The sequence below is a fragment of the Mustela nivalis genome (assembly GCF_964662115.1).
Source record: "Mustela nivalis genome assembly, chromosome: 18".
Taxonomy (NCBI): Eukaryota; Metazoa; Chordata; class Mammalia; order Carnivora; family Mustelidae; genus Mustela; species Mustela nivalis.
Window position 1 is genome coordinate 21,416,908 of NC_139037.1, and position 144,179 is coordinate 21,561,086.

The window sequence follows — 144,179 nt, forward strand, 5'->3', positions numbered from 1 at the left end:
ATTTACTTATTTGACAGAGAGAGAGATCACAAGTAGGCAGAGAGGTAGGCAGAGAGAGAGGAGGAAGCAGGCTCCCCTCTAAGCAGAGAGCCTGATGTGGGGTTCATTCCTAGGACCCTGAGACCATGACGCAGGCTGAAGGCAGAGTCTAAACCCACTGAGGCACCCAGCCACCCCAGGTACCATATTTTTTAATTGCATCAGTTTGTATAACCTATATCTTATTTCCTGAACAATGATGTAGAGAGTGGGTACCAAAAAGAATACATAAGCATATTCTCTGATGTACTCACCAGGAAATTTAAAAATCAGAATTTTTTCTATCTGTGTTACTTGCTTTATTGTGGATCTTCAGAAGATTCAAATGACTGTATTTTTCCTAAGTAGTAAATTAAGTGTTGAGGAAGATTATTATCTCTGGCTGAAGAACTCTTGCTACACCCTCATAAAAGTTCGGGGATGCTAGCTTGCTTATGAAAATCATTCAGACCAGAGGTGTGTGTAAAAATATGTAATGTGAACATGCTCTCTCGTCTGTAGCTCATTTAGATGTACTTAGAGCAAGCTGAGAAGTGTCACATTCCAAAAAACCATTAGGAAGCTACAGAATTTTGGTTTTGAATCCAAGTCTGGGTATAAAACCTAAGCCTTTACCACCCAATCTTCATTCACACTTGCTGAATTCCCCATGCCCACTGTTTGATATGCCCATTCCTCTAGCTGGATTACAGCCTTCAGACTGACTTGAGCACACAGTGATTGACTTAAGGAGTGTGGCTCAGAGCACGCCATTCAAGAGTTAGATCTCAACTCAGTGCAGAAAGAACTTCATAATAACAAGTGCTTTTCAGCCATGAATGAAAAGTTACTGCAGAGGGTACTGTAAAAAATGTTCTTTGAGCAGTTCAAGTAAGATGCAAAGAAATCTCTTAGGAATGGTGAAATGTTTGGAGAAACGTTTCTCTCATCTTGCAGACCATATTTCACAACTGGGTAGTTTTCCTCTGGTTAGAGCAAGTTTCTCACAGGAGGTTGATGACCTCTTTTAAAGAAAATCACAAAAACCAGATATAACAATACAGAAAAGGGTACACACACAAAGCACCACAATTTTTTTTTCTATGCATGCACACCAGAAGTTATAATTGACATTTCAATCACTATATAATTGCATGCATTTTAAATAAGTCCAATAAAACATAATCTCATATTTTTATTTACTCTTTATCACTTGTTTATTCTTTATCATATCCATATCTTGGGAGTTCTTTGCAACTAGATGAAATTTCAACTTGCTAAACAGATTTGTTTTTGTACTTATTTACTAAGTATTAGGTTGTATATCTCATTTAGGTTATCTAGTATTAATTTAATGGTCTTAAAACATTTTCAAAATTAAATGCCAAAAATTTTTGCAAACATTGAGAAACTCAGCCATCTGCCACAGTTGTAGAAAATACATTCTTGCACATCCAGTCATTATAAACTGGTGTCCTGTCATTCAATATAGATACCCAGAGGCCATTTCATATTTAATAAACTGATATAATGATTTCTTAATCCTGTGAAGAAAAGAATCCTAATTTTGTACTGTCTATATCTCTAAGAACACAAAATCCTCAAATTTTCTATGTGGATTTGCCTGCAGTGATACCATGTTTTGGCTATAAAGATGTACATATACACCTCATCAGAATACAGATCTGAATAAGTGTTACTTTTATTTTCCTGCATACGAACAGGTTGGACTCTTCAGCAGGTTCTTTTCTTCCTCTTGTCAAGCTTTCTCTAAGCATCTGTCATTATTTCAACATCTGGGGGGGGCAGATAAGCCACTCCAATTGGAACATTGCAGTCAGCAACTTTCTCCAGGAAACTAAATTTGTCACTTCTGCAAAGCATCCGTCTTCTGCCAGCTTTTGGCTTCTTATCCTCAGGCCAAACTCGAAAATCAGGCCTCCCAGTTTGTAAGGCTGCTGTGCTATGGACTGATTCAGTTGTGGAAAAAAGGATGACAAAGGGTGAAAGATCATGATTAACTCAAATTAATTTCTAGAACAGCAGGAAACCCATCTAAATATGATATAAAGATTTAATCTTAACCCGATGTCTTTCCAGCCATTATACATGATTTCCTTTTTACAGAAATATTGAGTACTATGCTACATTTTTCCCTGACAACTGCTTGTACAGTATTGTCCCTCTTTGATCTGAGGGAAAGGTCAGATTTTCAGATTAACTAGAAAGCTAATAATTGCTAATTTGAAGTGTGATACGAAATAAATTAAAAAAACCACTCTTTATTTTAATCATATAATTAAATTAACAACAGCGCTGCACAAACGTAACCAGTTTTTTTTTTTTTTGAGGCAAATCTGATCAGATTCTCTCTCTGATTAGAACTGTTCACTGATTTTATTTCCCCAGATATCATTTTTTGAGCTTGTCCAGGTGAGTTTTTTTCTGACTCCTACCTGATTCTCCAGTCTGGTCTCCTCTTCTTGTTCTGCCCTCTGATGACTTCAGGGTCTCTCTGCCATGCACTCTTGCCAATGTACATGTTATTCCTGTTTCTGGGATGCCTCAGCAGCCCAATGGATGCTTTTCAAAATCAATGTGTATTCAGATTAGCAAGGAATCTTGTTTAAAATGTAGGTTTGAATTCAATAATTCTAAAGTGGGCATACAGTGTTGAGGTAGGTAGTACACCTTGAATAGTGTGGTCTCAGAACATTGGTTCTCAATCAGGGGATGATGGTTCTCCCCAGGGCCATTTTTTAAATATCTGGAGGCATTTTATTTGCCATGGTTGGGGGGACACTATTTGCATCTGGTAGTTAAAGGCCAAGGATGTTAGTAAACATTCTGTAATGCCCAGGACAGCCCTCCATGACAGAAGCTTTTTTAGGCCAAAATATCAGTAATGTGAAGTGAAAAAAAAAAAAACCTTTAAAACCTTGATTTTGAGGCCACATATGCTTCAGGAACCAGCTCTGCCATCCTTTCTTCTCTGAACAAGTTCTTAATCTCATTCATACAGCTCTGGTTACTTCTGGCTTGTTCCACCCATCCAGCCTCAACACTGGTTCCCTCACCCACACAAATGATACCTCTAGCATATCAGCTGTGTTATCAATTATTTCTTTGATGTGCTTAATTTCCTTTTAATTTGTGAGCATCTTGAGTGCAATTATATCTATGTCACAGTACACAGCATCTATTTTGTTATTATTGATTTAGAGTACTTTTCTTTGTGATTAATAGAAGATGGTGGAAGAAAATGAGATATTTAAAATTTTTAAAATCCAATTTAGCAAGCATAAATAAAAGGTAAGACAAGGTTTCATATTGTTTAACCTACCAATATGACAGAAGAATCTACTGTTCCTACAGGAGCTGAGGAAAAAGGATTTCTGACTGCTCATAAGAATGTGACTGGTTCATGTGACTCAGAGATAAATTGCTCATAGTCTTTAAAACATACACACTTTTGACTCCTCTCTAACAGGTCACTTTTTATTGATTAACATAAAGTCTAATCAGTCCATTGACCAAGAGGAGGAATTTTTATCTATGTGTTTATAGTAAAATTCAGGGGCCCAATGAATTAATGAAGGAAAAACAAAACACCTAACTTAGCATTTTATGTTTAATGTAGGAAACAAATTATAGTTATTAGTAACTTTGTCATTTGTGGCTATCACAGATATTTTTATAGTTCTTTAAATATCTTGAAATGTTTTTTTTTAATTTAATTTTTGATGTGTGTGTTCCAAGATTCATTGTTTATGCACATCACCCAGTGCTCCATGCAATACGTGCCCTCCTTAATACCCACCCCCAGTCTCACCCAGCCTCCCATCCCCCACCCTCCAAAACCCTCAGTTTGTTTCTCAGAGTCCACAGTCTCTCATGATTCATCCCCGCTCTGATTTCCCCCAACTCACTTCTCCCCATCTCCCAATGTCCTCCATGTTATTCTTTATGCTCCATAAATAAGTGAAGCCATATGATAATTGACACTCTCTGTTTGACTTCTCTCAGCATAATCTCCTCCAGTCCCATCCATGTTGCTACAAAAGTTGGGTATTCATCCTTTCTGATGGAGGCATAATACTCCATAGTGTTTATGGACCACATCTTCCTTATCCATTCATCCGCTGAAGGACATCTTGGTTCTTTCCACAGTTTGGCAACCCTGGCCATTGCTGCTATGATCGTTGGGGGTACAAATGGCCTTTCTTTTCACTACATCTGTATCTTTGGGGTAAAAATCATAGGGTAGCTCTATTTTTAATTTCTTAAGGAATCTCCACACTGTTTTCCTAAGTGGTTACACCAAATTGCATTCCCACCAACTGTGTAAGAGGGTTCCTCTTTCTCCACATCCTCTCCAATACTTGTTGCTTACTGTCTTACTGATTTTGGCCAGTCTGACTGGTGTAAAGTGGTTTCTCAATGTGGTTTTGATTTGAATCTCCCTGCTGGCTAATGACAATGAACATTTTTTCATGTGTCTGTTAGCCATTTGTATGTCTTTTTTGGAGAAGTGTCTATTCATATCTTCTGCCTGTTTTTGGACACGATTGTCCGTTTTGTGTGTGTGAGTTTGAAGAGTTTATAGATCTTGGATATCAGCCATTGTCTATAATGTCATTTGCAAATATCTTCTCCCTTTCCGTGGGTTGCCTCTTTGTCTTGTTGACTGTTTCCTTTGCTGTGCGGAAACTTTTGATCTTGATGAAGTGCCAAAAGTTCATTTTAGCTTTTGTTTCCCTTGCCTTTAGGGACATGTCTTGAAAGAAGTTGCTGTGGCTGATGTCGAAGAAGTTACTGACTATGTTCTACTCTAGGATTTTGATAGATTCCTGCCTCACATTGAGGTCTTTTATCCATTTTGAGTTTCTCTTTGTGTATGGTGTAAGAGAATGGTTGAGTTTCATTCTTCTATACATAGTTGTCCAATATTTTCGGCACCTTTTATTAAAGAGACTGTCTTTTTTCCACTGTGTATTTTTTCCTGCTTTGTTGAAGATTATTTGACCATAGGGTTGAGGGTCCATATCTGGGCTCTCTACTCTGTTCCATTGGTCTGTGTGTCTGTTTTTGTGCCAGTACCATGCTGTCTTGGTGATCACAGCTTTGTAGTAAAGCTTGAAATCCGGCAATGTGGTACCCCCAGTTTTGTTTTTCTTTTTCAACATTTCCTTAGCAATTTGGAGTCTCTTCTGGTTCCATACAAATTTTTGGAATGGGGAAAAGCTGGCAGCCTTCCCTTTGAGATGAGGAACCTGACAAGCATGTCCGCTCTAGACACTGTTGTTCAACATAGTACCAGAAGTCCTAGTAACAGCAATCAGACAACAAAAATAAATAAAAGGTATTCAAATTGGCAAAGAAAAAGTCAAACTCTCTCTCTTCGCAGATGACATGATACTTTATATGGAAAACCCAAAAGACTCCACCCCCAAAATACTAGAACTCATATAACAATTCAGTAATGTGGCAGAATACAAAATCAATGTACCGAAATCAGTTGCTTTCTTATACACTAACAATGAAAATATAGAAGGGAAATTAGAGAATTGATTCCATTTACTATAGCACCAAGAACCATAAGATACCTGGGAATACACCTAACCAAAGAGATAAAGGATCTGTACTTGAGGAACTACGGAACACTCTGAAAGAAATTGAAGAAGACACAAAAGATGGAAGAGCAATCCATGCTCATGGATCGGAAGAATAAACATTGTTAAAATGTCTGTACTGCTTAGAGCCATCTATACTTTCAATGCCATCCCGATCAAATTTCCACTGGTATTTTTAAAGACCTAGAACAAACAATCCTAAATTTGTATCTTGAAATATTGTTAATGCACACTATTTGAAAATGACACTAAGAGATGGTATTTAATGTGTTAATGAGGAAGCACTTATATTTGTGTCATGATTAAAACACTGAAAATTTTATTTCAGTATGATTAGCTTTCCTTGTAATCCTGTTCCTCTATTCTTTTTTTTTTTTTTTTTCTTTTTAAAGACCCCACTTATTTATTGGAGAGAGAGAGAGAGAGAGAGGGAGAGGCAGACTTTCCACTGAGCAGGGAGCCTAACACAAGTCTCAACCCTTGAGATCATGACCTGAGCGAAATGCAGATGCCCAACCAACTGAATCACCCAGGTGCCCCATGTTTCTTTGTTTAAAAATATTTTAATAGTTGGTCCATCAGCTACACAGAACAGCAAAAGAACAAAAGAAGACTCAGCCTAGTCCTTGACACTCTACTTCAACTCTATCAATCTTACTAATTCGTATATAGAGAGATAATATTTCATGACTATACTTTTACTGTAGACCTATATTAAAATTCTTTACCATGGGATATTCAGAAAACAGTGCAAGTTCCACTCTGAAAAAGACAAATTATATATATATATATATATATATATATATATATATATATATATATATATGTTATCTATTGCTGCATAAGAAATTACCCAACTTTATTGTCTTAAAACAACACATATTTAATATGTTACATATAGTTCTGTAAATCTGAAGTCTGATACAAATGTCACCAAGCTAAAATCAAGGCATTAGCAGGCTATGGTCTATTCTGAAGACTCTGGGGGAGAATCTTTTTCCTGAACATTGAGTTGTTGGGCATAATTCAGCTCCTTGGGGCTGTTGGAACCAGATCCCTGCTTTTCTTGCTTCTTATAAAAGAAGGCATGTTCATCAAATTCCTTCATCTTCAAAGCCAACAACAATGAGTCTAGTCTTTCTCATATCTCTGTAATATAATTTTTCAATTTTAAGGACTGGTATGATTAGCATAAATCTTCCCACTCAAGATCTGTAACCTTAGTCTGTTCTGAAAAGTCTCTTTTGCCATAGAAGGCAAGTAAACCATATCTATATACTGGGGATTAGGATATGGCCATCCTTGGGAGACCATTAATCTATCTATCATATATCCTCTGACAGGAATAGCCTATCTCAAATCAGCTTACTGTGTCTTATGCATCTGATAATAGGCTCATGAGGACACAATAGTCTGGATGTAAAAGTCCAGGTACCTAGAAATATATCACAATAACTAGAGACACTATTTATCTTGGAAGTTCATTAATACCTCATGATTATTAAGTGAGGATGTCTGAATCATATGCAAACCAATGAACCTTAGTTTTATTATTAATACATATATAGCTATAGATGTAATAACTTCTGATATATTCTTGTTAAAGGATAGTGGATGAAAATCGTTGCTAATGTGCTTCTTTTAAACCCTCTAAGTTCTATTCAAACATTCTGTATTCTCCATGTCTGGTATTGTTAATACTCTAATGCAGTGCTACTTGTTTTTTCCAAAAATCTCAGAATGTGGAATATTTGCTTTACTTAGTAGAGCTGCATAGGCTGCCAGCAACCCGCCCCCGCCCCCCGCCGCTGCAAAAGAGTAACTTTTTGGGTAGGAAAGTAAAGAGAAAATACTTCAAATAGATAGGATTATGTTTTGTATGATGAATTCCTGAGTCACAGATTGACTTGCATATCTATCTTAGAAATATTTTACTTGGAAAAAAAAATAGGCCATAGGTGGTTGTTGGTTTCTCTTTTCCTTCATACTTGAAGTAGTACTAGGACTTTTCATACTGTTTATATCTATTCACTCATTCACTTATAAAATTGTAGTGAATTTGCGGCACCTGGGTGGCTCAGTGGGTTAAAACCTCTGCCTTCAGCTCAGGTCATGATCCCAGGGTCCTGGGATTGAGCCCCACATCGGGCTTTCTGCTCAGCGGGGAGCCTGCTTCCTCCTCTCTCACTGCCTGTCTCTCAGCCTACTTGTGATCTCTGTCTGTCAAATAAATAAATAAAATCTTTAAAAAAAAAAGATTGTAGTGAATTTTATTTTTTAAGTATTTCTATAGAATCAGAATACTTGTGCATAAAAATTAACTTTACCAATTATGAGTTATGTGTAATTAACTGGGGATACTATATATTGGTAAGGTCTGGCAATTGGATAGTATATTTGAAAACACATATAAATTATGAGGCAGAAGTCAGTGCTCATCTGCTGTTGATACTCCTGTTTTGTAAACTCCAGAATGCAATATTTGATTTATTCCATGATTTATGTCTCTCATTGGATTAGTTCTGTAATTTACAAATTACAGAGATTAACTTTTCTAATTTCTTTTTATCCAGCTTATTGATATATAACTGTTAAGCATATAATACTGTTAAGTTCAATTTGCTATACTTACACATATAGCAAAATAATTACCACCATAGCATGAGCTAACACCTCCATCATGTCTCATAATAACCATTTCATTTTTGTGGTGAGAACATTTAAAGTATTCTTTTAGAAATTTTCAAGTAATAATATAGTTTCATTAGCTATAATCACTATGCTGTATATTAGACACCCAGAACTTATTTACCTTATAACTAGAAGTTTGCATCCTTTGACAGTTCCCCATTTTGACAGTTCCCCATTTTCCACTGGGGGTTGGAGAGGGGAATATATATGCATGTATATATGTGTATATATATATTTTCTTTTTTTTTGAGGATGATGGAAAGTTTATTATTTACTTCTTGCACCATTAGATGTAGGGAATAAATCTGGAGAGAGGATCTGGTTTGGAGGTATAGGACTTCTTTTACTTTCCTGCGTATAATGACGAGTGCACTACGATGGGCCTTATGCTATAGTCTTGCTAATGAATATATCATGATTGATTTGCAAATATTAAATCATCCCTGAAATAAATCCAGCTCGTACCTGGTGAATGATTTTTTAAATGTATTGTTGGATTCAGATTACTAATATTTTATTGAGGATTTGTACATCTGTGTTCATCAGGAATATTAGCCTTTATTTCTCTGTAATTGCAATATCTTTGTCTGGTTTTGATATCAGGGTAATGCTAGCCTCATGGAATGAATTTGGAAGTTTTCCTTCCTTTTTCTATTTTTTATAATAGTTTAAGAAGAGTGAGTTTTAACTATTTTTTTAATGCTTGGTAGAATTCACTTGTGGAGCCATCTGGTCCTGGACTTCTATTTGTTGACAGTTTTTTGATTAGTGATTCAATTTCACTGCTAGTAATTGGTCTTTTCAAATTTTTTGTTTTATTCTAATTCAATTTTGGAAGGTATATTTCTAGGAATTTATCCATTTCTTTCAAGTTCAGTATATTGACGTGTGTGTGTGTGACAGAGAGAGAATACACACACACACACACACACACACACACGTATATATATTTTTTCATAATATTCCCTTATAATCTTTGTATTTCTGTAGAGTTAATTGTTTCTCTTCCTTCATTTCAGATTTTAGAGTTTTCTCTCTTTCTTTTTGAGGAGTCTGACTAAAGATCTATCAGTTTTGTTGATCTTTACAAAGAATCAGTTCCTGTTTTTAATTGTTCTATTCCTTTTTTAGTATCTATTTCATTTATTTCTGCTCTTTTATTATCTCCTTCCATCTGCTGGCTTTGGGCTTTGTCCTTCTCTTTCTAGCTCTTTAGGTATAAAGTTAGGCTGTTTGTTTGGTATTTTTCTTGCTTCTTGGGGTAGGTCTATATTTCTATAAACTTTGCTTTTAAAGAGGTACCTGGGTGGCTCAGTCAGTTAAGCATCTGACTTGTGATTTTGGTTCATGTCACAATCTTGGATTGTGAGACTAAGCCCTGCCTTGAACTCTGCACTGGGCATGGAGCCTGCTTAAAATTCTCTCTCTCCCTCTTCTACCCTGCTCCCCCCAGCCCTGGAAAAAAGAACAAACAAACTTTCTCTTAGAAGAGCTTTAATGCATCGCAAAGATCTCGGACCAGTGTCTTTACATTTTCACTTGTCTTCATGTATTTTAGACATACTTTTTAAAAAATCAGGCTATTCTGAAGATACAAAAGAAAGACAAAAATATGGCTTACTTGAATAGAATGTTGTAAAAGATCTTTTGTGTTTTTTTTTTTTAAAGATTTTATTTATTTGTCAGATAGAGAGGAGCGAGAGTGAGCACAGGCAGACAGAGAGGCAGGCAGAGGCAGAGGGAGAAGCAGGCTCCCTGCCAAGCAAGGAGCCCGATGTGGGGATCTTTTGTGTTTTAAACAATTTTGTAATCAAAAAGTTAAATATTTTATCTGAATGCTCTCCTACCATAAGCATTTGGAACTGTTATAATCCTGTAGTCCTGGGACAAACTATCATTATCATTCTAAAAGCAGGATTCATAAAGAAATGGAGTTTAGTAAACATACAAATTATGTACCCTAATTGAAATAATAGGTTCCAGATAAAAACAGATACATAACAACTAGAAAAATCTAATCAATTTTGATGGATCATGAAATAAAGTATAAGCATAGTCAGTGTCTTAAGAGAAGATGTGTGAGCATTGATGATAGGTGGTATATACATTAATAATAACCAGCATAGCTACGAATAATATATTAATGCTTACTACATATCAATCACAGAAATAAAAATGATTTTTCTATCAATTTTTCCCCCTATACTATGACATAAACAATGCTATAATTTCTATTGTATAGATACAAAGACAATGAAAACAAAGTAGTAAGTACATTGCCCAAAGGCTTCACTGATTTTGAAATAAGGAAACAGAATGGACAGAATTATCACTGTTAACCATTGTCTTTTAGGAAATATAAACAGAACAAAACCATAGAGTGTTCATCTACATCATGCAGTGGCAAGAAACTGGATCTGGGGAATACAACCGCACTCACTAGACTCATATACAGAGTGGTCCAGTAGGCCTTACGTATTTTAAATAAATTATCCATTTATGTTTTCCACCTCCTTTTGCTAATAAGTGCTTGAATAATGATATTAGTGAGCATGCATCAGTTCATGTTTTTTGAGAAAGTACCACTCCTCTGAAGCTGACATAGCCTGCATAGAGATAATATTTTGAGAAATAATTCTTGAGCTTTAACCCACAGATAGGTATAATTGTGTAGCTCTCCATATCTTTTGCATATTGTGCATGTTACCTTTAAAAAATAGCTTCATAAGAAATAATAATAGCATTGTGTTTAAGTATAACATTATCACATGAAATTTTCAGAAGTAAAATTCTAGAGAGGTGCCTGGGTGGCTCAGTCAGTTAAGCTTCTGTCTTTAGTTCAGGTCATGTTTAGATCTAGTTTAGATCCCGGGGTCCTGGGATCGAGCTCTACATTGGGCTCACTGCTTAGCAGGGAACATGCTTCTTCCTATTCCCCACCACCACCCTGTTTGTGCTCCCACTTGCTATCTCTCTCTCTTGCAAATAAATAAAATATTTTTTAAAAAGTAAAATTCTAGAAATTACTTGATGAAAATATTTTTATTTTCTAATTTTGGATTATATAGGAAGAATCCTATAAAAGTGATCAAAGAAAATTTAGTTAGGCAATGACTTATCCTTTTCAAAAAATTATCTGTATAAACAGATACATGGGGTAAAGATTGCCCACGAAAATTAGGGACACATATCTACTGAACATACATGTTATTAGCAAAACCCTAATTTTCGCAGGTTAGAATACTGCTTTATCTAAGATGAGAAAGTAGATTACTCAGAAAGTTGTGTCTTCAGTGCATTTGAGTCTGTGTACATTATTGGCCACGACTTAAGAGGGGAAAAAAAAAAAATCTGTCAAGGCAGAGAAATTCAATTTGTAGGAGAGTTCCTTCCTGAGGAACCACAGGTAAAAGTAGAAAATGAAATAAAATACTAGTTACAAAAAGGGAATGCCAAAAGCAGTTCATGACTTCCTGCAGAAAACAACCCTTTAGCCACTGCTCAAACCATTTTCTTTCTCTTTACTGCTTTTTAAACCAGCAAAGAGGATCGGTAAAGGATCTTTGGAACTGAGAGCAAGTTTCACTAATGAGTCTCCTGATGCTGTCCCAGTGATGGGCACGGCAGAATTCCATCAATAAAACATTAAGATAAAGCACCCACAGCCCTTAAGGTTACAGCCAAGTCTCATTCCAGGGACTTGCATTTTGTGTCAATTAAGGAATAGACTTCAAGAGACAAAATTCACTTTGCTCAGGCTTGTAGGACACCTCCGGCAAACATTAGCACAACAGTTGCCATCATATTTTTTTGTACCTCTCAGGTCCATGTGCAATGACCATCTCTCTCATTTCTCATTGGTATACTGTTTTTCTCATTTACTCACCAAGACTTGAATTTAAGTCCCAGTTGGACTTGTTGGACACTGAAATGGAGTAAGGCGTGAACCTTTTTCAAACCGGTATTTTCTGTATAAGGAAACCTCTCAATGCCTTTCCTTTTTTTATTTTTTTTGCTTCCATCAAGAGAGTTTCAAGACAACTCTGTGAGGTGAGATAAGGATTTTCTTATTTATTAAACTAATTCTTCTATAAATGAATGTAAATTCTGGATGCCTTCAGGGGCATCTCTTTCTCCTCTGTTTGTTCTTGAATTCCAGGAAAAGCAACAGTGAAAGAAGTGGTATTAATACTGACTCATTCTGCTCTCTCTGTTTCCTTATTTGTTATAGCAGCAAATTATTCCATAATGTAAATATTAGTGTGGAATTTACAGTGAACATTGGCATATTTTTATGTTTCTTATTACACCTAAATTAACTAAAGGGCTTTTGTTTGAAGGATCTCTCTTCTTGATTAAAATGTAGTTAGAATCATAAAATCCCATGGCTTTACATTTGGAAATCTCATTCACTTAATTTACATAAACTGCCATTTTGATATTTTTAAAGAATAAACAAATTTACATTTTCTCATATAACTTGCCTCATCAGAAAAAAAAAAGCTTTGAATATTCAGGGACATGTAATTTGTCTTTGCTGTCATATTACTTTAGGGTATGATTTACCTGCCTTTTCTAAGTTACCTAAGTACACCTGATTAAATAAACATCAAAGTGACAGACCAACCAATCAAATATTTGCTCACAAAGAGAACAAACAGGTGTGCAGAAGTGAGAAAGCACCCCCACTCCCAGTTGCCCTGGGTTGTACCAGATTCAAATATTGTCCGTGATCAGATTCAACCTCAGCCCTTTTCCCCAGAGTCCTGACACTGCCAGGAGCAACGTCTCACTAGCAATAGGTCCTTTACCTCTGTCACTTCCCAAGGCCCTGTCACCATCAGCAAGAACTAACCATGTGTGTTCCAGTTCCCTCCTGCCTGGTTGCTCTAGTTACAATTTGAAACTTGAGAAATTTAAGACAAAATAAAAACAGTGTCTCTGTTATCATTTCTCGTTTTGCATATGACTAGAGCACATTTACATAAGCACTGAAGATGTTAAGTGATTGACCTGATATCAGTTATCCTTTGGAGATAGAACCAAGCTCAGGAAACACATTTCTGAATTTTCAATTTAGAATGTGTTCTCATATACTATTACTACATTTTGAAAATTTTTAGAAGAAAATGAACAGACTTAATTTATTGTTAGTAACTTAGAGACACAAACAGGGTGTAAATGGACAATAATGAAGGAAGCTGATCCATTTGAGAACAAAATAGTTCTCCAGAAATCAGAAAATAATTACTTCAGCCTCTGCATGATAGAACATGGGGAGTTATTCCATTCAACATTGTCTTCAGTTAGGAAAACAACAATAAAATACATTCAGAAAACATGTTTTCAAAGAATGTTTTTATTGATTAACTTGCTTTGGGCCTTGCATATAATATAACCACCCCGTGCTTAAGGAATCATAGGTATCCAAGTACCTTTTAGGTGCTTTGATGGGAATGAAGCTCTGAGCAAAGCATAAATAATTTTGTGTTTGCAGGATCTTTAGTCTAATGGGGGGGATAAATTAAAGATATGTTTAATGAGTAAATATGTAATTATAAACTATAACTGTGGTATTTTGGAGGGAAATGATTACAAGTTGAAATGGCATATTAAGGGGGTTGCTGGATCAGGACCCCCAAAAATGGAAAAAAAATCAATTTTGAGGAATTAGAATTTAATTAAAACCTAAATGTTAAATGGAAATTGACAGGATACTAAAAAAAAAAAAAAAAAAAGTGGAGGTGATAGTAGTCTAACTAGAGAGAAGAGTCCGTATAAAAGACAGTGGTTAGGAAGATAGTGTAACTGAAGAATATTATTAGGGAGGCCAGGACAGCTTGAGAGTTTTGAGAAAAGGGAATGGTACTAGAATATATTTGAGAACTTTTATAAAACCACTCTATGTAAGACCTAACTTCAGAAAGTGGTCCTTGGGTGGGGAAAGGGGAACCCTCCTACACTGTTGGTGGGAATGCAAGGTGGTGCAACCACTCTGGAAAACAGCATGGAAGTTCCTCAAAAAGTTGAAAATAGAGCTACCCTATAACTCAGCAATTGCACTACTGGGTATTTACCCTAACGGTACAAACATAGTGATCCGAAGGGTATGTGCACCCGAATGTTTATAGCAGCAATGTCCACAATATCCAGACTATGGAGAGAACCTAGATGTCCATCAACAGATGAATGGATAAAGAAGATGTGGTATATATATACAATGGAATACCATGTGGCCATCAAAAGAAATGAAATCCTGCCATTTGCGACGATGTGGTTGCAACTAGAGGGTATTATGCTTAGTGAAATAAGTCAATCAGAGAAAGACAACTATCATATGATCTCGAGAAGCAAAATGGGGGTAGGAAAAAAATAAACGAAACAAGATGGGATTGGGAGGGAGACAAACCATGAGAGACTCTTAATCTCACAAACAAACTGAAGGTTGAGGGGGGAGGGAGGTAGGGAGGGGGTGGTTGGGTTATGGGCATTGGGGAGGGTGTGTGCTATGGTGAGTGCTGTGAAGTGTGTAAACCTGGAGATTCACAGACCTGTATTCTTGGGGCTAATAATACATTATATGTTAATAAAATTTTTTAAAAAAATTAAAAATAAAAGAAAGTGGTCCTTGAATTTTGATTCCATAGCTCTGATTTGTTAATTTATAAAATCATTTCCCATTTTGATGCATCATGATGTAGGAAAAAATTGGGACTCAGAGGAGCTTCACATTGCCATGCACTCCACACATAAATTTGATGTTTTTCATGAAAACTTCCATTTTGATTGTGTAATCAAAACCATTGGCAGATACTGCCAGCTAAGTAGAGCTAAGCAAATTAAACCACATTACATCAAAACATGATGCTCTCAGCCAGCGTGCAATCCCCCATCATCAAACAGTTTGCAGTGAGCATGTATTTTGCAAGTTTCACTATCTCAATTTGTATTTGCCCTCAAACCATCCTCAGGCTCTGTCTATACTGTCAAATGAGGAGTTGAGCCATCACCACAGTATGGATGTTGATGGAGACAGTTCAGGTCAAATGAGTCCCCTTTTCCCAGATTCTGCTCTATAATAACCTCCTGTCTCCTCTTCAATTTGCTTGCATAAACAGAGCCTTAGGGCAACTGTGAGACTAGTAGATACCAAACGTGCCTCAAATAATATTACAGATTTAAAGGTCTTGTCTACAAAGCATATTTGACCCACAACTTTGCAGTACTGAAAGAAACGGTTGAGAGATTCTACTCTAACTTATTTTTATTGTGTTTAAGGAAATTCAGGCTCAAAGATATTCATCCTACTGCACAGGTGCAACAGAGATACTTCTTGGTGAAAAAGAAAGTAAAACACATATTTGGACTTCCTGTTCAGACTTTCCCTTGGGCATCCGTACATTGTGACTGGGATCCACTCATCCCAGCAACCATTTAGCAAGCACTCAATATTTATCAGTCCATGTAGGACTTGTGGCAGACAAATAACCGTAGCTAACTACAGCTTACTCTGTACTATGGACTGTGCATAGAGATTTACAGGATATTCTTTTAATTGCCACACTATGGCTAGGAGAGAGTCATGATTATCACCTCTGTTCTACCTAAGAGAAGACTGAAAATTTAAAGTTTAAGTAATTTCTCCCCAAAACACCCAGCTGTTAGGTGGTTAATAGCATTTCACCCCCAATCTGAAGGCTTATACATTATGCTATTGTGCTTCATATGTAATGATCTGTATATGGTTTTATGAAGAAAATATTAACTTTGATGTATTCAATTCAATAAATATGTATGAATTTCTACTATCTCTCTGGAAGTGTGTTTCTTCCTATGATGCTCTGGGGAACACAATACATTTATGTCTTACGTTATAGAGCTAACTGACCAGTAGGTAAAAAGGATATTAAGTGAAAGATGGCACACATTTCTTTAAGTCCTAAGGGTACTTTCTTTGAATAATACTTTAAGCACTGCTAAGTACTAAGAATTAATGGGAGGCATTGTAGAACAATACAACAACCGCCTGTTTAGAGGTGTCAGTGAAGTTGTTTTTAAGATGAGGCTTAAAAGAAGACAAAGGGGCACCTGGGTGGTTCCATCAGTTAAGCTTCCAACTCTTCATTTTGCCTGAAGTCCATCTCAGTCCTGGGATGAAGCCCTAGGTCAGGCTCCATGCCTGGTGGGGTTGTGGGGGTTGGGGGGCGTCTGCTTGTTTATTCCCTCTCTCTGTTTACATCTGTTCCTTCCCATGCTCATGCTCTTTCTGCTTCTAAAATAAATAAATATTTTTAAAATAGATAATTTACAATATGCAAACAAAATAAATGAGATAGAGGGAACAGTATGGGAACAGATGTGATGGCTTGGAGAAGAGCTTGAAAGATATGAGGCACAGAGATGGCCACTGAAATTATAATGTAACAGTGGGACCTGTCCTGCAAAATGGAGCTTAAGAGAAAGGGAAAGGTGGATCAGAGCCTTCTGGTCATTTCAGGTTGGTGAGATTTGTGTCCTTTTGCTAAAATGTGTTATGTGGCTATTTGGAGTTTTAGTAGGAGGGTATCGTGACAAGATTTGTCTTCTAAGAACAACAACTCAATTTCTCTGTGCCAAAGGATTTAGGAAGGGACCAGAATGGAACTTTCCAAGTTCTCACATTACATTTACTTACTAACATATTGACAACCTGGAATACAAATAGAGAAGGCCAATAGTAATATTGGTCAAGGCTCCAGAAATCACTGCCATTCAAATAGTGTAGAAAGAACTGGGCATGTTTACTTTTAAGAAAGAGAATAAGGAGAGTGGGTTTTTATAGGAGAGAAGAGAAAAAAACAGATGAATTTCTAGAGGAGGCATATTTCAGCCCAAAAGAGTCATTGTTCTACTTAAAGATAGTCAGTGGAAAAATTGGCGGCTCTAGGACGTTGTCAGTTTTCTGGCCCTGAGAATGTTCAAGGAGACATTCCATGTTTCTACTTCTCAGGATAATGTAGAACTGGCTCCATAACTGGAGCAGAATTTGGAAAGCTGACCTCCTCCAAAATTGTTTCAAGTGTTACAATTCTTAATTTGCTCTATACATCTGAATGTCAAACAGAACTTGTTGCTGTTTTCTTCATGTGTGTCATGGTGAAGGGATTGTTAAATCTTATGTGTAGAGGAAAGGTTATTTTGCCTTAGGAAACTGTGATGGACTTGTTAACACAAAAGTGAAGACCACCTTGATTCAGGTGTGACCTTCTAGAACCGGAATTTAGAATAGACTAGGAAGATAGAGCTTCCATTTAAGATTAATATCTTACTCTCTTTCTGTGTATGTTGTACCAGTGATGATGCAAATAGTATAATTAATAATCTGTTTTGTTAACTTCAAAAAACATTAGAAATTTAAATCCATAGTAAAAATTTTTCTCCCTCTAGTTTTGTTTAGTCCTCATCATCTCTGCCTTACTCTGTTTCATTCTTGCCCTATTCTACCTCCTTCCCCTCCCTTCCTCCCTCCCTCCCTTCCATTGGATTTCATATTGCTGGAAGAGCCCTCATTCTTGTGCATGCATCTCTGTGTGTCACACTCATCAATAAGACACAGAAAATATTAAGTGCTTGCTATATAAGGTCCGTGTAGTTTGATCTTGATATAAATTGCCCTTTATAATTTTGATCTGATATACCTGATCATTCTCACATACATCCTTTTTTCTTATTATAATGCATTTAAGCTACCATGGACTACTTCTCATTTATCTTTCAAATAAAAAATAAAGTAATAGCTGTACATAGAAATCATTCAAGTAGAAATAATTATTATAGTAGTATTTTGATATTAAAGTAGTTTTAGTTGTAGTAAAAGCCATGACTGCCATTTGAAGATCTTATATAAACCAAACCTTTTAATATGTAATTTAAGTATTTGATTTTCATGTATTTTTTTTCATTTATTTATGCAACATATGTTGATTAGAAGCCACTCTAGGGCATTGATCCAGGAAATTGAGATAACACAGTGAACAAAACAGGTAATATTTCTTTTTCATGGGCCTTCCATTGGATCATAATACTACATTTTGGAGAGACAGATATTGGTAAATATTAATTCCATTCCTTTTCCAACTTCTTCCCTATCCTGAGGTCTACACAAATATAATCTCCCTTAGAAGGAGTATAAATGTACCAAACTCCATGTGTGCCCCCGAAGGAGAATTGTTTGTTTAAATAAGGGGCATACATTAACATGCCTGTAAAGAGCACTTCCAGCTCCCAGAATAGAAGTGCGGGTTTTTAAACCTTGTTTTGATTCAGTACCCTACATTGTCAAGTAGGTATGCCAACTGGACTGTATCTTTGAAGCCTCACCTCCACCATCTGTATTCATTTTAATGTCATGCCATTGATGTGTCTCTTCAAGTAGAGATCATTTCATTCTTAATATAGTCAGGTACACAGAGTGCTTTTCACCCTGGGAAATGCAAGAAGCGCAGAATGGGGAAGTTTCTGGGTTGAGGAACAAAGTCAGGGGAAACCCCTGGTGAGATTGTCAAAGGCAGCCAGTGAGGAGGTGTGAGAAGGTGCCACATGTTATCCAAAAGGAGGAAGAGTGATTGGCAAGGTCAGGCTATTTGCAGAGATAGCATTTGAGCCCAGTTCGATTGAAACTTAAAAGCTTAGATAAGTCAAAGGGCTGAGAAAAGGGGAAAAGAAAAAAAAAAAGAGTCAAGCTTTTCCTTATGGGAAACTTGGTAAGAAAAAGAATCATCTGTATTGGAGAAATTCTATAAAGGGAAAGAAAATTGTAAAAGGAATCTAGTGTGTAGTGTTTAGAAAATATTTTGAAAATGCACCTTATTTTATTAGGTTGACAAAAGGATTAATTGTGAGTATGTGCACAGAAAGACATATTTTCAAAATATCCAAAGGGCATATAACAAGCTAATATTAGTAGCAGAGTTTAAAACAAATCTCATCATGCAGTACCTTCCCAACAGGATCCATGAATCAGAATAACCCGATCAATTTGTAACAACAACAACAACAACAACAAAGAGGTAACTTCCCTGGCCATTTCTTTTGTGAAGGAAGGGCTCAGAGGTGGGCTTTTTATTTTTTATTTTTTTACTTTTTTTTTAAGATTTTATTTATTTATTTGACAGACAGAGATCACAAGTAGGCAGAGAGGCAGGCAGAGAGAGAGGGGGAAGCAGGCTCCCCGCTGAGCAGAGAGCCCGATGTGGGACTCAATCCCAGGACCCTGAGATCATGACCCGAGCCGAAGGCAGCGGCTTAACCCACTGAGCCACCCAGGTGCCCCGAGGGGGGCTTTTTTAAACAAGCTTTCTGAAGCAGGAGGTATGCTTTCTTTAGTTTAGTTGAGTTTCAGAATCTCTGGTTCTTCCTGGTCTGGCCTGTGCCTGCAGTCCCCCCTCAGCCGCATATCCTGCCTCTGGGTGCCCTCCTGTTGTGGACTCCACACTAAAGCCACAGAGACATGCAGGCTGACATGAGCACTCTCCATCTTCCACCCTCCACAGAGTTACAGTTTTCTTCTCTGCCTACCGAAGTCTCCACACCTCTCTCTTTTTTTTTTTTTTTTCAGAATCCAACTTAAATTCACTTTCTCCGGGAAGTCTCTGATAAGTATACCTGGTGCTGTGTTGGGCAGACTTTCCATAAGCTTCCATAGCTCCTGTTGCAATATAGTCAGTATAAAGTCTCAGTACCACCGTGCTACGTTGTACTGATCCATTGAGGTGCATTTCTTTTATCTATTCGGTAAATTCTTTTGAAGGGTCTGCTTGCTTCCAGGCAAGCTAACTAATAACTACATGCAGCGCCTAGTGAAGGAGATGACAAATGAACAATTACAATAAACTGTAACAGTCGCTATGCAGAAATGCCATAGGAGCAAGCCACAGGATCCCAAACTTACTGGCCTGTTCTGCTACACAGAGAGGACTTAGAGACTTCTCTTCTTCAGAGGACACCACTGGATTGCTTTCCTTCATGCGTCTACTTACAGCCTTACCTGAACATTCCTCGACAATAACAATAAAATCTGCTACCATTCCTAGATCAGTTTCTTCTCCAATTAAAGAAATTTTGACACCCATTTACTTTATACTTACTGCTGTCTGCATGCTGTGATAAGAACAGAAAACAATACAAAACAATAACCACATTACTTTCAGCCTGGGGTTAATTATATGTATTAAACATGCCATGATAACATTTGATGGAATACATTGATCATTTTATTTATTTATTTATTTTTAAAACGATTTCATTTATTTATTTGACAGACAGAGATCACAAGTAGGCAGAGCGGCAGGCAGAGAGAGAGGAGGAAGCAGGCTCCCCGCTGAGCAGAGAACCTGACGCGGGACTCGATCCCAAGACCCTGGGATCACGACCTGAGCCAAAGGCAGAGAGGCTTTATCCCACTGAGCCACCCAGGCGCCCCATACATTGGCCATTTTAATGTATGTCAGCTCTTAATGTGGTACATATCATCATTATACCATAGGTGCTACTGTCGTCTCCATGTCACCAAGGAAGAGACTGAAGTTCCAGCAAACAGTCCCACTTGTTTATGGTCACACAGTAAGTAACCCTGGATTTCACACCTGTGTAGTCTGGCTCCCTTGATATCCATTAAGCTATTTTCCTTGCAGTTTTATTTCATCTTGACATTCCGTTGTGTCTTAGATTGAAGTTTATTCTAATACTGTCATGTCTGGAGAGGTACCACAGCAGAAGTTTTAGGATCAAAACACTTGGTTTGAATCTGGTGTCATTACTTATTAGCTAGGCAGCCTTGAGTACTTGACTCAAGCTTTCTGTGCTTTAGGTGAGTCACTGGCCCAACGGGAATAATACTGGTACATAATTTAGTTGTTGTTTTAAATGAGTCAGTACATATTAAACAATGAGCAGAGATGAACAAATAGAAAACACCTATCTCTGGTTATCATCACTGCTATCGCTATCAGTTACTACTATAATTATTACTATTATGGATAGAGCATTATTACCACCATGGCTGGTTTGTGAGCCCCTAGAAAGGCAAATAGAATCAGTGTTCCCGTTGATAAAATGGGAATTTAAGTCCTTTTTGCTTTCCATATAAGATTTCTATGAGGATCAAAATAAAAGATTAATATAATATTATTTCAAGTTCTCTGATCTATGCTGACAAAGTATTTGTAACTGTATCATTGCATTTTCAGCTTTTACTGATGTGCAATTCTTTTCTTAGTTTGTGAGATTCTGGGTGCATACAATAAAATAAAGGAACAAGAGTAATCCCAAAAGTCCCTCAAGAATCAGAATCTGCAGTTTGGTGGAGCTGCTCCTATTTCACACCTGTTCTCTACCTGCTAATGGAAAATACACACTGGACCCTAAACATACACTGGACCCAATAAGCAAGGGGACAGAACTTTCATTGATTAATGAAAGATCTCCTTTATGCTAGAGACTTTGACTTGTGTTCATTTTTTAAAAAAATTTTTTTTAAAGATTTATTTTAGAGAGAGAGAGAGAGAGGGCATGAGTAGGGGAAGGGACAGAGGGAGAGGCATGAGACAATCCTGAGCAGACTCCGTGCTGAGAGGTAGAGCCTCCTGTAGGACTCCATCCCAGGACCTTGAGATCAAAACCTGAGCCAGAATCAAGAATTGGCCACTTACCAACTGAGCTACCCAGGTGCCCCCACTTTTTAAATTTTTTTAAACCCGTGTTCCTTGTAACACTAGAAAGTATGATGCATTACCCCCATTTTTACTGGACAAACTTCCAGCTCAGTGAGATGAAACAAGTTGTATCCAGACACCTTAATAGATGTCAAAGATATTTTAATTCTGGTGCTGGCTTCCAATAGTTTAGACACTTTCCAGTAGGATATGCCATATCCCACATGTGCCCAAAGAACTATTAATAAGCACATTCATTCATCCGTCAGAGGAAAAAAAATAACATTTTAAAAAATGACCTGGCCAGTGACTAATAAAGGGTCCAGAAAGGCAGGTATGGGGAGGGTGATTGGAGATAGATACAAATATGTTGCACAGATAAGTAAATAACTTCTTGGGACTAGGTCACAAAATCCAAGTTGGATGTTAATTTGATATTCTGACCCTACACAATTTTTTAAAGCCCTATTGCTTTGTATCTTAATTTCATTATAGTATTTTCTTTGTTTCCTTTTGGTCATTATAAAGGTAACAACTGTTCAATATAGAAAATTGGGGGCAGGGGAGGCTCAGTCATTAAGTGTCTGCCTTGGGCTCAGGTCATGATCCCAGGGTCCTGCTTCTCCTTCTCCCACTCCCCCTACTTGTGTTCCTGTTCTTGCTGTCTTTCTCTCTCTGTGCCAAATAAATAAATAAAATCTCAAAAAAAAAAAAAAAAAAGAAAATTGGGGACAGATTCTAGAAGGAAAGTATTATCACTCATTGTCAAAAGATCCATAAGTAACCATGTGAGAATTCTCAACATTTTTTTTATGATTTTTCTTTCTTTTTTTATTTTTGTATACTTATGCATTCTGTTATTTTTTAAATTAATATACTGTCACATCTCTTGTCTTCTTTTTGCCAACTTAGCATTTGGCTATTTTATAATAGATTTTTCATGACTTTTTAGTTTTCTATACTGAGGATTAATAAATTTTTAATTTACCTTATCTTTTTGCTATTTTGAATTTATAAAGTAAAATGTGTTTTAACTCTACCCTAAACATCTCTGTTACTTATAAGGTTTTTTGTATCCATATTATTACAGTAGAATGAATATGCAAAGATATATATGAACATATTTAATGTCTTAATACATATTGCCAAATTGCTTTTTTATAAATGCAATAGGTATTGGTCAGGAAGCTCGGAGAGAAAGGGTACTTCAGACAGAAGGGTAGCCTGGGAAAGGCTAGGAAAAGGGGATAAAGACTGAGAAATTTGACAGTTGAAGTTAGGGCTGAGGTAGGGAGATGGGAGAAACAACCAATAATGTCAATTAGCATAAATTTCAGATTCACAGCCAACAGGAGCCTAAAGAATATAAAATATACCATGTTGTGAAATTGAAGTCATAGTTCCTTTTTAAAATGTGCATGAAGGGATTATCAACACTGCCTTCTTTTCAAATCCAACAGAGAGGAGGTATTTACAAGCCCAAGTTTTGCATCACATGCTTAATTGTTGTCCAGTGACGGGGTTTCCTGTTCTTCAGTAGAAAGATTGACTCTGTGTATTACTGAGATGTATTTGAAACAGGACTGTTTTAACAGATGAGATGTTGGCTCTATTTCTTTAATACGTTTTGAAATGACAATAGCAATACTCTGAATGATTTTGGCTACCCAGATCAATTGGATATTCTAACAAGTGAATCTGGATGCAAGAAGAAAAATATATTTTGTAGTCCAAATTATGCCAATAAAATAAAATTATATAAATTATAATTTAATTTTCAAAATAAATAATTTCAAAATAATTAAACAACACATTACTAATTCTACAATTTTTAAATAATATTTCTTTGGAACTAAGGTATCTTCCATCCATCGTGATTTCAATATTTACCTGAGTCATATTTTCCCCTTTGAATTTGTATCTCTAGAACTTGATTTTTAAACAATAATAATCACAGATCAAATTATTTATTAATAAGTTTTACCCTATAGAAAATCATCTCAATTGTTTCACGATTATTAATGTTTAGGTAAATAGAGTTATACAGGCGTGTTCATAAGCACATTCAACAAGTAATTACTGAGATTAAAGTAAGGGAATATAAGGTTAATCGTATTCTCTGCCTTTGATGAACTTTGATGAATAACTAAGGATGAATTCTAAGGATAATTGCAAGTAAGAATCATAAATTTTGTGGTTTTTAAGACTTTTAGGGTTAAGCCCCACATCTCATTTCTGTGCTGTGCTGCTGTGATGATAGAAGGTTCAGGTTTCTGAGAAATCCAGAACAGGGGCCATCTAAACTCATGAAGAGTCGAGAACACTGTTCCATTGAGCAGATAATGGCTGAACTAAATTATCCTGGGGATTATCACAAGTCAAAGTTTAGTAGGACAAAATGTGTGGTGTAAAGTCACATAAATGAGTTGCTAGAATTGGGGACATCAGGAGTAGCAGAGTGACTCATCTGGTTAAATAGCCAACTCTTGATTTCAGCTTAGGTTGTGATCTCAGGGTTGTGAAATGGAGCTCCATGCCAGGCTCTCTGCTCAGCGTGGAGTCCGCTTGTCCCTTTCCCTTCGCTTCTACCATCCCACCTCCCCCGTCACATAAATAAATAAAATCATTTAAAAAAATAATAATTGGGGTCTTCAGCATGCCTGGCATTCATGTTGGAGTTAAGATCCATGATCTAGGCATGAAGTGAGATCGCAAATGAGTGCTACCATTTCGGACTCTGTTTCTTGAATCAGTGCAGCACCTTGGGAGATTTTATGCAAGTGACGCCATCAAATCAACAGTGTAGAAAGATCGCCCTGTTGGAGATCTGGTAGTTAAATATGGGGATTTGGAAGATTGAGAATGTCATTGTTACTAAGCTACTTTATTGTTCCACTGAGATATAATGGGGACCTTTTCCGTGGCAATGCAAGGAGGAACAGAGAAGAGAAGGTCCATGAAAGATATTTATTATCACAGATTTCTTACAAGTTTCTTTTGAAAAGCTTAGTTCTTTAAATCCCAAGGATTTACAGTTGGACATATTTCAAAACAGGGACTGCTGAAATGAAAAAGAGTGAAAGCTAAATTGCCTTCAACTTGTTTTGTTTTTTTTTTCTTTTTCCCAGCTCTAATTTGCCTATGTTTGGTGTGGAATTAGGTATTGAAATCCACTCAAGTTTCTAATTTTCAGCTCTCCTGCACCCACACAGCCTCACACCTGTGAGTTTGCTAATATAATAGGTCCCCAATTTAATCCAACAAGAGGCTTACTGTGCAAATGTTCTTCTATAGCATGTTTTCATGTAAAGAAAACCTAGATCAAAATGTGGATCCTCATAAACTTAAGGGTCTATATTTTAACAAAATGGTTCTTCAGATCTTCTAATTAAGTATGTAGCCACGACCCAGTTGTGACAATTAGAGCTATAATGTAAAGAGAAGGGATCATAAGTAAAACCTTGGCACTCACTGCCGGACTATAGTATAGGTGGGGCTCTTAGGTATTCTCTAGTCTAAACAATAGATAAAGACCATTAAGGAAATAAGAAAAATATAAGGAAAGATACCCTCTGGTTTGTGGTGCTGGCATTAGCTTCCCGGCAAATAAAAATTAGAGCATTTTCCTTTGAAAGCCTGGCCCATTTCTCACTTCCATTATAAAAACCAGATAAACATATATAGGTGCAATACAATATCCTGAGCCACACCATGTGTTTTTCTTATTAGAATGTCTGGGGCTTGGAGCTTAGGATTTTGTATTGTAATAAAAAGTCTACCAGGTAATTCTCATGGACACCAAAGTTTGATAATGACTGCTCTTAAGACTGTAGGACCCCTATGATTTCACACAAGACGTTCTGGAGGTTTTACACAGAACAAGTATTTTTCAAATATAATGATTGCTTTAAAATATTTCTACTTTCAGTACTCAGAAACCATTTAAAAGGAGAAAACAGAAGATTTATCCTTGTGGTTAGATGTAGATATGCAAGCCAGGGTATGTATAGAGGGCCAGTCAGTAATGTATCCTTGTCAGTGTCCCCTAGTGCCTAGCACAAAGCCTGAGGCATGGCAGGTATCCAGTTAGATATATGGAATGAATTAACTAATTTGAAAGTCGGAGGCTTTCTTCTCAGTAGGGAAGTTGTGGAGGTAAGTTTTAGCTTCTGAAGTGAAGCCTTGAGTGTTCCCAGTAATGAACTCTGCAGTCATCTTTTGATAGGAATGGGAAGCAATTCCTTTGCAGGCCTTCTGTAAGGGGCTATATATACATATTGAAAAATGAAGCAATGGTTTGCCATTGCTCAAATTAAATAGATGGGCTCCATTCTGTTTGCTTCATGTGCAGGGTTGCTCTGTGCCTCTAGATGGTGCTGCTGGCTCACAACTAAGCGGCCGCAAACTCCAAAGCTAAGGCAGAGTGAAGCATTCCGACCCCTGAGGAACCATCCCTACAGTTTGTGTCTCTGCCTTTTGCCGCTTTGTAGGAAGCTGTATTTTAAAATGCTTCCACTTGCCCAATTCTGATCACCTTTTCTTCCTTCTCTCCTCATTACCTTTGTTTTTAAATGGAATCTCTTTTAAGATACTCTTAATAGAATTTCTGTTTATGCTCTTTTTATTTGTGGCATGTAGAATGGAAGAGTAGAGATAACGAATCCATGTTAAGAAAACAACAACCACAACATCAACAACACAAAACTATGGCTACCTTGTGATATTCCACACTGAAGTCCATACTATGGAAATACATATTTACATACTCTGTACACAACCTTGTCCAAGAGGTATGATCTCTCGGAGTCCAGTTGTAATTATTTTTAAAAAGAAACAGATTAACACTTGACATTAGTGAAATAAAAGCGCTCAGGATTGAAAAATATGTCACATATGCATGGCTACTCTGCCCTCTTATTCCCAGGACACGAGTGAAAAAAGCCTCTGTGTTTTTTCAGCCCTAATTAGTTAAATCTGGAACCAGAATCCACCCCCATCACATAAATAAATAGATGGATAAGTGTCTGCATATACTGTACATGATTAACTAACCTTAATCTGTTATTTTGTGGTAATTCTTTGGGACATCCAGAAGCTAGATGTCCTCCTCATATTTCCATGAGATAAGTAGTAGAACTAAAAATGAAGCCAGGTAGACTGACTCTAGGTTAAGAGTTTATACACCATGCTGATTGTGTTCTATCTCTAAAATTCCAAGCCAGTGTCCTAAACTATTAGAGCACGTCCTGGCAAACAGGAACAATTTATTCATTGATCAGTAAGGATTTATTTGGGAGTTACTGTGATAAAAACTATGCTGAATAAACTGTGCTAAACAGATAAATGACTTCTACTTCCAGAAGGCATCATAATGACACAAGAGAATGACCATACAACGTATTGCTGGGCAGTAGTCAAGTCTCACATATGGCTATGTGTAAAGTGTGACATGAAAGAAACGTGTCACTAGGGACAGTGGGGTGGGAGTAAGGGACATGTGGTATGATAGGAATAAACAATGTGGCCTTGGTAGGGGACAAAGGCAAGGCTTAGAATCAGTTCCGTGAAATTGACAGACTTAGTATAGATCATTTTTGTTTCCCAAGAATGAGTAGGAAGTTATTAGGAGCACCAGAGGCAAATGAGTGTATGTATGCTTTAAAAATATGAGGGGCACCTGAGCGGCTCATTTGGTTAAGTGTCCAACTCTTGATTTTGGCTCAAGCCCACAATCTCAGGGTTGTGAGTTTGAGCCCTATGTCTGGCTGTGCATTGAGCACGGAGTCTGCTTAAGATTCTCTCTCCCTGTACCCCTCCCCCACAGCTCATGCTCACACAGGCTCTCTCTCTCTCTCTCTAAATGTATACACACACACACACACACACACACACACACACACACTGATTGCAGCACAAGTGCATTTGGTATTCCCATGTGGTATCTCATTTGATTCCAAAAAAATCACACTGTGTTACTTCCCATTTTACAGATCCCAACTTTGAGACTCAGAGATAAAAGTAAGTTTACTCAAGGTCTCACAGCCAATTGCAGAGATAGTTTCAAAGCTCATGCCTTCAGCCTCCACATTAGATAGTCTTTCTGATTGCCTTTAATTAGAACTAAAACTAAAGAGGAAGGTAGCAATGCCTATACCAGTCCAAAATTAATTCTGAGTTTTAATTTCATAAACAGGATTTGAGATGTGTCTCTGAATCATAGGAAAGGCAACCCTTTTGCTTCAGGAGGGAAAAGAAGCCACAGAGCCCAGAGGAACATTGAGCTTTTTGGCATACCAAGGCTAACCATAGGCACAGTTTCTGTTAAGTTTGTTGGCTAAAGAAAATGAGGGGTTACCTGGTCACTGATATAAGCCAATACCATTAGGAATTAGAACTCAGGTTCCAGAAAAAAAAACAATGAGAAGGTCAGGAACCTCAGCGTCTTAGGACCCAGATGTGAAACATTGAAGATTCTACCAATAAGACCAAAAAATGGCCTTATAATTCTGGGAAACTTCCTTTACCTTTTAGATGCACAGTTACTTCAATCTGCAAGTGTTGGTAGATAGAATATCAGATCACAATCTTCATTTTTAGCTCATTCTGTACTTCTGTATTCAAAAGCCATGTCATTTCAGCACCATGTCAGAGAGGAAGGTGGAAATTAAAAAGGAAGAGGATGTGATCTACCTAAGGATTATATGCAGAAGCAATGTGGGTTACCCTTATGGTCTAAGGAAACCAGGCTGATGTCTCTATAAACACACTTCAAGTTTCTCATCCCCTCCAGCACTTAGAACTGTGCCTGCAACAAGAGAGTACTCATCTGGTAACTGTTGAATATAGGATATAGGAAATTTGCATTCATTCATCCATTTAATAAATACATAGTGAGCTTCTACAATAGGGAAAACACTACTGTAGTCACTGAGTATTAGTCTTAAAGAGTATTGCTCATGAGGGTTCAGTATACATGAATCTTGTCATAGCAAGAAAAAGTCAAGTCAGGAAGTGTGAAGCAAAAATAAAGAATGGCCTTGGGTATGGGGGAAGTGGAAGACTTGATTTTCTGAATCTAGAAAGATTCTGAAGTTCAGCAAGAGACTAAGACTAAAGTCTTTTGTAAAAGACTGAGCACATACCAGTTAAGGCAAGTGAAAGAGTGGGTTCAGAGGAGGCCTCATTAATGGCGGATTGTGGGAGGACATACTGTTTTTTCGGGTGGTTTATCTGGGGTAACTTGGAACAGTCCCTTAACTGAGCAATACTATGGCCAGAGTTCTAAATTCCAAAGAGTCTCATAATCAAGTGTTTTGATACAAATTTTGTATATGAGTTACCTTGTTTCTCTCCCTCCCCTTTCCATTCTCTGCATTAAGGAATAAAATAGTGTATTGATACAGCAGTTAAGGCTTTCAGCCCCCTTTCAAACGAAAGCATCTAAATGGTCAAGAAACAGCCCAGCGTTTAAGCATTCTCAGACCACAGGAACACCACTGCAATCAGTCCTTTGAGATCTAGCCACTCCGTCTGTGTCATGCCCTGTGGGTTTTGGTCACATCACTGATTATTCATTCACAAACCCGCTCATCCCCTCACTGCAATACACCGGGCACAATTGCTCATTTTTCTCTGCTGATTAGAATTCTGTGATTTATAAATGGATGACGTAAAAGAAAAATAGACCAAGACCATTACTTGCAGGTGAATTTTTCTAGTCTTGACTGCTGAGTCCTCAGTCTTCTCTGGAGTATCTCTGTCCACTTATGGTTGGGATTTTTAAAGTAACTTTCTACACTGATAACTGTACCAAGTTCCATGTATGTCCAGTTTCAAAAGGCAGAAGGTATACAACAGTTTTCATGACAGGATCTAATTTACTGAGATAAATAAATAAATAATAATAAATAGATAGATCTAATTTATTTATTTCATGTAAGGATCTAATTTACTCTAAACTCTAAACTGTCCTTTATGTGAAAAATTATCAAGTGTGATTCAAAGACTCTCAATTGACAGACTAAAAGGTCTAAATAGAAAGTGTGGATATTAATATATCAAGTTTGTCACCACTAAAGTACTCAAGCTGGCTCATATCCTTTAATTGTAGGCAAAAACGCAAATGTTGTTAAATTCTATCATATACCTCCATCCTAGTTATCCGAGTTCAAACTGTCTCTAAATGCTGCCTTTTAGAAGTACCTCTTATTGACAGGCAAAGAATACAAGAAATGAGAAGTTGCATACCATGAAAGAGGAAGAAGTGTGCTTTCTTCATTTCCATCCTGAGTTTGACCCGAATAATTCTCACATGGTTTTAGGGGTGGGAACCTTTTTATGGGCCCCTCGTGTCTCATGTAGCACAGAACACAGGCCCCTGCACCAAGCAGGTGCTCATACATAATAATTACAACAATTATAGCACTCATATGACCCTGAAGGATTAGGGAGGTGGGGATTAATTAAAAACTAAAAAGAAGTGGGAATCTGAGGGAGCAAAAGTGGAGTTGATGGGTACAGGTTCGTAATGCCTACTTACTTGAGTTGGTGTGAGCCTCGTAGCCCAACATCTGGCAAACATAGCTGAGATTTAGCAGATGAAATCTCGGCATATGTGAACAAGTCTTTTTTTTTTTTTTTCTTTTCAGTGATGGAAAAGATAAGCTATTTTTATTTTTATTGTTTTACAAATAAAAAGTTTAGGCACAGAAACCATTACGTTTTATAAATCTATTTTACAACATTCATTAAAATTATTTTTTTGTCTATTTAAAACTAAAACACGGACCATTTCTATTGTAATTAGCTGGTATCCATAAAGATAACTATGTGAATACAACTATATGTTTACCTTTGCATGTAGCTGAAAATGCCAATCTATTTTGAAAAATATATTTATAAATAAGTTTTGCCCTTCCTTCTTCTGTATTTTCTAGAAAAATTACATTGGAGAGTTAGATATATATCTTCCCATAGGTCCTCATTCTTCATCATCACAAGCATTCTCGACTAGCAGAGACCCCGAGTTAGAATAAAAGTGTTAGATTTTGGGTCCATTGAACTTTTTTAGAAGCCTGACCACAACTACTACCTGTTGTCTTGGAAGAAAAAACTAAATATTTGGGAAAAGATTATAAAAGAGTATCTGAAGGAGCAAAGAGCTAAAGGAACTGAACAGATTCCCAAAAGTCAGTGTTACTAATGGTAACTATAAATTCTATGAAGTTAAATTAAAAAGCAACAGAAGGTCAAATTCTCATAACATAGACTGTTGTGAACTTTCTTTGGTATTTAAAAACAGTCTATTTTTCAAATTTGTATTTAGGAGAAAAGGATAAACTGGCAAGAAGAGTAGTTGTGGGGAAACAAATCCTCGTCTTAAATATTAAAGACGAGTGAAAAAAATGCCAACACTAACCCATCTTTCAGCTCACTTTCCTATATGCTAATCACTGATGTTCTTAATGATTGCAGGCCCGGCAAAAGCCCTAAGGATCACAGAAAGATTAAATTGTGCTCATTAGATTGTAGCTAACAAGGCAGGAGAGTGTCCTGATATATGTAACAATGATTTCCAATAACTTGCTCTGTGACCTTGGAAAATACACTTAACTGCTCTGAACCTCAGTTTTAATATTTGTCAAATTAAGTGATTGAAGGGTAATCTGAAGTCCCTCAAATAACTGAAAGTGAATGATTTTTAAGATGTTAAAAAAAAAAAAGAAAGAAAGAAAAAGCAACTTCAGTTCAAAATATCCTTCCAGCCAGAAAATTAAATTACTGACAGCTATCGGTGGCTCCCAATACAGATGATTCTGAAGTATAACTAGACTTGGGGATCATTGTTAATACTCAAAATATCATTAGGAAAACACTGACTAGGAGTCAGACCAGGCAGAAAAAGGTCAGACTCTCAAAAATTTCTTCAGCTAGTGCCCTGTGTTAGCCAGAACACTCCAACTGCAGGGTTCTGGGTTGAGAGAAAGTTTTAAGTTTGAGGATATAAAAAATATGATAAAATTAAGTATTTAATTAGGGCAATGTAGAGCTATAAGGAGGACTAATGAGAGAGGGAGAACTGCACAGACTGTTATGAATAAGTAACCTTGTTTGTTAATGTATTCTGTATGATAAGTGGTTCTTAAAGAGGTGGCTACTGGTTTTTTTTTGTTTGTCCTTAATTTCAAGGAAAGATAAAGTATGTTTTTGAAGATTAATATAGAATATGGACTAAAATTTAATGAACCACCTTTAATATTTTGGATGCTATATGGCTGAACATGCCTTAGGTATCTATAGTTTAGTGTCAAACATAAAATACTTCAGATCATGAACATGTATAAGAACATTAACATATACACACAATGTAACACATACACAAGATCATACATTCAATCTTATCAGGTGATTTTCTCTTCTTAGTTAATACATCTTTGAGACCTGTATTCACCCTGGTATAAAAATTTTTATAGTGTGAGGTATGCAGATCTATCTCTTCACTTGTAATGTTTATATAAAATTCCATAGTATGAATGTACTCAAATTAACTGTTTCTCTAAAAATTAGATACTTTGAAGTCTTTGCTATTTTTATAATCCACATTCTTATTAATAGTCATAGTCTATAAATAGTTTCTAATACTCTTTAGAACTGGATAGTGTGTGTTTTTTAAATATTTTTTTATTAACATATAATGTATTATTAGTCCAGGGGTACAGGTCTGTGAATCATCAGGCTTACACACTTCACAGCACTTAGATAGTGTGTGACTTTTGAACAAATAAAACCATCTTCTCTCTGGTCATATTACACATTGTAGAAGAAGAGCACATTCTTAACCTTCGACTTTATGAAGGTCACCTAAGTCTGAGTCTTGTCTTTTCATTGTTGGATGTGCAAGAGAGGATGAATTCTTCCCAGGGTCCATTCTCTCTTCTGCAAAATGGTTTAATGAGCTTTGTGATCCTGGAGAAAAAATATGTGACTCTATTCTTTGAAAAGAGCAAAAATTTATTGGGGTGCCTGATAACCAACTTAGTCAGTTAAGCATCTTCTCTTGATTTCAGCTCATGTCATGGTCTTGGGGTCGTAGGATTGTGCCCTATATTGAGCTCTGCACTCAGCTAGGAGTCTGCTTGAGATTCTCTCCCTCTCCCTCTGCACCTCCCTAGCTTGCACAAATGTGTGTGTGTGCATGCTCTCTCTCTCTCTTTCTCTCAAATAAATTAAGGAACATTATTTTAAAAATAGCAGAAATATAAAGGAATATTTCAAATACTGAAAAAAATCATACACATATTTTTTTCCTTTTTTTTTTAAGTAAAATCAGTCAAATTCTTCTCATTGGAGTCTTTTCAGTGATGATTGTGGCAACTATCAAGGCAGCACTCTTGTTGAATTCAGATAGTCACAGATAACATATTACTCTTCATCCTGTCTGGTGGGCAAAGCAAAAGACAGGTTTCTATATTGCTCTACAGTCAGGACATCTCAGCTCAGAGGAGTGCTAGGAACCATCAATAGCACTGAATGGCTATAACTGGTATGCTCTGCCGGCCACAGAATTCCAGAGGGTATTCCTTCAGAACCATTCTAAAGAAGTGTTTACTTCTCCCTCTTCAAATTATTTAGAGAATTTCCAGAGGAGACTTGGTAGAAGTATTTCCAAGATGCAGAAGGAAACTGTCTCTAAACTTTGTTGAACTGCCCAAATAAATTTGCATCAGAAATATAAATGCAGTCACATGATTTTTAAAAAAGAAGGAATGAAAGAACTGATATCACCCAATTATACCCCAGAAAACAACAAAAGAAAATAAAAATAGTAAGTGAACAAAGTCCATGCTTCTGGAAACTGCTTTCATTAGATTGACCAAGTTTATGATTTTCGATCAGTAAGTTATTTCTTTTTCTTACTATTTTTATTTTGAGGAGAGGTAGTTGCCCTAGACAGAGAAATACAGCTTGATCATATTTTGGAGATCTAAATTACTTCTTCTTGAAGTAGTTAGAATGTTATTCATAGGAATAAATTTTATATTCAGACCTTTCAGGATAAATCTCACTGCTAACTAGAATCTTTTTAACTAATCCAGCTTTCACCTATATACATGGTATAGAAATTCTATTATTTCCTGCTTCTCATAGCAGCTTTGAAATTGTACAACCTACTTTAGCATCCTTTAGTCCTTAACAAGTAAGACTGGGAATTGAGGAATAATCAGTAATGGTTATCTGCCTTTTCCTATTTAAGAACAATAATGGTGCTCACTCATCCCGAACAAGGCCGTTAATTAATCATTGTAGCTATGCAGGTTGAAGTCCCAATGTTATCATCACTGAAGCATAGCAGCCATATAAACTCCTGCTTAAGTGCTTTTGTTCTGTGAAATAAATCTTTGCATTACAACCATTCCTAATCATTTATTAAAAGTATAACACTTTGCTATTATCATACTTGATTGTGATGTTTTTAAGCCATTTATTTATTTTGTCTACTTGCTAGCACAAATTTAATTTACTAGAATTGTTAAGCCTATAGTGGATTTGGTAGGAGGGGACAGGAAAGCTCTCCAAAAGAATGCACTTTTAAAGAAAATAAAAGTAAAAATATACAGACGTAAACAGGATAGAAAATTAATATGGATGCCCAAACAGATTGTTCATGCAGTGGGACATTAGGCATAAAACATGAGGGCTGGGATTATTAGGTTCAGCTATAGAATACAACCAAAAGAAATAACTGGTAATATGTATTGAGTTAACCATATTATCTCAAACAAATAGAACTTTTCTATTGACTTGAAAAGTATGTTTGTCTCTAATTTGCAAGTTGAGGTAATAGCCTAATTTACTTAAATGTTACTTGGTATCTGTGAATAATTCAAATGAAATTACTACTTTATAGTCTCCTGGGACCCACATCCCCCAGGAAAAACAACTTTTTAAGAGACTTTATCTAACCAGACACAAATGGTTTCTTTTTTATTCATACAAAAAAAAAAAAAAAAAAAAAAAAAAAAGAAGAAGAAAGAAAGAAAGAAAAGACAAGACTTAATAGGACAAGTTATTTATCAGGAAAGACCCCCAAAATGCTGAATACTGAGGAGTATACTGAATACTTGTGTGCCACTCCCATTCCCCAAAGCAGCAGTGGGACAGTACACAATCTCCTGGAGCTCTTCTTTAAGCACAGGTTGATTAAACGCTTGAATGGGGTCTAATAAAGGTTATGGGGAAACATAATGTCACTAATTGTTAAACAAATAGACCAGAACCTATATAGCCAAATGAATGCTGGCTTTTTTACCAAAGGAGGCTGCCAACTCACTCCAATATAGCGCCACTCCCTAATGTCATTCTGGTGGCTCAGCCAATCAAATCACCACTTTATCACTCAAGAGATTAGAACCTCCCCCCCCCCCCCAGAGGTAGTTTAGAATGGATTCACTACCACATTGCACAATTGGACTACGGTTTTTATCAAATGCAGGTTCAGTCACCAACTCTGTCATTTACTGCCTGAAAGACTGCAGGCAGTTACAATGAGAGACTGAGTGAATGAACATATGAATAAATTAATACATGGTAATTTCACGCCCTAAGCAGAAAGTCTCTCCTTGCCAAAGCTGACCCTACATTCTCATGTAGTACTGAAGAAAGAATTAGCTTATATATGAAAATACCTTAGTCACCAAGAAACCTTATTTTTCCCCTCCCTCATTTAAACATGCATTGGGTTCCTACTATGTACCATGCATTGTACTAGGCAGATGAAATACTAAGATAGACATTTTATGGCCTCCCAGACCTTATGGTCTAACTGAGGAGACAAACAAGTACCCACATAATACAAGTACTGTCTGATTGGAGCTAAGGGAGGGAGGCAGAGGATGCAGAAGATGGAAAGGAAAGAGGGAAGAGAAGGCGTTTAGGGAGGACTTCCTAGAGACGAATTTGTGGATCTGAAAAAAAAAAAAAAAGAAGAAGTAATCCTGCCAACTGCAAGGGACTGAAAGTTTGTCTTCCTGCACACTTCAAATGTAGAAATCCTGTTTCCCAATGTGATGGGATTAGAAGGCAGGGCCTTTGGGAGATAATTAAGTTCTGAGTGTGGAGCCCTCATGAATGGGATTAGTGTCCTTACAAAAGAAACAGCAGAAAGCTCTCTCGCCTTCTTTTCGCATTGAGAATAAAATGAGAAGTCAACAGTCTATAAACCAAAAAAAAAAAAAAAAGAAAAACAGTCTCTCAAGAAGCAAATCCTGCTGGCACCCTGATCTTGGATTTCCAGTCTCGAGATCTGCAAGGGGTACATTTCTGTTGTTTATAATCCACATAGTCTTTTGTATTTTGTTATAGTAGCCTGGCCTAAGGCATCACCCCTCTCTTTGTTTGGTGAGGACATGAAGATCCAAACAGAAAATTCATTCAGGATTGAATGACTTCTTATAGATTTTAACTGTGGGTTACTAATACAGATTTTTAGATCTAGGATCCAGTGCTCTGTCACAACTCTATATGAAGAAAGTCTGTACATTCTAGAAGCTTTACCTAGGAAAGATCCAGTCTGGGGCTACTATCTCAAAATAATTGTGACAACCCTCTCATTTCACTCTGAAAAGGGAAACAGCTTAGAAAATAAATGACCAGGTTTGGTCTCTTAGTGTATGATATAATGCACGGTCTCTGAGACACATGGCCAGGATTCATTTACGGAAGTAAAGCATTACAAACTATTGCCAAACTATTGCCAACGGCAATAGTTATGAGATTGAAAACTGTCTCTCATATTCATTGGTTGTGGACCAATTATCAGACCTCTGAGCATCATTGATATTTGTAATGGATTGGGGTGAGGTGGGTTGGTATTTACCTCACAGGTGTGTTTTGAGGATCGCATAAGTTAAGTGTTTGTAAAAATCTTTAGTATAGTCCCATCTAGATACATGTTAGCTATTATATATCATTAGCTAGGTGTCCTACACCCAGATTCACTGAGAGCAGCAGAGCATGATTTCAAGACATGTCCTGGAACCAGACTGTGTAACTTAGAAATCTAGTTCTTCCGGGACTGCATTTAAAGGCTGTGAAAACTTGGGCTAATTACTAAGCCTCTTTTGTTTCTATTTCCTCTTAAGTCAAATGGAGATATTAATAATAGGGTCTACCACAGAGAGTTATGAATAGTATCGAATGTTACAGAGAGAATATGTGGAATGTTGAGGAATACTATCAACATCATCACCATCATTATCATCATCTTTCTTTGCACACTAATCCTTGAGGTTATTAAAAGGCCTCTGGCACTGAAGAGTCTACATATTTGTACCAGGCAATGGCAATGATACTTTTTTTTTTTTGGTCAAGTTCCATCCTTGGAATGAACATCCAATGAGTTGCATCTCACTTTTAAATTGTAATTTTGCCTTTCATTATTCTAGAACTTTAGTAAATATTTCTAGGTCTTGGCTTCCTTGTAAAAAATTGATTTTTTAAAAATATCTACCCATTCATATTTCACTCCAGTGCTCTTAGGAATTATTAACAATTAAGATGACTGTCGAATAATAAAGTACCAAGAAGCACCCACTTGATTTGTTAATGGTATTTGACTTCCAGCAAATGCTCAGAAGTACTGAGAGAAGCAGAAGCTATCTGTTTTGTACTCTTTTGGTTTTCAATTCATTAATCAAAGCCCCACCTCATGATTCCAGTACTACCCATCATAATATCACAAAACAAAAATTCTACTGCCATGGAGGTTTAACCAAGTAACTCATGAGTGGGAACACAATAACATTAAAAATAAAATAAACATTATTTTAAATTAAAAATAAAATAAACATTAAAAAAAAAATTCCAAAGACACACTGTTCTGAACCTGAAAAAGAATAAACACCAACACAGCTCGCCTGTTTGAAAACATATTTAATCGTATCACTTTGAATACAGAAAAATTTTGAAATTTCACCCTATTTTCTAATACGGACCTTTCCAAACTTAATTCTAAGTAATTCTAGTATCATCTTTTCTAGCGAATTTGTGCACAAGGATTAGAATACACCAACATGGTTATTTTTCCCTTTTTAATTGTATTTTCAACCCAGTATTTCAGCCCGGTGCAAATGCCTCTATCTCTCCCCCTGTAAGGCTCTTCTCCCTCATCATTTCCTTATCAAACTTACCTCATTTCACCTGGTGATATGGACAGTTTTCCCGTGAAACTTCCTCTGGCAGCCTTCTTTCCAGCCTCCACACCCAGTCAGAATTATTTCACAGTCCTTGCTGACTCGTTGGACTTAACAGTTATTCATCCCAATTTTTATCACAGCTGCAGGCAGGTTGGGTTTCCCTCTTTAGTCATAAATTCTTTAGGAGTAGAAACTACCTCTTGTTTCACACTTCTGGGTACCTCTTGATTAACTGTCACCCCACTTTTTGGCAAGGCATTATAAAATTTAAATATTAAGAAATATTTGTTAAATAAATGTATGGGTAGGACATAACAGTAAAGTTTGATTGTAGACACCAGCTCCTCATTACATACCCAGAAAAGGTACTGATGCATGTGCTTGGACAATATTATTATGGTTTAATTACAAGCTTGATTTTGCAAACACAATAGCATTTATCCTAAAAATTGAAGTTGTTTTCAGTTCTCTCCATCTTTTTCTTTTACACACACACACACACACACACATACATACACACAGAAACTGGCCAATAAGATCCCTATGATACTGCCTTTGAAAGAAAGATACCCCTCCCACCCCCACCCCTTAAATAGCTTTTGAAAGAGAGGCACAAAGTGAGTTAGGTATGCCGAACAGGTGAATATCAAAGGCAGACATCCCCCTGCTGCCATTAACTACGTGAAAGCTTTTGGGAGTTATTCCTTTGCTCATTTTAGTGGTTTGTATAATGAGATCAGAAGACAGAAACTCTGGCAAGTCTTGGATCTATTTGTAGCTGCTAGACACAGAGACACACTCTGCAGAGGAATGATGATTCTATTTGAAACACCAAACATCCAGATGCCTGAAGTGGCCAGTAATCACCCCTGTCTTGTCTGGGTATCATGCCTTTTGCAGTGGGCTTCACTTTTCTTTTCACTTTTTTTTTTTTTTTTTCCCTTTTTCTTTTCAGACTCACGATCATGAGAAAACATTTTCTTCATCCTTATTTGGCTCATTGTGAAATAAAGTCTTGGGAGCAGAAAAAGAGAAACATACTTGCGCATACTAAAATGAATGTAGGAAACCAAAGTAATTATACACACATGCAACCACATACGATGTAAATAGTACCCAATAGGATGAGAATCTGGCCAACTCATTGTGTACATCTTAAATATTCTGGAGTGTCCCTTGAATGCTGAATTTGCATTATTATGCCTGCAATTGCCTGCTTTCCTTGCTTTTACTTTGGCATTCCAAACAAAGAATACCTGACTTAGAACCTGATACCAGTATTAACTTCATTCCTGATGTTTTTTATATAGTTTTGTGTTAGCCCCGACTGCATCTTCTTCTCTTCAGTATAGGTAACTAATATTAGACCTGATGTCAGTATCACATATCCCACTTTTGAGTGAGACTAAAATCATGACTGATGAAAGGACATAACTAAACTGTTGATACTTCAGTTGGAGGGAGTGCACAGCAAGAAAAAAATAGTTGCCAAAGGCAGCCTGGGCTCTGATGGGGAGAGGGCCTTTACATTCTTATTCCAAGTGCCAGTGAGGAGCCTGAATTTATAGAAGTACTAAGCAGGATTTTGGAAGTACTGGTCTGTATGAATACTTTTTGTAAATGTAGTATCTTTAAACCTACCTTGAAATAAAAGAAAAAACATCATTTGTGTTAAATTTGCAAGACTGACTGAATTCACTTGCATCACTTATTGCTTATTATTAAAAAATCTTATATAATCTTACATATCTACATGATTATATGATTACATAACTACAAAATCTTACATATCTACATTAAGAATGTAATAGAGGTACCTGGGTGGCTCAGTGGGTTAAAGCCTCTGACTTTGGCTCAGGTCATGATCCCAGGGTCCTGGGATGGAGCCCCATATCGGGCTCTCTGCTCAGCAGGGAGCTGCTTCCCCCCTCTCTCTGCCTGCCCTCTGTCTACTTGTGATCTCTATCAGATAAATAAATAAAATTTAAAAAAATTTAAAAAATTAAGAATGTAATAGTTACATGAGTCCCCACCTCTGGGTCATATCAGAGTCTTATAACTTTGCCATCTCTAGTGGCTTCCAAAAACCTCAGCTCAGGAGAATAAACTTAGAGAGATATGCATTTACAAAGGTTTCCTTGGGATTAGTCAGCAGCTGTATATCATTCATCCTCTTAATGCCTGAAACACTATCACTTTTTGGCTGTCTCTAGCATTTCTCCATGATGAATAAAGTCTAGATTTATGTCTCCTTTGTTGTCATAATTATCATTGAGATCCCAGTTTACACTTAAAATTGTCCCCATTTTGACAATGTATTTTATGGTCAGTCTAATTATCTCCACATACTAGATTCACTAAAACTACGCTTTTCTGAGTGTAGATCACAGGTTGCACACAACAGAACCTAAGAAGGTCGTTAAAAAAAAAAAAATTCTAAGTATCAGTCTCAGATGTTGATTTGATTAGGTCCACTTGGTGCTCATACATTTGTACTCATTCAATTGATATTTATTGAATATATCACCAGATGCTATTTTCAGTAGTAAAAGTCAGCAGTAAACAGGAAAAATCCTTATCTATCTACACTGGCTCTGATAACTAAAAGTGGATTTTTAGGGAAAAAAGTGAAGGGGAGAGAGAGAGATGGGGGCAGGGTGGAGACAGAGGAAGAAAGCAAGCAAGTAAGCAAGCGACCACAGTATATATAACAGATGAACATTCCATTAGTGTTTGTCAAGCCAAGTTCTCTCCTATTTCAAATAAAGTAGATTTGGAATATAATAATAATAACAACAATACTATTATGAAATGATCTCATGTTCCACCTACTGTCCTAAGGTTTTTATATCCATTACTGCCATCTACCTTTGCAAACAACAACAACAACAACAACAACAATGAGGATATTATCACTGTCCTCATTTTACACATGAGGAAGCTGAGCTCAGACATTCTAAGGAATTTACTCAAAGTCACAGAAATATTCTGAGTGAAATAGCATATTACCCACATAGTCTGCTTTCAGAGCCTATGCTCTTAACCAGTATTCACAGTTCTCCTTTTCTTCTGCTCTCACCGTTCAGTGAGTTTTGTTAGAATAAGAACCCAGGGCTGTTGACTTCCAGGACTAATTCCTTTCTGGTGTATTATGTTTCCTCAAGTGCAGCACCACCGAAGCTACTGTCACATTTTATGTCACGGAACTTCTCACTTCTTCAAGACAAAAAATAAATTTTAACACCTCTGGCAGCAACAGTTAACTAATTTATTTAAGTTCATCTCTTAATTTACTGATATCACAAGGTAACTACTGTTTGACTATTAAGGTGGATTCAAAATGTAAATATAACTATATAGAGAGAGTGAGAAAAAGAGACTGAGAGACAGAGAAGACATATAGCCAGCAAATGCTGGTGAAGGTTTTAAATGCTGTATGTCTCCCTCAGGACAACAGAACTCTGTCCAAAATCCATACAGAAGTAGCAGCTGAATAACTCCTGTTAGGGCAGAGGTGATTTTTAGTTTAAGGTTTAATGTCTTTAGATTTGTTACCTCCATGTTGGCAGTGTTCCTGCATTAAGAGACAATTAATCTCACCAAGGATATATGCAGGATTTAAATGAGGTGATTGGGAAGTAACTGAGTTAGATGTATGGGGCATGAAAGGCCAGCCACTTTCAGAGAGCACTTGCTGTGTATGTATACATCAGACACTACGTTTTGTTTTGTCTTAGTTTTAAGCAGTTAATTCCTCACACAAATATTTTATTAGCAATTACTGCTAGTTGTCACTATGAAAAAACAGAAGGTCACTTTCCAGAGACACGAAGATAATAAATGATGTTTTCAGAATTTGAACTCAGGTTTCAGTAATTCTATAGGACACACTCAATTACCTATTGTTTACACTTTATTATCATACCGGAGACTGATGCATCCATTTATCTGCTTATTTTTTAAGAACTGTCATGTTGAAAGTAGGAAGCAGCACAAGAACAACAAACAGGATGAGAAAATAGATTATCTCTGAAAATATAGGTCTGATATCTAATGTAGGATGTGGTATCATCTTAGAATTCTGACAAAATGGCTTAACATTAGTACTTATCTACTTTAGGATTTCCTATTGTTATCTTTGTACTGTCGAAATGACACAAAAGGAGAGTTACTATATCTTGTTTTCCCCCCATGTTTAAGGAAAGTCTTTTTTTTTCTTGAATTTGAATCAAAGTTTTATTTACCTTACATCTATATAACTATGTGCATAATATTTAATTCTGATCTTAGTTTTCTCATTCTTAAAAATGGGAATAATAATCATTAAATTTCAGAGTGCTATGAAAATGAAATTAAATGTAACATTTAGCAGCATCAAGCACATAGTAAATGTTCAATAAAATTAGCTAGAATTTTCCAAAGCAATATCTACCTATATTCACAAACACAAGTATATGTAGAGCAATAATTCAATATTGCTAGTGAGTACATTTAAATTATGCATTAAGAATTAGAAAAAAAAATAGTTGTCTGTTGGCTTCCAGGATGAGTTTACATTATAGGCTTGAAATTAGTTTTAGGTATACTTATTCTTTGTTTGTGTTAGTATTAACGATATGTGGAAGTCATTCAGTGGCATTATTCAATGGTAGGTCCTAAGGAGTGTAACTAAATATTAAAGGATATCTTCTCTACTCAGCAGACATATGGGAGGCATGAATGCACACAGCCCATAAAGTGAGAGAATTTTAATGAGCAGCCCTGGGGCACCCAATGGGATTGCAAACCAACCATCTGTTCAAGAGAAAGAATAAGAGATGAAAGAAAAAAGGAGTTGTCTTCCAGTTCAACAATATTTTCTGCAACTATCTGAATTGATGAATTAAGGATATAAAACACACCATAAATCTGTATGTGTCTTTATTCACAAAAGCAAGTGTTCTAAGGTACCACTTCAGTGTAAGTGAACATCTACCAAAATTAACCAAAAATATGAGTTTTATATCAGATTTGTCTTACCCTATGTCAGATTCTGGCCTACATTTTTACCACCTCCATCAGGTAGATGTTAAGCTTTGATAATAAAATCAGAGAATTAATTAGGCTGCTTAACTTGAGTATAACTCTGTGTATCCATTCACTTGCTAATTGGGTGATTTAATCTAGCTTCAAATCCACTACTTGGGACAAACAGATAAATAAATCCTAGTTCTATAGAAACTGTCAATCTAGGCGTATCTGGGTGGCTCAATCAGTTGGGTATGTACTCTTGTTTCAGCTCAGGTCATAATCTCAGGGTCATGAGATTGAGCCCTGCTCTGGGCTCCTTTTCAGTTGGGAGTTGGCTTGAGATTATCTCTCTTCCTCTCCCTTTGCCCCTCCCCTAGCACACTCTTTCTTTCTCTAAAATAAATAAATAAGTCTTTAAAAATAAAAGAAATGGGCAGTCTATGCTATTTAACATAACTGAAATAATAGATAATTTACATCAGGTTGTACATGTCCTATACAAATTTTATTTCATCCTGATGCCTCTGATATGGAAGAAATATTTTATTGTTTTATAAAAGAAAAAAAGGAGAGCACATTTTAATCAAATGGCCATGTTTTTAATGTCTTCAATTCTGCATTGACATTAGATTACATGACAAGAGGATGGATCTTAAATTCATACAAACTTGGGTTTATTGTCTACCATTCTCCTCTCTTTACATCAGAGTTTCTCAGCATCAACATTAATGAAATTTGGGGCCAGATAATTCTTTGTGTGGAGGGTGGCTTTGTCATTATAGTATGTTTAGCAGCTTCCATGACCTTAACCCACAAGATGCCATTAGCTCCACCATCCACCTCCAGTTGTGACAACCAAAAATGTCTCCACATATTGCCAGTTGTTTCCTAGGGGACAATAATGCTTCTAGTTGAGAACCATGGTGTGTTCATTGCAGTATGTTTAGCAGCTTCCATGACCTTAACCCACAAGATGCCCTTAGCCCCACCATCCACCTCCAGTTGTGACAACCAAAAATGTCTCCACATATTGCCAGTTGTTTCCTAGGGGACAATAATACTTATAGTTGAGAACCATGGTGTGTATTACTGAGACACTATAATTATCACCCATAATCAAGAGACTGTTGATAAAAGAAATTATATTTCCATTAGATGTATTTATTAAGACTGTACATATTTATTAATTATCAGTTATTAGTATATTTCAAATAGGATCAAGGCAAAGACTGTCTTACTTTCATTTGTTTCCCAAGACAATCTAGCTTCTACAAATGAAGAATACACAAGTAACTCTCAATGAGGGGCTAAAAAGGAATCAGGAAACATGTTCAAATTGCATCCCTCTTCTGATTAAATTTTTGACTACTGTTTTAGTTAACTCAGGCTGCTATAACAAAGTACCACAGACATTGTATCATGGTTATGAATGCTGAAAATCCATGACTGAGGTGCTGAAAGATTTGGTTTCTCCTAACGCCTCTCTCCTTTGCTTGCAGATGACTGCCTTTCCTCTATATATTCATATTCCTTGTGTCTCCTCTGTGTGTACAAATTTCTACTTCTTAAAAGAACTCCAGTTAGATTGGATTAGGGCCCACCCATACCACCTTACTTAACTTCAATTACATCTTTGAAGATCCTGTCTCCAAATATAGTCATACTTGTAGGAATTTGTGGTCAAGGCTTCCACATATTAATTTGGAAGGGACACAATTCAGTCCCTGACAACTTTGTTTGCCCATGAATTCAGTCTTTCAAGTATAAAATGAGTATGTCATCCTAGATCAGTTTGTTTCCAAATATTAGTCATTGGCATATTGTCATGATTTTGACTATTTCTGTATACTGTCTTTATCTGTTGATATTTTTAAATGGAATTAGTGTTTAAATTATAAATATATTTTGAAAGTTTTCTTTCACTACCATAATGGACAACAGTTATATTTACTTACCTTATATATAAAGAAAATTACTAAAACTTCAAAAATGACAAAATACATACTTTTGTCTTGCTCCAGCATAAGGTGCTGAACCTGAGGAGCACTCTATCTTGGTTGTAATAGCAAGTGTTGAAGAAATGTAAGTGTTAAAGACACATTAATAACACACTGATTCATTCTTCTTGATGTGTCCAGAGGGAATGAAAGAAAGTTGAGATGAGAATAACTTTCTCACTACAAGATTCAAGGTTAATTATTGCCTTGCCAGCATGTCATCTGAAACCATCTTGTGTTCCACTAAAAATCATTCTGATTTACACCCTGGTTTCACATCCCCCACTCTGGCAAACCCTGTGCTAGCTGATTTCTAATTCTATTTCAAAGATCCTACCAATCTTTTAGGATGTGTAAGCGTCAAATATTAAAAGAAGTAGAAAGTAAAGTTAATAGTGAAGTTGTGGGGTTAACTGTAAGTCAAATGGATTGAGTAGAGCCATTGAATAATGTCTTTATAATTGACATGAGAGTGCTGTACAGTTCAGCCCTAACGCGATTGTCTTAAAAAGTTCAAAGATAAGAGACTACTTTTCCCTTTTTGGTACACATATCAAACAGTGTTGTAATAATTCATGTGATGATGGACTGAGATTGTTCTATGATTGATAAACTCGAGGGATATAATGTATCATTTTTTGAAGTAGCTGTTACAGTGATTGGTTTAATAATGATACGAGGTGTCAAAGATTAAAACTATCAGGGGAAATGTCTATATAATATGCAAATGACTGTTAAGTGCAAGCATTTTTAACTAGATAAAGACAGAAAGCACATGTACTAGAAAGACTTGAACATTATTTGTCTGGATCCCTTCTATCTTACCAGGCACTTGGAATACTTTCAAATTCATTGCTGGAGTGAGTTTACAAATGTCACAAGCACCTCCGTCAGAGTTCAGGGATGTATATACACATCACAAAGTTGACAATCATGTGAAAAATTAGGAAGAGGAGGGATAGAATGTTTTTATTTTTTTATTTTTTTTTAAATATTTTATTTATTTATTTGTCAGAGAGCAAGCACAGGCAGACAGAGTGGCAGGCAGAGGCAGAGGGAGAAGCAGACTCCCTGCTGAGCAAGGAGCCTGATGTGGGACTCGATCCCAGGACGCTGGGATCATGACCTGAGCCAAAGGCAGCCGCTTAATCAACTGAGCCACCCAGGCGTCCCTAGAATGTTTTTATTTAGCCATATATACTCTTTTTTTTTTCAAATTATTTTTATTAACATATAATGTATTATTAGCCCCAGGGTTACAGGTCTATGAATCGTCAGGCTTACACACTTCATAGTACTCACCATAGCACATACCCTCCCCAATGCCCATAACCCAACCACTCTCTCCCTACCCCCCTGCACCTCCCAGCAACCCTCAGTTTGTTTTGTGAGATTAAGGGTCTTTTATGGTTTGTCTTCCTCCCATTCCCATCTTGTTTCACTTTTTTCCCCAAACCCCCTGTTCTGCCTCTCAAATTCCTCATGCCAGAGAGATAATATGATAATTGTCTTTCTCTGATTGACTTATTTTGCTCTAGTTCCATCTACGTTGTTGCAAATGGCAAGATTTTGTTTCTTTTGATGGCTGCATAGTACTATATACTGTATAGTACACTATATATATTGTATAATTGTACAATATATATATCATACTATATATATACATACTATATATATGTATATATGTACAATATATACATACATATATATGTGTGTATATATACATATATATGTATATATGTACAATATATATATACATACAATATATATATCATACTATATATATATCATACAATATATATATTGTACTATATATTGTACATCTTCTGTATCCATCTATCTGCTGATGGGCATTTAGGCTCTTTCTGTAGTTTGGCTATTGTGGACATTGCTACTATAAACATTGGGGTGCATGTGCCCCTTCAGATCACTACATTTGTATCTTTAGGGTAAATAAACAGTAGTGCAATTACTGGGTTGTAGGGTAGCTCTATTTTCAAGTTTTTGAGTAACCTCCATGCTGTTTTCCAGAGTTAGCTGGAGATATTCTTAAATAAAGAAAAACAAGAGGGAGATTGCCCAACCAATTAAACCTATTTTATTCCCTTCTCTATAGATCAAATTTGGGCATAGTTAATTATAATGGTTGTATCAGAGAGTTAGGATAGTTGGATACATCTAATGAGATACATTGCGTCATGCAGGGCATATCCACATTCACAAAAGATTTCTGTGTTCATGAGCCTCTTGGGCCCCACAGGCCTGAGAGATGACATGTCACCTCTTACCTTACCTCCTGATGTCTTGTCTAGAATTTTGGCTTCTATTAACACATTCTTTGTTTAGCCAGAACACAAGGACCTTACTATAAAATCGTTCATTTATAGGATATGTACATTGGCATTGACAATCTGAATCTTCCTAATTTTATCTTCAAAAGACAAAAAAACTCAAGTTTAAAAATGTAATTCCTGGGCGTCTGGGTGGCTCAGTTGGTTGGACGACTGCCTTCAGCTCAGGTCATGATCCTGGAGTCCCGGGATCGAGTCCCACATCGGGCTCCCAGCTTCATGGGGAGTCTGCTTCTCCCTCTGACCTCCTCGCTCATGTTCTCTCTCACTGTCTCTCTCTCAAATAAATAAATAAAATCTTTAAAAAAAATGTAATTCCTGCGGCAGTAGTTATACCAAGTGTTGAAGGGTACCAATGTCACCCTTGCTTGCCCACAGCTCACTTGCTTTAACAAAGTATCACAAAGTACCAAGAGACATCCCTCACATACCATTCTGTCTTCAGAATGGTCTTGCTTTATTTCCATCCAAACCTTCTACTTAGAGTTTGGAGTCATCAGAGTCCTTTGACTGGAGAAAAGACCTGAGAATTCCCAAAGTAAACCCCACTATCCTTGAGAACAGGTGATCTACAAACTTGGGATTTTTCCTTTTCAAACAGGAAATAAACATTTCAGGTCCCTACCTTTGTTTGTGAATCTGCCTTCCCATAAGACATGGTGAAATTATTAGCTCTTTGCCCTCCATTAGTTCACGGAATTTCTTTTTCACAGAGAATAGTGAAGGTATTTGAATCTATTTGAAGTAGGTGTTTGAAAGTAGTAACTTGACTCGTCACTCAAAAAAGCCATTAACTATGTAGAGACTCTTATAATCATAATGCTCCATAATATTAAGTTGTTAGCCATTAGGCTACCCATTCTCATACTGATAATAACCACCTTCCAAAGCCTACTTCTTTTCACTCACTGGGGCTCTTGCATGAAAGGCTGGCATATTCCCAGGGCCTTTAGGAGGAGGTTTGGGAGGACCAGGCACCTACAAGTGAAATCTCGGCATGGATCCTCCATATTCCACACGCAGAATCAGATACAAGCCACCCAACTACAATGAGACAGAGCAAATAGTGGGGCCAGCCTGAAGAGATGGCTCCATGTTCATAATTAGCATTCCTTTTAAAAAAGTATGTGTCTGTCTTGCACTCCACTGCTTTGTTGATATTCAGAGTGCCTAGTACATAGCAGGTGCGAAGGGACTGACTGCTGGGTGAATGATTGAGTGGATGAATGAAGAAAAGAAAGAATAAATAACTGAAAAAGTTTACAAACTAAGCCTTATTTTACTACTCTGAGGTAGCCATGGGAATCAACAATGCATGGTCCTGTAACATATCACGATGTTCATCAACCCTGGTGGCATAAAGAAATAACCTCTAAAAATATGTATCTTGGAATACTAGTCCCCTCCTCAAAGGCTTTCAATGTAATAGAAAATTTGCATTTTTTAATATCAAGTAATTCTAACATGGTGACCAGGGTTAAAACCTCTGACATGAGCACAAGTTTTCTCAGAGAAATGAGCAGAGTCCATGGTTATCTGTTGTTCCTCACAAAAAGTTAATACTAACTCCTTAGAAATTGGAGCAGGCTGATAACCTTTTAGCATAGTTGTTCTCAAATTTGAGGTACATCATAATTATTTAGAAAGATTATTAAAACAGTGATTGCTAGTCTCCAATCTCAGTATCTAAAGGAATAGGTTTGGGATGGGACCCAAAAAGTTGAATTTCTAACAGGTTTCTAGGTGATGCTATTACTGATGGTTCTGGGACCATATTTGGAAATCATTGCTTATAATCCAATAGTTTTTAATACTTTCTGCAATCCTAATGTTTAATATAGCAACTAGACATTCTAGAAAAGTTTTCTGCAGATAGGACATAAAATAGATTAGTAATTTCTAGGGGACAGGGATGGGAGGGTCATGGATTCAGGAGGCGATGAACCTGTTCTGTATCTTGATTGTTCTGAAGTTTACATAAACCTATACATGTATTAAAACTCATGTAACTATTCGTGAAAAAAAGTTTTATTATATAAGAAAAAAAAATCCAGTTCATGTCACAGAGTAGGCTCTCAATTAAAAAAAAAAATTGATTCCCATGCCAACGCAATAATTTGAATTTGAGTGGAATAAAAATATAACTTTTAACTCTTACTTCATATATGATTTCCTGAAGAAATCTCAGCTGACTCCATTCACCCTAGAGACACATTGTACTGAGTGGGCCCAATTTGCTCTACACATCTCTGATCCAATTTACTTTATCTTAAGGCCACACTTTGATTTCTTGAACAAAAATATCCTTGGAGTAAAACCTTTTCAAGTTCCATCCATATCACATGTTAACTTGTTCCATTTGTCAGGGAGAAAGAGAATTTCAGATGCTTAGATTCTGAATTCTGGTAATTTGCCAACCGAGACTCTGAGAATTTTTAAGATTTCACTACTTATTAGATGTTTTGTGATGATGAATGTGTAAAATGCATGTTGTTTACAAATTGGGAAAGCCCCAAAATGTCTCCCTTTCAGACCACAAAGGGGAACAAGCTCTCCTACTGTTGTGTCTGCAAGCATAAATAAGAACCACAGTGGTTTACTAAAACAATAAATTAAGCAGATTCAGAATAAGATACCAAAAATAGGACTGTCTCAGCTAAGAAAAACTGGGTTATAAGTATTACATCTCCAGCTTTACATGTTGCCTTGCACTATTTGTATATCTTGTGAGCTTTTGATTTCTCCCCTATAAAATAAGAATTAGGAATAGATTCTTTCTTTTTATTTTTTAATTTTATTTATTTGACAGACAGAGATCACAAGTAGGCAGAGAGGCAGGCACAGAGAGAGGGGGAAGCAAGCTCCCCCCTGAGCAGAGAGCCCAATGCGGGGCTAGACTCCAGGACCCTGGGACCATGACCGGAACTGAAGGCAGAGGCTTTAACCCACTGAGCCACCCAGGCGCCGCAGGAATAGATTATTTCTAAGCCACACTGAGTGATTAAATTATGTATTTCATTCAAGGAAGGTGAGGAAAATTTAGGATAATCATATTAGAATCAGGACAAAATGAATGATGGTAAAAATGTACTTTAACTTACATTACAGTGCACATTACTGTAAGAAAAGAAAGATGTGAAGTACAAAGAACAAATATCAGTATTTGTTGTTGGTATGATCGTCTTAGAAGATGCAACTGAAGCAATTAGAAACCAGTTATGATTAAAAAGGAAGTTCAGGCATGTTTTGGGGGAAAAAATAAACATGCATGTGGATAAAGCCTATTTCCTATGCATCTACAAGAGCCATTTATAAATCATAAAGAGACACCTGTGTAGCACGGCTGATGGAGCATCAGACTAAGTTTCACCTCCAGTCATAGTCTCTGAATCATGAAATCAAGCCCGGCCTCTGGCTCAGCGCTCAGCATTGAGTCTGCTTGGGACTCTCTCCCATCTCCCTCTGCACCTCCCCACCCCACCCACGCTCACTCTCGCTCTCTCTCTTAAATAAATAAATCTTTTTTTTTAAGATTTTATTTATTTATTTGACATTTATTTATTTTCATTTATTTATTTGGCAAGTAGGCAGAGAGGCAGGTAGAGAGAGTGAGGGGGAAGCAGGCTCCCTGCTGAGCAGAGAGCCCGATGTAGGGCTCGATCCCAGGACGCTGGGATCATGACCTGAGCCGAAGGTAGAGGTTTTAACCCACTGAGCCACCCAGGCACCCCAATAAATACATCTTTTTAAAAAAATAAATCATAACAAAGACTTCATCTGAAAAAGTAAAATGTGGATTAAAATTAATAAGAATTATATAGAGGATATGTAAAGTACTTATAAAATTTGGGGATATTAAAATATTTTAATAAATTGAGAGATATACTATCTTCCTTGCTAGATTCAGAGGTAATTAATAACCAATAAAAGTTTGATTCTTCACAAATTGATATATAGATTTAATATAATTCCAATTAAAAGCACAGTGTGGTTACTGAGATTTAGAAGGACTTTAATAAATAGTCTACATCTTATGTGCAGTAAGAAACAAAATAGAATACTCATTTTCTTAAATAGCATGATATTGGTGAAGTCAAGTTTGCCATGCCAGATATTAAAATATACCCTATTAATAGTTTATATTGTTTATCATTCTGTGCATAGCTTGTCCTCTTCTAAGAGGTCTGTATATGCTCACTCATTTTTTTTTCTTTAGTACACATCTTAAAAGGTCTATTCACTTTATGAATAAGGAAACTAAGGCAAAGAGAGAAATAAGTAATGGACCCTAGTAACACAATAAGTAGGTCGCTAACCAAGAATTAGAACCTGGATCATCTGACATCAGAATTTGTGCCACTAACCTCTAAAGTGCACTGAAAGCTTGAAACAGACTGAAATAGTGAGGTTGGCACATGAACAAAGAAGACAACAAAAAAGATAGGAGTTAAACGAGAGAAGAGAATATATTAAGAATCATGTATCCGTCAGGGAGGAATGTCATTATAGTGAAACTTCAGATTTCTACTTTGCCAAGAGCTAGAAACATTCGTCATAATCCACGCCATCTTGTCCTTCATTTTTTAGGACTTGACCACACAGTCTCTTATTTCATCGGAGGAACTAGCAACATCATTTTCATGCTTTCTATTTCAAAAGTTTATGTGTAGGATTTTAAGCTTCTGGTTTCTGCATATTGGGATTTAAGAAAAAGTCATTAGGTCACCTGATACTGTTTATGTCATGTGTACATCAGCATGTACACACATGTATGCTGCAAAGAGGTAAACTCCCTATTTGAAACGGCTGATAAAATTCAGGGAAAATTTATACTTCTTTGATATGAAATGAGTACGCAAAGGGGTACTTCATATTTAGAAAACTAATAGCTTCTACTTAATGAGATTTAGCCGTTAAGTGACTTGCTAAGACCTCTATGTGTATCATCTCACCCAAACCTCTCAAAAAGCTCCCATGATATACGTAACATCCTTCACCCTACGTTATGTGCACGGGAACTGGTAAGCACACAGGTTACATCCCCAGTTCACACTGGTTTTGACACAATTGAAAATAACCTTTCAGAAATGTAATTTGAACATAGTTTTCTATAATTTTAAAGCTTATGCTCTTAAGCACTATACTACAGGATCCTTGGATAATATAATATATAATATACATGTTGTATGTTATATATGTTATATATTATATATATACAATATATAATATTATTTGGATAAATAATATAAAAATACAAGAGAAAACCCTATTAATGTCCACAAATGTATGGACATACTATATTTTTTAAAAAATTCACAGATGTATGAAGGTAGAAGAGAAAGATTCTTGAAAATGTGCTGGTATATAATAGAAGCATGACTGACATCTGGTGTGCAGGGTAGAACTTCTTGCTAAAGTCAGTTTTCCAGCACAGGTGAAAAGTAAGTGCAAACTTTACTTCTTATTGTGACTCAGAAACATCTGCTGTTAACTTTTCAGAGTTTTGTCACCTCATGTAGACTGAAGAAACAAATCAAGGCAAGGCTAGCAAAACCAACTCTTAACTCGTGTGTTGATTAGGAGTTGGCTGCTCATCCAAGGTAAGGACTTCAGCAGAAACTGTGCTCCCATGTAAATAAAAGCCTTTCCCACATACGATTAGTGCTTGCATTCTGAAAATCACAGACCAAGGTAGACACTATGCATGTAATAACCTAAAATAAAAAAAGAAAGATATCAGAGAAACAAAATTATCCAAGACCAAACTACATTTCAAAAATGGTGACATTTGTTTAAGGAAAAAGAAAACCTAAAAGAAATAGAAAAAAAGAGTGATTTTTTCAATTTTAGTAGAGTGATGATATGTCCTGAGTTGCTTGGCATAAAAGAATTTAGAATTTCTCAACAGTGAATGGTTTCTTCATTCACTAAATAAACATCTGCCAAGTGATTATTGTGAATAAGGAACTATTATTGTAAGTAATTGGATCCGTAAGTGAAAAATAAAGACAGAAATCAAATTCCTCTTTCAGCTTATATTGTACTAGGAATGTACGCATGGACAGGAAAACAATACAGATAATAAGTGAACAAAGTGTGTTCTTGCTTAGATATGATTCCTACTATGGAAGAAAGGGGGAGAGGAACAGAACAACATAGGAAAGATACACAAGTGAGGGATGGACAAAGAAAAGCAGGGAAATGATTGAAGGAGGTAGAGAGATTAGAGGAGAGATAGAAATTAAGTAGACAAATTACTTCATAATTGGTGCCATACATTTCCTACAGATTTCTAAAAACAGAAATATGATTTAGTACGCTAATACTAAAATATTATTAGGGAAATATTTTATTTTTATTTTTTTAAAAGATTTTATTTATTTATCAGAGAGGGGGGGGGAGAGCGAGCACAGGCAGACAGAATGGCAGGCAGAGGCAGAGGGAGAAGCAGGCTCCCTGCTGAGCAAGGAGCCCGATGTGGGACTCAATCCCAGGACCCTGGGATCATGACCTGAGCCGAAGGCAGCTGCTTAACCAACTGAGCCACCCAGGCATCCCGGGAAATATTTTATTCTAATTTCAATTGGGATTACTGGGTTTTGAGCATGTGATTTAGATTATCTTCTTTAAAAAAGCTTTATAAACACTTGAGCAGTGCAAAAGCTGTATTTGTATTTATTTTTGATGTTAGTATTTCTCCTGTTGTTTTATTGTGGAAATCATGGAGAAGGAATGAGTTGACACAAAGTCAACGAGTCATTCGAGTTAGGAAATAAGAGACCTTCCTGACGAGGAGAACATGAACACTGCTGGGACCACACATCTTGGTGAGAGTTTAAGAGGTACTGCGTTAGGATCTGGAAGCGTTTTAGTTGTTGTTGTTGTTGTTTTACATTTTTTAGGGAAGTATGGCCTCACTTAGTGACTCTACCCACCTACCACTGGGGGGAATGAGTAAAGTAAAGAGAAAAGAGTGATTTCTGTTTCATAACACATATAATAACTGCTGAGCCGAAACTAAAACTTTGGCCACCTGCATCCACTTGCTTTCCATTTCTCCACTGAACTTTCACTGACCTCTCCCTGGTCATTCTGCACATATGACCTGAGCTGGCTTCAAGGAACGGGTAGTCCTGTGACAGGATATAAAATTCATTGTCACCATATTCTGACCAGGCAGGAAAAAAATCACATACTGAATACTGAGACTGAAAACAACAAGGATAAATGAACGGGCAGCTTGACCAAAATATGCTTACCATTTTGCAACCCAAGTGTAGTCTTCAGTGAGTAATTTATATTAGCTCTAATAAAAAGCATGTCAGAAAGTTTATGACCAAATGTAGCACAAATCATGAATGAGTTCTGCAGAAAATACAAATGAATTATGACTGCTGTCCATGTAATGTAAGAGAAGGCAGTAAGACACTTTTAGACCCATGAAAGTTTCAAACTACGACTCTAAAAAGTTCTTGCTAAAGTACATGCGTTTTCCCAGCGGCTGCATATGTTTGCCTGACAAAACCCATGGTTGGGCAATGGGTCCCAAGGTGTTAGGATTAAATTCCCACTCACACAGTAAGTTCTTCAATTCATGCGGCTGAGCTGACAGCACTGTAGAACACCTTACCATAAACAAATTCTACTCTAGAGCCTGTTTTCCCTTCGTTTCTGAAGAGAATTGTAATGGCAAGCTAACAGTCTTAAACAGAACAAAGAAAAAGAGAAAAATCTTCAATTAAATGGAAGCCTCAGACAGTAAGACATTTTTCTTTATAATGTTCTGCTGCCCGTTTCTTCTCTTCCACTAATTGTTAAAAACTTTGCATAAATGTCCTTTCATTCTACAGTAATTATAGCAGAAGGAAATGCTCTTGGTCATGAGTTCTGCCTAATATTTAAAGCACAGAAGCTCTGGATTTAGGCAGGCCTGAGTTTAAATCTCAGATCAAACTATGTGAAAGTTGGGCACTTTAATGAAAATTGTTGTGGCAAAGTTTAATTATTTGTAGCATAATAGTCATATTTTCATTCAATACACAGAGTGTTCATTTTGATTGTCATTTCTTCAGATAACGCACTTACCATAGAACTGATATATAAAAACTTCCTAAAAACATTATTATAAAGATCTCATCTTTGAGAACTAGTGGGTACCCATTCAAAACAATAAAAAGTAACACTGATATCACAATGCACATAAAATGATTCGATAAGTCTGATATCATCCACATTAATGTTCACGTAGATGAAGAATTTAGCCTTTGGTAAATGGTAATACTAAGGACATTAATAATGTTACATCATTTTTAATATGATTATTTATTACTAAGCATTGGTGAGACTTAGTATATGCTAGAATTGTAGATATTTTAATCAGAATATTATAGTAAACCATCAAATGTCTCAATTTATTATATAAGGGATATTGAGATATGGTTATATGCAATGCCTTTTCTCAAGTCACAGTTGATGAAAGTTTCTATTAGAGGTATGTAAGGGAAAGGTGATTGGATTTGAAGGGGGAAATAAATAAGATATGCCTTAATAATGTTGTGATGTTAATAGTTTAATATAAACTGAGAATATGATTACTCTAACCTTGTGCAATTCAAGTCCAGTAAAATGAACTAAAACAAAATAACCAAGCTAGTACAAGGTTTAAATATTTAAATGCCTGCGAGATCTAAACAAGTATGGAGTTACATGTATGATGAGTTATTGTGGCAGAAAACAAAGAAACACCAAAACAAAAGTGGAGTTTTGGTTATTTCTAACAGGAGTAACAAAACAACTGACATTTACTAAGCACTTGTTATGAATAAGATGGTCTTTAAAGTACTTGACGTGTAGCGGCAAATTTAACCTTTGGGTTATATGCCGCAGTCAAATCCATTTCACAGAGAAGGAAGCTGAGATACAAAGGTCATAAGTAGATCGCCCAAGGTTACAACAGACAATGGCAAATTTGAACCCAAGCAGAGCAATCTCAAGACACGTCTTTTTAGCCATCAAGCTTTGCCAGTGCTGTCTGAGCCCCTACTAGCTAATAATACTTCTAACATTACTTCTAATAATACTTCTAATACTCTAATAATACTTCTTAAGGAAGAAAATCAAACTGTGTGCCCAGATATTAAGTTTTCTTTTAAAAAACTTTACATATCTATATATATATATTAAAATACCAATTTAAGGACATTGGAAAATAACCCAATTTTAAATTCAAAATATTCTAATAACAACAAATAAACATTTTCCAAACAGCAGGTTCTCAAGAGAATCATAGACTACCAGCAAACTAAATCACAAATTGAACTCAGGGTGTATCTTTATGACTTTAAAGCTCCTAGAACACTTCATAAAAATTCAGAAGCATTTTTAATTGTGACAGAGAGGTAAGTGTAATAAAGAACAACAAATGCCACAAATAAAATAAAGCTCTCATTTGAACAACTGATATGAGCTCCCACAGATGTTTGCCACAGATTCTAGGACTTTCACCTTCTGAGGCTTAGCAGTACAGAAGCAGCAGGAGGGAAAAAATTAATCTGGTCCTTACTACTCACTTATCATGAAACTAGACCATGATTCTGCATAGAACATTAAAACTTCAGAATCACTGAATTATGTCTGTCTCTCCATTACATGCTCATTCACTCATTTAATTAATATTGAGTGTCTACAATATGCAAAACATTGTGTATATTCACACAATACAAATATGAGATGAAAAAACATAGTTTTTTTCCCCCCTAATTTGGAAATAAATACAAGTAAATAGGACAGAAAAAAAAAAGCACAAACATATTTTATCAAGTATCTAGCAGGAGCAGGACCAATCACTTTTTTTCTTATGACATATTGAAAAGGGCATAGACTTTGAAATAATTTTGTTGAAATTTTTTCCCCACTTACTGACTGTCTGATGTAATTTTTAAAAATTATTCCTCAAAAACATATTTTTGCTATTCTGTAAACAGAGGACAATGATCCAAATGTTTAAGAAGTAGTAAAGTATTATAGATGACCTAAGTAAGAAGACATAAAATACAGAGCCCTTGGCATACAGAAAGCTATCAATGGATGTTACTTACTTTTTTTTTTTTTTTTAATTACTGACTCTATAATGATCTGATTGAGCTGTGATGCTTAACCAACTGAGGCACCCAGGCACACCCCAGGGACTTAAAATTTTTGATTAAGAAAGCTCACATGAAACATTTAACATAATACCTGGATCATCATGTATTCTGATCAAAGTTTAGCTAAGCTTTTTATTAGCTTTATTATTTATCTTATTATTTAATCTTGGCATCAATATTTCTCATGCCAGACCTAACTGAATTCATCCAAAAAATACGAGTTATGTCAAGTTCTGTAAACTACGTTTTAGTGATGAAAACAATAATCGAAATACAAATACATTTGCATTAGGAATATTATTAAATCTATGGTCAGAGAAGAAGTTTTAGATAATGAACAGTGAATCCCAATGTTTAAGTTAACCATGTGGTGTTCTGCTTTACTTCATTGGCCCAGAAACCTGATCTGAGATGTTTCTTGCCCCTTGAATATCTCCATATTCTTCCTAATATTACTTGGATGTCTTACTCCTATTTGCTTTATGGCATTCTTTTGTCACCTTTATATAAGAGCAAAGGGAAACCATATCTGAAGTGATAAATTCCTACCATAGAGGACTCCTATCTGTCCTGTGTCACCGCACACATCCCATCATCTTATATTAGAATCAGGCCTTGACTTTTAGAAGGTCCTCCCAATGTTGATGCATTTGTGGATTTACCTTTAGCAAAAGCTCCTTGCAGCCAAGGATCCATGACCAGATAATGGGATCGTTCATGCTGCCTGATTTATGCAGTGACTCTTGAACTGTGTCATCGTGAAGCTCTTTCATTCCTTCCGCCAAGAACCACTCAAATAGAAATGGCTCAAGTCATCTGAAGGAACAAGTCTTGGGAACTATCATTTAAGACAAGGAAAAAGCACTTTATTCACTAGTCTTTATTTAAGTCAACTCATAAATATATATAATTGAAAATTTCAAAGGATTTTTTTTTATATGGGGCAAACCTTTTCCCTTGAATTTACTGTTCTTGAAATAATTGCAAGTGCTTTTATTACAGGGAGGCAATGTGATGTTTTGTAAAAGAACAAGATTCAAAATTAGGCAAAACTAATCTTAAAACTCTATCACGGTGAATAACTGCAGTTCCTTACAAATTTATCCTATCATACGCTCTTTTTCATGTCTAAAAATGGAGATATGTGTGTGTACGTATATGCACATATATATACATATACACATGCAAATTCCCATATATACATACATACACCATGTGTATTTGTGTGTATATATACATACACACACATATAATGAGCTTACTGGGAATATTAAATGAGAACACATTTTAAAATGTTTTGCTTGGCACTGGGAACGTACTCCACAAATGGTGGTTCAGTTCCTTTAGGAAAATGTTTGTGTATGAGCGAGAGAGCCCTCAAATCTCACTGGTACTATGGAACAGAGATAGGGAGTATCGTGGAAATCTCGAAATAAATATAGCCTATTGCTCCCCATCACCTACTCCAGCATGAATGTAAACCTTATCCTGCAATGGTTATAAAATGCAACATAGATATTCATCATAGGTGGCATAGCAGGAGGACCAACAGAACAGTGGCATTGTTGTCTAAAAGCTTGGTTTGAATCCCGTTGCTTAAGAGAGGAGAACATCATTCTTAATTTTGCAGTTCTTTCATTTCTCATATTCAATATTTCATCAATATCACGTATAATTTTCCTTCTATGCCCACTCTTTTGGATTCCCACCATCATTAGACATATCTTGCAACCCATCATAATTAGCTTGAACTGTATTACACCCTGGTCTTGCCCACAAGTTTGGCCGACAGCATTATCCTTCCAGCATAAAAATCTGATGAGGTTTGTTATCTTTTTTGACCCATCAGATATTTTCCACTAGTCTAAGTATAAAGTCTAAGCCCCTTAAATAGCTTCTAAGACTCTTAACTAAATGACCTTTGCCTGCATCACCAGATCCATCATTTGCCACATACTCTGTTCTCTGGCTCCCCTCGCTAGGCTTACCACTTTTGCCCCTGGTTCCTAAAACACTTGCTTCAAAATGCTTCTAAACATGTTTCTTACCGTGTCCATTCCTATTCCCCTAAATCTCACCTCACACATTGACCTTAGTAACTCTCTCTGCCTCTAGACATTTAGGTACATAGGTAGGTAGGTAGGTAGGTAGATAGATAGATAAATAGTTAATTACAATAGTTTTAGATTTACAAAGCTATTAGGGTGATAGTAGTGAGAATTCTTCTATAAACCATACCCAGGTTCTCCTATTTTCCCTATTTTTTTAAGCCATACCTTATTATGGAATATTTATTATAATTAAGGTGATTTTGGTATTGTTATTAGCTTTAAGTCTGTACTTTATTTATATTTCTGCAATCATTCCTGATGTTCTATTTTTCAAAGTCTCTTCTAGGGTCCCACATGACATTTAGTAGTCATACCTCTTTGGTTCCTCTTGGTTTTGATAGTTGCTCATGTTTTTCCTGTTTTTGGAGACTATGGCATTTTTGAAGATTATTGGTAGGTATTTGTAGAATTTCTTTCAGTTGGTTCTTTTGTCTGATGATTTTCTGATGATTAGACTGGGGTATAGGTTTTATAGAGGGCACAGATTTGTGGGAGAAGACGACAGTGGGAAAAAAGTGCCATTTACATTACCATGCGGAAAGGGTACTTATAATCAAAATGACTTATCATTGTTCATGTTAATCTTGGTCACCTGACTTGAAGTATTTATCAAGTCTTTTCACTATAAATTTATTGTCTTCCCTTTCTGTATTATTTTCTTTGAGGAAAAGCCAGTATACATAGCCACACTTATGGAATGAGGAATTATATCCTGTCTTTTGTGAACACAGTATCTACTTAAATTATATTAGCCAAACCATTGAATCAGTTGGGAAGTTTGCTTTTGCTTTGTTTCTGAAACAGATTGTAGACAATTGGTACCATCTTATTTGAAAGTATGGTAGAATTCACTCATGAAACAATCTGGGATTTTATCAGGTATAAAAGCTTTTAAAATTGATTCTTAGAGAGTTAAAAAAATTTTTTTTATAAACATATAATGTATTTTTATCCCCAGGGGTACAGGTCTGTGAATCACCAGGTTTACACACTTCACAGCACTCACCATAGCACATACGCTCCCCAGTGTCCATAACCCCAGCAACCCTCAGTTTGTTTTGTGAGATTAAGAGTCACTTATGGTTTGTCTCCCTCCCAATCCCATCTTGTTTCATTGATTCTTCTCCTACCCACTGAAGCCCCCATGTTGCATCTCCACTTCCTCATATCAGGGAGATCATATGATAGCTGTCTTTCTCCGATTGACTTATTTTGCTAAGCATGATACCCTCTAGTTCCATCCACATCGTCGCAAATGGTAAGCTTTCATTTCTTTTGATGGCTGCATAGTATTCCATGGTGAATATATACCACATCTTCTTTATCCATTCGTCTGTTGATGGACATCTAGGTTCTTTCCATAGTTTGGCCAATGTAGACATTGCTGCTATAAACATTCGGGTATATGTGCCCCTTGGATCACTACGTTTGTATCTTTAGGGTAAATACCCAGTAGTGCAATCACTGGGCCATAGGGTAGTTCTATTTTAAACATTTTGAGGAACCTCCACCTTTTCCAGAGTGGTTGCACCAGCTTGCATTCCCACCAACAGTGTAGGAGGGTTCCCCTTTCTCCACATCCTCGCCAGCATCTGTCATTTCCTGACTTGTTAATTTTAGCCATTCTGACTGGTGTGAGGTGATATCTCATTGTGGTTTTGATTTGTATTTCCCTGATGCCGAGTGATGTGAAGCACCCTTTCATGTGTCTGTTGGCCATCTAGATGTCTTCTTTGTAGAAATGTCTGTTCATGTCTCCTGCCCATTTCTTGATTGGATTATTTGTTCTTTGGGTGTTGAGTTTGCTAAGTTCTTTATAGATTTTGGACACTAGCCCTTTATCTCATATGTCGTTTGCAAATATCTTCTGCCATTCTGTCAGTTGTCTTTGGTTTTGTTAACTGTTTCCTTTGCTGTGCAAAAGCTTTTGTACCCGAATGTTTATAGCAGCAATGTCCACAATAGCCAAACTATGGAAAGAACCTAGATGTCCATCAACAGATGAATGGATCAAGAAGATGTGGTATATATACACAATGGAATACTATGCAACCATCAAAAGAAATGAAATCTTGCCATTTGCGACAACATGGATGGAATTAGAGCGTATCATGCTCAGCGAAATAAGTCAAGCAGAGAAAGACAACTATCATATGATCTCCATGATATGAGGAAATGGTGATGCAACATGGGGGCTTAAGTGGGTACGAGAAGAATAAATGAAAGAAAATGGGATTGGGAGGGAGACAAACCATAAGTGACTCTTAATCTCACAAAACAAACTGAGGGTTGCTGGGGGGAGGGGGTTTGGGAGAAGGGGGTGGGATTATGGACATTGGGGAGGGTATGTGCTTTGGTGAGTGCTGTGAAGTGTGTAAACCTGGTGATTCACAGACCTGTACCCCTGGGGATAAAAATATATGTTTATAAAAAATAAAAAATTATAATAAAAAAAAAAAAAGCTTTTGATCTTGATGAAATCCCAATAGTTCATTTTTGCCCTTGCTTCCCTTGCCTTTGGCGATGTTCCTAGGAAGATGTTGCTGTGGCTGAGGTTGAAGAGGTTGCTGCCTGTGTTTTCCTCAAGGATTTTGATGGATTCCTTTCTCACATTGAGGTCCTTCATCCATTTTGAGTCTATTTTTGTGTGTGGTGTAAGGAAATGGTCCAATTTCATTTTTCTGCATGTGGCTGTCCAATTTTCCCAGCACCATTTATTGAAGAGGTTGTCTTTTTTCCATTGGACATTCTTTCCTGCTTTGTCGAAGATTAGTTGACCATAGAGTTGAAGGTCTATTTCTGGGCTCTGTATTCTGTTCCATTGATCTATGTGTCTGTTTTTGTGCCAGTACCATGCTGTCTTGATGATGACAGCTTTGTAATAGAGCTTGAAGTCCAGAATTGTGATGCCACCAACTTTGTCTTTCTTTTTCAATATTCCTTGGCTATTCGAGGTCTTTTCTGGTTCCATATAAATTTTAGGATTATTTGTTCCATTTCTTTGAAGAAAATGGATGGTATTTTGATAGGAATTGCATTAAATGTGTAGATTGCTTTAGGTAGCATAGACATTTTCACAATATTTATTCTTCCAATCCAGGAGCATGGAACATTTCTTTTTGTCTTCCTCAATTTCTTTAATGAGTACTTTATAGTTATCTGAGTATAGTTTCTTAGCCTCTTTGGTTAGGTTTATTCCTAGGTATCTTATAGTTTTGGGTGCAGTTGTAAATGGGATTGACTCCTTGATTTCTCTTTCTTCTGTCTTATTGTTGGTGTAGATTTTGTAGGTGTTTGCAGTGCTTAGTAAACTATCTAGCTGATCTCCTGCTAGCTGATGTAGCCTCAGCCTGCTACTTCTCTGCCATCTTGACTCCTCTGCCCCATTCTTAGAGAGTTTTTAAATTATTAACAAACTCAAGGAAGATAAGAGATAATCAAACTCAAGAAAAATAAGAGATAAAGAACTACATCCATTATGAATTACACAGGTATTTACCATTAGCTAATTTTATTTTTGTCTATAATCATGAAAGAAACAGATTACTGAAGGAGTGCTCATGTTTGGCATTTGAACTAATATATTTTACTTATTGTTGTATATAATATATATTATTTATATATTTTAACATATTTTATTTAGTTAAGATATAATTAGCAGTTAAAGACTATGAGATACAAATTGAATATTGGACAAATACGTGAGAAATACAAGATGTAAAATAAATCCCTTACATCCAAGACAGTCTAATAGTGAGACACACAGAAACATATATACAACAGTTACTATGGGGAATTGTGATACATTTTGAAAGAGATAACTAAAAGATTCAGAAACACTGATAGAGAAGCATACAATAACCTGAGATACATGTGGGGAAAGGTATTCTGTGAGAAAATAGCAGAAAGTAGAAGTATCCATGTAAAATCAGTGATTTTTGTTGTTGTGTTGATTACTCTTTAGATATTTAATTTCTTCCTGGGAGAAATAAAAGCAATGACTTCATTGGCATAGTCAAAAAATAAAGAGAAATGGTCTTGTTGAAAATATTTTCATCACAAACTTATTCATTTTTTATTCAAACTTGTCAAAGCCCTTCAGTATATTATTTCTGTTTTTGATAGGGTCTATTAAGTTATATTTATTTTTATGATAGTGATATTTATTTTTTCATAAATTGTTATGAATTTATATATTTTAGCTCATGATAGTAATAGTTATCTTTTCCTTATATAACCTTCCATTAATACAATGTATACACCACTGTATTACCTGTACTCTGTAGGTGTTTAATATTTATTAAAATAATGAATCAGCGTCTCTACATTAATTTAATGGAATTGGATTTCTATTAGAACTCTTTTGATTACAAGTGACAAAACTAGCTCAGGATAAGAAGATATTTATTGCAAATTGAATCATATTATTGGGAAATCCAATGATAAATTTGATTATGCCTGAATAGATTTGTGGTTGAACCATTGGGAATTCCTTCTTTCCTTTTCTCCTCTCCTCTCTTCTCTAGTCCTTTTCTCTTCCCTCTCTTTCTCTCTCAGCTCTTACTTACTTTAATTTTGCCTTAGGGCAAAAAGAGGGCCTTCAGAACTTGACGTCAAACTGGTCTTTAGAGCTGAGGAATTCCTCAGTAAGAACATAGTATAGTGTTTCTTGTTAAATCCATCTTCTAACTCTTTGGAAAGAGTCTGGACAAGAGTCATCAGATGGTAAGTGGGCAAGGCAGAATAATATATAGTCTTATCAGAACATGGAATAGCGAGAAGCAGTTCCCTAATGGAAAGATGAATGCTGGTTGGATTGTCTTTAATCTCTTATTTATTATTACTTTTTATAAGATTTACCACCTGAAAGATGTAGTGAGGACTGATTATATAAATCTGTGTCATCACAGGAAATTAATTACCCAGCCCACTAACAAGGGACCAGAAAAAGAAACTACCTTCTGCGAGGAAGCAGCTAACTCATGATCACTTGCATGGCCATCACTTAAGGCTAGGCTCCTCCAGATTGCAGCAAACACCCTAGGGATTATTTTTATTTTTGCTCTAGCACATAAAATCATCCACAGAGCCCCTAATTCTTCCCTAAAGGTCTGTCGCTGTGGAATATTAAACATCAGAACTTTTCATATCTCAGGTACAATACATCTTCTGAAGTGGAACTGTGAATTTTATGCAGTCCCAGACAACGCAAATAAGGTCAGGATTTTTGCATAATCTTACAGTCTGAATGAGTGTGAGTATGCAGCTGAAAATACCTCCAGAATATGTGCATTGTTGTGCACCAGTTACTAATTTAGTCAGGCACACTGTTAGTCAGACAAACCATCAGCCAACCAGCCTCTGAGCCCGTGCATCCAGCCCCCATGCAAGCGGTCATCCCTTTAATCAGACACTTAGCTAGTCAGCTGGCCTTCATGCAGATAGTCAACCAATCAGCCTGCCGTTAACTAGTCAGTTGGAGAGGCAGCTAGTTAACCAGCCAGTGAGCCTCTGAGCCAGGGAATGATTGAGCAAGTCAGTAAGCCTCTTCTTTCAGCTAGGCAGCCACGCATCCAAATAATTTGTTAACATATCAACAATTCTATTAGCCAGTCGGTCCTCAAATCTAGCTATAGAGAGGTGTTGTCCAGGTTTTTAGCTTTGTTTGGCTTTTAGGATTGCTTTGGTTTACTGCTTACTTTCTCAATAATTTTAAACATCATGGGCAAACTGAATTCTTCCATTATAGATTTTCCAACTAGACGGGATATTTAAGACTGCGCCATGTTGCAACTTCTGATCATCAGAAGAGATACTGTACTGCAAAATGTTAATAGAGTCAGCAAGTTTGCAGAAGGGATGCCAGCATATTTAGAAGAATATTCACAGTTTAGAAGATATATTACTGAGAGAATAAAGGAGTAAATAGTTATAGAATTATCCTGTTTTTAATTCTATAATTAACATGTCTCTCAGGTGTTCCATTTATGTAGTATTTTGTAAAAAACTTTAATATTTTAAAAATAAAACAGAGACTTACTTACCTTTCAGGTATTATGAAGTTAAGGATTTCAGGTAATCCAGATATATCTTCCTCAGTTACTTCAAATGAGTCTGTTTCCCTCTATTGAAAAAGAAAAGTATTTTCAATGTTTATTCTTAAATTTACTCATTCTACAAATTCATTTGTGTACTGTATAACCGATGGTATTCCAAAGTTCAAAGTCCAAAGATAAAACAACAACAACAACAACAACAACAACAAAACCCCACAACAACTATGCTTTGAAGGAATCCATAGGCTTTGACGTCAGTGAAAACTTAACTCCTTAAGTGTCTAATCCTAACAAAAGTATAAAGTTTTATGTAACCACCCAGCAGTGTTTCCAGAAAATGGGATGATGCTGAGGTGAGTTTTGAGGAGAAGGAGTTTCTGCCTCTATTTGGAATGAGGCAGAAATAAGACGACCTCGGGGAGATGTGTAGGGTCCTTTTAGAAAAGTGCCAAACATTCGGTTTTCAAGTATGAACCTACACGGGTGTGGAAAATACCACAAAGGAAATGAGGCTGCAGAAGCAGGTTAGGTCCTATGATTCATATCTTGTTCTTGGATGAACCTCATCCTGAAATTTGCAGAGGAACCCTGGAAAGACTGTGCCTGAGAGAGGGAATTCTGTGCCCCTCAGGCACTGACTGTCTGCATGACTGCTCTTACATTCTTGGACAGCACTCTTCAAATTTTTTTGTTTATAAATTTCCAAAAGATTATGAAAACCTCAGCTCTCTCAAATATTTAAATAGGCTTATAACATTTATTTTAAGTGTAGAAAGTCGTAGATGTTTTCATTCCTGGTACATAGTAAATGGTGAAAATTTTAAAATAAGACACATAGGTCATTCTTATAAATATATTCCAAGGAAATGGAAGCCATATAGTAAGTTGATAACCATTCTTTTGGAGTCATGGACCTAATTTCAATGTGTGGAGGGGGGTTTCCCACACACCCAGCAAGCAATTTTCAGACATCAGGTATCATAAAATTTAATTCAATTTTTATAGTATCTACCTGGACCGAGCTTCAGATCCCGTAAGCGGATGGCTCAGTCCTACACAACTGGCCAACCACCACTCTGTCTACCTCCCATCCCACTTTAGGTGCCAGTCACAAACCTAGGTGTCTCCCTTGCTTCTGACCTACTGGCATTTCAGAGGTTCCCACAGACCTTCTCCTTAGGTTCCATTACTCTGCTAAAGTGGCTCACAGAACTCGGAGAAACATTTTTCCTACTAGATTACGAATTCATATAAAAGGATGTAACTCAGGAATGCCAAATAGAAGAGATACACAAGGCAAGGTATAAGGAAAGGGTGTGAAGCTTTCATGCCCTCTCCAGGGCCACCCCTCTTCCCACATCCATGTGTTCACCAACCTGGAATCTTCTAGTCTGTCCTTCTGGAACTTTATGAAGGCTTCTTCACTTAGGCATTCTTGATAAAACCTCTGACCAAGCAGGGTGGGACCAGATATTCCACCCAAGGAGGGTGGGACCTAGTATTCCTATGCACCAGCACTGGCCCTAAAGGGAGGTCTGATTACCTCATTTACATAACATGAGGCTTTACTACTCTCCACACTTAGGAAATTCCATGAACTTCTGTGCCAGAGATGGGCAGGGAGATCCAATATATACAGTTGTCCCTCTTATCCTAGGTTTCATTTTCGCATTTTCAGTTCCCACAATCAACCACTAAACCACTATCTGGAAGTGAATCATCACTATCTCCAGGCGAATCATCAGAAAATCAATAACAACCTACATCTACATCACCAAGCCCACGTCACAAAGCTGCTTCATATACCTCACTTCATTTCCTGAGGCAGGTAACTATCATCCCACAGCCGGAAAGGGAGAGAGTGAGTACAGTGTAGTAAGATGTTTTTAGAGAGAGTGAGACCACATTCACATAAAATTTTGATATAGTATAATGTTATAATTGAATATTATTAATTACTGTTGTTAATTTTTTGCCATCCCTAATTTCTAAATTAAACATTGTCATAGGTATGGATGTATAGGATAAAAGATAGTCTATACAGGATGCTGTAAATCCAGTACTGTACATGGATTTACTGGGGTGTCTTGGAACATACATCCTTTAGATAAAGGGGGACTACTGTATTTCTTATTACAAATCACAATATCATACACCATTCTCAGTCATTTTATAAATTTGCAAGTTATTTTTTTCTGTGAACAGATTTTATAGCCCTTTCTTTCTACTTGAACTCTTATTTCACTGTCTCCTGAAAGTTTATCCTAATGCAATTGATTATCCCTGAAAGTGTTTTATTTTTCTTTCATATCACACTTTATAATAAAATGCACTTTTAAAATACTTAAAAATTATGCATCAAAATGCATTTTATATTATAGCATCTGGTAGCTTATAGTCTTTAAGTATGTAAAATTAATTAGATTAGTATTATGTTACAATTAATATTAGTATAATTTACAATCAGCTTATCAATCATATATATATTTGCTAAATTGGATTCTTAATAATGTGAACAGTGCTTTTTATCAATTAGAGCGTTTATTCACAGAATAGTATTTCTAATTGGTAGAGTGAGAAAGAAAAGAAATCTTTTTTTTTTTTTTTTAAAGATAACTTCTAAGTACTCCATGTACATAGATAAGTAGAAAGGAATAAGAAGAATTTTGCCATGTAAAAATATCTCAATGCTGTAAACCCCATCCAAGCTGCAGTATGAAAAAATTCATAGTTCTCTATTACCAAAATGTTTTCAGTGATCTTTCCATAGACATCTCCATAATGTCACGTATAATTTTGTCAAAGAAAAGTACTGAAAACCATCTGACTTCCAAACAAACTTATTTCCCAGTAGCTGAAGTCATTATTTTCCTTAATTTCTGGGAACTACATCAAAATAGCTTTACTAAGCCTTATCAGGTTATTAACTCTGTTTTTTCAGCAACTTAGAGGCACCTTGTTTGAGAATTCAAAGACATGTACCATTATTTTAAAGCATCTTTGCCAATATTACATGAATATCAATACACATATGCCATTACTTTTGTACAGAAGCTTAACTTCACATGCATTAAAGTGCACTAACATTTACTTCCTGGCTTAATGAATTTTAAGTTATTTAGGTTAAGTCATATGTTTATGCACTATCTAGATAAAGTCAATACCCTTCACTTCTGACCTCTAATACCATTCTCTAAAAATAACACTGAAGTTCAGTGAGGGAAGTCTTTTTCAGTCAGTGGTGGTGGGTCAATGGAAAATTATATTAGCAAAAAAATATATTCTCTGTTGGAGCATGTCATTGAGAGGACATAACCACTAGCTGACCTGAGTGCAGGACTTGGGCAATAGTAGGCTCCTTGCCCTCTCTCCTGTCCTTGGAATATATATTGCACCGACCGTTTCCACAGCAAGAGCTAGTTGAAGGACATAGTTTTGAGGTCATCTGGACTGAATATGTAACCCAAACCTTGTTAGGGCCTCTGTACCAACTCTTAAGATTTCAGCCAGCAGAAGGAGAGATCTACTTTGAGTGGCCACTCAAAATAAGCCTCCTATGTAAATTGCTTTGGTTATTAAACTCTCTGCCTGACAACTGGGGAAGTCTGCCTCTTAGTCTCTCCCTACCCTCCATGTGAGGGTGGAGGGGCTGTTTGAGACGCTCAGCCACACATTATAAACAAATACCAATTCCACATATATTGTAGAGCTACATATGAAAGGGATAATAATGAATCTTTTAGGGAAAACATGAGAAAATATCATTATTTCTTTGAAGCAGGCAATTAAAAAAAAGTCCATAAAAATGTTAAACATTAAAGAAGTGAAAATGTGTGTAATAGGTTATATTAAAATTGAGAACTTCAGTTATCCAAAGAATCCCTTAAGAGAGTGACCAAACAACCCAGTAGAATGATAGGAGATACATTATGAATCTTATATTCAGAATACATAAAAGAATACACTTACTAATCAATCAGAAAAAAAAAAAAGCATGTGGTCCAGTTGTAAAGTAGAAAGGACACTCTAGGCAGGCATTTCACACACATGGAGATTCAAAGGACTGAGGAGTCTAGGAAAGGTTATCATCCTCATCAATCATCAGGGAAATGTGTATCAAAACTACAGTGTGATAGCACCTTCCAGCTACCTGTGTAGTGAGCTAGACAGTACTAATATTGGCAATAAAGAGGGGCATTAACAATTCTGATACAGTCACTTTGTACAACCCTTTGGCAGTTCCTGACAAAGCTAAGTATAGCCGATGACCCAGAAATTCCACATATATATATGGTTATATATCCAGTTGTATTACGTTACCATTTATTTGAAATACTTTCCTTCACACTTTGGATTCCTTTGATGATTCTGTTGTAAATCAAGTGACTGTACTTGTATGTGTTCCTAAGACAGTGTGATACTTATTTTGAGGGAGTGGAGTGGGGGAGGGCGACGAAGGGTCCAGCGCAGGTGCGCCTTGGAAGAGGTGGGCTCCAGACAGGCAGGCACCAGGGGTGGTTTAGGTTTCAGGAGAGGCGGAAGCCCTGCAATCAATTATTCCCGGGAGCCAAAAGCAACCATGAGGGAAAAGCAGGTTGGTGCGCAGCGCTGGTGTCACTACTGCCACCCACATTTTATTAATTACTGTACCTCTATAAAAGATCTTCAAATCAGGTACTGTAAGCCCTTAAATTATTCCCTCTTCAGGATTGTCCTGGCTATTTTCAGAGTGTTTGCATTTTCATATAAAGTTGAAGATAATCTTTTCAGCTCATAGAAACAAATCAAGAAAAGCCTTCTATTCTGTTAACTGGAACTGTCTTGAATCTACAAATAAATTGGGGGAGAATTGAAAGTTTAGCAGTTTGGGTCTTCTGATGGAGAAGGTCCATTTTAAGGTTTCTTGTGTTTTTAAAATGATACAATTCTGGATACTGTTTATTTTTACAACTTTGTTAATAACCCTGAATCATAGATTTTTATGCATTCTTCCCAGCTGCCTGTGACATTTATACATATAAAATTAACTAACGACCTCAGAAAACTGAAACGTAGCCTTTCCATTTTTTTTTTTTTTCATTCTGGTTGTTTATGTTTGTTTGCTTTTTTGTTTTGTTTTCTTTTGCTTTGTTTTTCTTTTTCTTTTATCTTCCATTCCCACTCAATTTGTCCATCTAAATTCATTAATTGTTCTGGTACTAATTTCATACGAAATAACAGTGGCCCAAAACTAGCCATTAGCATTCTTTCCTGTGCTAAGGAACAATTCCTATTTGTGTTTACAGTACAGTTATAAATTACATTGAAATATCATTCAGTTAGAGTCATTCTCCAAGATTGTAAAGAGACGGATGGTCTCCAGGGGAGGGTTGTCATAAAAAGGAAAATCAAACCAGCTGAATAATACAATAAGTCTCTGTATAAAGCTAGCTCAGCCACGCAGGGATGTGAAAGGTGGCAGCCTTTGAGGAGATGGCTGACAGATTTCATTTGTTGAGGATCACATCTTGCCCTGGTGTCACATGTCATATTTTCCCACCACCCGTTCGGAGTTCTACAGGCACCCTTTCCAGGTGCTGTCAGGGGAATATGCAGTAGCTGCCAGTTAAAGGGCCCCACATGTTTAAGTCAAGTGGTTAAAAAAACAGCCATTTTTTCCTCTCCTAAGGTAAGGTTCAGCTGAATCTCTAGTTGATTGACTAATCATGTAGAAAGAAAGTAAGGCTGGCATAAGTAATTTTGACTCTTTTCCTTCCTCCCTTCCTTCCTTCCTTTCTTTCCAGCTTCTCTCTCCACCTTTCTTCCTCTCCGCCTTTCTACTTCTTTTAGTTTCCATTTTTTTCTTACCTAATTTCTTTTTTTAGCCCCTCTTTTTTGTTTTTTATGTAACTTGCCCTCCCTACCCTAACCTCCTTACCTGTTTTCTACTACTCCCTTCCTCCTTGTAATCATGGAGCTGCAGAATTCTTCAGTAGTTCTTGTTTTCTGAGCCTGATGGGTTTTCGTTTTTGGAGGAATCCATCCAAAGGTTGTTTTAAGACTCATGCTTCATCAGTTATCTTGAAGAGTCTTCTTAACCTCTTCTTTTACTCTTCTCTTACTCTCTCTTTTCTGTTTTTATGCACTGTGTGTGTGTGTGTGTGTGTGTGTGTCTTCCTCTTCGCAAGGCATAGTGCTATCTAGGCACCAAGAACTGGAAGATGAGCAAGTATTTGTCTCTGGCTTAGAGAAGTTCACCAACTTAGTCCTTTAGTTGTCTCTTAGCCTCGACAATTGGCAATTCCAGTCACTGCATAAAGAAGGAATCCAAGGCTGTCACAATAAGATCATACGGAGTTTATTAATAAACCTGAAATAAGGGGCACCTGGGTGGCTTAGTGGGTTAAGCCTCTGCCTTCGGCTCAGGTCATGATCCCAGGGTCCTGGGATTGTGCCCCACATCAGGCTCTCTGCTCAGCGGGGAGCCTGCTTCCTCCTCTCTCTCTGCCTGCTTCTCTGCCTACTTGTGATCTCTGTCATAAATAAATAAAATCTTTTAAAAAAATAAAATAAACCTGAAATAAGGTATTCAGGGCTTTACAGGCTATATATGAACATATGCATATGTACTTTATTTTATTTTTTAAGATTTTATTTATTTATTTGTCAGGAGAGAGAGAGCGCAAAAGTGGGGGGAGCAGCCAGGGGCGAGAGAAGCCGGCTCCCTGCCAAGTAAGGAACTCTACGTGGGGCTCTGTCACAGAACCCTGGAATCATAACCTGAGTAGAAGGCGTCAGCTTAACCAACTGAGCCACCCAGGCGACCCTGCATAGACAAATTAAATAAGTTTTATGATTTTTTTTTCCTCCCAGTAAAACAAAGGAAGTTGAGGTTTGGTTTAGTCTAAATTGATACCCAGATATCTATATGAGCTCATGATTCTCAGTTTCATTCCTGACCCTACCCTGGTCTCTTTTCTATCCTCTAATCAAACCCTGACAACATAATTAAAATTCTCAAAATTATTTCAATAAACATGTTTGAGTCTAACAACCAAAATAACATTGGTAACACTATAAAATGAATGCAAATATTTTAACCATTTATCCTCATCGTACCTAATATGTACTATGCACTGTGTATACTTCTTATTCTTTCTTTTTCTTTCATACACAAACTTAATGTACATTGACACATGCAGAATAAATACTATATAAAGTTATATGTTTATCATACAGTGAGTTTTGAGAAATGCTATAGATGAATGAATGAATAAATAAGTCATCTTGAAATGATGTAGTTTTTAGCTTCCTATATATATTTTTTTAAGATTATTTATTTATTTATTTATTTGACAGACAGAGATCATAAGTAGGCAGAGAGGCAGGCAGAGAGAGAGCAGGAAGCTGGCTTCCTGCTGAGCAGAGAGTCTGACGCGGGGCTTGATCCCAGCACCCTGGGATCATGACCTGAGACAAAGGCAGAGGCTTTAACCCACTGAGCCACCCAGGTGCCCCAAGTTTCCTATATTTTTAATGATATTTTGTACATGAGAATGGACAATTCCAAGTCATAAGTATAAGACTTAGGTTTTAAACAGTACACTGTTTTGAGAAAATTGTAGAAACCTTCTGAATAATAACTTCTCATTCATATTTGTAGTAATAATATACCCTATATGTGCCTTATAGTTTGATGATCAAAAACATACTTTTAAAAAGTACTTTGCAAGTGACAAAACTGTTATCCTTTATATCATTAACATTGATGTTATTTCATAAGTATGTGGGAAAATGTAATTAGCATAAAATTTTAAAATTTCACCATGATGAAATAAGATATGAATAATAAAGCTGACTTATGTATTTATGTGTGTGTATGTGCATGTGTGAGAATGTATAATTAGAAGAAGTAAGTCTGGAATATTTATGCAAAATATGAAGCTTGAAGCATTTTTCTCAGGACTGGGATTTGATTATTCTCTACTTATAGTCTAATAATTTAAGCCTGATACTTTTTTATAGATGTTGGCAGAAGACATGAAACTCCTTGGTCAGAGAAAAGGGTTCTGTCATTCACAGCACAGTAAGTAAGACGGTTATCATCCTGTTTGTATCATTTCCTCTTGTCCCCAAAGTCCCATGTGGAAAGCCTTGACAGATGCCTTCATACACAAGGGTTATATTCTAAAGGACGAACAGTGAGCTTAAGAAACTTATCATTTTATAGGAAGCAGCAAATAAGTGAACCTTCATTCGTCAAGGAGACATTCCCCTCAGTTACTTGCTATAAGCACAACCCTGAAAAATGGCTGGGGTAATGAGCGGCAGGGCATTGAGCTGTGGTACTCAGAAGCACTTGTAGGAATATTAGAGACACATGGGGAAATGTCTCCCAACACTTTTTTCTCATATCCTTTTATATTTTCTTGTTAAGAAAAGTAATGTTGGGCTCTAAATAATATGGTCTTTACCATAATTCTGGACTTTGCTTTAGTATTTTAAACTTAGACTTAATATAAGAATGACTTCATTTCAGCCAAATTAGATTGAGTCCACTAACTTTTACTTTAATGCCTACTGTGTGTCTGTCAGGGGGTTGGATACTTTGTTATATAAGAGACCATTCCGTTCCTAAGAAAGCATTCCAATAAAAAGGCTTTCAAAAATAGTATTTCAAACAGCACTGGCTGAGAATAGCAAGGCAAAAGGAAGCTATTGTCTAGCGGTGATCAATTTCAGACAGTTTCAAAATGCCTCTGGTGATATCATTCTCACTATCTCATAATGTTTTGCAAGTTGTTAGGAAGAGAACATTAAATCACTCGATCAGTAGAACTATTATCTGCCCTATAACTCATGTAAATCCTCTACATACAGGAAATAATTGTTTAATCACTCTGATGTCATTCTTTATAGATAAAGCTCAACCGCTTTCTTTTCAGTTGTATTACAAATATTTCAGAATCTGCTTATTTGCACCAAGCAAAAATGTCAAAAATGTACAACTTCTAAGGGAAGTTTTATGCATGTGAATGGAAATACACACACACACACACACACACACACTCTCTCTCTCCATCATCCTTCTCCATCATCCTTATAACCATCATACTCATAGCAGAAGCTACCAACGACAATAATCAACAAATTACTCTACAGTTTTCACTCTGGTTTACCCCATTCTGTTATCCGTTATCAAAATACTATGCGGAGTATATTTTTAAAGTGTGAAATGGCTAAAACCATCCAGTTGTTTCCCATTTTCAGATGGGTTAATGAAAAAATTCCTAAACAATATCTGTTGACCCAAAGTTTTTCTAGATTAGAAGTCTGAGAACTATGACCTATGAGCCATATAAATTCACAATATTATTTATAAAAAAAATTTTTATTGGAATATAGCCATAAATACTCATTTATATATTGTCTATGGCTGATAGTGTACTACGATGACAGAGTTGAATAGTTGCAACAGAACTTTATGACCTGCAAAATCCAAACAAATAAAAATTCTGTCTTGCCTGGATTTGTTTTTTATTGTGGCTTGACTAACTACTGTAACATTGTCAGCTTACAACAACAAAAATGTATTACCTGCTACTTCCACTCCCCATACCAACACACACCTGTGAACATGTAGAACAGTGTTCAGTGAAACATGAAATGTGAAACTTAAACTCTAACAGAAGGTTCAATATTTGAAGCCACATGTTTGAAAGTCAAGGAAGGTGATATTGCCCTGTATCTCTTTCTGATTTTGCTTAAGCTATTTTATTCCATTACTACAGTGAAAACGTTGTGATTTACATTTTTTATTCCTGGGAGAAAGGCCATCTATTACTAATGGGTAAAGATTCAGATATAAACATAGCCAAAGAATATATAAAAGTAAATACGAACATAAAAAGATGCTCAAAATTAATAGGAGTTAGAAAATTGCAAATTAAAACCATAGTTAGCCACCACTCTGTATCTACTACTATAGCTAAACCCGAAGACCAGAGGTGCATGAATTATTATTACAGAGCAGTAGTTGCCTGGAGTGACGAGTCAGTGGTGAGACTTGGGTACAGAGAAACAGCAAAGAACTTTCTGGAATAATGAGTATGTTCTAAGTCTTGATGACGGTGCTTATTTTCAGGACTGCACTTATTTGTGAAGATCTATCCAATTGTGCATTTAAATTGTACATGAAAATTAGGGAATTTTGTTATGTGGAATTTATAATTAAAATGTTTAAAAATGTGTATGGCTCCTAATGTCCTTAAGTTTTGCTATAGAATTTTTATTTGAAAAACCTATTTTCTTTTACAAAGAATCCGTCACGTACATAGTGCACACACACATACACATGCTTACAGAAACAGGTAGCTTTGAGACATTAGGCTGATACAGCTGGTAGATTATGGACTCGTATACATTAGAGTAATCCAAATCCACACGCAAGATAAGTTATAGGGGATAAACAAACTAAAATAAACAAAAATATCACCTGTAGAGAGGAGAGTTGAGCAGACACCTAACCAGTAAAAAGAGAATTCTTTGTGTAAGTGTGTGTTTGTGTGTGTGTGTGTGTGTGTGTGTGTGTGTGTGACACAGAGTGGAAGAGAAGGATGCCACAGTATGTGATTTTGTACTTTTGACCCTCCAATCAAACATTTCCTGTTTGTACAAACTCTTATGTATTTTTTCCTTACAAATAAATAGACTTGATTAAAATGTAATGAGATGAAGGAGAATTTGAATACTGAATTTTAAAATGGTGAGAAAAATCATATATATAAATATGCATAGGTGCATAAGAGTGATATCTTGGGAAAATGGACAGAATTTGGTACGGCTAAGTGTTCATTAAGCTATATCCATCTCTGTAGTCCTAGCATGAACCAGTGCTGTTCTGAGTGCATTTTTATATTCTCATACAGTTAATCTTCACAGTAATATTTAGATGAAGATGGTAGTGCTTTCTGTGGGTTGCAAGAAACTCTCCTCTATCTTATATTTAGAGGTAGTATTGGAATAAGAAGCAGGAGAACTGGAGATGGATATAAAAATACCACTTTAGCAAAGCATGAGTTGATTGCAAAATATGCACAAGTTTTTATTAACTATATATAAAACTTGCCCCCCGTCTCAAGTTTTTACTTTGAAACAGCCTACTGGAGAGATATTTGGGGTTTATCAAGCAAATCTATGTCCCAAGAAATCTGTCTTGCACTTCAGAAAAGCAAGAGAAAGCTAATCTTTAGATTAGCATACACACACACAAGAAGATAAACAACCCACAATGAGATCATTCAATCTGACACTCTGCTGCCCTTTTACACAATTAAAATACTCTTAATTTTCCCATTTTACAGATGCAGAATCTATACATTGATGCAGATGAGATACAAATGCTTACATAACATGCCCTAGTTACATAACATACCCAAGGTCTCACAATTTTGGAGGGTATATTTGGATACTGACTGACCTACTTCAGGATTATAAACATTATGCTATGCCATTTTGCTGCTTTTTTGTTGTATTTTATTTGGAGACTTTATTCTCAAAAGATAGGACCTGATCATAGATATATAGAATGCCATACAATTAAGTTTGCATACTGAAATTAATGGGAAGCAAGAAATATTTTTTTTGTTAGACAACATATTTATTTTCTAGATGGAAAAAAATAATAATGCTGTATTTTCAAATCCAAACTGCTTTTGTTTCATTTATTTATTTTTATATTTATTATTGATGTATAATTGATATATACTACTTTCAGTTTGTTATATTATCAATTCTTTCTACTTTGTGTGGCTGTGTTCTCATTTTCTTGTAGAATTTTACCTTCTCTTGCTTCTCCAGCATATTTGGAAAATAGGTGAATAATTGTGTAAATAGGAAAAGTGAATCTGTGAAGAGAAGTTCTTCACCAGTACTTCTCAATATCTTGTGAGATGTTTACTCAGACTATGTGTCTAAGTGGGACAGAGATGAAGAAGTTGATACTGACCTCTGTACTGATAAATAAGGCATGTAACCTAGGAACGTGGGTGGTAGAGATAAGAGGCTACACATGTGTTTTTATGTGTGTGCATATATGTATTTGTGTGTGTGTATATATATACACAAATATATATATTTGGCCCCCCAATACTGAATCCTTATCCAATTCTGAATCTTAGCTAAGTTCTTTTTTTTTTTTTAACTTTTTTAAAATTTATTTACTTTACAGAGATCACAAGTACGCAGAGAGGCAGGCAGAGAGAGAGAGAGGAGGAGGAAGCAGGTTCCCTGCTTGAGCAGAGAGCCCGATGTGGGGCTCAATCCCAGGATCCTGAGATCATGACCTGAGCCGAAGACAGAGGCTTTAACCCACTGAGCCACCCAGGCACCCCTGAATTTTAGCTAAGTTCTTAAACTCTTCTACATATCTCTCACTGAAAAATAAATGTCATGCTGAATTCTCTAACATTCTGTTTCTGTAAGGGGATTAATTTAATATTAAATACATCTTGATTGAGTGCATTTCCAATACCAAAAGAAATGAGCATCATCTAGAAAAGCTTAGCAATTAGCTAGGCTGAGTGCTTTATTATTCAGATGATGAAACAGAGCTTTCTTTAGGCCAAGTGCTTTATTATTCAGATGATGAAGCAGAGCCTTCTTTCTTGCTAGACCCCAGCCTTGGATCCTGTCCTTGGCCCAGTTACTCCAGTTCCACAAAAATCCTCCACCCTTTGACCTGCTCTCAGCAAAAACTGTTAGAGCAGTTTCACCAGGAATTACCCTACCTCTTAGTAAGTTTCCATCTTCCTGCCCTCCTCCCCCCCACGTGGCTATAAATGCCCATTTTTCCTTATTGTATCCAGAACTGAACTCTTCTCTCTTCCCTCTACCTACACCAAAACCCATTACACTACCTCACTCTTCATTAAAGCCCTCCTTACTATCTTTAACAAAGGTCGTGAATAACTTTTCAGTAGAAGGCATGAAGACAAATCTCTTATGTCCTTTAGGCCTTTTAAAAAATTCGTATCTTTTGACAGTAACTTTATTTTATTGGCTTTTGTTTTCTCATGATCAGATGTTTTCTTTTTCTCTCTTTTTTTTTTTTTAAATTCTGGAATTTTATACAGAAATTTTACAGAATTTGACCCAGAAAAATCTAAGTCTTCTTCTCGAGAGAACAGGCCTATGTATAGGTGATAGTTGGTAAATAAGAGGGAATACAAGGCTGGTGGCCAGAGAGTTAATATTGCATTCCTAGCTTTGCCTCCACCTAGCTTGGGGCTCTTAGGCAAATCATAGAATATCTCTAAACCTTATGTTACTGGCTTACGATAGGGAAAATAATGTGAACCCTAAAGAACTCTTATGAGTAGTATATATGGTGACAGGTGTATGGTAAGATAAGAAACTCTAGTTATTTAGTCACTATCAATTCAGGTATCTTTCTTCCTTTTTAAGATGGCTTCATCTCTTCTATTTTTTTTATTTTTTGGTAAATAGTTGCAACTTTTCTTCTTATTGATGTACCAGCAGGCTCATGTCATGAGTGATGTTCATAATACTGGGAGGGGGGTGGAGGAGGAAACTTGGAAAAATTATTTTATATCCCTCCAAAATAACTCACTAATTGAAGTTTGAGAATTATTAGCTTAAATGGATTTAATCTGCATAGTTTTGTCTTTGTCATCCAGTGCTGAGTGTTTTGTCATTGTTGTTTCTGTTTTGTTATTGTTTTTGGTTGCTTTTTGAATAATTCCAATAATTCTCAGACTGTGGGTCTGGAAGAGCATGTTAAAATTTATATCCCAGAGTCTCTCTTATGATCTGCTGAATATTAACTTCTAGGGATTGTCCTTCATATTATGTAATTCTAAGAAGAAAAAAATTTGAGATGTGTTTTAAAGAGAGAAAATAAAACTGCATTATCAGTTTGTTGGGTCTCCAATGTTGGGTTCCACAATAATGGGTCCCTGATTAAAGGAGCGTGACTGATACAAAGAGAAGGTCAAGCAAAGCTTTATTTCACGCCAAGCATTGAGAATCAAATCAACCTGCTGGGGCCACGCCTCTTACAGAGAGCACAACCCCTCCCTGCCTCACAGACTAACTTTTATAGAGCAAAGGCCATGTGGTTGAGCCTGGCCACACACAAGTGGCCAATGAGATTGCAATACACAGAGAAAGCTGCACAGTCATGCTAGGTCACACATGGGTGGCCAGTTGAACTACAATTCACCCCATAGTAGCTATTTGAACTAGCCTATTGCCTTGGTCAGAATTGGCACCCAAAAGGCAGGGCCCATACTCCTTGGTAGCTAGGGAGATAGTATGAGAGCTTTACTGATTGGATGTCTCCACCTGACCGGACTCATCCCTGCATTTGGGCTGTTATCTCCACCTGACCTCACCCACCCTTGTATTTGGGCTTTGTTACCTGGGACTGGTTTCCTGGACTTGCTTTTAAGTAAGTTCCCCTTGGAGGGGTGGGCAGGGTCAGTTTCAGTTTTACTGCATAAACAGCAAAATGGCTGTTCAAACGAGGTGGGGCTGCTCTGGCTAAATAGGCCCTTAAAAGTTTAGTGAGGATTTTCTTTCCCCTTGAATCCACTTAAAGAGTAGCCTAATCAGGAAACAAGAAGGGAAAAGAGAGCAGGATGATATAAATAGAAAGTGTGTTCCATTGTGTTTGACACTGATGTATGTCAACTCTGGGAAACACTGAAAAGCCATATACATTGAAGCATCAGAAGCATTAAGATGGAAGGAACCGCCTTTGGATGACAGCTGATATCAAAGTTAGTCACAGTTTCCTTTTAGGAATTTCCACCCCTTGCTAAATGATATACAGTGTCCTTGTCAAGAGTAGCAGCAGGTTACTGTGTTCATCCCAAGTGATAACATTACAAAAATTTTTACATATTTTTAAAAAATACAGCATAGATCATAGAAAGTGGGATTTGTTTAATGACACCATTCATGCAAATATGAAAAATACCTAGCAATTAATAGAAATAGACTATTGGTCCACATAATAACTTGGATGGATTCCAGGGTATCATGCTATGTAAAAATAGTCTTAAAATTAATAAATGTGATTAAATTAATGTGATTAAACTTATATAACATCCTTAAATGACAACATTATAAAGATGGTGTGATGGTTAATTTTGCCTGTTAATTTGAGAAGGACAAGGGGGGACTGAGATTGAAAGGACTTCTGGTGTGTCTGTGACAGCGTTTCCAGATGAAGTTAGCATTTGGATTAGTAGACTCAGTAAAATAGATTGCCTTTCCTATGTGACTGGGAATCACCCAATCTGTGGAGGGCCTGAAAAGAACAAAAAGGTGAAGGATAGATTTGCCCCTTTTGCTTCCTGGCCAATAACTCATTATATATATATATATATATATATATATATATATATATATATACACACACACACACACACACACACACACACATATATGTTATTGGTTGTAATATATATATCCCACATTATATATTTATCTTCTATTATTACGTATAAACATATATATATATATATACATATATATGTACATTTTATTGGTTCTGTTTCTTTGGAGAATCTTAATACAAATGGCAGCATATCAGAGTTTTTCAGGGAAGAGAAAGTATGATTTTAAAGTAGCAGGAGGATACTTCAAGATGAAAGAATAATTTTGTATCTTGATTGTGTTGGTGGTTGTTAAAATCTGTAAATGTAATTAAATATCATAAAGCAATACAGAAAGGCACGCAAAAATTAATTGATTCCTTTCCAAGAGTCTAGTTAATTGTTTAGTGCCTTGTTGTCAATTTTCTGTTATGATAATGTACTAAATTTATGTAAGATAGTAACATTAGGGAAAACTGAGTTACAGGTACACAGTATGGCTTTATAGTGCTCTTCTCAACTTCTTTTGAGTCTATAATTATTTCAAAATATGAAGTTAAATATATGGGTTAGGTATTACTGTAATTACCAGAGATTCAAGTGGTGGAATAAACTAGATGGATTCCTTGTCCTTAAAGGAGCTTACTTTCTAGTAGAGTTAAACAGTAAATAAGAAAACAAATAAATATGTAATATTATGTTGAGCAATGATTCAGTCATGAAACAAAGCCTATGAGACAAGATAGAGTTTAATTGAATGGTCCAGGGATGTGAGACTTAAAATATTTGAATTTTTGGAAGAAGAAAAAATGTTAATTGTTGATATTAAAAAAAAAAAAAGAAAAAAAATGTTCAGTTGAGTACATTTTAATGCTCTCATTGGCTTTATGCAATGATCCATGATTTGAGCATCATCTAAATTAAGACAGAAGGGAGCTCCAAGGAGCTGTACAAAATGAAAGACTTTTTTATATATAGGCAGAAGGAGTGGGAACAAGGAAGTTATGCTGCCAGAAAAGCCAGTTACTTATTGCAATGTTAATTTCTTTAAGGGATGGCAGAGGTCTATCAGGCACATTACCTAACTACTGCTGATCAGTTGATTGCTGATTGACTAGCTTAAGATTCCATTTCTGGGAGAGCTGACACTGTTAATTAAATCTCAGTTAGGTGACCTGGGGCTTAGTATAAGCAGCTCCATAACCTGTTGTCTTGTTTTTAACACCAGTAAAACAAAGAGCTGGAAATTACCGAAATTAACATCATTCCTCCCTACTGCCTCCATGTTAGAATTTGCAAATTGATCCTGGTAATGTTTTCTGCTAAATCTCATCTATAATTTTTAGATCCTTTCTTACACATTGTTCCTGGAAATTTTTATTTATGGGTTAGAGTTACCACAGGGATACAACTTATTTACCATCCCATGAATAGATTAACCCTAATATTCAGCACTTCATGATTCTTTGTGATGTAAGGTGAATTAGGATTTTCCTTACAAAGTTATCCTATCTTTCCTCTGGCTGATATGTAGCTCTATTATAGGTCTGCACTAAAGCAGAAATCATAAACAACATGTGAAACTTTGTCCTTTCTGTGCCCCTATGGAGCATTAGAATTTATTATGAAGTTCTTTAGTTTATTCTACAGAAAAGAAAATTAAAAAGGACTCGTTTTGGAAGATAATTTGACATAGCCGAGAAAAGCATAAGCCAGGCAAATAGACCAAAGTGGATTTTTTATAAGTTCTGCATGACCTTGACCAAATAATTTAACCACACTAAGACTCAATTTCTTTACATGAAAGATTGTTAGAATAATACTACCATATTGCATTTTAACAGAAGTTAAATGATACAGCACACATAAAGCTCCAAGCACAGTGTTTGTATATGGAATGCACTAAATGGGCATTTGTTCTCTTCCACTTTCATTTTATATGTTGAAATGACTGAAAGGGAGCATGTGATTTTCCCAGGACAGGCAACAGTAGTAGAGTTTTAGAATCAGAGAATATTAAGGTAAGAACTATCTTTTCATTATGCTGTCTTCCCCTTGATGGCTAGGACCAGGAATTATCAATCTCTTTGTAGTCTATAATGCCTGCATTAAAGTAATGGTTTATCTACTTGAACAGCTGAATATCTATTCAAATCCTTACTACTTAGAGGAAAAGAAAAAAGGCAAAGTATATCAAACACAAAATAAATAATTTGATTTTTAGGGTGTCACGACCGAGATTATGTTGACATCAAGAGTGCTACATTTGTTCCTCTTTACAAAGTGTCCTTTTTAAGAAAACATTTACTTGAAGTAAGTTTCTGAATTTTCTTCAGGATCAGATAGGCAAATTTCAAAAGAAACTACATTTGTTCTTAAGAGTTTGAATTACCATTTGGATGAGGAAACTCTTACCTATTTTATACTGGAGATCATTATCTAAATTAATTCTCAATATAATGGAATTCAAAATCATAGGGAAAAGGCAGTACTTTCAAGAACCTAATTCTTTTCTACTTTTTAATGTAGCATTGGGAGGTAGTAACTGTTGAAGCTTAAGGGAAAAAAAAAAAAAAGGAAGGCACATGAGTGATTTGTGTTAAGGCAGCTTGCTGCCATGTGGCCTGGAAGAACGGTTCCTTTATCTGCCAGGTTAGCAAACCACTAGGGAAAAATGTGTCATGAGTGTGTTAGAATCCAGCAACCAGGAGGTTCGCCCTAGCATATCAGTAGGTCTGAGAATTGGTCCTTCAAACTTGTGTTATAACACATCTTAAATGATTCTGTTGCTTTTCTTATAGTCAATAGTAATAATGATGATGATGATGATGTAATGAAAAGATAGGCTTAGATTAGGAACAGAAAACAGAGTCCTGTGTTTACAGTGTTTCCCCTCAGCCCCTGGAGCTGTGCTGCTTAACGTCATTACCTAAACTTCCTACGTACTTAGTGAGCAAGAAGCCATGTGTTTCCAGGTAGCGGAGGGGGCCCTAGTACCTGCAGTCTCCTTCAAAGCAGCCTGTGTTCTCTCTTCTTCTAAAACAGAACCTGGAACAGGAGATGTCTGTTGCAGCATTTCTTTGTGACTCTATGATGGACCAGGTCTTGCAGGAATAGAAACCATTAATCTGTGATGGGTAACTGGAGTAAGGCTGCCCTCCTGTTTGCATGGGTAATGCGGTGGTTTCTCAGTGTTACCTAGTTTTGCGCTCTCATCTCATTCGTGTACCACCAGAGAACCAGAATGATCTTCAAAATTTGTAAAATGTATCATATCAATATTAAGTTAAATTAAAGGAGCCTGGCAATTAAGAGTTTCTATAATTTCTCCTGGTTCTTTCTTCCTTTTTTTTTCTTTCTTTCTTTCTTTCTTCTTCTTTTTTTTTTTTAACACCCACTTATCTTCTCTTTGTTAATTATGTTTTTTTCATCTGTTTTGTTTATAGATTGTTTTGAGAATTTCCTGACTTTGGAGGTTAATGTCTGCAGTCCCTTTTTCTTCTTTAGCACTTCTTAGTATGGTTCCATAATCTAATTTCTCAGATCGAAAGTCAGTTTTTCTTGAGAATGCTTTTTTGATCACCCAGTTGATATTCTCTATTATAAACCTATGTTTTCCATCTAGGCACCTTTGATAAGATGATGTTCTTTTTTAGGTTTTTGCTTTATCTTTCTTAACTGCCTTCTCTTTTAGAATGTGAACAAAAACTGGCATATTTGGTGAACACTGTTACTCTCAGTGCTTAGTACATCTAGCATATAGTAAGTGCTCAGTAAATTTACACTGCCTTCATAAACAAAGGAGAAATTAACAAAATTTAGTAAAGAGCATACAGAATCTAGAATTGAAAAAAATTTTTTTTATTTTATATGTTAGATTGTTTAGGTAAACACAACATACATTAATTATCTACAATTTAAAAAATGAAGATAAGTAAAAAAAAAATAATAAAACCATTTGTTACCTTATATCCTAACTATAAACACCATTGTTAACAGTTATACGTCTTTCATGGGTTTTTCAGTTTCTCTATGTGGGAATTGTCACATGCCATTGGAAAGTAAGTTGTTATCCATATGTTGTGTACATGTGTGGGTGTGTACATGCATGTGTGTGTATGACTCTGCCCTGTATTTAGTCATTTGTATTATTTCTAATATCTTATATTGAAAAAGGCACTGCAGTGAGCATCTTTGTATATTATTATTGATGTCCTTCCCTGATTATTTTGGTGCCACTTTCTGAGTGATTTCCTTGACATTATCACCTAACACTTGTATAATTTTTATTTTTAATTTCCCAGAACTGTTTCCTATTTTCTATTTCTTTTATGTAGCATCTTCTTCATATTTCTTAGCTGTAATATGTATTTTGTCTTTTGCTAAAAATGTCATGTGTTGCCAGTATTGTGAGGTTTTGATTTTCTTCTCAAAACTATGTTTATTTAATCTTGCTTCTTTCCTTTGTCTTCTTTGTTTTGAGCTCCAGCTAATAGAAGATTCCCTCCTGTAAGTATCTGCTGATATTTGGATTGTTTTTCATATTGAGAAATAAGTAAGTGCTTTCTAGTTAGCTCTGGTTCAGTGGTGGTTCGTATTTGTCAACCAGTGCAACTCATTAGAGGATAAAGGGAGAGAACTAAAATCTTTTTCCTTGGAAGTATTCCATTATGCAAAAACAAACAAACAAAACTCCCCCAATCTCCAACTTGGGCTCACTAAATCTGGCTGCCAGAAACTTGAGAGCTAAATAGCAGAGGGAGATTCTGGGTAAGATGAATTTCACATTTCAGCAAGTAGAAATGCACTTAAGCACCTCTGTTAATAATTACGCCTCTCCCAGTCTCTGTGGCTAGTGTCTCTGCATCAAGACCAACGTTGAGAAGAATAGTGCAGTCAGAAAGCTGACTCTTGCTCACTTATCCTTCAATCATCACATATCCCTGCCTCTAATTTCTGAGACTCCATGGACTAATTTTGGGTTAATCCACATTTTTTTCTTAAAACTGTATATTTTTTATTTCTGATCCTCTACCCTCCCTTTAGAAAATTAACATTGATATAATTGCCTAAAATCTTCCAAATATGTATTGACTCTTCTCATGTGCAAATATCTTCTTTCTCATTCTTTCAGTAGTCAAGTGTTTTAATTAAAAAGAAAAAAAATGAATTATCTACTATTGTTTTAGTTGGTGGCTTGGTGATGGATGCATAAATTGAATAAAATATGTTAAGCCTGATTTTTAAAAAATTCTCTGATGATAAAATTCAGTTGCACATGCATTAATGCATGGTAGGCTTACATTCTAAGTTAAATAAGAATGTGTTATTTGAGATAAACTTCATGTTGCATCCATAATTTTCAAATATTGAATTGCACTCAAATAAAGGGTCATTTCTATTCAGAGATTTATAGTTTAGCAGATGCCCCAACTATTATATCTCTCTGGTTTCCACTCTGTATTAATTAAAAGTCTCATTTCTTCTGTCCTTGGCCATAGACCACTGATCTGAACAATTACTCCAGGCAGAATCTGTTGCTAGTGCCAGCTCAGGTGAATAATAAAATAGAAATATATTGCATTTAATTTTGAAGCCTGCCAATGCTTTCATATGAGAAATATATAATTTTTTTGTATTTTCATTGTTGATTGCAGAAAATAAACATTTTTCCCACAATCATTTTGTGCTAAGATATTTGTATGTATCTAATGTGACTATCACAACACTTCAAGGAAATCAGCATTACATCTAATTTATTATGGGAGCCATTTGATAGATGAAGTAATTGAGGCTTAGAAAAGTTAATAACTTGATTGAATATACATGAATAACGTTAATAACAGTTAAAATATTCTAAATGTTTAACCTGAGCCAGTCATAGTAATAATTGCTTTTCATTTATTAGCACATTTAATCTCCATAAAATTCCATAGTAATAGATAGTATTATACCCATTTAAGCAAATGAGAAAACTATAATTAGAAAGGTTTTAAAAAGCAAAACAAAACATAGCCAACATCGTGAAACTTAATGGTAGAAGAGGGGTTCAAGATGAATAGCATCTGATTCTAGAACATAAGCTTCTTCCACAACCATCATATAGCTTCTTATCTGTAGATTCCTGTTCACTATATGGACATTATTGAAAATGTGAGTTAATAAAATTTTGAATTAAAAACAGTGATTGAAATCCTATATGTTGTCTGAGATCTAGCATCTTGGATCTCTTCTCTCATTTGGCGATAAATCCGGTATCAAATTTAAGTCAAAGACACAGACTTTTGAAAAGGCAGGCAAGTTTACTATCTAGGATTTCATCTGGCAGAAGACACTTCAAGAGGAGTCTTCCTCTTCTTTTTTTACCCCCAACTGTGCTTCACACCTTTAATATCATTCAAGAACATTGATTCAGTGTTGACACCATTCACAGTTGTGCAAATGACATTATCAGATTGTCAGGCAAATTGTAGCAATTATCTCATGAGTCTTAAGCAATGCACACTTTGACATATATTTGCCTTTTGATAACAAGGAGTGATCTGGCAGCTGAAAGGCAGATCTATCATTGAAATGCTTCTTAGATATTTATTTCATTTCCAAGCGAATGACAACTTTGGCAATAAACAGTGATATTCTTTCACTTAAGGTGAGTTTTAGGATTAGAGAACTGAGTTAGTACTGGCAGCTTGGCATATATTAGCATATGAAAACACTCAGCATTTTGTCTCTTGGGAAGAGCAGTAATTAATCATTGACAAACAAATTGTAATTCTTATTATGCATAATAGGGAAGAAATAATACCTCAGCTTCACAGATACTGGGTTTGAATGTGGGTGTGGAGCTAAGAACTGCACAGTGGGAAATCCTGTCAGAGTATCTGAACATAAAGATCATTGATGGTATGATGCATTTCTCAGAAGGAGAGGGCAGAGCAGAGCAAACCATGGTGGGAGAGAATGAGAGAGAGAGCACAAGTGGGAGAGGCAGTGGGAGAGGAAGAGATAATCTCAACAGACTCCGCAGTGATCACTGAGCCGGATACGGAGCTTGATCTCAGCACTCTGAGATCAGGACCTGAGCCGAAATAAGTCAAGCTTAACCAATGGCGCCACCCAGGTGCATCAACTGCAACTTGTATCCAAGGTTTCCCACTGCCATTTTTAATACTATGCATATAGAAGTGTAACAGATTAAGATTTGTTTGGACACCTTTGGTATTGTCAAATGATTCTACAAACTTTCTCATTTGACAATAGGAAATCTTTTTAACTTTTTTAAAGACTTATTTATTTACTTTAGAGAGACATAGAGAGCGCATGAGTGAGCGCCTGTGAGGGGAGGGAGGGGCGGAGGGAGACAGTCTTCAGGCTGACTCCATGCTCAGCACCGAGCCTGGCACAGGGCTCCATCCCATGACCCATGAGATCGTGACATGAGTTGAAGCAAGGAGTCACATACTCCACTGACCGAGCCACCAAGGTGCCACTTAATTTTTTTTCTTTATTAGCAACAGACTATATTTGATTTTCAGTAATGGATATTTCTGACCAAAACTAGGATATAAGTTAGAATTCATATTTGGATTTTTATATTTCTTTATAAAATAATTTATGTACTCTACTAAATTTTATCTGAGTGATCTTCACAAATTTGTACATATAACAACTCCAGCTCTTTTTTAGTTACCATTTCAAATATGATCTCCCTTCTTTGGGATGTTCAATCTTAAACTAACAACAACAACAACAACACACACACACACACACACACACACACACACACACACACAAACTCAGTAGGGGTGTGTTCTACTCATTTGGAATGGTATGATTTTTTTTTAAATTTATTTATTTTACAGAGAGAGATCAGAAGTAGACAGAGAGGCAGGCAGAGAGAGAGAGAGGGAAGCAGGCTCCCCCCTGAGCAGAGAGCCCAATGTGGGACTCGATCCCAGGACCCTGAGATCATGACCTGAGCCAAAGGCAGCGGCTTAACCCACTGAGCCACCCAGGATCCATGGAATTGGTATGATTTTTAATACGGAGATTCTCTTAAAGAAATTTATGAAATATGTGGTATTAATTAGCTAATTAATACCTCATATTGGTGAGTTTCTCCAGATTTTTCCCTTATATTGCCTTATAATTTCACTATACTATGGCCCAGAAACATGCTCTGTAATATTTGAATGTATTGAACTTTTTTTCAGTTTTGCATATAGTAATATCCTTGAGAAAATGTATAATCTGCAGCTGTGTAGAATATTCTACAGATGTTAGGTCCATTATATTCCAACTTATATATAGGTTTATTTCATATTCAAGTTTTTGATAACTTACTGATCTTCTATCTAGTTGTTATTGTTACATCCATTATTGAAAGTGTGATGTTGAATTGTCTCTTCATCCTTTTATTTCTGTCAGTTTTATCTCATGTATTATGGTGTATTTTATTATGTGCATATTTATTTATAATTCTTAATATTATGATGAATTGATTCCTTTATCCTTGTAAAATAGGTCCTTTAAAAATGTGTCCTTTACCTCTAGTAAGTGTAAAAAAAAATTATAGTGTTTGTTTTTAGTGGTGAAAAAAGAAAGGAATTAATTTCAGTGAGGCCAGCCGTAGGAAGACAACAGACCAATATTTCAAAAGTGTTGAAAATACTTACATGTTCTTATAAGGAAAATTTGGGGCAAGGGTCAGTGACTATGAATTTAAAGTTGGTCTTCTGTAGACATCATACAGTTGGATTATGGTATTCTAGATTGCCTTACCTGTTTCATTTAATGCTAATATTGATATAATTTGTGTCTACTATTTTATTCTTGTTTTCTACATGTTTCATTTATTTATTGATCACCTTTTGCTCTTTTATTGCATTTTTTGGTATTAAATGAATATTTTCTAGTTTTTTTTAATTCAATGATGTTTTTACTGTCTTTATTATTTTCTTATAGCTGCTCTAGGAGTTAATTTTGATCATGTACATGCTAATTTATGAGACCATCCTGAATTCCAGTGAGTTATAGAAACATTATTCCTATAGAGCTCTAGCCCTTGTTTTTCCTTTTGTTCTATTATTTGTATACAGATTACATGTATATGTGTCAAAAACAAAATAATGTACTATTATAATTATTAGCTCCTATAATTTTATGTCTTTAAAAGAAGCTAAAAGAAGAAAGTAGAGCAAATACACTGTAAACAGTGTTTTTAATATTAACCTTCTCATTTACCATTTAACGTTCTCTTCACTTCTCCTTCTGGAATTGATTTATAGCTGATGTATTTTTACTTCTTTCATGGTGCCATTTTCAAATACATTACATTTAATAAATGGTATAGTGCCAGTGATACAATTATAAGCATATTTGTTTATAATGGCTTATTAAGCAATTAAAGAAAGGGGTGAAATACACATGTATATTGTATGTGCGTCTGTGTGTGCATGCACAATTGCGAGTGTGAGAGAAAGAGAAAGTATTTGCATTCTAGTTTGGGAACACTTACTTTCCAGCATCAAAAATATTTTTAAGGCAGATTTGTTAGAAAAGAGATCACTTTTCATGTTTATTTGGGAATGTTTTTGTTTTGCTAGCAGCTTGGGAGATAGTTTTGCTGGGCATAAGATTCTTTGTTGACAGTTTTTAATCTTTCAACATTTTGAATTTATCAACCTACTGTCTTCTGGCCTCCATTTTTTTTTTTTTTTTTTTTGGCCTCCATTCTTTTGTTTGAGATGGCAGCTGTTAAGTTCATTGGGGTTCCTTCATATTGAGAAATCATTTTTCTTTTTACCCTTTCAAATTTTTCTCTGTCTTGTCTTTCACCATTTTTACTATGATCCTTGTGTGTGAGAATCTCTTTGCATTTATCTGTTTTGGAGGTTTCTGACATTACAAGGGGTGGAGATTAATGTTAATTAAAAATTTATAGCTAGTATTTCTTCAATATTTCCTCCACTTCTTTCTCTTCTCTCCCTGTACTTGCATTATGTGTATGTTGGTATTCTTAATTGTATCTCATATTTCTCTTTAGCTCTTCAATTTATTGTCATTCATTTCTCCCTATTTTTCAGATTCCATAAACTATATTAATCTATTTAAGTTTTCTTATTCTTAACCAGTTCAATCTAATCTTGATCTCCTTTAGTGGATTTTTCATTTCACTTACTCTACTTTTCAACTTCATAATTTCCATTTATGGAAATCTTGGAAAAAAAAAACTTTGTTATTCTCTGTTGAAGAAATATTGTTATTTTGCCTTCTTTTAATTCTTTAAGCTTAAGTAATGGTGTCCTTAAGTACTTTGAACATATTTATAGTGGCTGCTTTGATATTTTCATTAAATTCAACAGCTGCATTCTCTCACAGGATAATTTTTCCTGTGTATAGGTCACATTATCCTGTTGTTTTGCATGTCTTAGCACTTCGTGTTGAAAATTAAACATTTTAGGTAATTTATCCAGCACATTTGGCTGATTTGAATCCCTCTTCCTCTAAGGCTTGTTGTTACTTTTGCTTTTTGTTTACTTAGTAACTAGTTAGGCCATTTTATATTTCCTTTGCAATGCGAAACTTATGATGCTGCTCCTCAGATGGTGCTGTTTTGTGCATGTGCACAGTCATTGGGATGATAGTGGTTTTAGCAAGGCTCTTTTTCAGTAACTCTTTTCCTGATCCAACTTGCTGGCAGGCCCCACTAGTTACTGCTCATTTCTTTTTAGTACTAAATAATATTCCATTTTATGGACATAACACATTGTATATTGTATTTAATCTTTCATGTACTGAAGAACAATTTGGTTGCCTGCAAGGTTAGGAAGTTAAGAATAAAGCTACTATAATCATCAGTGAGCAGGTTTTGTTTTCTTTTGTTGTTATTGTTTTTGTCTCGTTTTGTTTTGTTTTTGGTGGGCAGGGGCTTTTTCAACACCTTTGGATAAATACTAAGGAGCATGATTTCTAGATCTTAAGGTATGTAAGAAATCACTAAACTGTCTTAAAAATTATTTGTACCATTTTACATCCACACTAGACATGTACGAGAGTTCCTATCATTTCCAGTTGTGTCCAGCACTCAGTGTTATCATTGTTCTGGATTTAGTCCATTCTGATAGGTATGTATATGTATTTCCTTGTTTTTTATTTATTTGTATTTCCCTACTGTCATATGATGTGAAGTAGTTCTTAGAAGCTTATTTGGCATCTCTGTATCTCCTCTGATGAGGAGTTAAAGTCTTTGGACCATTTTCTAATTGTTTTTTGTTGTTGTTGTTGTTGTTTTCTTATGTTGAGTTTTAAGAGTTATTTGCATATTTAATGTAACAGTTCTTTATCACATGTAATCACTTTGCAGATAGTTTTTCCCAGTTTATGGCATGTCTTCTAATTCTTTCTTTTTTAAAAGAATTTATTTATTTATTTGAGAAAGAGCAAGAGAGAGAGAGAGCTGGGGCAGGAGGGTGGAGGTAGAAGCAGACTCTCTGTGAACAGGGACCCCCTGCAGAGCTCAATCCCAGTACCCAAGGATTATAACCCAGGGTAAAGGCAGACTCTTAATGGACTGAGCTACCTAGGTGCCCCTATAATTCTCTTGATATTGTTTTTTTGCAGAAGAGAATTTTTCACTTTTAATGAAATCTACCTTAACTATGATTTTATACATCATTTCTTTGATGTTTTATCTAAAAAGGCATTACCATTTGTAAGGTCGTGTAGGTTTTCCCCTTTTATCTTTTAGGAGTTTTAAAGCTTTATGTTTTGTTAGGTCTGTGATCCGTTTTGAGATATGTTTTGTTAAGGGACTAAGATCTTTTTCTCAAATAATATTGTTTTGTTTTGTTTTTGCCCGTGGATATCATTTGTTCCAGCACCATTTGTTGAAGGGGTGACCTTTTCTCCATTTTAGTGTCTTTGCTCCTTTATCAAAAATCAGTTGACTATGAGGGTTTATTTCTGGGCCCTCTATTATGTTCCATTGATCTTTCTGTCTTTTCTTTGACCAATACCACACCGTCTTAGTTATTATAGCTTTATAATGAGTTTTAATTTTTTTTAAGTTTTTATTTATTATTTTGTCAGAGAGAGAGAGTGCGCACAAGCAGGGGGAGCTACAAGCAGAGGGAGAGGCAGGCTGCTCATTAAGCAAGGAGCCCAATGTGGGGCTTGATCCCAGCACCCTGGGATCATGACCCGAGCTGAAGGCAGATGCCCAAGTGACTGAGCCACCAAGGTGCCCCTATAATGAGTTTTAAAGTCAGATAACAACAGACCTCCAGATTTGTTCTCCTTTAGTATTGTGTTTAGTATTGTGGGTCTTTTGTCTCTACATTTAAACTTTAGAATTAGTTTGTCAATATCCATAAAATGAGTTTTTAGGATTTTGCTTGGGATTTCATTCAATATTGGCCAGTGATGCTGGTTTTTCATTCATGTATTTTAGTAGAATGAAGAAGTACTGCTGTAGTTTCTAGTTTGACAAGAAGTTTAATTATGAATGGGTGTTTTCATTGATCAGTATTCCTAGTATAACCATATTTTCCTCCTAATTTTTATGCCTGATAATTTTTGTTTGATATCAAATGTTCTAAATTTTATGTTACTGGTTACAGGATTTTGTTGTATTCTTTAAAGATTATTAGATATTATTTGTGGGATATAATCAACTTTAGACCAATTTGAGGCTTTAAAATGTTGCTTCAATATAGTCTCTGTTACAGCATTTGCAGAGAGCCTTCATTTGGGGATTTCAGTAGTCCCACTCTGAAAGTAATGCCATTCTGTTGAATCTAACAAATGCCTCATTTTCTTTTCTTTCTTTCTTTCTTTCTTTTTTTTTTTTTTAAGATGTATTTATTTTATTTGAGAGAGCAGCCTCATTTTGTAAGAGGTCTTACTACTTTGGCTTCCAGGATCACCAGCTATTGCTAAGCTTGTGTGAGTTCTGATGATGCGTGGTCTATTGCTTTGCAGTGGCTCTTTCTCTGGCCATGGGTAATTTCTTCTTATGCAACTTATAGAGATCAATACCCAACCAGAGTTACAAATTTTAAGAGTGCTCTGCTTATGCAATTCTTTTGTTTTGTTTTGTGTTTTGAAGTGCCACCTGCGCCTTCTAGTTGCTTCAGTCTCCCCAAATTTTAATCTCTGTATCCTCTACTCAGTAAGTTCATCATACTCTGTTTGCACCCTCGCTTTCTCTGTGGCTTGAAAATTTCTTCCAGGTCATTAACTGAGACAAACATAAGGCTTACCCAAATTTTATTCCTTTGTTTAGGCTTGCAGTATTTCTTTGACCTTTGTCTAGTGTCTAAATATTTGCCTTCAGTATATTTTGTTGAGTTACCTAGTTGCTCACAGCAGAAAGCAAACCTATAGAAAATTTTTCTTGGATTTGAGCAGATGTGTATTTTCTGTCTAGATTTACATTAGTAAAGAAAAATTTCATAACTGAAAATTATATATCTGTAAGTAAAAATTATAAAATATGGCCATTTACTTAATTTCTTTGGGTTCAGTTTGCATTCTCCTTTGCCAAAAACTGTCCTTTATTTAAATTTTCATCTGTGAATGGCTTAACAAATGCCTTTTGGTATATTCTTAATAAACATTGAGTGAATGAAAACTAAATGATGAGACATCTTTCATGGAGAATGGGAAAATCAACTGTAAATTTTGTTTGTGATAATAGAAATATCAGAACAATCTCCTGATGGAGAATTTTTTTTTTAATTTTCCTGAAATCTAAAATTTTACTAGCTTCTTGGGTTGGGGGAGAATGCTAAATTGTGAACAAGTGACACTCCTCCTTAGTGTGTTTCCCTTCCTTAAAGAAATGCCCTTTAAGGGGTACCTGACTGGCTTAGTCAGAAGAGCATACAAATCTTGATCTTGGGTTTGTAAATTCCAGCCCCATGTTTGGTACAGAGATTACTTAAATAAATAAATTTTTTAAAATAGAGGAAATAAGGGCGCCTTGGTGATTCAGTCATTAAGCAGCTGCCTTCAGCTCAGGTCATGACCTGGGGTCCTGGGGTCCTGGGGTCCTGGGGTCCTGGGGTCAAGCCCTGCATCAGGCTCCCTGCTCAGTGGGAAGTCTGCTTCTTTCTATCCCTCTCCCCCTACTTGTGTTTCCTCTCTTGCTGTGTCTCTCTCTGTCAAATAAATAAATAAAATCTTAAAAAAATAAAATAGAGGAAATACCCATTAAGCACAGGTAACGTATTAAACCACAATCTCTCCTAGCTTGACCATTTCCCGGGCACTAGTACCTCAGTTTAATGGAGAAGTTCATCTGATGACTTGAATTATAGTCTTAGTATCATCCTTAACTAATCAAACATATGATTTTAGAGTCGGCACTCCCAACTACTTGGGTCTAAGTATACATCCATATAATATGATGTAGCTGGACTGACTAAAGTACCTGCTCACTCTTGTCAGAAGTATTGAAGACCATGTTTCCTTTCTCATCAATGCATTCACTCATTCTCATTAGATACAGTTGACGGAGAGGGTTGCATGATATCGTTTTTTTCATATCTCACCTTAGTGAGAATGTAAAAAAAGAAATGACTCAAAGAGAGGAAATAACACAAATATCAATAATACAAGATGCAATATAATTTTATTGCATTTGCTATGACTTTTCAGAGCTAAGTTAAAGCTAGCAGAAAATTCTTTATCTGGTCATTAGTTCAGTGTTCCATAGAATAAAGTACTCCTAGAGCTGTAGAAGTGGGCTGTATCATTTGATTTGAGAGAACAGAATATAAATTTGCTAACATATGTTACTCAATACAAATTTTACATTTGCTTCTATAACTTGTATAATTAAGGATGTGAAAATTACATTTAACATTCTGTTTTTCTCATTTAATATGTTACTTTTAAAGTTTATCCCTTAAATTGTTCCCAGGGTTGTCTTCATATTTTGAAAAGAGTTAATTTATAGCAGCACTCTAAGTCAGTTTGTAGTATATCATAGCAGTGAGATATGCCATATTCATTTAATGTATTTGTTTTATAATTAGCAACTCTGATGATTTATATATCACATTTTATTGTAAGATAAGACAAAATTATGATGGGACTAATTGTAGATATTTACGTTTCACCATTATAGAATAAAAATATTTTATTTCTAACACTCTTGGGTTATTAGTGGTGAAAGAATGTGCCGAGATACCTTTTTTCTTAACATTGTGTTTGCAAAAAAGGAGAAGATTTAGTTAAACATTGTGGTTTTGTTTAAAAGTTATTCAAACAGGGGTGCCTGATTGGCTCAGTTGGTAGAGCTTGGGACTCTTAATCTTGGGGTTGTGGGTTCATGCCCCACTTTGGGGATAGAGATTACTTAAAAATAAAATCTTTAATGGTGCCTGGGGGGCTCAGTCCAGTAGGCATCTGTCTTCGGCTCAGGTCATGATCTCATGGTCCTAGGATCGAGCCCTGCATAGGGTTTCCTGCTCACTGGGAAGTCTGCTTCTCCTTCTCTCTCTACCCCACTCTATGCACTCTCTCTCTCTCAAATACATAAATAGTTTTAAAATAAAATTAAATTTAAGAACCCAAATAAATAAAAATTATTCAAATTGACCATTTATGTACTCATCCAAAAATAATAAGCATCATGCATGTCCAGGATCTGAACATGTAATAGCAAATGAGCTGGATACAGAATCATCCCTTATAGAACTTGCCCTCTGCTTGGGAAGATAGTCAGTAGACAAATAACATATAAGTAAAAATACAAAATTGACAGCCATGTAAACTTCAAGGATTATCAGGTGATAACAGAGGGATGTATCTAGCCTGAAGGATGGAGCTAGTGTGTTAAGGGAACAGTCTTCTGTAGATCATCCACAGATCTTTTAATGCTACAGGTCTTCCAGTTGTATACCCTTCACACTTGTCCAGTATATAATTCTGCCTATTATACATCTCCACCTGGATATATTACAGAAACTCTAAATGTATCATATATACAATCAAATCCAGTTTTTAATGCTCACATTTTTTTTTCTAAGTTCAACTTTCATGGTTTATCCCTACTGATTTACCACCAAAATATCTCTTAAGCATATTACCTTTCTCCAGCTCCTCTGTGGTTACTCTAGTGATGCAGTCACAGTCACTTTGGGGAACTTGGATATCAGGTTTTATGCCATATGATTTACAAGTTATACATAAATAATCTTTACCCCAAGATAGTTACTGTTAAATCATTGGCCTTTGGACTCTAGAGCTTGCTTTTTATTTTTATTTATTTCCTTTTTTTTCAGATTTTATTTATTTGAGAGAGAGCAAGAGAGGGAGAGAGAAAACATGATTAGGGCAGAAGGGCAGAGAGAAAAGAGAAGCAGACACTCCACTGAGCAGGGAGCCCCATGTGGTACTCAATCCCAGGACCCAGAGATCATGACCTAAGCTGAAGGCAGACAGACACCTAACTGACTAAGCCACCCAGGTGCCCTAGAGCTTGCTTTTTAAATCACTATTCCCTTCCATTCTCTATTTTGAACTGATTGACATTCCTGTAATGTGGTTTTGCCAGGCCCAGCACTGCTAGATCACCAGTTCTCCCTCTAACACATAGATACCAGCAGTACAGAAACTGGGCATTTGAGAAAAAATGTGTGAATGTATATGATACATTTAGAGTATAGTATAACATACTACAATATATTAGAATTTTTTGTTGTTTAAAGATTTTATTTATTTATTTGACACAGAGAGAGAGATGACAATTAGGCAGGCAGAGAGAGAGGGGTAAGCAGGCTTCCTGCTGAGTAGAGGTCCTGATATGGGACTCCCTCCCAAGACCCTGAGATCATGATATCATGATATGAACTGAAGGCAGAGGCTTAACCCACTGAGGCATCCAGGTGCCCCATAATATATTGTAATATATTACAGTATATTATAATGTTTATGGCATTTGTATATGTATACAAATATATTTAATTATAATTGTACCTGTAATTATAAATTATATCTATATTCAAGTATATTATAATTATATTTATAATATAAATATATATTTATATTTATATATTATAAAGAACTATAATTAAAACATATTTGATTATATTCATATTTAAATATATTATATTTAATATAATACATATGATATAACATAATATACATAATGTTATAAATATTATAATATATTTAATTATATTATAATATAGATATAATTGGTGATCTAGCAGTGTGTGTGTGTGTGTGTGTGCTTGTGTATGACTGAGTTTAGCCTCACCCTAAATCTACAGAATCATAAATTCTCAGAGTAGAATCTAGAAATGTGTATTTTTCAAAATGTTGCAGGCAATTCTGATGATCAGCCAACATTGGTAAGCTATGGTTTCCAGATTCTCTGAGCTTTTCACTCTGTCATTTCAAAATGACAATTTTGAATGCACCACAAACTCAACATCTTACCTTCCAACAAATATTCCCATGTCATTGAAAAATATTCATCAAACACACTATCTTCTTCTATGATGCTGCAATACATAAAAATCACACTTTTATGAAACAGCACCTATCTTTTCATTAAGTTGGCAAGTTCCTTTTTTAACTTCAATCCAAATGTAATTACACGCCTCTGGAAGATTTCTCTTTGTATCTCATTCCAAAGTTCCTTTTCCAGTTCTGTTCTATGTGAAAGCATTTGCTTTAACAGTTATTTTAAGGCCTTTCTTGCCCACTGAGGGACATCTGAAAAGGAAAATGACACAGAACAGGGAATTACTGATTCTGGTGTATACCGTAAGATTTGTCATTCATCTGTTTGTGATGATGGTGATGATGATGATGAATATATTGGAGTCAGTACTTTGTACCTTTAGTTTAACAAGTTAAACATGCTTATCCCTAAAACGAGACTCAAAATGCAATAGAACTACAAATAAAATATAATCAGCTCCATCCAATCAAACATGACAAAGGAGATCTCAAGAGAGGGCTTATGTGGTAAAACCAGGATTGATTTATCTGTTGTTTCCCTTTCTGCATATGAGAAATTGTACATAACCCAGACCAATACAAAACTAATACGATGTAGTGAGTCTGGGGGAATGTCAGTAGAAAATACAGAAGACAAAGAAACAGATTGAAGGGTAAAACAATGTAATAGCTTGAATTCAAATTCCTGATACACACAGGATGATTTCAGTTCTTATTAATATTAATCATCACAACTGTGTAAGAGAGCAATTGTGTTCTCATTTTCAAGACAAGAAAACTGAGACCCCCAAGAGATTGCTTAATTAATCCATGTTTATATCATTACTTGCTGACATAGCCAGGGGTCAAGTCTGTGTTTAAATCACCATCATTTTTCTCTTGTTCCATTCCATCGTACTTTTCCCACCAAAAACATTCAGGTGAAAACGGAATCTTCAGACGTGAGTTAGACAATAAACAATGATCAAAATATATGGGTAATTGTTACAGAATGTTAGAATGTCATATAGCACATATGAGGAGCATCACCATTTTGAACCTGCAAAATACTTTCTCAAGAAAAGTCATCATGGCACAGCTAAAAGAAAATAGGTTTGAAGATATAGAAACTTGGGCTGGAATGATGGCTATGTTTGTGTATGTGTGTGTTTGTGTGTGTGTGGATGCATGTGTGTGTGGATTCATATATATGATAGATAGTAATACCTGTTTTGGAAATTAGTCATAAGTCATGGAGGCAATAGAAGGAAAATTCCCACAGTCATGATTATCTATAGATAATGGACTTTAAAAAATGGTATTTGAATTTTTTTTCTGCCTTCCATTCCATACTGGTGGAAACTGGTCATCATAAATTAATCTGAGCAAAAATGCAATATTTATGTAGCTTGTCTTTGGGAATTGATAGTGAAATTATTCTGTTTTTATAAAGGTTGTTCACTCCAAGATCACTGTGGAGAGAAGAAGAATATCTTAGGGTAAACAAAGTTCCCCTTCCAACCCACTCTGATTATCCAGGATGCTTTCTATTGAAGCAGATGTAGTTACTTCCATTCTGGTGGACAGGGAAGGAAGATAACCCTAGTTTGGCAGTCTTCCATTTCTGCTTCCTCCTTCCTATTCTAATGTCTTGTCAAGTACTACTCTGTTTCATAGCATGTCTTAGAGATTACTGCAAAGAAAGATCTGACAAGAGAAAAATAATTATTCTACCCATGAAAATTATTTTATCCACAGTTCATTGGAATCTCAGTGTGTTCCTAAAAACAAACAAAAACATATAAAAACATAAAGACAGAAACAAACAAACAAAAAGAAACAAAAGCATAAAGAAACAAACAAAAAAAACCCATAAAGAAATTTAAAAAGTGGGCTGTAGTCCCATTGTTACCACTGTGTTGCATATCTACATAGATTATCTTTAGAACACTTAAAACATTCCTTAATTCTTTCCTAATAGTTAGGAATCAAGGAGGTATAAAGTCAAAACCATCTTTCCTCTTAGAAGCTCAGTTTCTCCATTTTCAGAGAAATGTGATTTAAGAAGAGAAAATCAATAACTCAACTCCTTTCTGAGGACTCTGTTTTGGCCCTTCAGTTCTTTGTCTCCATGGCATGCTGTGATATTATCTGTCTCGCAGCAAGATACCGAGTAAGAGAGCTGTCAGTATGACATGTGCTGAAAAAGACTAGTTTATCCCTAAACCAGGGCTCCTCCTTGGTCTATTCAAAAATATTTTACTTTCCCCCAGTGACTTTGTGTTACTATTTCTTTTGTTTGTTCAGATAAATAGGAAAGGGATGGGACAAAAAGGGGGGAGGGCAGTAGAAGAAAATGACAGTTAAAACACAGGTCTAAGTTCACTGGATAAATAACAGACTGATACTCTTACGGTTGGAAAGCCTCCATTTGTTAAGTCTCAGTACTTGAACCTGGGCCTTTGGGCTTCAGAAACTGGTTCTATTTATTTATTTTTAAATCTTATTTATTTAAGTTCTGCTTGATATGATACAATCTTTAATCAGACAGATGGAACTGTTATTCTAGAAATAAGATAGCCATACTTTATTCTCCAAGGTGATTTATTCTCTTACTTCCAGTAACAACCTGAGATGTTGCAATGCAGGGCTAGTGTCTGATCTCCTTTTGTATTCCTCATTGAATATACCCTATTTCTTACTATACCCTAAGTATTTTTAAGTCTGAATTGAACATGGATAAGCACAAGACTGGTGCCTGGGTGGTTTAGTCAGTTGAGCATCTGCCTTTGGTTCAGGTCATGATCTCAGGGTCCTTGGATGAGTCCCTGATGGGGTTTCCTGCTCAGTGAGGAGTCAGCTTCTTCCTCTCCCTCTGTTCCTCACCCCCACTCTGTGTGCTCTCTCTATCTCAAATCAGCCAATCAATCAATAAAATATATTTAAAAAAATAAGCACACACGAAGTCTTTAAAGAATGAAGGGGCACCTGGGTGGCTCAGGCTAAGCTACGACTGCCTTCAGCTCATATCATGATCCTGGAATGATCAAGTCCTGCATCCAGCTCCCTGCTCAGTGGGGCTGGGTCTCCCTCTTAGCCTACTCCTTCTCATGCATCGTCTCTCTCTCTCTCAAATAATAAATAAAATGTTATAGGAAAGAATAAATTATTAAATTCACAACAATGGATAGCACGTTATCTCTCCTTTAATCAGAGCTATCTTTAGAAATAAAGAAATCTTATGTAGAGCATTTTGAAAGCAGTGAGAAAATCTAGTAAATTCTGATTGTCTCCTTTTTGAGTATCCAACAAACTCTATGTGCTACACAATGATGGTCTTACAAAGACAGATTTGTTTTATATTAGGATTAACTGGCAGTCTTCATATGCTCCATATCAGAGATATATCTTGGTCCAAAGATCACTTGAAAGAGCATTACCTGAGTAATTGACTAAATTACTCAGGTAATTTACTTAAATTTATTCATATTTGATATTAATTAAATTAATATTTAATTAATTGAACATACAGATTACTGGACTCGGAATAATGACTTTGGGGAGGCAGTGTTTGATTCTTATATACAACCATGAAAAGTCTAGTTTAACATCTAGATCTGTTCTATAAAATCATAAGTAGTGGGGCACTTGGGTGGCTCAGTGAGTTAAGCCTCTGCTTTCGGCTCGGGTCATGATCCCAGGGTCCTGGTATCGAGCCCCACATCGGGCTCTCTGCTCCACGGAGAGCCTGCTTCCTCCTCTCTCTCTGCCTGCCTCTCTGCCTACTTGTGATCTCTATCTCTCAAATAAATAAATAAAATCTTTAAAAAAAATCATAAGTAGTGCTAGGTAAGCAGTGGGTTGGAAATTGGAATTTTAAGTGTCCTAAAGTTCATTGATGAGTCTTTAGTATTGATAGCAAAGTGGTGGTGGCCTGGTTGACTTGGTTTGCTCTGTTGGAATCCATGTGGGCTTCTGGTCTGAGACAAGGTCCAAATACTATGCAAACTTGCAGCAAGAAGATTCATCCTCAAGGCTGGGAGGTGAGACGGGTAGTCACATCAAAATTAGTTTTAATGTCTGGATTTGCCACAAATAGCTACATAAATGACTTTAACTCTGAGTTTCATTTTCCTTAACCATGTAGATATATTGAACTCCTCTCACATTTTAAAGAGTATTTACCACAGTGTATGATAGCATGGAGATGCACAAAAGGTATTTTATTATATACAAGGCTGCCAAAATCCTGAGAAACCTGCATACTAAATAACTTGGCTCACACCTCCAATCCCCCAAAAACATATTGTGTGTCAATCAAGAGTCAGTCACAGAATGTGGGAGATCTTGGGACTAGAATGACAGTCTTACCCAGAGTTGTGGGAACAACTCTGTTTTGTAGAATTCCCCATTTTATCCCTTTCTGGGAAATTGACCATGCCTACTTAGCTAGAAAAAAAGGTTTTGAGAAATATAAAAGAAGATAAGATTTTAATTTTATTTAAGTGCGGATTTCCCCAAATACGGTTGATTATAGAATCCTTTTGTTTTTAAATTAACAGCACTTCAGAGACTTAGTTTTCTGAAGAATACACTTTAGCAAATGCTAGTTTCTAAGTCCGTGGAGAAAAATCTGCCTACTTCACTTTCCTCAACTACTCTCAGGCCTTTTCTTAAAAACAAATTAAAACAGTCATTTGAGCCATTTATGAAAGTCAAACAGTAAAGAGATTACTTCTTTTTTTTTTTTTTTTCCTCCAGTGTCATGATCTTCTCCAGTTTCTAGTGATAAAACCCCAAGAGAAAAACATCAGCCTTCAAATGAGCTCATCACATGTGATGATACCTGGTTATTGTTGAAATCTCAACAGATATATAGTTTTGTTTTTTCTAAACTCCTGCAAGAATGTGAAAGTATCATTTCTAAAACATAACCTGCACTCTTAAGTCTGTGTTAATTGTTTCTTGCTTGACACAAAAGGTCTGAAGCAGAGGCACCCAGGGAAGAAAGCATTATGAGAACAGTCAGATTAGATTTGTGAAGACAATTAAGCACAATTCTTTATGGCTTCTTATTCTTAGCTTTGAAATATTTCTTGCTGCTGAATCATTTGGATTGCTGGTAGCATTGCTAGGTTAAAAAAAGTGGGGGGGATATTTATTAAACAGACAAACAAGAACAAAGTAATAAATCGAGTTCTGTTCATACCAAGCAAAAATAAATCCAGGGGCTATAAAAGTTTGTGTTGTGTTAGGATTTTTACAGAAAATATCTTTATCATTTCCTTTCCTGCAAATGTGTCTTTGCAGAGTGCTGTCAAATTTTAATTGTCCCCAGAGAAGAGGTTATAGATAATTAAATCAACTCTCCAGCAAAGAATGCTGCAGACATTTTTGATGACCCTCTAGTTTTTACATGACCTTTGAGAAAAGCACTTTGCGGTTGACATAGTTTGTGTTTTTGTCAGTTTGTCTTTGGCAAAGAGGAATTGGCATCTGTCTTCATGAGTTTTGAGTTCAGATAAGCTCAGATGCACTTAGCTATTTGCCTTGTCCTCATACTGAGTGCCTCTTTACTTGAGAGTTCCACTTACTATCTCTGAGTTTTGTCACTGGAGCTATAGAATGAAAGTGCATAGTTCAGTCCTCAAGAATGACTTACATTCAGTTTGGAAACCAGGTAGAACAAATCCTTTTCTCAAAATGCAACAGCTTAGTTATATATTTTTAAAAAATGGGATTAAAAAGAGAGAGAGAGGAATAACATTGTTGCTAGTCTAGAAACTGGAAATTTCTGCTACAGGAAGACCTGAAAAGTCTTGGAAAATAAGCAGGTTGGCTCCTTTCCCAACATTCTTCCCAGTTCCCCTTCTTTATACTTTCTGAAAGCACTGATTCTCTGGTCACCCCCCAAATTTGAATTCCTGTACTGGGAAGTCTTGAAGTCTGGAGCACCATCTTGCCTGTATATACTGTCAAATATAGGACTTTGCACATAGTAGAGTCTCAGAAAATGCTTCTTAGTTGTTTCAGGGAAATGGGTAGAACATTGGATTTGAATTTGGAATAATCTACTCCATCTTTCCCACTGTTTTCTACAAAAGCGAGTGAATCTTGCATCTGCCTCAATTTCAATTTTCTTTTCCGTAAAATAAAGTATTTTAATTAAAAGTTTGTTAAAATGCACTATAAATCTTCTATCCCTTTATTTTTATTTTTTTTTTAAGATTTTATTTATTTATCAGAGAGAGAGAGGGGGAGAGAGTGAGCACAGGCAGACAGAATGGCAGGCAGAGGCAGAGGGAGAAGCAGGCTCCCTGCTGAGCAAGGAGCCCGATGTGGGACTCGATCCCAGGACGCTGGGATCATGACCTGAGCCGAAGGCAGCTGCTTAACCAACTGAGCCACCCAGGCGTCCCTCTTCTGTCCCTTTAAACAAAGAATATTGAAATATGCTTTTTTCTTAAAAATTCATAAATATTTGTTTGATCATCACATACTTGTCATGCTTATTTGATGAACCCTAAAAGGTAAATGAGACCAGCCTTACTTTAAGAAGCTCCCTGTGGGAATGTAATTCTATAATTAGACACTATTTTCTGAGCATTAGGCTTTACTTCATTGTATAGTAAAGGTTCCTTGTGCCTGAAATGTTTAAATTTGTGCATTGAAAAAAAAAGTTAAAAAAGTAGCACATGCTGAAATTAAGCCCATGCACAACTGCATTAAAAAGAAACAATAATACACATGATTCCACTACTCAGAAAAAATGAACTGTTGAATTGTGAAAATTCCATACTGCCATTTGACTCTGTCTCTGTGTGTACGTATATGATGAATGTGTGTTTGTATAAGCGTGAGTTAATATGCTACCATATTAGGGTCCTATTTATGTACAAGTATGTATTCTGATATTTTTATGTTTTTTTCTATAATATTAAACATAAATAAATAGCAGAATATTATTAATTGCTGACTATTTGATCAGATCTGAGCCACAATTTATTTAACTCCATATTTCTATTCTTCTTTATACTGCATGAACATACTTTTCACAAAATGTTCATAATAATTTTATAGCATATGTAGACATTTAGAACACAAATTCCAACATTCTTTGCTTTTTATGGTATATAATCAAATATATGTAATATATAAATAGCATAATTAAATTAAATTTATTAATTTTATTATTAATTAAAATTAATTATTAATTAAAATTAATAATTTTTATTTTTAAGATTTTATTTATTTATTTGAGAGAGAGAGAATGAGAGAGAACTAACATGAGAGGGGGAATGTCAGAGGGAAAAGCAGACCCCTTGCTGAGCAGGGAGCCCTCTCTTGATGTAACAGTTTCCATATTTTATGTCTCAGAAATATCTCTTCAGTGTACTTTCTCTCTTGAAACATTTAGACAAGGAAAAATTGACCCAAAACATATTGCCTCTAGATAGAGATTAGATACCCCCTCTTCATCCCCATTACTATTTGTCACAATGCTCTAGTATATAGCCTACATGAGGCTAGATAGGACCTTTTCTCATAGTGTCAGTATATTTTAAATGTCTCACAGTCATGACTGTGGAATGACTTTCTGAGGAGGTGGAGGCAAATATATTGCTGGATAGTTTGGAAGTACTCTAAAATTTGTCCCTTGATAGAAGTACTACAAAATATATCAGAGTAGGGACGCCTGGGTGGCTCAATTGGTTAAGCAGCTGCCTTCAGCTCAGGTCATGATCCCAGCGTCCTGGGATCGAGTCCCACATCGGGCTCCTTGCTTGGCAGGGAGCCTGCTTCTCCCTCGGCCTCTGCCTGCCACTCTGTCTGCCTGTGCTTGCTCTCTCTCCCTCTCTCTCTCTGACAAATAAATAAATAAATAATCTTAAAAAAAATAGATCAGAGTAGAATATAATCATGAGATAATATAGAATTTCTGGTGTCTTCTCTTTCTCTGACCTTGTCTTTCTCTGTTCTTCTTGTAGTCATTTTGACATCATGAAATGCAATGTGTAGCCATCTGTCCACTCCCATCCCCTTCTTTGTCATTGTGTTGTACTAAATTTTCACCTCTAATTGGTTATACCAAGATGAATGAGAAATATAGGTGGAGGTGTGGCACTGGCTGGTGTCATGAAATGCTTTAGGCTGCTTCAGAAATCAGCTCACTCAAAGCAGAGATAGGATACTTCCTTTTTTATTCCCTACCTTGTACCTAGTCAAAAATAGTACATAACTGAGAAAGTGTCAGGCATGAAGACAGGGAGATAGATAGATATATATATCCTAAGTCCCGTATATATCTCCTAAGTCCCATAGATTTTATTTTCCTTTCTTCTGCATAATGAAATTTTCTAGCTCTGATCTCTTTCACAGTTGAGTTAGTGGGAATTCATCCTGAGATTCTCAAAAAACAGATTAATTATTAACCAGTATTCCTCTTGGGTACATGTGAGCAGACTCTTATGCCCTCAGTAACACAGAAGTGAGTGTCATGCTTCTCTGCAAACCCATTTCTTCTCCCCAACTCATCTTCTAAATCTCTCTCAAGCTAACATCTGGAATGATGTTTTTTAACGTGTCACTAATTGGCACAGCCATCCATGAGGCTATTCATTTCTAAACCATACTGTTCATTTTCGTGGGAGGGGAGGATAGAGGGGGCTAAGGGGAGACCCAGTGTCTTGGACATTTGTTCCATAGAACTAGTCCTGCACCAGAGGAAAAGATTCCATAACCTTCTTAACTATCCCACCGAACACTGCTTCTACCATCAGCTGGTTACAGTGTAAATCTGTGATCTATCAACACCAGCTTGGATGTCAAACATATGCTTTTCATTGGATTAAACCAATTGGGATTCATCTTTCACACATTTCAAGTTCTTACATGCATTACACAACAAGCACCAACATTTATACAAATTTTATTTAGATAACAATACAGACAATAGAGTAATGGCAACAAAAACTAGTACTATTTAGTAATGAAAACTGTGTCAGGCATTCTAGTGAATACTTGAAATATCTTTTTTTCCCCCTCAAGATTTTACTTATATATTTGAGAGAGAGAGAGAAGGAGAGAGAAACAGGGAGGAAGAGAGGGGGCTGGACGAGGGGCAGAGGGAGAAGCAGAGTCCCCACTGACCCGGAAGCTGGAATCAATCCCAAGACCCCCGAATCATGACCCAAGCTGAAGGCTGATGCTGAAGGACTGAACACCTTCCCCCACCCAACTGCCAGTCACCCTTAAATATCTTCTTATATCATCTTCACACTAATATGATGGGAACTGTCTTAGCCTTTTTTCAAATGAGGAAACTAAGTTTAGGACAGTAATGTATTGTCCAAACTCAGCAGCAGATTTGTCATTAAAATCCAAATCTTTGGAATTCTGAAATATGATTTTCCCCAATACTCCCACTATATAATGGAAAGAGTAAGTGTGTTTGTGTGTTTATGTGTGTCTTCATGATTCTGTAACATCCAGTTGTTTCTTCATATGCACCCCATGTAGGTAGACATAATACCAATATCAAATATATCTATATATTATTGGTAAACATATATGTATTTTAACTTTGCATTTTCTCTGAAGAGAAAGAAATATATTAAATACTAAAGTCAGGCTTTTTTTTCTGACTAAAAGAATGACTTTTATATTTATCCTTGCAAAAAATGGTTTTTTATCATCAGGTTGCTACAGCTCTAGCTGATGGTGTTAATCATTTCTACAGTCCCTTTCAGTACTTCATCAAAGGAGTCCAAAGTCATGGGGATTCTGAGATAATATAACAATTTTGTTTCATGAATTACTCCTTATTCCCCCAGCAAATGTGGAAATGGTCATACTGCTTCCTACTGAACTATTTTGTTCACAGAATCCTCCAGCACCAATAACTGACTTGAAATTCATACATGAGATTTAGTTTAAGTATTAAAGAAATATTTCTTATATGTCCTTTTATTAGATGTTCGTCAGGAATAGGCTCATTCATACATAATTTTCTGTTCTCTGTTCAGCCTTCATTTTGAAAATGGAGATGTAGAATTCTGATTCAGTATTAAAAACTGGCTTTCCTTAAAATCCATATTAGATTTGAATGTGTATTAGTTTACTTGTAACATTGAATTCAGAAATAAATATTTGAGCAGCTGCATTAGTTCTTTTTTGGGGGGATGAAATAATCCAGTGTGCTTTCATGGTTCAGATTTTAATGATATATCTGATTTTCCCAGATAAGAGATCACAATCAGGGTTTTATGCAGAAATGATAGAAACTGATATTAAAAATGTTAAAAGTAGAAAAGTCAGATAAAAGGCTAAAGACAGGTGTTATTTTTCTTTCTTTAAAAAAAAGCCCTCAAATTTTTTGAACCATTTTTTTTTCAAGAGGAAAAAATTCTCAAAATCATTCTATTTGCTCCCTTAGTTGTAGGAACAAGTGAAATGATTGAATTGACTAAAAACTGAATTGATAATAGTTCACCAGAAATAACTCAAATGGTTTAGAATGCTTCTCCTTTTTGGGAGAGATATATGTTCTATGCAATATAAACAAAATTAAAGAAGTTATTATAAGCAATAACACTGCAATAAGACTCAATTTCCAATGCTCTGTCTCTCCCCAGCAACTTCAAATAAGGTATCTCCAGTGCCATCCAACCCGGCACCTCAAAGAAGCCAGGTTAGTGAGGGATTGGGTGGCCACCCTTACCTTTGGGTCAACAAGTCCCTACCTTCACAGCTGTTCTTGTAACTCATCTTTCTAGAATGAGACTTTCTATAATTATAGACTCCTCATTCTAGAGTTGATGGCCAGATTCCATGTTCAGAGAACTCATCCTAGAATTCCAGCTGCCTACTGGACATCACCAATTTTATGGCATACAAATATCTTGAAATATCCATAAATAAAATCATAATCTTCCCCTTCCTCAATCCCACAATTCTCTTTTTCCTACACCTTGCGCTTTCTCACTGTTCACTCTTTCTTTTGGGAAGATGTTGCCTCTTTATGTCTTTGAACATCTGCTAGTTTTACAAACTGGAAATGTGACATTGACCATTAACCATAACCATACCAGTGACATGCGTGTAATAAAGAACAATGTCTTCTCCTTAGGATGGTCAAAACTTTGGCTAACTTTCATAATGACACAAACTGCATCAGATAATAGCTCTTCCACATCTGTGCAGGTATTTAGCCCTGCATCTGAGCTGTGTATGCTCCTTTTAGTATTGACACTTTCAGCTGGATTGTTCTTCAGACTCTTGTCAGAATAGTCAACCTGCACTGGAAATAAATCAGTTGAATGGCCCCTCCTTCCTTGGGCTCAGCTCTTTCATTTAGAATTTAGATACCAATATTTATCACTGGTCAGCCACTCTCTAACAGTCCTGAGTATGGGAACCTGGGACATTTTTACTCTTAGAGGCATATATGTTTAGTGAACATAACAGTGACTTTCTTTCTGACAAGAATGGCACCAAAATTGCTTTCCCTTGATTCATCTATGGAAATACTTTCTAACCTTCATCTCATATTACCTATCATCTTCTGAGTCAACATTTGCTTGAACGAGTCTGTGAAGCTGTTAATTATGATTTTAAATGTAGCCACATACTGAAAAAAGTTTTTGGCCAACTATTTCGTTTTTATACTATGTTCTCTTCCTGGTCTTTCCTGGTGACTGATGTAAACCAATTTTTAAAATTTTTGCTTTGATATGATGGCAAGGAGAATAACACCTACAAGAAAAAAAAATGATGTCAGAAATAACTTGGCTTCCTCCTTGGACTTCATATAGAATGATTCTAACTCCTCTTACCTCTAAAAATAATGATTTTCCCTTTCTATAAATATTCTTTACCTCCTACCTCCCCCTCCTTCTCTCCCTCCCTCTCTTTTTCTTACTCGTTCCCCAGCCCTTCCACTCCCTGTCACTCTCCCTCTGTTCCCTCTCTCCCTCCCTCTGTTCCATCCCTTTCTCTCTCCAGTTAGTATATTCCGTAACCTTCACTGTCAAGAAAGTTTCAAATGTCATCTCTAAGGAAATAACTTTACACCTTTGTTCCAGCAATCAAACTCTAGAACTCTAATCAGGAACACAAATATCACTTCCCAGCATGATGAAAACAGTGTTTTCTTCTCTCACCACTCTTAAACATAACTCTCAGGCCATTCGTAATGGTCCATGGGACTCAGGTTCATATGCATTGTGGTTGCAAGGAGTTTTCAGTTTCAGTTAAGTTGGAGTATGCATGCCCAGCTCATCTTGCTGACTATTGTTAAAAATAATGGAAAAAATAGAGCCACCAGAGAACTCTGAGCAGTAGAAGAGCAGGCAGGTAGAGTAGGGAAATCAAAACTCAAAAAATAGCCATATGGTCATAAATTCTGTTTGTGCTTTTACTCTTCGCTGTTGTTGTTTTGTTTTGCTCTCTATTTTTGTTTGGTGATTTTTTTTTTTAAATTAGTTTTCTTTCCCTAGTGAAAATGTGAATCCTTATAGTGGTGGCTAAAAAGGCAGCAAGGGTGAGAGATGGTGGTGGCAGCAGAGACAGCTCCTCCTTCTTTTTTCTTTCTGTTTTACACCAACACAGACCCAGTAATGGGCCATGTAGATAAAATAGGGATACTAAATCCTCATGGTTTTTACCAGAGCAGTAGGAAAAGGGCAACTCAGACTCAGGAGTATAGAGATTACAGAGAAGGGGGCAAAAGAATCTATGTATGAGATGTGGGGCTCTTCTCTTAACTGCCCGTGTATGCGATTGATTAGCATCAACAACACAAAAATTTTGAAGACTGAGTAAATGTGTGGATTGATGCCAGGCATACCAGAATTGCATAGCCAGAGTCTCTGAAAACTAAACAGCTATTGAATATTAAACTGTCATTGAAGCAACAATTCAAAAAAAGTGAGTCAGGACTTGTTTGAATCAAATCATTTTGATTGATTGCTTTATGAAAGTTCTCTAAGAGATTTTTATAGGGCCCAAAGTCTTATAACAGCATCTATCATAATCATGCACTATAGAGTAAACACAGTCCTCAAATGAATGGAAATGTGGATTTGTCAGTGAAATAGAATTTTTTAAAAATTTTAGAAATGAAAAACGTAATATAAATTTTAAAATACCATCAAAAGGACCCAGAAATAGAGTAGAGATGGCATAGAAAGGACCAGTGGAATTCAGGATAGATGTGTAGAAATCATAGCTAAACCGAGGGAGAAAAAATTAAACAAAATAAACAGAACTTCACAGACCTGTATAACAGTATCACAAGGTTTTTTATTTGTGTCACTGCAGACTCAATGGAGGTGGTAGATATGAATTAACAGTGGCCAAAAACTTCCCAAATTTGTTGATGCCAATAAATTTATAGACCTCGTAAACTCAGCAAACTCTAATCAGGATGAACTTCAAGTATACCATGACCAAAGAAATGATGATAGAACTGAAGAAAATCAAAGATAAAGAAAAACTATTAGAAGCAGACAGAGAGGGGTATCTGGGTGGCTCACTCAGTTAAGCATCTGCCTTCAGCTCAGGTCATGATCTGGGAGTCCTGGGATAACATCAGAGTCCTGGAATCAAGCGCCGCATCAGGCTCCCTGCTCAGTGGGGAGTCTGCTTCTCCCTCTCCCGCTGCCCCTCCCCCATGCTTGTATGCACTCTCTCTCTCTCCCTCTCTCTCTCAAATAAATAAATAAATAAAATCTTTAAAAAGCAGACAAAGGAAAATATCACATTGAACATAGAAGACAACGATTCATATAGCTCCAGATTTCTAATCAGAATCAATGGAGGCCACAAGAGAGTTGAATTGCATTTCTCAAGGTGCTGAGAAGAAAAACAAATGTCAATCTAGAATTCCCTATTTAGAAAAACTATCTTTCAGGAATGAAAGTGAAATATATTCTCAGCTGAAGGAAAATTAAGACAATTTGTCAACCATAGACATGCTTTAAAAATGGACAAAAGGAGCTCATTCAGACATGAGAAATGTTATAAAAGAGGGAAATCTGGAACCTTGGGGATGAAATAATAGCAACAAAAATGGCAAGTATCTTGGTAACGATAATAGATATTTGCTTCTTACAATTTTAAAAATGCCAATGGCTATTGAAAACAAAATTATTACATTGTCTGGTTTCCTCCCCCCCAAGTATGTAGATGTAATACATACAACAACTCTTAACAAAACATAGGGATCCCTATGGTTGCAATGTTCCTATATTTTACTTGGAGTGACTTTTCAAGGAACTAGCTTTTAATTTTATTGCCTAGTTCAAAAACTGTTCTTGGATGTGAAGGTTGAATATAGTTAAGAAGCCAATATTTCCCAAACCGATCTTTAGACTTAATGGAATCTCCATCAAAACTCAGAAGGTATTGTGCAAATATAAACAACCTGATTCTAAAATTTATTTGGAAAAAGTGAATTAGAAGAGCCAAAACAATGTTGAGAAATAAAAACAAAGGTAAGAGACTCAGACTTCTTAATTTTAAGATTTAGAAAAAAACTTTCCTAATCAAGTATGCATGGTATTGGTGAAAAGAAAAACACATAGAACATTGGAACAAATAGTTCAGAAATAGAAACAAATATGGTCAATTATTTTTTTAAAAAGTTCCAAGTGCAGTTCAAGAGAGAAAGTATAGTCTTTTCAACAGATATAGGTGGTGTAATTGAAAATCTGTATGTAAAAAACAACAACAACAACAACAACAAAACCACACCAAAAACTTTTATCTTAACTTTATACATGTATGAAAACTAACTATATACAGACAGACTTAAATGTAAAACATAAATCTATTAAAAGAAACTTTGAGGGGCACCTGGGTGGCTCAGTGGTTTAAAGCTTCTGCCTTTGGCTCAGGTCATGATCTCAAGGTCCTGGGATCAAGCCGGACATTGGGCTCTCTGCTCAGCGGACAGCCTGCTTCCTCCAATCTGTCTCTCTCTGCCTGCCTCTCTGCCAACTTGTGATCTCTGTCTGTCAAATGAATAAATAAAATCTCAAAAAAAAAAAACTTTGAAAAGGAAACAGAAAATCTTGGTGACCTCAAGTAGGCAAAGTGTTCTTATTTATGACAATAAAATAATATGTAATAAAAATGATAAATTGAACTTCATCAAAATTAAAAGCTTTTACTCTGTATAAAACAGTTACAAATACGAAAAGGTAAGCCAGAGACTTCAAAAAATGTTTTAAATAATATACCAACAAAAAAAAATTGTATTGCAAAAAAGAACTTTCCAGTCCCAACAGTGAGAAAACAAACCGAATGAATGGGCAATATCTATGAACAGGTACTTCACTGAAGAAGATATATTAATAGCAACTGAACACATGAAAAGGTGCTCAATATCAATTAGTCATTAAGGAAACAAATTAAATCTGGAGTGATATAATAATGCACACCTATTAGAATGGTTAAAATTAAATTATTTTTTAAAGATTTATTTATTTTAGAGGGAGAGTGTGCATGGGCAGGAGAATAGGGTAAGGGCAGAGGGAAAGGAAGGGAAGCAGACTCCCCATTGAGCACAGAGCCCAAGGCTGGACTGAATCTCATGACCCTCAGACCATGACTTTAGCTGAAACCAAGAGTCAGAAGCTTAACTGACTGAGCCAACTGGGTGGCTCTAAAACAAAATTAAAAAATAGAACAGTAATAGTACCAAGTGCTGCCAAGGATATGGAACAATTGGAATTTTCATCTGTTGATGGTAGGAATGCAAAATGTTTCAGGGACTTTAGAAGAGAGCATGACTGTTTCTGATTAATTAGCTTCTACTGACCCTTAACCACCTGCAACCTCATTTCTAGGTATTTACCCTCTAGAAATGGCTTTATATTTGGACAAAAATATGTACATGAAGAGTTACAGCAGCACTGTCCATAGTCACCCAAATCTGGAGATGGCCTAAATGTATTCCAGCATTTGAATATATAAATTGTAGTATGATGAAATGTGATTCAACAGCACCCCAAAAAAAGGAGGGGCAGGAGGGGACAAACTAATGATAAACAGCATCACTGGATTTCAGATGCATTATGCTAAATGAAAGCCACCAGTTCAGAATCTTTTTTTTTTTTAAAGATTTTATTTATTTATTTGACAGACAAAGATCACAAGTAGGCAGAGAGAGAGAGAGAGAGGAGGAAGCAGGCTCCCTGCTGAGCAGAGAGCCCAATGTCGGGCTTGATCCCAGGACCCTGAGATCATGACCTGAGCTGAAGCAGTGGCTTTAACCCACCAAGCCATCCAGGCGCCCCACCAGTTCAGAATCTTATAGGATATTTGATTCTACTGAATCTATCACATTCTGAAAAAGACAGAATTACAGGAAGGAAGGATAGATAACTGGTTTATTTTATGAGTTGTAGGCATGTTTGTCTACCACTGAGTAGCACAAGAGAAATTCTGGGAGTATGGAATTATTCTGTATCCTGTTGCAGTGATGCTTAAACAAATTGATACATATGTTAAAATATGTACAATTATACTAAGATATTGATTCTTACCATTTGTAACTTTAAATATATATTATATTACTTTTCAAGAAAGACTATATATAAATGAGCATGCAGTTTTTAAATCACTAGTGCAACTTGAAATAATTTTCCCAGTGATTGATTCACGTATTTATTAATTCATTCCTCCATTCAACCAATGTTTCCAAACTTGGTCACAAATAAAATTACTTTAAACTTTCTAGTTTCTCCTTCCTTCTTTCTATTCCTTAAGGATGCGTGGGGATTGAAACAGAAAGAGAAGTTTTGCCTCAAGTTAAGTGTACTATTTTCTATCAATGAGTTGAAGGAGAAAAACCCAAAGGGACCTTTGGTTATTTTATTTCTCATTCTCTCTCTCTGTCTCTGTCTCTCTCTCTCTGTCTCATTCTCTCTCTGTCTCTGTCTCTCTCTCTCTCTGTCTCTGTCCTGCCTCTTGCCTGCCTCCACCTTTACGGGTGAGGTCCAAATGCTTCCTGACATTGAGAAGATCTACGTATGGAACACAGGCATTGTAGCCATAAGCACTTGAAACAAATACTTTTTTCCTTCTATTTGTGTCACTTATTTCTAAAATCACTATCATATGATACTAAGGTTTCATTTGAAGGTGGGAGAGAGATTTTTTTCCAGACTTGTTTACTGGACTATAGCACTAGATTCTGTAGCTAGTGTCATTTAAAATGAATAAGGAATACTCTGCTATTATTCCTTACATGAATATTATACTGAAGTATTCTTCAAGGTGGCAAGGTGGAATAATTGAGGTGTCAAAGAAAAATGAAAAATTCTTAGGTCCTTTGAATGAATACCATTTAAGCACATTTTCTTCCTATTTATGAATATTTATATTTTCCCAATATTGAATGTAGTTCCAGACACAAAATATTCTGAGATATAAATTACCTTTGTAATTAAGGATTTAATTTATTTATTAGTAAGAGTGTCATGACATAAAAAAATATAAATTTAATAAATAATTTATGCTTGTCTCAAGTTAGAGTGTAGAAGCAGGTCGTCCAACGGCAGAGTGGGGAAACAGCTCCATGAATTTCTTCATGGAACCAGGATTTTTCCACCGTGCCTGGGTTCTGTTTCCAATATGAACTTATAGTTTAAGATGGATGATCCAAATCTAGACATCACGTTCACAGTCCAACCGAGAAGAAAGAAGGAAATAATAAAGGGCCATGGCGAGGAATAACTATATGTTAAATCCAAGTTACAACTGTCTGCAACTGAACATTTTTGCTTGAATCTCCCTCATTGGAGGCCACTTATATAGTAACATCTAGCTGAAAATGAGTCACTGAAAAGTCATGTCTATTTTGGGCAGCTGTACTTCTTGTAAAAACACGTTATATTACAATGGAAAGGGGAGGCCAAATGTTAAGATGGGTTGAGACTCTCTGCTATTCTTGACATATACTTTTTGTTGCCTGTGGTTTCTGTTTCAAAATCAGTCATTTATTTTAGAGGTAGAAGACTTACTCTTCTTGGCAAATTACCTGCATAATCATTATGTATTTTGATATTTTAGATATAATTGTTTGAAATTGATGGTATTCACTGATTTTTTTTCGTGGGAAAAAGGGTATTTTCTGAAAATGCAGTATGGAAATATTTAGTCATATGCTTTTATTTTCTCTTCTATTTACATAAACACAAACACACATACACACAAATTATGAACTCTTTTTATGGGAATTTATACCAATAACATAATATGATATAACAATAAAATATTCTTACAGATACACAAATGGCAGAATCATAGTGGTATCTTTTAGTTCTAAGAACAAAAGGAATTTTATATTTTAGAAAAGCTTAGAAGTATTCTTCAGTTTATATATTTGTCAAGAAGAAAATCTTATATTTTCAACCTAACTTCACTGCTTAGAAGATGAAAACATACAAAAATCAGTGATGTAACTCAACTAAGAAGACTGAAAGGATCAGTTTGCCAGGAATGATCATGTTTCAGAATTGCCATTTAGACTGAGAAAGACCCAGATATTCATAGCTGCATATTCCCAAATTATAGTGGATATTCATTCAAGTGGCAGTAATAAATGCTTTACAGGGAAAACTTTATGTCAAAAATGGCTTTGTGCCTGGTATAACTGGATTAAAGTAAGAATTTTAAATATATTGGTTTCTCTTTAGCTACTGAATTATAAACTGATTCGATAAGAGGACTCTTTCTTCACCTCTCTAAACTTTGACTTTTCAATTGGAGATAATAAATATTCAGTCATTCGTAAATCCATTCTACAAATATTTATTGAGTACTACTTATGTGTTAGGAGGTGTGCTAGGCATTTTAAATGATTTTTCTTAAAGAGAATGGTGAGAAATCATGAATATTCTAATAAGAATGGTAACACTCAGGTTTTGTCTTGACTAGGTCATGTCTTAACTCAGTGATTTCAAAATATAGGCTTTACTTCTCTCTTTATCTTCCCTACTACTGCAGTAGAAGGGCATTAGGAGGAGATACTAGGTTCATTTTAATGCTAAAATTCTATTGCTAGAGGAACATTTATTCCATAATTAAATGACCATGTGTTTCTTGGGCCAATACTTTAATTTGTTCATATCTTACTAAACTATGCAAATTTTACTAAGACTAGTGTTTCTTAGAGGTCATGATCCTTTCAGAAGCATGCATTCATTTAACTCACACAATACATGTTTTTCACAAGAAATCAGAGCACAGGTATCTTACCTCCATAATTTCAAGTTGATTCAGTATGAGAGACTAGTATCTTCCCAAACCTTCTGCTACTCTGTCTTATGATAGCCAGATATTTGATACTGAGAAAGAAGAGTTTCCTCCCGAGGTTACATTATTTATGCTTTCACTCATTTATGTAGGAAGCAATAATCCTCACCGTGAATCTAAATCTCTTGTCATCACTAGGGTTCTCCTGGTAATCACTTCAGTGTACTTAAAAACTATGCAAAGTGGCCTGCTAATAAATTACATGTACATCTATATTTTTCATTTTCTTTAGACAATTGATTTATGTTGACTAAATCATAAATCTTTTGCAGATGTAACTACTTTTAGACCAAGGCTATATGACATATTTACTGCCCCAGTAAAGCCCTGTTCGTTTTTTCCTTCTGGCAAGGGGGCTGAGCAGGCAGCATAAAAGCCATGCTTGCTAGTCAGCTTGCGGTTTGCATAAGATTCTTCAAGAAAGAAGTCCATTCTAGCGTATTGGTGTTCTAGGAGAAAGGAGAATCGGGTCTCTTCTTGCATGTCAACAGATCATGTCAAGTAAGACAAAAGTATTTCTAAAGGTCACCTGGAAGAGAGTGCTATCGAAATCTGAAAGATTCTCTAGTATCTTAAGTTCAGACTGTGTTATGAAACTTGCTGTGGTTCAGAACATAAACACCAGACATCAGACATTAAAGAAACATAATATTCAAAGGAAAATTAGTATGATACAAGTTGATCATGGTGGTCCACAGGATATCCTAACAAGCCAAAGCCATAATTATGAGCTTGCAAGTTTCAGAACTCAGAAGTTGGTTTTAGGAGGAAAAATGAATACCAGCAGTCAGTTGAAGTGTCCATTGGACACCCAGAACCCAAGGTGGGCATCAGTCAGAGCTCTCCGAGATATGCACAAATAAGGAAGTTACAGAATGATCAGAAAGTAAGACAAGTCAGTCATTAAATTCATGATGAGGAGGAGTTGTGGTAAGAACTGTTTTACAATTATGTTTTCTACGATTAAGGACATGATGCCTGACATAGAAAGGATTTAGAATATTTGATAATATCTCGATTGCTTTCCCAGACCTTATTTTACTAACTCTTTATCTCTGCCACCCTCCATTCACATAGTTCAGTCACTGGGACACAGATTTCCAGAATTCCAATTCTGTATCCTCAGTGAATTGGACTAGAATTAGGTACATAATCCAAGCTGGCACAGTCTGAATTCTTTTATCAGTAATTTGGCATTTGGAACTTGGTGAGATTTTTTTTTTTTCTCTGTTCAAGTGGCTGGATATTTAATATGGGAAGCTAGGGGACAGTGTGGTCATAAATTCTGCAATATGAAATGAAACAGATAATTTCAGTCTGAACAGGAAAGACCAAAACAGTCATTTAGGAAAGAAGGAGTGGTAATTGAGAGGGGTTCCTAATGACATAGGAATCCCTGATTCTGGTTTGCTTTTTGACACACAAAGTCCGGATTCCCATAGAATCCCAACCCAAATCTTTTGGTTGCAGAAAATGAGTCTTATGTAATGAGAGAAAAAGAGAGATACTAAAAGGCTAGGATCTATCTTGATTCGTCAGTCTTGTCAGCTGGAGTTAAATTTGGGCTTGCAGTATAACCAAGAAGATAACAGGGTATTTATCTAGGATCTGCATCTTAATTGGTTATAAAGAATTCTGGCTCAAGGCATATGTGTTCATGGACCACCTAATTCTGGATCAGGGATTTAATTTAAAAAAAAAAACCTGAGTATCTAAATATTTTTCTATCTTCAGAACTAAAATGGAAACTATGACTCCTTATAAGAGCACAGTTCAACAAAGCAATGAGGGATGCTTATAAAACCATCTATTAAAAAGGATGGTATGGGGTTTGCATACATATCTGTAATTTTTTTAATCAATCCATATGTTAAGTTAGAGGTAATTGACAGCTGATGACTTTATATAATTTGCTGAGTTCATATAACTTACCAAAGATCTTATTCATATGATAATGATGTTATCTATTATCCTGCTTATCCATATAAAATTAAGGCTCAAGATAGTGAATCATCTTTCCATGGTCAGAATATTTATGACTTGATAGTCCTCTATGACTACACATTCCATATATAACCTCTTCCCTACACTTTGCCATTGACTTGCTATTTATTGAATGTCTTCTATAGGAGGCAAATATTTTGTATATATCTAATCTTTGTGATCATCCTAAGGCCAAGGGGGTATATGTTGAATGTGACAGCTAGGTTTTAGAATCCAAAGTGGCTCTGAAGTCTACCACATTAGATTACTTCGGGTTTTCAGAATTAAGCACATTTGCATATCTGGCTCTTCCCTAGTTAGTAGAAGGAGAAAACCTATTTTCAAAAAGCTTAGCATATATTCTGGGAGACTTAGATACTCGGGAACCAACTACGGTACAATTACAGTATTTAAAATCAGAATGTATAAAGTTCACTTTTCTTTTTGACCTTAAAATGGAATGGAAGATTTGGATATTTTAGGTATTTTTGTTGCTAGCTTTCTTTTGCAGTTATTCAGTAGTGGAGGTTCTGGGCAGGTATTAAGTTGCTAGGATTTTTTTTTTTTTTTAACAAAGAACAACAAAAGTTTTATTTTCTCACAGTTCTGCAGGTTACACAAGATCCAAGTGTTGGCAGGGCTCCTTCCTTCTGAGGGCTTTTGCCTAACTTCTGGTGGTTTGCTGGTATATTTGACTAGTAGCATTACTCCTTTCTCTGCCTTAGTCTTGGGATAGCACTATTCCCTCTGTGTTTGTCTATGTGTACATCTTTATATGTTTTATAAGGACACTAGACATTTATTTTTTGGTTAGAGTCCATTCTCATGACCTCATCTTAGTATAACTAGTTACATGTGCAATAACCCTGTTTCCAAATAAGGTCATCGTCTGAGTTACTGGGAGTTAGGTCTCTACAGGAGACACATTGAATCCGTTATAGGGTGTTTTTATAGATGGATAGTCTCTAACCCCAGTTCTTTACTTTCAGCTCACTGCATATTTGAAGTTGTTGCATGGGCTTACAAAGACTATGAAGAGGAGAGAACACCATCGACATCCCTCTTTTCTTTGTCCATTCCCCTTCTTCCATCTGTATTCTATTTATCTCCCCTTCTTGCCTCCAAGTCTCTGCTGTCTCTTACCACAACATCTCTGTAGTGACTTCGCTTTTGCTGGTCTATTTATACTCAGAAGGTTTTGCTGACTACATCACTTCCATCTGTTCTGGATGATTAAATTTTTTCTTATATTCTGACCAGGCCATAAATCCAGCATTATTTTTAAGCGATTGCAAAATTGTTCTGTTCACATCTTTTGTCAAAGAATAAACCAATCAGTAAATCAGTAAATTTTACTGGGAAGAGAGTCTGTCTCATAAATTTCTTCTACAAACATCATAAACAGTCATGCTAGGAAAGAGCCAATTTTAATTCATTATTTTTATTCTGTGCCACTCTTTTTGAAAAAAGATATTTAAAGCTCTGTTCTGGCTGACTTCCAGGTTTAATATAGAAGTGTTTGGAACTGCTGACTCAACCCAGAGCCTATTAATGTCTTCATTGTTTCTTTCCTTTACAAATACCATCGATCATGAAACATTTAGATTTGTTTTTCCCAAAAGCTGGAAGGCTTAAAACCACTTGCCATAAACATAAAAACCAAATAGGTATTAAAATCAGTAATAAGAGGGAAATCCAGGAAATCCACTTCAGTTTGGGGACAAAAAGCAATGATCATGCTCCGCTTTCTGTCACATTTCCCAACCTCCCCTGGTTTTTTTCTAGTACCTGATTTCTTGAATTGCTTAACACTTTGGGTCTTGTGCGGTTCTCTGTGATCTAGAGATCAATAGCATTTCTTTATCCTTGAACTTTTGACCACGTCGTTGACTAAAGTCATATCTCCTTTCCGCTAGAACTGTAACTGTCCAGTTAGCCCAGCACATCATACTTGTTTATTGATCAACCGGGTGTTGCATAGGTTTTGTAAAGAAGACAATTGCATATATTTAGAATTATGAAAAGGAAATTAAAAATGAAGGTAATTCAGAAATTACAGAAAATTCTCTTTCCAGCCATATGTGATAATTAAGAATACATTAGTTCAGTAGCTCTATTATTGGCAAAATGGAGCAAATATATTTCATTTTTATAACTCCATAGAAATTTTAATGGGCATTTTATCTGTTAAGTTTCAGTTACTAGGAGAGAAATGTCCTTAATCTTCTCTTCTATGTAACAAATGATATCTCAGTTTACTTTGGTCATCTGAGAAGTAAAAATAGTTTACCTGAAATTACATTTATAACTTTTCACTAAATGTTCAAAATTGAATCTATGAATATATTTCAAATCCCTTCACATTGTCATTGTGGATGTTCATTATTATTTGGGTTAAACTGTGGCAGGAGGATGGAAGAGAAGAAATACCCTGTTTACTCAGAAATGGCCTCTCTGACTTTTTGAATCTGTTAGAAATTTTTCTAGATAATCAGGTTTCCTCTTGCCCTATGTCTCTGAGTTAAAAATTGAAATGCATTTTGAAACAAAGAGTTAAGGTTGCTAAGTGTTGTGACCCATAGACTTTATATCATTGATATTATTGACAACATCTGTGAATTTTTAAATATGTATTATTGACAGTGTAAATTATTGAGGCAAATTTGGGAAAATGCTTGATTTTTTTTATTACCGGAAATAATGTACTTTAAACTGAGGACTTCCTACATTATAAAATAATACCATTTGTTTTAGGGGGGGAAAAGTAGTTGATAGGGATTGGAAGTCTTGGTTTTCAGGCACTTTTTTTTTTTAAAGAGAGGATTTCTTTCTTTCTTTCTTTCTTTCTTTCTTTCTTTCTTTCTTTCTTTCTTTTAAGTTTTTACTTATTTATTTGACAGACAGGGATCACTAGTAGGCAGAGAGGCAGGCAGAGAGAGAGAGAGAAAAAGGGGGAAGCAGGCTCCCTGCTGAGCAGAGAGCCCAATGTGGGGCTCAATCCCAGGACCCTGGGATCATGACCTGAGCCCAAGGCAGAGGCCCAACCCACTGAGCCACCCAGATGCCCTTCAGGCACTTCTGTATTATACAGATGAGAAAGTATAAGTTCACAGAAACCAAACAAAAGTTTTAAGACCATTAATGAAATTGAGGACAGGACAATTACCAAAACCAAGGTTTCTATACTCTAGTGGGTTTCTTATCCAACATGGTCATAGATGTATTTGGTCATTCCAAAAAATAAATAAACAATTAAAAATAAAAAGTTCATTTAATAGGACAAAAGTAAATAACTTGTTAGATCAAGGCAGCCCCTCAAATTGAAGGGATTCATGTTATAAGATTATAAATTCTAAGTTTGTGTTCTGTAAATGAGGAAGCTAATGGCTATAGAGGCAATTCAGCTATGGTCATTATAGGAAGATAATGGCTAATCTAGAGATAGAAACAACTTCTTCAGCTTTTGACGTGTCATCTCTCATAAGAAACTAGACAGCATCCTTCCTATGAACAAAAGCAAAAGATGATGTAACGGATATAAATAAATCAGTTTTAATCTACAAAATCCCTAATGGTCAGAAACTGGTCTCTTGTTTGTGTTTGTTTAAGGTGTTTGTTTGTTTGTTTTGCCATTAGCTTATCTTATGCTTATTTAAAATTTATATTATCCTATAAAACAAAGGAAAGGGGGTAAGATTAGTAAATTAATACTTATTAAGTATCTTCCATATGATAGGAATTATACTGGCATTTTGGTCTGTCATTTCCATTGATTCCTCACAGAAACACTGAATGCAGTTGCATTAGTCCCAATTAAGAAGAACAACAATTTTTTTTAAGAGATTTATTTATTTATTTGATAGAGAGAAAGAGAACACATAGCAACGGGGAGGGGCAGATGAGGAAGGAAATGGAATCTCAAGCAGACCCAGGGCTGAGTACGGAGCCCCATGCAAGTCTTGATTCTACAACCCTGAGATCATGACCCAAGCTGAAACCAAGAGTGAGATGCCTAACTACCAGCACCACCTTGGCACCCCAAGAAGAACAGCTGTTGAAGCTATGACTTGTATAGGCCAACTGTGGAGAAGTTGTGATTCCAAAAGAATACCTAGTCTGATGATTGAAAAGTGATTTTAGAAAAATCAAGAATCTTTACCTACATTCATTAGAATTTGTGAAATCTTTTATGTACTTACCCTGTAGACACTTTGATAAATCCATTTGTGATTTTCTAGAAATAAAGGGGGAAAAAAAGAGTATGATATTCAGTCTAATTCAGGTTATACTAAAGATATATGTGCACATGTTCCATTCTGCTCATATAGTTTCATAGCCCACTGCTTTTCTGCTACCCTCAGTCCTCATATCAGGAGTTATTTATGTTCCTGGCACATCATATGTTATAAACTGTAACCATATAAATGTGCATAATCCTCCCCTCTTGGCTCTGTAAACTTTGATCTTTCATCCACTATCCTTCACTTTTATTAAATAGAATTGTGAATGCAGTTCTTCTTAAGGATAATTTTCTGCCATGATATATGAATAAGTATTTCATAGCTAGTATTATGGGAAATAGTAAACCCACATTATGAAATAGAATAAATAGTGCTCGGAAATTTGTTAGTCCTTGGTGTGTCTCTCCACTTCACCATGAGATCATATTCATGTCATTTAGTCATTGAAACATTTGAAAATATAACAGTAGGGAGCTGCTATCATGTGACTAAGAAAGACTGTGATAGAACACATTTGTTTTAATGCTACTTGGCTTCTGTTTTAATCTTAAAAAAGTATAAGTAACTGCAGTAGAAATATATTAGACATTGGAAGGATTAAAGAAAAAACTGAGGAAAGGAAAATGGTAGCTGAGTGGGAGGATCCTAGGCTTGTTTCATCCTATAAACACAAGTAGATAACTATAAGTTCATCCTAAATGCACCAGAAGTCAACCTGAAGACTGAAAGAACACACTCCACAACTGAGGGAGAGAAGAGGCCACAATGAAGAAGGTAGGAAGTATGGAGTTGTGGTTTAGGGGAAACAGATCATGGATGCTATGGAGGGGAGGAAGCCATGGTCTCAGAGAAGGGAGAAAGGGAGAGAGAAAAAGAGAGAGAGAGGAACACACAAGGGAATGTGAAAAGAGAACATTTCCCCAAAGCCATTGATTTGTAAAAGGAAAGGGACTCAATTGCATGAGTTCTTGCAACCAGCTGGCTTTCAAGACTGGAGTTTTAAAGGTCATCAGGCTTGGCTGGGATAGAGGTCAGAGGTCACTGCCCTAGTCCTGGAGAGAAGGCAGGCAAATAACTTGGGAGCAGACAGCATGGAAACAGTGATCAGAAGAACACCTGAGGCACAGAGTGGGGAGGTTATTTGCTCTTCTTGGAGTGCTTCCCTGAAAGGGAGCATTCATGTGAGGGAACAAAGGAGCTGACTGGCACCATTTCCCCCCACCCTCATCCCTCAGCATAATCACAGAGCTACCTGAGGGAAGCAGCTCATGTTGGACACTGGCAGCTTATACCAAACCCCAACCCCTATGCTCTGGAAGGACTGCCCTGTCAGTCAAGCTTGCCTCACTCCCAACACAGTGGGCCCCTATCCAAGAAGACCAGCACAAGCCCCTGCCCATACCACATCTCCTGATCAGAGAGTTTTACAGTTCTGGTGAAGTGAGTCTCAGGTCTCATTTCACAAACAGGCTAGAACATATGCCTTAAAAATTGCCACATCAGCTATCCACAGCAGGTAAGGAGAGCCTCTGCAGACAATAGCCCTAAAAAACAGAGCAGCCAAAACACAGCAGCAGAGTACATGCAGCACATACTGGAGATGCTCCCTGAAATGCCAGGCCCTGGGCACTACATGGTTTCTTCTGTGTAAGGCTATTACTTGAAGGAACAGTAGATATAACTAGCTTAGAGAAGAAGGCAGAGACTCAAGGAATTTATCCCAAATGAAAGAACAAAATAAGATCACAGACAGAGATCCAAGTGAAACATATATAAGTAAAGTGACTAATAGCAAATTTAGAGCAACAATCACAAGGGTACCCTCTGGACTTGAGAAAAGAATAGACTACATCAGGGACACCTTTACCACAGAGATAGAAGAGTTAGAAAAGAATCAATAAGAAATGAAGAATGAAATAAGTGAGGCCGCAAACAGGTTTGATGCAATGAACAGGCTGGAAGAAATAGAGGAATGAATTAGTGACCTGGAAGATAAAATAATGGAAAATAATGAAGCTGAACAAAAGAGAGAAAGAAGAATTTGCAACACAGGAATAGACTTAGAGAAACTCAATGACTCTGTCAAATGTAATAACATTCATATTATAGGGGTCTCAGAAAAAGAAGAGAGAAAATGGGCAGATAATTTATTTCAAGAAATAATAGAAGAAGACTTCCCTAATCTGAGGAAGAAAGCAGAATCCAGATCTGGAGGCACAGAGAACCCTCCTCCCCACAGTCAAAGTCAACAAAAGCAGGCCAACACTAACGCATATTGTAATTAAATTTGCAAAATGTGCTGATAAAGAAAAAAGTCTTTTTTTTTTTTTTTCTTTAGAGAAAAAAGAGAAAGCAGCAAGATGAACGAAGTCCTTAACTTGCAAAGGAAACCCCATAATTCCAGCTGGAGATTTCTCAACAGAAAATTTGGCAACCAGAAGAGAATGGCATGATACATTCAAAATGCTGAATGGGAAAAATCCGCAGCCAAGAATCCTCTGCCTAGCAAAGCTATCATTCAGAATAGGAGAGATAAAGAGTCTCCCAGACAAACAAAAACTAAAGGAGTTTGTGACCAGTACATCAGCTCTGCAGGAAATATTAAAGAGGACTCTCCAAATGCAAAGGAGAAACTAAAAATTATAAAGACAAGAAAGGATCAGAGAAAATCCCCAGAAACAATGACAAAACAAATAATAAAATGGGAATAAATATATATCTACAATAATGATTCTGAATGTAAATGGCCTAAATCCTCTAACCAAAAAAACACAGGGTACCAAATGGATAAAAAAATAAATAAAACCAAAACCAAAAACAAAACACATCTCTGTGCTGCTTACAAGAGATTCATTTTAGACCTACAAACTCATACAGATTGAAAGTGGGGGAGTGGAGATACATTATCAAGCAAATTGATGTCAAAAGAAAGCCAGAGTAGCAATAACTGTATCAGACAAATTAGACTTTTCTGTTCTTATATTGTTTTTAATCCTGCTTTGGTAGTAGGGTAGTACTGGCCTCCTAAAATAATTTCGAATGTGTTTCTTCTATTCTGCTATTTGTAAGATTTTGATAAATATTGTCATTAATTGTTTTTTTAAAGTTAGAATTCAGTGAAACCATGCAGTCCTAGACTTTTCTGAGATTTTCAATTCCTAATTCAACTTTCATTCTTATTATTGGTCTAAGAAGATTACCTATTTCTTGGATGCAGGATTCATGATTCAGTCTTGGTAACTTAAGCAATTTTCGGACTTACCTGTTCTTTTTCTAATTTATCTGATTTGTCAGTATATAATTGTTTATAGTATTCTGTTACTGTACTATGTGTTTGTGTGGTTATCTAATGTATTGTTTTCTCTTCCATTTCTCACTTTGGCTTTTTGAGTCTTCTGTCTTCTTTTTCTCAGTTAATGTAGTTAAAGCACTGCCAATTTTGTTTATTTATTTTTTTTTTTTTTTTTTTACTTCTTTTTGAAAAATTGGTCATCACTTTCAAAGTTATGTTATTGTTTATTCTGGTCTCTATTTTATTTCTGATTTTTCTTTATTTCCTTTCTTTACTAAATTTCAGTTAAATTTCTTCTTTTTCTGGTTCCTTGTATAATGTTAAGTTGTGTATTTGAACTTTTTTTCCCTCAAAACAAACATTTATAATATAAATTTCACTCTAACATTTGTTTTTACTGTATCCCATAGGTTGTATTCTCTTTTTCTTTTGGTTTGAGACATATTTTGATTTGCCACTTGATTTCTTATTTGGTCCATTGCTTTGCAGTAGTGTGTATTTAATATTTACATATCAAATATTTAATAATTCCTAAAAAGAAATAAATTTTATTCAGCACTTACTATGTACCAGACAGCACTGCCATACAGCATAAATTAGAAATGATTCAGATTAAAGAAATGCACTTACTCTTTGTTGTTTTCTTTTGCATTTCCTAAATAATCAATCTGGTTTCCTTTTCACTGTGTCAAATAGATAAGCCTTTATAAAGATATAGCTGATTTTGAAGGGAATATAAAGTTTCTTTTCTGTAATATGCATCTCCTTTTAATGTGGAACTTATCATATCTCATAGCTTTGCTCTCACTAATACATTTGGTATTTTCCCAAGGCCATAGGATTCTGATTGCCTTCTTTTCTATACTAGATATTCTGTGTGAGGTTCCTTCACCAAATATTACTGATAGTTTTAAGAAATATTAGCATTTTGGGGCACCTGGGTGTCTCAGTGGGTTAAGCCTCTGCCTTCGGCTCAGGTTGTGATCTCAGGGTCCTGGGATCAAGCCCCACATCAGGCTTTCTGCTCCACAGGGAGCCTGCTTCACCACCCCCCACCCACTCTCTGCCTGCTGCTCTGCCTACTTATGATCTCTCTCTCTGTGTCAAATAAATAAATAAAATCTTTAAAAAACTATTTTTATCTCAAGCCCAGCACTTACACTGATTGGTTTTTTTTCTTTGGTTTGGTATTTTATTAAATGGATGTTTATTCTCTATTAGAATTTGAGCTCTGTGCCTCTGATTTTACCCACCAATGATGGGAATAAAAAGATTGAATAACTCTACAGTGTGGGTAACTCTTCCCATCTAAGTTTTTATTTGTTTTTAATTTATTTTTATTTTTTAAACATTTTGTTTATTTATTTGTCAGAGAGAGAGCACAAGCTGGGGGAGCAGCAGGTGGAGGGAGAAACAGAGTTAGCACTGAGAAAGGAGCCTGATGTGGGACTTGATCCCAGGACCCTGGTTTCATGACTTGAGCTGCAGACAGATGCTTAACCATCTGAGCCACCCAGGTGTCCCCCTCCTAGGTTTTTTAAAAATATTAACTTCCATATAGGCTATCTGTCACCTAAACTTGGTGATTTCATTACCATTGCCATTGAATAAAGTTCCGTTACAAGTGATAAGTTACTTCTGAGTTCAATTATACAGTATAATATAGGTGGAAGTAATAAAATCATAGAAGCCTTTGTAGAAAAAAGTTATTAGAAAGAAACCAAAACAAGAAAACAACATTGAAGAAACATTTATTGCACAACTGCCATTTGTGAGTTATTATATAGATACTGTAAAACTTGATCAAAGCATTAGAATTTAATTTAAATTCTAGGTGAGTGAATTAATGACTTTTCCAATCAGTGGTTCCTTTTCCATAACTACTTATGTTTTGGGAAGGGGGTGGAAAATAGAAGAATTTCCTGGGAAAGAGTCAAGAATCTGAAAAAGAAATCTAAAAGAAAGTAATGTTAAAGTAATTACAACAAAAACACAAATAAAGACCTAAGGCTATGTTACATGCATGTATTTATTGAGAGGTCCCTATAATTTTTATTTGCCACTTCACTGACCGCACTATTCTACTAGAGATCCAAAATAATTGTAACTCCTGGGTCATGTCCTTAAATAATTATTTTTTACTTGGAGGTCAAAGCTTAAATAAAAGCTAAGTGAATTAAAGATCTGCAAGATAATATGATCACCATCAAATGTCATAGAGTTCAAAGAAGCAAGACTGTTGTGAAATGACATGGTCATAGAGAAATCTCCAAGGGAATTGGTGCTCTAAAAATGTGCATAGTTTATTAACAACTCTCTGAGCACAGATATTTATTGTGCATTGCTTTATATGCTAGACATGATTTATTATGTCCATTTTATGGGTGAGGACATTGAGACATAGAGAAGTAAAGTACCCAGCTCACAGAAAATGAGAGAATTATTTTACTTGGGGCATAAGCAATGAAGAAAGTGTGTAGGGGGATGTTCTTAGTGTGCATAATGTTTGCTTGGTTACTCTCCACCATCTAGAATATGTTGAAAGTAGTGAAACCTAGGGTTTCAGAGATAAAGACTTTGAAAGATAGATAGGAATTAAGAGTTAATGTAGAATTAGTAATTTAGAACAATTAATACAGCCATATGAGTTGGAAGAGTTTGATTTTACTTAGGAAAGTGGATTCTGTGAAGTTTCTACTTTTAAATTGTGACATTGAAGACTGAGGAAATCATAATCATGACAGGAGGGCAACTTACAAGAAATGTACTAATGGAAAATGCAAATAGAAGAATAAAAAATATATGCAAGAAAATGACTTTGAGACAGGAATGGGGATAGGAACATTGGCTGAACATCTATTAACAGACAAGAATTCTAATTATTGGGACGCCTGGGTGGCTCAGTTGGTTAAGCGGCTGCCTTCGGCTCAGGTCATGATCCCAGCATCCTGGGATCAAGTCCTACATAGGGCTCCTTGCTCAGCAGGAAGCCTGCTTCTACCTCTGCCTCTGCCTGCCACTCTGTCTGCCTGTGTTCACTCTCTCTGACAAAAGAAAAAAAAAAGTTAAAAGAATTCTAATTATTAATTAAATCATAACTTCTGTAGCTTACACTTCTCACAAGGAGGCTCCATGAAAACTATTAGTATTGCCAATCAATACACCAAAATAACAGGGCTCAGAGAATAACCTGCATGAGTTTGCACAGCTCAGGTACGGGAATGTTGGATTTCATTGAGTCAATTCTCTCTTCCTCAAAAGTTCTTTCCATTTCCCCAGGAATTCCTCCTAAGGAAATGCAAGATATTAGATAATTAAAATCTTAGGAATATCCTGTCATGAGTAGGGAAGCAAAATGTTTTTTTTTTTTTAATGTATCCTCAACTAAACAGAAAGTTTACTCTGTAAGAGAGTAGAATTTCTTCCACATTCTCTGCTGCTTAAATTTCATCACATTACCTTCAATTATAATACAATGTGTTATCATTGATTAATTTTCATTTTATGTATTTTTTGCCCTTACTCTGTCTTATTCTTATTTCTATAATGCTGTTTGAATAGTTTCCAGGGTAGACCTGAAGCCATTCTATGTATGAAGTTATGGCTAGAACATCCATTGTAACATTTCTTCTCCTTATGGAAATGCACATTCTCTCTTGTGCAGCAAACTAATTAAAGTCCCTTCCCAACACAATATACAAACGGCACATAAATATTTAACGGCCTGATTTAGCATTTTCATTAGATTCTGTGATACATCAAAGTATATACTGTTTAAAAGCAGTATCTGAATGATATAGTGCTTTCTAAATCCCCATCATGCATGATGTATTTTACCAATAAAATTTAAAGAAAACATTTAGGCTGTACCAAGAAAAAAACTATTCTTCTTTACTAATTCTGTGACTTGAGCTTGAGCATTCACCAATAACTCATTATGCCTTTATTAGTAGTAAGTAGTACTGGACGAGCTATACAAGATGTAAGATTACCCAAGGATTTTCCTTTATAATGTGGCCAGCCCTGCCGCTTATGGATTCCTATAGGCCAGCCTAGAAATATTCAGTATTTTTGACATTACCTCTTTAGAATTTCCATCTTGTAATTTGAATTAGCTCTACCTGTTGACCTTCCCATCGCCCATTATCCCTTATTCCCCAATGGTTCCCACATCTAATTCTCTGCCTTTGAGGCTTCAGGTCTTTCAGGGTTTGTTTGTTTTTGTTTGTTGTTGTTGTTTTTTTTTTTTTTTTCAGTCTTTTCAAATACTCTTTGCTGTCACAAACAATGATGGGCCAGTAACATATCAGCAGGTCTCACTACCACTCTAAGCACCTAGACTATGCCATTTCTTGGGTCTACCATACTGATGTCCCTGCTCTTTCAGAAAAATCTTACTTGGGAATACCAGCTCTGTGAGCTATTCTCAGACAGCCTATGTGGTTGAAACCTTTGGCATTTAGTTTATATGTTGTAATTTATATGGAATATTTAATAGTGAGGTTAAACCAAAATAAGTCAATGGGTACCTTTCCTGTCAGTTTCGTCTTTAACCTTCTGGGAGCTCAGTCTGGGGCCCTACCTCTAGACCTCACATAGCTGAGTTGATTATCAGTTATTAAAGTGGTAAGTGATTCTAGTAGTTTGTGCTATTGAAGGTATTGGTGTTCTCAAGATTATTCACTTTTGACAAATTTAACATTATACAGGATCCTAATAACAGGTGGAGAAAAACTTAAAAGGTGCTAAAAGGACAGTGATCCCTGGAGAACTTTCCAATAAGATGAAAAATAAACACTTATTTCTAACATTAATCCTCCAAATGTTACTGTTCTGATTACATGTGTTACTGGTTGGAAAGACATCAGAGTAGAGCCATGAGAAGAGGTATTTTCTTAAGTGTTGCAGAAGGAAATCTTTGAGAATCTAAATGCCAAGATCAGTGGAAATCAGGGAAACGGATTTTGTGATGTTACAAGAGTTGTCTTGTAAATTTTTTTTTGATTATGAAAAGGAGATTTTTGTTTCACTCACTCCAACAAGACATTAAATGAGAGTGATGCAAAATATAAATACCATATTTGTATAATTAAACACTTTGGGCAATTTTTAAATTTATAGCTTATGTTCTAAAGCTAAGTACTTACTTCTGTATCATAATCAACTATTAATGAATTTCCCTCCTAGAGTTCATTTGGAGCTAGTAAAAAGATAAAATAAAAAAATAAGACTGCTAATCTTCATCTCCTTTGCTAACACCATAAGCATAAACATAGCAAAGTATAGTGTTAAGAATATGTCAATCATATTTGAGTCACTTTGATCTCCAAATATACCATTAGGGTTGATTTTATGCAAGGCTCAGATTTCAAATGTGAACAGTTGATCTGAACTAACTCCTGTAATATTAAAATAAAAATATGTACATATTTGAATAGGAAAAAAACTCTTTAAAGTGATATTTGCTTAAACTCACAATGGATAATTTAATTACTAAATAATTGCATATTGTTTCTTTATTCATCAGGAAGTAAAATTAAACCCTGACAAATGAGATTCATTATGAAAAAAAGAGCCTTGTTAAAAGGTAGATTTGGTGTTGTTATAGAATGTCTAAGTGCTATCAAAATAATTTAAAGCACATGTGTTACCTCAGTGTTTACAATAATCAGAACAGATCCCAGATCTGTAAGCATCCTGAAGGTCAGTTACTTCACAGTTGTGTTGCAGTAGGAAAAGTTCTTACATCAATATTGCACCTTATGAGTGATGATTAATTATTTCCGTTTCCTAACTCCAAACACCCATATCATCAGACTTTCCTATTATATTATTATATAAAAACCCACAAAACCTTTGTATAGTGTTATTCTATTTATCCTTTCTAATTATTACTTAGTATAATATGCTTTAACGGCTTTGTAGTCAGACATTTTCTAGTACCAAGAGCGATCTCCATCATTTCCTGGTATTATCCCTTTGATATGTTTCAGCATTTTTATGGGAAAAATGAGATTAACTATACCTATTGCTTAACGTTGCTTTGAGGACTGATTGCAGTCGTGCATTTTATATAATACTTAGCACTGATTGCTCAGGTAAACATGACAGCTTGAGGGTATTTTTACTTCTCTTTCCTTTATAATGCACCCCAACCAAGAACAATGATAGTCCTATCCTCAGAGTATACAGAAAAAATAGCAAAAGAGAATAAAAATAATCAGTGAAATTAGAGAAGGAGGAATGCATAGCTACCAGCTATAAATAAAAATGGTCTTTGAAGGGCACCTGGGTGGCTCAGTTATTAAGCGTCTGCCCTCAGTTCAGGTCATAATCCCTGTCCTGGGATCAAGCTGCGCATTGGGCTCCCTGCTTCGTAGGGAGCCTGCATATCCCTCTCCCACTTCACAAGCTTGTGTTTTCTCTCTTGCTGTCTCTCTCTCCCTCTGTCAAATAAGTAAATGAATCTTTTTTTACAAAAATATTTTATTTATTTATTTGACAGACAGAGATCACAAGTAGGCAGAGGCAGGCAGAGAGACAGGAGGAAGCAGGCTCCCTGCTGAGCATAGAGTCTGATGTGGGGCTGGATCTCAGGACCCTGAGATCATGACCTGAGCCAAAGGCAGAGGCTTAACCCACTGAGCCACCCAGGAGCCCCAAATGAATCTTTTTTTTAAAAAGGGTCTTTGAAAAACAGAAATTTAGATTGCAAGAAGGATGGAGGAAGCTTGAGAGTTGATCTAGAATTCCTAGGCTCAGAAGCAAGATGTAGATTTCTCTGAAAAATGTCAAGCAGAGACAGAGAATTTCCCACATTAACATCAGATGCCAAACCAAAGATCCAGAAAGCTCAGAGAGCTTAACAATATTCAGAAAAGCTGGCAGAACTAAGTGGTTCAATAGATAAATCCATAATCAGACGTGGTAATGTTAACATCCCTTTCTCAGTGATTGATTGGACAATGACCTCCCCCCACAAATCAGTAAAAATGAACAACATTGCAACCATGTTTTGGTTTCATGCAGAATGTACCTTCTTTTTACAAATGCAGTGGAATGATAACCAAATAGTTTTGAAGACCATATTGATATTTCTCAGTAAATTTCAAGACTGTAAGCTTACAGAGTTTGCTATGTCACAATAATTGAAGTAAATTATAAATCTATAATAATGCAATAAACAGAAAAGCCCAAAATGTTTGGAAATTTAAAAAATCCTAGTAAATAAATTATGATACAAAGAAGAAATAATAAGACAAATTAGGAACTATTTAGAAGAGGATAATAATGAAAATAGAATGTATTTACAACTTGTGGAATGAGACTAAGTAGTGAGTGCTTAGAGAGAAATTTAGAACTTTAAGTGCTCTCAGTAGAAGAGAAGAAATGTTTAAAACCAATGATCTAAGTTTCTACTTTATGGAGCCATAAAAATTAGCAAATTAAATCTAAACTAAGTAGAAGGAAGAAAATTAATGATAAGAACTGAAATTAATAGACAACAAATGATAGGGAAAATTAGCAAAGCTAAAAGTTGGATGATAAAATGGTGAAATTGATTAAACCAGTAGGAATAGTGGGGCGCCTTGGTAGCTCAGTGGGTTAAAGCCTCTGCCTTTGGCTCAGGTCATGATCCCAGGGTCCTGGGATGGAGCCCTGTTTCCCCCTCTTTGCCTGCCTCTCTTCCTACTTGTGATCTCTGTCTGTCAAATAAATAAATAAAATCTTAAAAAAAAAAAACCAGTAGGAATAGTGATAATAAAGTAAAAATAAAAACTATACAGCCAGCATGTAAGGGACTTGGGTGTTGTCACTCCATCATAACAACAAGTAAAAAGATGAACTAACTGAAAAGAAATAAACTCTCTTTTTAGGTCTGTCAGAGAAATGAGGTCGCAGCACACTACTGTACCCAAAATTGGAAAGATGGACAGGAGGATGCAGAGAATCACAATTTACCAGAGCAGAAACTTCCACAGGAATTGGTACTAGGTCTGTCATACCTGGGTTTCCACAAAAACAAAAAATACTATAAGACATTCTAAGAAACAAAGGAACAAAACAGACTGCAGCATGAAGCATTTAAGTAGCATCAAAACCAGAGTCAGATATGGCAAGGATGTTGGGATTAGCAAAAAAGATTTTTATTTTTAACAAGGTTGATATGCTAAAGACTTCAGTGGAAAAAGCAGACGATAGCACGCAAGAATAGATGGATAATGTAAGCAGAGAGATGGAAATTACAAACAGATGGAATCAGAATAAAATACTAGAAAACAAAACGCTATAACAGAAATGAAGAATGCTTTTGTTGGGCTTATCAGTAGATTAGGCATGACAAGGGAAAAGATCTCTGAGCTTGAAGGTATATATGGCAGTAGAAATTCCTAAAACTGAAAAAACCCAGAGACAGGCAGATATTCACAATATATCCAAGGACTGTAGGATTGCTTCAGAAGGTAAAACACATACAATTGGAATAGCAGAAGAAAGAATGGAGTAGAAGCAATATTTCAAACAATAATGAAGACAATTCCCCACATTAATATCAGACAGCAAAACAAAGATCTGGATAAATGCCCATATAATTACATGTAAGTATGCCATATCCAAACTTCAGAAAATCAAATGTAAAGAAAATGTCTTGAAGAAGGTAGGGGAGAGGAAACAACTTTCTTATAGAGAAGCAAAGCTAAGAATTACCTGACTTCTCCTCAGAAACCATTCAAAGAAAGAGAGAATAGAAATATTAAAAGTGTTGAAAGAAAACAAATGAAACACCACACTAGAATTCTTTGTCCTGGTAAATTATCTTTCAAAAGTGAAGGAAACATGATCTCCTCAGACAAGGAAGAATTAGGGGAATTTGTTGCCAATAAACCTGCCTTGACAGAAATGTTAAAATGTCTTTAGAGAGAAGAAAAAGAATATAGGTCAGCAGCTCAGAACTACATATTAAAAAATAAATAAATAAATAAAGGAAGACCACCAAAGAAGAAATAAGTGAAGGCAAAGTAAAAACATTTCTTCTTATTAATCAATCTAACAAATAACAGTTTATTCAAAAACAATAGCAAAAAATAATAGCAAGTGCCTGGGTGACTCAGATGGTCAAGCCTCTGCCTTCGGCTCAGGTCATGATCCCAGCACCCTGGATCAAGTCCCAGATGGGGCCCCCTGCTCAGCGAGGAGCCTGCTTCTCCCTCTCCCTCTGCTGCTCCCCCTGCTTGTGCTCGTTCTCTCTGTCAAATAAATAAATATTTAAAAACAATGATAGCAAAAGTATATTCCGTTATGTATGCTCATTATATAGCTTATATATATGCTTATGTGTAAGTGAAAGGAATGGCAGGATGAAGGGAGAAAGGAGGAAGGAAGTAGGATTGTTTTGTACTTAATAAGGTATCCACAGTCTTCTTGAAATGATATCATGGTATTTGAAAGTGGACGTGTTAGTTGTCATTAGTTGTGAATATATATTGCAAATTCTAAGGCCATCAATTAAAAAAAAATGTTTTAAAAAAGTTAAAAAAAGAGACAAGACCATAACTAATATGCTAACAAAGTAGAGAAAATGGAACCATATAAAATATTCAGTTAAAATATAAAAAGGTAGAAACAAGTGGAAGACAAAAAATAAGAACAAGGAACAAGGCCAGGAAACAATGATAATTAACATGGTAGATATTAATCCAACTAAATCAATTATCACTTTGAGTGTCAATGGTCTGTATGCACCAATTAAAAGACAGAAGTTGTTGGAGTATATTTTAAAAAATCCTAGTATATATTGCCAAGAAACAGTATGCAGTGCACAATGCATACACATACACATACATATACACACACAAGTGCACACGCGCACACACACACACACACACACACACAAAGAGGCAACACCTGAGAGATCCCTCCGAAGGTCCTGTGTAGCTCTATTTTGCAACGAAGCTAGTTGCTAGTTGTACGTTAAAGAAAGAGAAAGAAGCTCTCATTTATTTGATCAAAACCTTCTGTGACCTGTTTTGCTATGCCTTCTACCTCAAAACAACATGTCCTCTGCTTTTTGGGTCTTCAGGTCAGGGAGTCTTGAAGCACTGGCCCAAAGTGATGAAATGATCTGGTGGTCTCTGTCCTCCTCCTTTTCTCATTTCAGTTCACAAATTGCTTTCTCATTTCATAGGTGACTAGGTCACAGAAAATACCACAGTCTCAAGGGTTACCTCCGTGTCATTCTTTGGTATTGATCTATTTCATACCATGGTGTCTAGAAACCACTAGATTTCATCTTTGTAAGCAGTTCTAGATCTTGACACTTCAGGGATATCCAACTTTTTGCTTCTAAGCTTAAGAATTCTGGATCAACTTTCAAGTTCCCTCCATTCTTCTTTTGGTACACATTTCTCTGTTTTTCTGTTTATAACTTCCCATTTCTATAATTTGTCATAGTAAAAATGTTATAAAAGAGAAAATATGCAGTATACAACTTTTTGAAGTTGGCTTTTTCTATTCAACACAATGTCGTTAAGATCCATCCAATTTGCTGCATATTAATAGTTTGATCTTTTTCTTTTATTGCTAATACTTCACTGTATGGATACAACACAGCTTACATAAACACATTCCTGTTAAAGGACATTTGGATTGTTTCCAGTTTGGTCTAATAAAAATAAAACTTATATGAACAGTCATGTTCAGGTTTTTGTGTGAATTAAAGTATTAATTTCTCTAGGGCAGATGAAACAAGAGTGAAGTTGTGGAGACTTAGAGTGTTTGTTTAGCTTTTTTTTTAAATTTATTTTTTATTTATTTTCAGCATAACAGTATTCATTATTTTTGCACCACACCCAGTGCTCCATGCAATCCGTGCCCTCTATAATACCCACCACCTGGTACCCCAAAATTGTAAGCCAGACTTCCAGAGTGGTTGTACCGTCTTACATTCACCCCAGCAATGCGTTCTCGCTACCATTTAGTATTAGTAGTTGTATTTTTATTTTCGTATTTGGATAGGTCTATAGTGATATCTTATTTTGCGCGTATGTGTGTGTTTGTGTTTAGAGATGGTGTGAGAGGCAGAGAGGGAGAGAAAATTTTAAGCAGACTCTCAGCTCAGCAGCATTGAACCTGAAGCCAGCCTTAATTTCATGACCCTGAGTTCATGATCTGAACTGAAACTAAGAGTTGGATGCTTAACTAACTGAGCCACCCAGAGACCCCCTCATTGTGGTTTTAATTTGAATTTTCCTAATAGCTAAAAATGTTAAGCATATTTTTCAAGTATTTATTTGCCATTTTTGTATTTTTGTGGTTAGGTATCTAACAAATCATTAGCCCATTTCTAAATGATTTTTTAAATTTTATTTGCTTTCTTACTGTTGACTGTAGAGAGTTTTTAATGTAGTCTGAAAACAAGTCTTTTGTTGGTAACATGATTTTAAAATTGTCATTTCATGATGAGCAGCTTGATTCTACATCTTTCTAACAGCCTTTCAGATAGGGAAGGTTTTTAATTATTACGAAGTTCAACTTGTCAGTTTTTTTATGGGCCATGCTTTTAGTGTTACTTCTAAGTCTTAGCCTCACCAAGGTCAGTTATATTTCTTTTATAATCTCTTCTAAAGATTCTGTAGATTTTAATTTTACATTGAGATCTTTTTTTTTAAAGGATTATTTATTTATTTATTTAACAGAGAGAGACACACACACAGTGAGAGATGGAACATAAGCAGCGACAGTGGGAGAGGGAGAAGCAGGCTTCCTGCTGAGCAGGGAGCCCGGTGTAAGGCTCAGTCCCAGGACCCTGGGTTCATGACCTGAGCTGAAGGTAGATGCTTAACGACTGAGCCACCCTGCTGCCCTGAGATCTATTTTTAATAAAAGTATGTATAAATTACAAGATTTACATTGAATTTTATTTTGGGGTATTGATGTTTGTTTTTTCCCACACTATTAATTGAAAAGATTCTCTCCTAAATTTTATCTTTATCTTGGTTTTCATCATTTTGACAATGATGTGACTAAATATTGTCTCTCTTGTATTGATCCTATTCAGTGTTTCCTGAGTTTTTAATTTATGGTTTTCATCAAGTTTTAGAAATTTAGGGCCTCTATTTCTTTTAAATTTTTGTCTGCCTCATTAATTCTTTTCTCTCCTGTGAATTCAGTTACAAATATAAATTATTTGATATTGTCCTGGCAGTGTAGGAGGCTCTATTAATTTTTCTTCATTTATTTCTTCAATTGTTTTGTACTTAAATAATTTTTATTGTTGTATCTTCAATTTAACTTATACCTTCTTGTGTTTTATCTGTTCTATTGCCTTGACACCTATGCAGGTTTGTTTTTTATTTGGGTGTTTGTTTGTTTGTTTGTTTTAAGAGAAAGCTTTTTTTTTTTTTTTAAAGATTTTATTTATTTGTCAGAGACAGAGGGAGAGAGAGCGAGACAGGCAGACAGAGAGGCAGGCAGAGGCAGAGGGAGAAGCAGGCTCCCTGCCGAGCAAGGAGCCCGATGTGGGACTCGATCCCAGGACCCTGGGATCATGACCTGAGCCGAAGACAGCTGCTTAACCAACTGAGCCACCCAGGCGTCCCTGTTTGTTTGTTTTTTTAAGTTTTCTGTATTGTCTTGTAGCTTTCAGTATAATAAACTATGTTTGTTTTTGTTTTTTCAGATTTTATTTATTTATTTAACAGAGATCCAAGTAGGCAAAGAGGCAGGCAGAAAGAAAAGGGAAAGTAGGCTCACTGCTGAACAGAGAGCCTGATGTGGGGCTCGATCCTAGGACCCTGAGATCATGACCTGAGCCAAAGGGAGAGGCTTTAACCCACTGAGCCACCCAGGCACCCCTATTCTTTTGACTTATTTTTCTTGTTGATATTTATCACCCATGTACTCACTACCACTGTGCTTTTCTTTATGTATTGCAGTTTATTTATGTTAGCTCTTTCAAAAGGATTTTTTCTGCAAATTCCAACATCTAGATCATCTTTATGTCATTTGTTTTGACTGTTTTGTTCTCTTCATTAAGGAGGATATTGTCTTCTTCAGCTATATATTACCTGGAACTATACAGTGGACATGATAGATAGAATGTTTTAGAGAATCTGGATTCTCTCACCTTCTGTCAGACACTGTTGATTTTTGTTCTTATTAGTTAATTTGGCTACACTCAGAACTCCAAAATCTGTCTTTTTCTGCCATGAGTAGCAGCTGAAATCTCTGTTCAGTGCTTTCATTTTTTTAGTTGTTGTTTTTATTGATTCTTTGGCATTTCCCCAGTGTGAGTATGATTCAGGTAGTATGCAAGGATTTGAGATATATTTGTATTTTGGTTTTGCACTTCAACATCTGTGGACTACTATTTTCCAGTTGGTCTGGCAGCTCCAAACTTTATTCTCTTAGTCCTCAATCCAGTAATGTTGTGATTTCTCTGAGTTTTATATATTCATAACGATGTGGACTTTCCTTAGGTAAAAAGCATATAATCAAATTATTAGCTAATGTAGTTCTTTTTTTTTCTAGGTGTGACAAACTTTCTGTCTTTTCCTTCTTCTCCCCCCCCCCATATTCCTGTACCTTCAAATAATTCTTTTCTATGTATGTATGTGTGTGTGTGAGTATGTGATTCAAATTTGGCACAGAGTTTATGAATGTTTTATGAAAGATTATTAATCTCCTACAGGATATTCTGACATTTCTTGAAGCAGGATATGATTTCAAGGACTTTGGATTGTAATGCAAGGAAGATGGGAAATCTTGGAGGGTTTTAAGGAGAAATATGATGTTATTGAAATTAACATTTATGAACTGCATTCTGTGTGTTAATGTGTGGATTTTTTTAATTATAAAATTAGTTAGAGGGGCACCTGGGTGGCTCAGTCATTAAGCATCTGCCTTCAAAAACTCAGGTCATGATCCCAGGGTCCTGGGATTGGGCCTGCATGAGCCTCCCTGCTCGGCGGGAGGCCAGCTTCTCCCTCTCCCACTCCCCCTGCTTGTGTGCCCTCTCTGGCTGTCTCTCTCCCTGTCAAATAAATAAATAAATATTTTTAAAAAAAGATTAGTTAGAGAAGTTCAGTTATAAAAACTTGGGATAGTAGTGACTTGGGTATACCTTAAAATGGTGGATAAGGGTAAAAGTAAGTTCTATCATTTGCTGTTATCACTTTGGGTATGCTATTTTATCAATCAACTGTAAATAAGGTAATGTTTACATAAAGCCATTAATTTTTGGTGGCAATGAAATAAAATATTAAATGCAATATGTTGGTCATTACCCAATACAATAAAGCTCTACAGCATTTAATAATTTGCTCTGTGTGTATTACATGCCAAATACTGCATGTTGTGTGCAGAATTATCCCTCTGTTCATCAATCTAATCATGTATATGCACATTAATCAGATATCAAATAAATACATAAAAATTATAACGACATCAATAGTTATTTATGATGACATAGGATTGTATAAGATGACTTGACCAAGTGGTGAGAATAATATATAAAAATATAAAATTGATCCTATTTTACCTATAATAATTCAAAAGTATGCAACTGGCGGACCTCCAACTCAGTATAATAAGAAGAGTGGTATTTCTTCAGAAGTGAGAAGTGAAATGAGATTGAAATAAAAATAGAAGTTGCCAAGGTTAACAATGTAGGTAAGATTGCTTCAGAAGGAGGAAACAGCATGTGAAATGGCCCAGAGCAGGTGAGGAACTGGAAGAAAACGACTGTAGTTAGAGTATGGGGATCATCCCACCACACATGGTGTGGACCATAGGCAGGAGTCAGGTTATACAGGGGTCTTGCATGCCATGAAATGATTTGGTTTTCATCTTTGAACCAACCAAACAAATAAACCCAGCTCTTGTATGAGTTTTAGGTAGAAAGCTCAAACAGTCTTCAGTGTGGAGAGAGACAAAAGTAGATGAAGCAAGTCTCAGTAAGGGTAGAATGATGACGTGGATGCAGATAAAATGATGGTGGTGGCACCACTGCTGTCTGTGGTTTTGTTTCCTAGCGAGAGATTTGGAGAGAGGGAAGAATAGTAGGGAGAGGTTTGTCTAATTTTGGGGGGGAGGCATAACTTCTTTACATCTGATACTCTATGGCACAAGAAAAAAACTGACGAAGAAACAAGTAAAATTAGTCCATTTCATACTTCATTAGCACCAACAGGAGAAGGAGGTGCTGGGTCTTCCTGAGCATTTACTGATCCTTTCAGGTAAGCAAGAGTTGCTTAAAACTAATTATTAGGGTTTCAGTGGTGTTTGAAATGTCTCAAATACTTTAAAGGTACCTGGAATCCAATTTTATTTTAACATAACATTATCTTGGTGATGGCTTTATCATAACATAAAGGAGATTAGATAGAATTTTTCACTTCCCTCTGTCAGATTGAAGTTCTGTGTATCATTAAAGAGACAGAGCAATTGTACAAGAGATAATCATCGTATCAGTCCCCAGATACATCTGGAAAACTATTAAGAACCAAAGAGGAAGCTAATGAAAAGATCCCCTGTGGTTACAGAAATTACATGCTTTGGTCTTTTCCTTCAGATATTTTCTTTGTTAGATTCTTCTGCAAAACCTGGCAAAAGCATATTTATTAAAGTGCCTCTATTTCCCTAATTTGCTTTATCTCTGGGAAACCAAGAATAGAATGGTCCAAAGAAACACATAATTGTATTGTTTCCTTATAAGTGTTCATATGAAAAAAGGATTACTTGACTGGCTTTCTAATCCCTTCTATTTTCACACACAGAGAAACACACACATACATGATACTCATAAATAATATGATGTCAAGATCTTGTGAATGCAGCATTTTCTATAATATGTATGCTTCTATGTATATATAAAGTGTTTGATTTATCATATCAATATTGCCTTTTTTGGACCATTTATATGGAAGTTGATCAATGGTTCCTGACCCATGCCCAGTCTATCTAAATGAAAAAAGTGACATTGTCCTCTAGAAGACTACATAGCACAACTAGAGTAATCGATAGAGCAATACCTTGTCTCTGCACAAAAGTCTTAATCAGTTCCAACTATATAAAAGTCCATTAATGCTATCCCATTGAAAATGCTAAAAGGACTGTTGGGAACCAAAGAAAACCGAATTAACAGTGTTCGATATGTGGACTTACATTTTCAATCCCCAGGAGAATAATATATAAAATTGTATATTTTACAATATATAAAATATTATATATTTTATATATATGTATATGTATTTATATTATATATCCCCCCCAGTACTTGGGGAAGTATGGTCAAAATGGGTATCTTGGGTAGAGAAGCTATCTGCTTTTGTCACTGGTAACATCAACTGATAAATATGTGAAATATGTGTGTGTGAACACGTTGCATTTAGATCACTAAGACATTCACATATATGTTTTACAGTTAAAGGAAAGTTAAAGTACTTTTAGGACTTCTCCTTCAGAGTATCCTAATGAAGCTTGCTGTGGAGACTCTCACTCACAGTTCACAAGCGAAAGAGAGTGGGACTGATGGCTGACAGTTTTGAGTTCAAATTCCAACACTTCTCTACTTCTGAGTTGTGTGATGTGGGGTGTATTACTTAACTTTT

At 35.9% G+C, this 144,179-nt stretch overlaps 1 long non-coding RNA gene across 1 annotated transcript; it reads left to right on the forward strand.

Annotated features, from left to right (window-relative positions):
• The first annotated feature begins 20,865 nt into the window (after window positions 1-20,865).
• On the forward strand, window positions 20,866-121,290 carry LOC309852262. Its single transcript, XR_014305142.1, has 5 exons — window positions 20,866-20,942; window positions 53,084-53,184; window positions 73,901-73,961; window positions 109,368-109,423; window positions 121,029-121,290. It is a non-coding gene; the product is annotated as an uncharacterized lncRNA (long non-coding RNA).
• Window positions 121,291-144,179: the final 22,889 nt, after the last annotated feature.